Source organism: Corylus avellana, chromosome ca1 (genome assembly GCF_901000735.1).
Source record: "Corylus avellana chromosome ca1, CavTom2PMs-1.0".
In the NCBI taxonomy this organism is placed as follows: Eukaryota; Viridiplantae; Streptophyta; class Magnoliopsida; order Fagales; family Betulaceae; genus Corylus; species Corylus avellana.
Genome location: NC_081541.1, coordinates 8308978 through 8446899, shown reverse-complemented (window position 1 = coordinate 8446899; position 137922 = coordinate 8308978). Strand labels below are relative to the sequence as shown.

The window sequence follows — 137922 nt, the reverse complement described above, 5'->3', positions numbered from 1 at the left end:
GGATTTAATTCTCATGACTAGTGTGGACAATCAAACCCACCAATGTGGGGGTCTGACAACAACAACAACAGTAACAGCGATTGGTATTGGAAGTTGACAAATCCCTTGTGCTTACATTTTTTATTTACTGAAAATATGTGCATGGTTTGCCAGCTAACTTCTGAAATTTTATATAGGAATTGGACCAAACAAAAATGGGATGAGAAGTAGCTACCAATTTGGACAGCTTCTGTTCAATTATTCAAATCAATTTTTAGGAGTTACCCTATCAGGTCTATCACCTACCCAATAACTTGATCCCACGTAAATTATCTCACAAACCAGTCGTGGATTCAATTCCCAAAAAGCGCCCATAATTTTTTTTTTTTGTTTGGACGGATTGATAGGGAAAGATAATGGAAAGAGAGAGAGAGAGACAGAATACAGTAAAAGGCACCTGGATGGTTCTGCCAACATTGACAGGAGTGGCCTCAGCGAGCACAAGATCACCAAGGTCAGCGCGCTTCAGATGGTTGATGCTAAGATGAATTCCAGCCACTCTCTGGAAACCCGAAGCCATGTGGGCTCCCATGCTTGCCAGCGACTCTGCTATCAGAGCCGACACCCCTCCATGCAGCACCTTGAATGGCTGTTTTCAAATTCCCATATATGCAAAAGAAATCTTCAATTCTGTCTGCGTCTTCAAACAAAGAAACAAGCAAGGCAGGGGAAGAAGAGAAGAGTGAGTGACAGGGGACCTCACCTGACAGCAGTTATGGGTTACATGAAGCCGACCCGTAACTTTTTGTGGGGATATCTCCTCAATCTCGAATCCGATCGCCTGAAGCGGAGGATTAAGCTCCCCAGTCCTGGACGATGCTGCTGTTGCTGGCCCCCCCTTCTCCATAGCCTCTGCTCCTCCCTCGTCTTTCTTGTCTTTGTCTTTAGATAGATAATATGACGTTGAAAAATGGGAAAAAGGCTGCTTCTTGCTGAATGGAATCTTGGACAAATTTCTTTGTTCGATGATGATGGATCGTTGGATAGGGTGGGGGGTAGTAGGTGAGAGTGTGACTGATTGGTTGGGTGCATGGGTTCATTGGGTTGGTTAGCTGCTGGCCATACGTGGCAAAGGAGTATGGGCGAACCATTCCCCCACGCGGTTTTCGTTTTTTCTCCTCTCAATTTTCAGCTTCACACCTCGCCCGCTCCACACCCACACCCACCAAAGATTTGGCCCGTTTTACCATTTCTTTCTATGCCCGGCTCATACAACTCCATGGAAAAATGGAAAAATGGCTTCTTGCAAATTGGATATGGTGTCTTCTTCATCTTGGACCATTTCTTCAATTGGAGAGCGACTGGTTGGGTGATGGAGGATGAATCCAATGTTTAATTACCATTAGTTTTCATTACTTAGTAGGGTTATTTCAAGAAAATAGAAAAAAGGAACCAAGCTTAAAGAAATAGAAGATGAGAATAACTTTTATAAAGATCTTCTTATACATGCCTAACTCTTTGTGCCCTACAATGAGGGACACACTTCAGCCTGGAACAACAAAAGAGAATACTAAAACACCCGATTTTTCTTACAACTCAAATTAAAAAAAAAAAAAAAAAACACCAATTTTTCTTCAATTCTTTAAAATCCTTATTCCCCGAAGCCCCCGCTCTCTCCGAACGGCAACCCTTTGGTCCTATTTTCTTTTATTGTTCCATGTTAGTTGTCTATCTCTCATTAGACGGCACAAAAGATTGAATTTGTTCAACATTCTTATAAAAGTTAATTAATCTCTTGGGGAGAAAATATCTTACCATGGGCCTTACCTTATTTACAATATACCATTACCCACTCACTTTATAACACATGTTCATACCATTTTTTGCACCTGGAAATAAAAGGAGAAAGGGGCACCTTTTATGGGGGCTCTCTTCCTCCTCTCCTATGGATCCTTTTCTCTTGGACTCTAGAAAGTCTCTCTCTCACGTATCTCTGAGACTCTCTATCCCATGTCTCTCCCGCTCTCTCTTTCTCTCGAATCCTTCTCTCTCCCCGTAAATCTCACATACATCTCTCACTATTCACACACTTATTTATAGATGAATAAAGATAAATTTTCATTATATTTTCTATAAACAAATAAAGATGCTAACTTAAATATCAGAGAGTCTTCGACCCTAACTGAAGATCCTATGAGGCTCTGACCTTGTTTTGTTTTGCAGGAGCTTCATTGCTATACAAAAAGTTTGTCACAGTTTAGCCACAAAAAAAAAAAAAATCACTGAGTAACAAATTATTGGACCAGAAAACGCATCAACAATCTCATAATAGATAATTAATCACATGCAAGTTGGTCATGATTAGGTTGGTTAGGCATTCTACCACAGGAAAAAAAGCAAAGCCTATCTTATTAGCAGTTTTGCCGTCTTCAACAACAGTTAATTAACATTTGATGCTTACCAAAACTATATCTTAATCACAAATTTGACAAAATCACTCAACTAAGAATATCACAACACTAGACTTAATTTGGCCTGGTCCAAAATTGACAAATAAACTGCTAATTTTTATGTAAATCAATGTGAAAACAAAACCTCCCATCCCATGAGAATCGTTGGAGAAAGTGGTCTATTATTTGATCATCATCTGTAGATCATGGGTTCTAATGATCAGTTGACACGTCTTAGAGAATATTGGGTATAGTATTTTCCCAGATCATGTTGATTGAGAAAACAGTATCAGGCAATTGTTATATAAGATTGTTATTCCAATGAAGGGGAAAAAGAAAATAATATAATGGATCGATGTGATTACAACTAGAAAACATGGAATAGTGATTGGCAGGAGAAGCTAAAGGAGAAGATATATACTATATAGACAGATTTGGGGGCTTTGTAGTGCATGCCAAACCCTGGCTCCAGTTAGGGTTTTTTAGAAGCCTAAAAGCTAGACAGCTTGAAGCCACTGCTAGGGGCTTTCTTTGAAACCAGCCAATGCCTTTCACAAAAGGAAACCAACTGGGTTATACAAATATTATAAAAAAGAAAAGAGAAAGAAAGCAAAGCAGAGCACCCACAAAGCATGCTTTTGAATTTTCTTCTTAGCAACGGAGATGTCAGATATATACAAAGTACGCGGAGAAACTTTCTCTGGCTACCAAAAGATGTGTAATGATCACCACTAAGGTAATAGTTGAGTTGGTAAAGCAGTAGAGGATAAGGTTTAATTCTCCCCCTCCTTTCTTCCTAGTGGTCTCGGGTTCGAACCGCTTGTGGTAGTAATTCGCGAGCCAGATGCTACTAAGAAGGGGCTTTACCAACTTGCACTATGGTGGGACTGTGGTGACGGATTCGCCTTCCCAGACAGTAGCTATGGTTTAAACCGAACATTTCACAGCGGGTGAAAACCCTGATGGTCACACCCAAGGAGAAAAATTACACTGGTTGCCCCTTCCCGTCTTTTAAATTAGAAAAAAAAGAAGAGTGGAATGATCACAAGTTTTTCACCCTTTTTTTTTTTTTTTTTTTTTTTTTCTAATTATAAGATGGATTCAACTAGAACCATTTAAAAGTAACGATTTGAAAACGTGCATGCGATTAGTTAAATTGCAGTTTAAGCTTTAAAATTATGCATTCATTTGCCAGCAATTTGAAAATACAAAATTTTCTTCTGCTTTTTTAAACCCACAATTATTTTAATTAGCCCCATGATTCATTCCATGAACAATTAACAAAGAGCACCTACAAGTTGGTTGTATCGTTCTAGAGCTGAACAATTAACAAAGAGCACCTACAAGTAAGTTGTACGCAATTCTAAACATGCACTATATATACTTTTTTCATCCATTTAAATGGTGATTCAACATAGTATCAAAATATCATGAGTTTGAATTCTAATCGTAACTTTATCGTTTATTCTCTATGTCAGTTAAATGTTACGCAAAGAAAGAAACAAAGAAAGTAAAAATTCAAAGAGAGAAAGGGAATGGAGAGAATTGAAGAGGAGATTCAGCAAAGTAAGTAAATGGGAGTTCCATAGGCATTAAATTAATAGAGTTTAAAGGCATCTTTTGGGTAAAGCAAAAAAAGGTTGAAAGAAATGGAAAATGGTTGGTAATGTACCACCCAAATCAAACTGTTTGGTCAATTTCAAAACCAGAGGACCATAAAAATTATTCTTTCTCTCACATTTACTTTACACCCTTGATTTCCTCTCTCTCAACCTGTCTTTTCAAACCATCCATACCGTCCATTTAATCTTAAAACAACCACCAACCTGGCGGGAGTGTCTCCTCTACTTCTCTCCCTCCTCCTATAAATACACCCAGATATTTCTTGCTCCAGCAGCACTCACACAACAACTCCAGAAACAAAAAACAGAGGAGAAGAAGAAGAAGAAGATAATTTGGAGAGATGGGGAGGAAATCATCATCATCCTTTTCAATATGCGGCATATTCAAGGCATGTTTCTCAGGGGGGAGCAGCAGAGATGATTATTACTATGATGATGAAGGTGTTAGAAGAACATGTACAAGCGATGAAGACGGCGGACGTTGGATTGCAGAGCCTGGTATTGACGGCAAAGCCACCGCCTTCATTGACAGATTCCATGCATCTCGTGTCTCCGACTCTTACGCCGTCACTGCCCCTTGACAGATACAGCTCCATATATAGCAGCTTATGCTTCCCCCCATCCATGCCCTTTAATTTTTCCATTCTCTTCTTGTATGTAATTTATTCTAAAGTGTGCACCTAATCTCTGAGCAATAAATAATCATGATTACCACTTAATAATAATATCTTTATATTTTTTATTTATTATTATTACTTTTACTTAGATTTTCTCTCTTTTAATTTGGGTTCTTGTTTCTTCCAGCCCCTTGATCTTGATCATAACAAACAAAATTCCGCCATCAAAATATATTAATTAACTACAAACCAATGATGACAGACATCCTATGAATACAGTACTTCTGTAATTCCCACAATTGAAAAGAAAAGCAGCCGCTATCTATCGCACAACATATTTCAACTAATATATATGATATTAAAGATAAAACATGAGGAGACCAATCTGCTTTGGAGATGAGGGAGACCAATATATATGCATGAATCATGATCCCTTGATACCATAATATATACTCTGTATTATTGTGTATATATATATATATATATATATATATATATAGTTGTTCATCTTCTATGCAAAAACATAGACTGCCTATTTTCTGTGTAAATTAAGGTTCTAGCATGGTGAAAAAATAAATCAAATACGTAACAATTAAGTTATATATATATATATATATAGTTTTGCAACGAAACCAAAAGTAGATATTAGTTTTAGAGTATACTATTAGTGTTTTTTTCTTGGGGGGAAAATACATTTTATCCCATGAACTATTCCTCATTTGCATTTTGATCTCCAATGTTTAAAAAGTGACACTTGACTCCCCCCCAAACTTTCAAACTGTTGCAATTCGACTATTTTGGATTTTTTTTTTCCCAAAATGCCCCATCCCAAGTTTAAAAAAAATTAAAAAATTAAAAAAATTAAGGGGTGACCGGCCACCCCAGTTGGGCCCCCCAAACCGGACACCCCTTAATTTTTAATTTTAATTTTTTTTTTTTTTTTTAACTTGAGATGGGGGCATTTTGGGAGAAAAAGAGTCAAAATTGTCGAATTGCAACAATTTGGAAGTTTGAAGGGGTCAAATATCACTTTTTAAACATTGGAGATCAAAGTGCAAATAGATAAATAGTTTAAAAGGGTAATATGTATTTTTCATTTTTTTTTTCTTAAGCGATGATATATGATCACCTTTATGGGCGTGAAGTTCACGATATAGGGAAAGTGCATATTGACATTCTTAGCTACATAATGCGAATTTGGAGATGAATAAAGGACAATCCCTCTAGGACTCACTTTCTTTGAGATAAATATCATTACCTTCCCTCTATAATTTATTCTCTTTTAAGGGAATTCTCTCGATTTCACTTGAAACGGAGACGTTGCATTTCATAGTCCAAATTATAACTCATGGATTTGATAGAGTATGATCAGTACTAGTGTTATTTAGAGCGTGTTTGGTATTGTGATGTTTTAGACCAAAATGTGAGTTTAAACCAAATCGCATATTTTATAATATTGTTTGAGAGTTTGTTTTTAAGAAATTATGATTTTGACATATAGGAATGAGGGTGCGTTTTTAAAAATGCATTATTTTAAATGCTAAACTTCGATTTTAAAGACCAAACAACGATTTTACCAAGTACTTAACTGCGTTTTTAAATATCACGTTTTCAAATTGCACAATTTATGAAATCTCAAACTGAAAACGGACCATTTTGTATATAACTGCTACACAGCTTGATGATGTGACAATGAAAAAAATCAGCTCTTGCATTAGTGTTTAGTAGCGCTTCTCCTCCTTTAACGGTCTCCAGCTGATTGGCCGTTGTAGAAGAACTCAAGCAAGCCAGCTCCAAAACCCGCCTTGTACGTGTTACCCATTTCTTGACTTTTAGCCCAAATACAATGGACCGGGTCATTTTTTTGGCCCATTTTCTATTACTTAGTTGTACTTATTGCATGGCATGTGGTTCGGGCCACCCCCTCTTGATTTTCATTATGTTGTAACCCTTTTTTCCATATTAAATAAATAAAAATTAACCTTGAGCCCTGCCTTTTATATATGGTTGCGTTAACATTTTGTGAGGCATTAATGATCACCAACATTGAGAAGTAATTGCATGCGTATGGTATATAATAACCTATGACAACACAAAAAGAAAGAAAGAAAGAGAGAAAAAAGATTGTTTGAGAAGGTACAGGGAACCTAGTTGTATATGGTGTACAACTCATGGGGTAGCCTATGCAAAGCAAACACCATAAATAACAAGTTAATTATACAATTAAGAAAGTGTGCTTGAACTTTACATATTCTCTACAGATTTTGTTCCTCATACTCAGAATACCATGTAAGAATACTCAGATTTTGTACATATTTAGATCATTTTGTGAGGCATCAATGGACTTAAAGTTGACCATCATCTGTCTTAAATAAAGTAAAAAAGATTCAAGCTATTCTGAACACCAATTAATGAGAACCAAAAACGAAAAGAAATGGCCAGAGAAAATATCAAGGTTTGAAGAATGATATGTTAGGCTATGTGGAGCCTAGTTTTTTTTTTTTTTGGTATCTAACCCAGTTCGACATTAGGATTTCTACGGTTTACATGGAAGTTTTCCTAAGGCATAGACGTCTATGGAGTGGAGTCATACTTTTTTGGTCTGTTTTGGTGTTTTGACCCAGTTTGCGGTCATATTTATAGTCGTTTATGACTAGGGTTTTGTACAGATGTATTCTTGACGCTCTCTGTATAGTTTTCTCTAGAAAATAGTGAAATCTTGTTGAAACCTTGTGGACGTGTACACCACTTAAATCTCTATGTTTTGTGATTGCGTTCTTATTTTTTGCATCTCATCGGCTATAAGAAATATGATAGATTCTCTAACATGATATGATCTCGATACGGGGTCTTAATCTGAGGGATTAAAATGGTGCAGGAACCTAATGCATGTATATGGTATACAACTCATGGCCATATATATATATCCTAAAGAAAGCAAACACAAGAAAAAGTAACCCTAAACCTAAGAAGAAAAAAATGATTGTGGTGAAGGATATTGAATGTTTAATTAAGAAGGTAGACAGGGCCATATGCAAATTTTTATTGACTCATAATAAAGGATTCTAAGCTACATGATCTACATCTTGTTCCTGCTCCCTTAAGTGAAGGAATCAGGCTGATAAAAGCAAGTCTCAATTAAATGGTTCTGTGTTTCTTTTTGTGTAGTTGCTTGGAAGGAGGACCATCTAAACTTATTTGGAGCTTCTTCTTTTTCAAGATCCCTTTTTCAGTAACTTTTGTTTGTTGGTTCTTCCATGTGCAGCTTTAAACTATTGGTGCTCTTAAGCCCACCATTCCTCTCCACTGTGTTTGTGTTACAAGTTTCTTGGAATTTATTGATTTCCATAATTATTTCTTCATTTTATCAAAAATTATATCCTCTATTTTCGGGGGAAAAAAATGAAACCATTTTACGGCAAATTAAAGAGGCTTTTCTAGTTAAACCAAAAATGTTTTCCGTTTACTTATTACATACTTTCCATCACACAAAATACTAAAAAATACGAAAAATATTTTTTAAAAAAATCATTTTATGCTGAAATAATTAGAGCCTTCACTTCTTTCTCTTTGGCTTTTTAATTTTTAATTTTTTTGTTATAGATAAATCACAAAAATTAATTATTTAATTAAGAATAATATTATTCAGTAGACTACTATACAACTGAGATGATGTTGCAGTGAAAATCATTTATTTTTGTTTTACAACTGTTGATGCAAGGACCAATTTTCTTTGTTAGTCTGTTACACTTACATCATTAAGTTGTATAGAGCCGTATGTATGTATGACAATATCCGCTGATAGGCACAAGCAAAGCATACCAAATCACATAGATAAGCCCCTATTTGCCGACACGTGGATAGATAGGGCAGGCGAAGCTCGAAAGGGATGGATGTCTGAGCGGTTGAAAGAGTCGGCCTTGGCTAATAATCTGAAGTAAAAGTATTCGAACCTTTGCATGCCGGCACGTTGAGTTTACCTCATATTGCTAACCAAAGGATCATGGCATGCCAAGGAATATAGCCTTTCCATCTATACCAAACAAGGTGGTGCTATTGCTACTAAATAGCATTTATCTTTAATTAATATTCTAACATTCTCTTTAACCAAATAAGGCCTAATTAACAAGAAAAATATTCCACCACATATGATCCAAATGAGGTGCACAATTGATGTAGCTTGATATTTTTGTGAAAAAATTATAATAATCATTACTAGCTAATTAGTTAAGTTCAATTCCAGCCGGCAAAAGGAAAACAGTAAAAGCATTTAGTCGTTTATTTTTTAATTTTTTAATTCTAATGGGGGTGGTAAGTGGAAAGAAGAATCAGCGGTGTATATATAAGCTGCGGTTGAGATGAGATCGAGCGTGAATGGCACCATTGGTGCTCGATCTTCCACGGTTCCCATTTGCTTGTAACAGTGGAGCTAGAGAATCACATTGATCGCTTGGATGCATCCAAAAGAAACACACACAAAAAAAACAACAAAAAAACAAAAAAGAAAAAAGAAAAGTTGAATGCTTTGGAGTTTCATATATATCTTGAAGATTCTTTTGCATTTGAATTGAGCTTCCACCTTGAAAAGGTGCTTCAAAGTTCAAACTCATCTCATTCAACGAGAATCCAGTCAAGGGTATATTTATTTTTATGCCTTCCTATATATAAACACTCATCTATCTATATGTTTTTTTTATAGAAAGCCTTTGAGATTAATGAAGATTATATTATCCTAAATTTAAGGATTTGAAGATGATTTGATGAGATTGAATCACGGGATTTGATTATGATTATACTGAATTCAAACCATGTATTAACCCTATAAATAGAACCCTTGCATGTATTGTAAACTTAACATGAAAGATGTAGTCAAAAAAGCTTTATTTTGTGGACGTTGGTTATAGGCCGAACTGTCTTAATCTATGCGTCTTTCTTCTATAAATATTATAAGCTAATTACAATAATCTTGATATCTAAATAAGCAAATGTTACCACTAAGTTTTCTTCTTCTTCTAGAGGTAGAGATCATGGAGAGCAACACAAGCCTATATAATGTCAAAATCAAATCGAATAGGGAACTTTCCTATTTGCGCAGCTTGTTATGACGATGGACTCTCGATTCGGGCAAAGAGTCTCATTAAGCCTCCCTCACAACCCCTACTCGATTCGATTGATCTAGAGACACATAGAATTCTTAGAATTCCCAATTGTAGGAGATCTCTGTCCGTAAAAACCTACCCTCATCACATATATTTGAAAACATATATACTCACCTTATTGCATTGGGAAAAACTACAGCTAATAAAAAATTGAGATGTATCAGCCTGGTCGAAAAACTATTCTAGAGTCTTCATCGAGAAAACTCCTTAGTCCCTTAGCCTTCACATCCGAACTACTCGACAGTAATATGCCACCATCCTGCAAGATTTAGGTGAAAGCACTACAATTAGAGCGTATTAATGTGACATAAAGATAAAAACTATTTTATGATTCTTATGAATATTTTGTATTTGGGTAGTTTGTTAACGTTTTTGTTTTAAATTTAAACAAACATAACCATGATGATCTTTTCTTTTCATATCATATTAAATCATAGGTCGTCTCAAAACCTTAAATTAATTAAAAAAAATTCATGTACTTAATATTTCTAATGGAAGGTCTAGTCTTCCACCGTCAAATTAATTGGTACGGCAAGAAATGGTCAAAACTTTCACAATTGGCAATGCAGTAGTATAAGACTTTAACCTTTTTGCAGTGTAATGATTTGATTGGGGTTTGAAGGGAGAGGTGGAAATTTTGAATAAAAACAAAGAGAGAAATGGTCGGTCGAAATTGACTCAAGTTAAACGCGAAAAACAAATTAGAGAAATATTTGAAAGCCAAACAAATGAATTCAAAAAATTTTTCAAACTGACATAACAAGGGTTTTTAAATTAAAAAAATGCAATTCTCTCTCTTGTCTGTCACTCACGGTTTGTCACGTCATTTTGAAAAATTTTCTAAATTCATTTGTTTGGCTTCCTAACGCTTCTCAACAAAATAATAATAATAATAATAATAATATGGTTTATTTTATGTAGGGGCCAGTTTCTGTGCTTTAAGGGACAAGAAGCATATTGTGTGAGCATTCAAAAAGGGAAGCACAAATTACTTTAGGGTTTGGTGGGTGTGGGTGTTGTTTGCTTGGCCGTATTCCGTATTTTCCTTTTTGCACTTTCCAAATATCATCATCACCATCTCTTTTCTTCAAATAAGTTGGGCTTTCTGTGGTCCCTCTCCCTCATCTTCATTCTTCACCCACCGCCACAAAACCATCCCAATTTTTCTCTTAATCAATCACTTCCCTCCAATCATTCTTGAGATCTTTGGTAAAATAGACATGATTCTTTTTTAAAATGTGTTTCTTAGATTAGGGGTGTGGGTGAGATTGATTTTTCTCTTTGTCAATGAATAGATTGATTATAGATTTGTGATTGTTTTGTTAATATATCATGCAGAATATTAATTAAATAATTAAATATATATTTTTTTTATAAGTTTTTAAAATGATAAGTAATTTCACATGATATTAGAACATATGTTTTTATTTGAACCATAACTCTACAGTTTACAGCAATTTCAATTAAGAATTATACTTATCACTCTTTTACACGTTAGAGTATTGTTACTACTTTTTACACTCATTTATTATACACATGTTACATTGATTGATATGACTTGTTTTAAGTGACTTATACTTTTGTTTTTTTAAGTGGTTGGCATAAGAAATTACTAAAAATAGGTTAAATTAACCCACGTGACGAGTAACACTATACACCATCACATTATCCGTCATCCTCCTAGAGCTTATGTAGTATGGTCCCTCCAACAAAAAAAAAAAAAAAAAAAAAAGAAGTTAATTCCCATGCAACAAATGTTAAGAAAAATCACGCTACACAAGTTTTAAGAAGATTAATAGATAAGAGAGTGACATATAACATTACTTATTACTTCTTCTGTTATTCCCGTGTAAATTACTATATTTTATTCGCAACAAGAGATGCAATTTTTTTTTTAAAAAAAAAGAAAAACAAGAACGGGAACGGGAACCGACCATGTATTAAATGCCCAAACATGCAATGCAATCATGTCTACATGTGCAAACCAGTACATATCCCCAGCTCAGTGAGTGATGTTTCTTGGTTTGAAATGAAACATTCATTGTTTTTAAAACATTTGATGAATCAATAATAATAATAATAGTAATAATATAAGACTTCTGGGTCTGGGATTGGGTTGTGGGATGGAATAAAGAAATTACAAGTGAAAGGGAAGAACAAAAACAAAAGAACATTTTACATAAGCTTAAACAAAGGGGGGATGCACTGATTTAGTCTCACATTTCTCTAAGGAAAAAAAAAATACTGAAGTTAACGTCCCACGAGGTGCTCAGACCGACATTTACTATTACATTTATTTCTCTATAAACTATAAACTATGGTTTCCAATTGAGTCATCATTACATTTTCCATTAGCATTAGATAATGGTGTTTAGGACTCCAATGAAGCTAAACCTTCACTTCATAATTGATCATTATCCATTCGTGTTGTGTTAGCAACGTGGGCATGCATTTTTTCTTTTTCTTTTTTGTGAAGAGAAAGAGAAGATACCATTTTCGGCTACGTAATCTTTGACTCACTTATTCAAATAGGTTTTAGATAGTCTGGTCTCTTATTCAAGTGGATGAAATTGATAAACTCTTTACTCAAATTATTAGGTCGGGATTCAGATCTAATATGTCCATTTTGTTTGGGCAGAAGAGCCGCCTCTCACAGTTTTTCAATAATTTTCGGGTAAGGAATTTTAAGAGATGTTTATCCATACAAAAACAATATATAATATATGGTCCGACTCCATCGAAGTACGTGAATGTCATTTGTCAACTCATGATTATAATCAACGGAAACCTCCATAGTTTATATAATTGGGAGTGGGTTTAATGTGGGGAGATTAATAATATATATCGGGGATTGCATAATAATATAATATAATATAATACTTCAATTATTAGTCTCAAATAAATAAATAATATTGGAGTGAAATTGTGCAAAGTACATGGAGACCCCACACAGACATGAGACATGGATGTCTTGGTCAGTCTCCATGTTCCCACTACACCATGTGGCCATCACATGATGCCCTTCCTTTTTCTTTTTTCTTTTGTTTTTTTTAATTACAAAGGCCCAATTTTTGCGCTATTGGGTTATTCTGTACCAACGATGAGCCCAATGAAATAATTCAAGTCCATGGATTATGCAGTGAAACCTCACCATAAAATTAATTAAAATAAAGAAAACCTTCACTCAATAATGCATATAGCAAAGAGAAAAATGCCCTTTTATACTAAATTTGTAAATAAATAAATAAATAAAATTAATGTAAAAGGCCTTTGGAAAAATAAAAGGAAAAAAAAGAGTAAAATCAGTCTACGTAGTTTACTTGATTTACAATTAGCTCCTATATGGTATCAAAATAAACTTGGAGATCCCTAAGGTAATGCCAAAAAAATAATTTACTCCCTACCGTCAAATTTCGTCCACTCAATTAACAGATTTCGATAGAGTGACACGTTAAAACCAATAAAATTATCATATTTAAGTGAATGTCACGTTAACAAAATCTGTTAATTTAGTAGACGAAGTTTTGACTGTAGGAAGTTTATTGTTTTTTTGGAATGCCCCAGAGACCTACGAGTTTTTTTTGATACCACATGAGAGCTAATTATAAATCAGGTAAATTACATGGACTGATTTTGTATTTTTCCCAAAATAAAATGAGAGGAACCTTAGGGATTGAGCCATAAAAAAAATTAAAAAAAAAAAAAGGTTAAAAGAATATTATTGTCTATTGACAATACTTGTAGCAATTGCTTTTCCTCAAAGATTTTTCAAAACTAAAACTAGTATAGAATCTTATTTACAATCGATTATGTCACAAGAAATATCAAATGATTACTTATATTAATATGTATGGAGAATTATGTATTGAGAAAACTTGAATACAAATATTTGATTAATATTATTTTTTTTATGTTAAAAAAAAACCCCTAGAAAAAGGAATTTTAAATTGATTGTTAATATTTAATATTTGATATAAAATTAATAATATTACTAATTTTGAAATTAAAAAGCTCCTTCCTTTATGCCGTCCCTGGTTGGTTTGGTACAAATGAAAAGGCAAATTCTTAACTTATATGGCAAATTTTTTTTTTAAAAAAAAAAAAATGAGGGGGAGGGAGTTCACGTGCGCCATGTGCTTGTGTGCAGTCGGCAACCTTTTTTTGACGATGAGATAAGAAATTAGAAAGTAGTGATGTTCCTCTCTCTTCTCAAAAGCTCATCTCACGGATCTTGCCTCTCTCCCCCATATCTTCCTCTTTATATATATATATATATATATATATATAAAACACCCCTAGCATTTATACAAAGGCGTGGAGAATTCATTCGTTGAAACTTGCAAGAAAGATCTACACAAACTCCCTCTCCTTGGCAAAAAAGAAAAAAAACACAGCAAAATACATCATCTCAATGGCTTCATGGAAGAAGACAATCACAACCCCCTTCAGAAAAGCCTGCACTTTCTTCAACCAGCAACCGAGGGATCATCAGAAGAAGCCACAGCCAGGTAATTAATTATCCCATGTTGATGTTGTCGCCCTAGGTAGTAATGTAAGCAGCAGCAGCACTACTTATAATAATAATAATAATTTAGTTAATGTTTGGTGCATGATTTGCAGGGAATGATAATGAGAATCGTGGGATGGATTTGCATGGCGAAGTGATGGCCTGCGGGTATGAAGATGTTCAGGTGATGTGGTCCATTCTCGACAAGTCCAAGCCCACTGCCTGCAACATCACTTCTTGATATTCTATTCTACAGCCCAACCCCCAAGAAAAACAAAAAACAAAAAAAAAAGAAAAAGAAGAAGAAGAAGAATATTCATGTTTTCCATCATGCTAGATCTTAACCTTTCGGATCTGGTTCAGGGTTGGGCTGATGATCCTGTTCAAATGGTGGCAACATGAAGGAATTTCCCCGAAGAGGGACCCAAAAATGGAGGTTGGAGTGGGCAGATTAATATAAAATGCCCTTTTACATTTGGTGCTCTGTAGTTTAGCTTCTTTCTTTCTTTTTCTTTTGGTGAAAAAATGTTACTGTTTATAGGGAATCCCTGTGATTAATGAATATCATGGTGAGATTTTGAATTTTGATAGAAACCCAGATTTTTTTTCTCTTTCACTTTTGATTTTTGCTTCTGCATTTTGTGTTTCCGATCAATGATGGGTTGAATTTGGAAAGGCATTTGCATTTCACACCTTATCCCTTTAGGCAATAGTCACGGACTCACGGTCTTGCTATTGGAAGATTGGATTGCATGACATCACTTCTTTAAGAGTACAAATATCTGATTAAGCCACGTGGCAACATCTGATAGCTAGTTGATATTTTTTTCTTTTAGCTAAGGTTCATCCAATAGTTACTGGATGTTCCATGTCAGCTTCGTGTAGCCTTCCATTGGGATGAAAATATTTTCCTTTACATTGAAGCGGCTATAAAGAATGTGGTACCTAGCATTACTATAAAGAATGTTATTTGTTGATACGACTACTACAAAGATTACATTTTCTTTATAAACTGACAGTTTACAAACCGACACTTATCACATTAATCATTAAACAATTAAATTTATCTATTGAATTTTGTTAGTTTATTTTATTTTTTTGCTACGTGTCACTTACTACTTGAGCCACGTATTACAGTTAAAATTATAATACTTCCAATATTTTTACTTATTAAATTGATATGTCAAGAATTAATTGATTGGAGAATCTTTAAGATGGAGCCCTATGAGCCACTAATCCATTCATTTTCTCCGCTCCACCTTCCTTTGTACTGGTTGGAGAACTCCCAAAAGATGCTTGGAGTATTACTACTTTTATTACAATTTTCAAGTTCACGTGACACTGTAATGTCAGCCAAAATCAAATTTAATTACCTAATGACTGAAATGATAAGTGTCATGTGTGTCGGCGTGAGGTCCTTTTGATTTCAGGGTCGAGAAATAAGTGCTACCTATGCATTAATTTATGTCTGCCTAGCGCAGATCTGTTATTCCAACTGAAGATTAGTTATAGGTTAACGGATGTTTGGCGTCTTTGATGTGTAATATTTTAGTTACGACTTTGATCTTTTAGCTTCGGCTAAGATATTTCAGAACGTTATGTTCTGTGATTGTAAGAGTTTTAATGCTCTTGATTCTTCTATTAATGAGATAAAAATGATTTTCCTTCAAAAAAAAAAAAAAAAGAACTGTCACATCAACCACAATCAAATTTAATTGTCTGATGACTGATGTGATAAGTGCTACGTAAATTGCCTAATCAGTTTGTAAGAGATTTGTAATAAAAGTTGTAATACTTTAAAAGGTGATATTTAATTACGATTAATAAAGCCCATCAAACAGAAAGTATAAAAGAGCTGAAAGAAATCTGCAAATATACTGGAAACTAATCCCTAATTTAAAGTTTGAACCTATGAGTTCCACCGTGTTCACTTGTCAAATATTAGACACTTGTCAAATATTAGACATCATCTTTCTACAGAGAAATCGGGGAAAAACTAGACAACAAAAGATACCAAGTTCATTGTGCAGACCTAGAATTTAGGCTATTTTATGAGTACAGCAAAAGGCTTTTTATCATGGTGAAAACTCCAAATCAGCAGAGGTGCCTCAAAATCTACATGCACGCCTCTCAGAAGTGTTGATTCACCAAAAATTCCTCTCTTCTCTTGCTTCAAGGGCATCCACTTCCTCATTAGATAGAAGATCAACAATGGGTTCGTATACATCCCACTCCTTTCTTTTCCTGATGCATTTGGGAGCAACAGGTTACATAACTATTAAGCGTGCTAGAAGAAAAACGAACAACTGAATAAAATCATAAGAAAACACAATTTATCCAAATATATCTTGAGGATAGAGGACTGATTGAGAATTTCCTAATCAAACAACTGACACTATACAGCTTGGTAAACAGAAATGGAATTACACTTGCAAATCATTGAATGATAATTCAGGCATTTTCAACTTGGGAAGATGGTTTTTTGTGAAGACATGAAAGAATTGATGCAACATTTATTTCTATTAAAGGTGTGTTATACCTGGTGAATGGGAAAGACTGCCATTGTGAACAACTACAGTCTTTAAGCGACTTAGTTGCCCAACTTTAAAGTGGTTTTATGGTTAGAAAAAGATTAGAACAAGAGTATGTGATAGTATGTGGTTCATATGTAAATGATAACAGTATATTCAATATGCAGAAAGGAAAGCTATTTCTCTTTTAATAAGTTATCTTTTCTTCTTCTAAAGAGGCTGTGTGGGACATTGTACTTGAGAATATGGAGAGGCAGGTGGAAAAGAGTATATCTTTCTAATGTTAAGAAGACGACTCTAATTTCAAGTACCTTAGCATAGATGCCATCATTCTTTATATCACTCTTCAGATCCCGGTCTTAGTTTTATGAAAAAAAAAAAAAAATACTGGGCCCTGAATGCTGGGCCTTAAAGAAGGTATTAATGCATGTTTGAATGAGTTGAAAATGAATATACATACCGGACAACAGTAGATTTATGACCAAATAGCTTCATCAGGTCCAATACAGCACCACCTGCTTTACTGGAAGAGAAAAAAGAGTGTTAGTGACTCGTGTGTAAATTTATTTTCTTTCTTAGGAGGTGCACACAGTAGTCTTTCCATAATGTTACATTCTAAAATTCAAAAGAGCAATAACATTATATTATTTCAGAAGCAAATTCATAAGATCATACAATCATTATCCATCTTCTTATCCTAAATGGGATATGAGCAACATCCGAGAAACGAGTATACAAACCTGGCTGGAGCATGTTCAGCCCCGCGGCGACCCTTCTTGCTTATTCTGCTTTCTCTTGCAGAAGCTACACTTTGAATTGCAATCTACAACATGAAATATGATAAGAACATAGTGAATGAACCAGTATACCTAAGTCATGGCATGTCCACCAACCTTATAAGGTGCAAATGAAGACAAAAAGGAGGAGAGAGAGAGAGAGAGAGAGAGAGCTAGCAATAAAATCTAAACCTCAAAAAGTTGCTCTCTAATTGCGAAGGCAATTGCAGGCTGCAAAAACAAACCTTGGGTATTAGCATGTTTTCAAGAACTTGAAATTAATGTGTGTGAGCATGCGGGTGTGTAAGAGAGAGAGAATAATGCCTAAAAGTCTAAGACACATGAAAACAGTTCTGACTTTCTTCTATTTCTTCTTTAAGCAATACCCAAGAAGAAAAATCAAAATGTTGTCTCTAGCACCCAGAAAATACCATTCATTGGTCCATTCTACATGACAGTTAATGACACACAAACAAGAACAGATCTAAGCAAGCAACACTGCATCTCAATTTGGGTCTTTTTTCAGGGCATATACTGCCAGACCACGAAGGGTATGGAAACAACCTCTACTCACCCATACATGGAGGCAATAATTAATTTTTTTTATAAATGCTATAGTTATAAGTTGTTCTTACTCCAACTTCAGGGTCTTCAATGCCCTGATCTCTGCAGAAAGTTCTAGCAAACTCTTCAGGGTCACTCTCAAAATTGTTCAAGTCCTGAAATCCAAAATTTCACAAGCAATCAAGCCTAAAACGAATGCTTAAGCACGTCAAAATCTTAAAAGATAAAAGCATGGATATGCACTATCAGCTAAACATGAAGTTTAATGTTCGTGTCATATGATCCAGCACATATTCTTTAACCTTACCCACAAAAACTGGTCCTTTATAAGTGTATGATTTACTCGAAGATCAAGCTGGGAAGAAAGTACAATGGATGTTCTGTTAATAACTAAACCATCGAAAAGGAGTGAACAAAAAAATGTAGATGACAAAAGTTAGCTAAAATAAACCTTAATTGGAACAATCTTCTCCCCAGTGTACATATCCTGCCCTTCAAGTGATCGAAATTCTGCTAGCTGCGACTGGTAAGCAGAGACCAACAAATAATACATATGAATGAATGAAGCAATCTAAGTATCAATGTCCACCATAACAAGCAAAGGTGTAAGCAGGTAGGCAATTCCATTTACTTGAATGGATGAAGCAATCTGCGTTATGAATGCTGGAGGGAGCTTCAAATCTTTCACTGTCCTTTTCGCAAACACCGCCACCTCTGAATCGGGATCTACATACACCAATCAAAGTTCCCATATATGAGGGCAAACGAAAATCGGCGCCATGGGTATACCTAAAAGTGCTTACTTTTTGTGTTGGGATTGAGTCAGAGATGCAGAAGTAGAAGAAACATATGGGGGTAAAGGAAAGAAAGAATTACCAGAAGGGTTCCAAGTAAAAGCATCTTTGAACCTCTGGCCGTCGATTTCGATGTCCAGACGAATTGGCACCAAATTCTCTGCAGTCGGCCTGTGTCATATCATTGCCCACCACCATCATCATCATCATCCCCCGCCCAAAACGCCAAATACATCGAAAGAAAAATTTGAACTTTACTTACATCCTGAACCTGACGGGAGCCTTATAGGAAGTTGACGCCGGAGCTTTCATGGAGCTCCAATGTCGAATAAACACTACAAAATCCCCCAAAAGACCTCACGGCGTCCCACTGACTGTGCGCCACTCCTCCCTCGTCTCCGGCTGTCTTGCGTACTCTATGCCCTTCCGTTTTGCCACCGATCCTGACCGTCTTCTAGTTGACCCACCGGAACCTTTTAGTTAACGATTGCTCAAATTTAAGGGAAAATAAAATAAATAAATAAATAAACTGGTCTTTTAAGTTTTTGCCAATTTTAAAAATTAGTCCTCATATTCAATTAAAAAAATAAATAATAAATAATTGTATAATAACTCCATGAAAGGAGTTTCTAAAATTTAAAAATTTGAGAAAAGTATAATAAATCTCTCAGTCAGCTCTCTAAAATTTAAATCTCTTTAAGTTTTTTTTTTTTTCGAAAATTTAGTTTTTGAGTCAATTAAAATGATAATAAAATCTATGTTGTTAAAATTTTTTAACAGACGTTAAGGTAACTCAACACGCACCGTTTTACCTCATTAAAATATTATTTTTTTATTAATTTATTTTTAAAAAAAAGTTGAAGGTGCCACCCCTGGCCACCACCCAACCCTTATGGGGTGACTTGCCCTAGGGGGGTTTGAGGTGACCTGCGAAAAACTCCAACCCCCCCTGGGGTGGCTGACCCCAGGGGTGGCCGCAAGCCACCCCATGGGTTTTGGGGTGGCCTGCAAGCCACCGCCAAACCCCCCTAGGGGGTGGCCCGCTGTCATCTCTGGCCACCCTTAAATTTTTTATTTTATTTTTTAAAATTTTTATATTTTATTTTTTAAATTAAATTAATATTTTAATCGGGTAAAACGGTGCGTTTTGAGTTACCCTAACGTCTGTTAAAAAATTTTAACGGCAGGAATTTTATTGTCATTTCAATTGACCCAGGAACTAAATTTTTGAAAAAAAAAAAAAACTTAGGGAAATTTAAATTTTGGAGGGTTAACTCGGGAATTTATTATACATTTTCCAAAAAAAAAATTAATTTTTTTTTCAAAAATTTACTCCATGGGTCAATTGAAATGACAATAAAATCTTTATTGTCAAAATTTTTTAACAGCCGTTAGTATCAATCAATAAGCACCGCTTCATCTCATTAAAATATTAATTTTTTTTATTAATTTAATTTTAAAAATTTTAAAAAAAAAAATTGAAGAGGTGGATAGCCGTACTGTTCTTCGTCGTCGTCGTCTTGGTCTCCCTTCGCGCCGATGATCAGGTCGAAGCCGCCGACTCGGTGAGGAAAAGACGAGGTTCATCTCTCGCTTTCGCTTCTCTCGATTCGCTACTACGAGAAGATGAATTTCAATAACAGAGGCAGATGACTCTTAATTCTCCATAAATATTTTTAATTGCACCTTTTTATCTTCTTGGCTTCGCTAAATGTAGCATTGAGTTTCCTTTTCTCGTTTGGATTTGATTTGGGTATTGAGATCTAGATCTGTATGCTTACTATGCTTCACAGCTTCAGCGTTTCCCTGTTGACTTTTGCGATTGTTGTATAAATTGAAATGGAATTGTGAAATTTGTGTATAAATTCATAATAACGTAATGATTAGGCGTATCCTTTGATTTTCATTCCTTAGCTCAATTGGGTTTCCGTTAAATTCGTGTTTGGATGCGAGGAAAAATGGGGGATGAACCTGACCAAAACTACATAGATAGAGGTGGATAGGAGGGTTTGGAAGATGCATTTACCCAAATACACACAGAGAGACACAGCCAAATGATGTTGCAGTAAATGTCTGGAACTGGCGACATGCTTTCTGGATCTTCCTACAGCCTAGTTTGCTAGAGACACATAGATGAGTCCGTATGAGATTTGATCTGTAAAAAAAGCCAAAATCCTCGGGAGGACGAAGTTGTCTTATTGTTCGTCCCTATCCTTTGAGGAGCAGCCATGGCTTTACCCTTACCGACAGGACTTCTTGCCCCAACCCCGGCGAACACACCCCAGCTCTCGAAATTTCAAGAATTTGCAGACTCTATCGCTGGAAATTAATAGTTTTACCGGTGAGATTCCGGAAGAAATCTTTCATCTACACTTGCTCTCGAGGATCAACGTGAGCGCCAACAATCTCAGCGGAGAAATTCCGACTTCAATTTCGAGCTGTACCTCTTTAACCTCCGCCGATTTCAGTCGAAACAACCTGTTCGGTGATATTCCCAAAGGGATTTCCAAGCTAAAGGATCTCAACATTCTCAATTTCTCGAGAAACCAGCTCACAGGCGAAATCCCCAGCGAAATCAAATTCATGACGAGCCTCACAACGCTGGACCTCTCGGAAAACAATCTTCGAGGAACAACTCCCACCGTCGGGCAATTCTTGTTTTTTTTTTTTTAAAAAATTTTTTTTTTAATTTTAGATTTCAATTTTAAAATTAAATTAATAAAAAATATATATTTTAATGAAATAAAACGGTGTGTTTTGAGTGAAATTAACGGCTGTTAAAAAATTTTGACTGTAGAGATTTTATTTTCATTTTGATTGACCAATGAGTAAATTTTCGAAAAAAAAAAAAAAAAAAAAACCTTAAGCATTTTTAAATTTTAGGGTTGACTCAAGGACTTATTATACAATTACAAAAAATAAAAAATAAAAAAAAATCACTCCCTCTAATTTTATTACCTTAAAAAGATTTACTCCAACAATTTTTATTTTTATTTTTTTTTTAATTTCTCACAAAATTTATTGAATTTTAATTTCAATAATAATTTTCACTCTCATGTAAATGAGAGGGAGAGGGTAGCATTTTACTTCTCCAAATTAAACACATTGTACTAATTTTATTTTATTTTATTTTTGTAAAATTATGATTATATCTTAAAAATAATAAAATATATTAAAAAAAAAAACAAAAAACAAAAAACAAAACCCTCAAGTGGAGCCAATTTTTTAAGTTTAATTGCCCATGGAATTATTGGATATCAACAAGTTGTCAAGTCACCGGCAACTATGTGATAAATTAAGAGAAGAGTTAAAGGTACTAAATCTTTTACTAAAAAATAAATACTAAAATGATGTGAAGTGTCACTTCTTTTGGAATTCATCAAAAAAAAAAAAGTGAGTGGGATGACAAAATGGATAAAGGAGTAAATAAAAAATAAAAAATTAATTTTTTGCCATCTCACATCATTTTTTCGAATGAAATTTAGAAAATGAAAAAATACAAAATTAATTCATATGATTTACCTGATTTATAATTAGCTCTTTATGGTATCAAAATGAACTTAGAGGCCTATGTATTCCAAAAAAACAATTTAGTTCCTACAATCAAATTCCATCCACTAATTTAACATATTTTATTTATGTGATACTGACTTAAATATGACAAATGTCACAATTTTATTGACTATGATATTTCACGCTATCAGAATCTAATAAGTCAGTGAATAAAATTTGATTGTCGGGACTAAATTTTTTTTGGCATACATCAAGGACCTCTGAGTTCATTTTAATACCATATGTAAAGCTAATTACAAATTAGGTAAATTATAAGGACTGATTTTACATTTCTTTCTATTTTTTTTTTTTTTCATGCATTACTCGTGGTTAATAACCATATTTGGTGGCTTTGGGGCAGCACATACAGTCCCAAGGTTGCTTCACCTAATTACATCATTAATTCTTCTTAATGATATTGACTATTATTGATGCAACCTATTTGACCGCACCTATGCAGTAGTTTTCACTACCGCATAGAAGCCTGATCCTTTCCTTTTATCCAAATAACATTAAATTTTTGAAAATTTTATTTTGAACATATATAAATCTTTAAAGTTACAATCATTCTCTCTACTATCTCATGTGCTAAGTAGACAAGAATACTGAAAAATTGACACTTAAAAAGGTTGAGTAACATTTAAAAAAAAAAAAAATCATAAATCAATTGTTAAAAAATATATAACTTATTTATATTTGAATTAAAAAAAAAATCATCCAGTTTCGTCCTTGCTTAAGCAAATTACAAAAGGAAATAGCCTGGAAAAAAGAGAAAAATACTTTTTTTTTAAAAAAAAAAAAAATTATTTTAGGTATCAACTTTCTCAAAACACTTACATCCAATTCAGCATTTTAGTTATTCGCTTTCACTTTTTTCATTTAAAATATTCGTTATTTATCTACTTTTACTATTCCCAAAGGAGAAAGAGAACAAGATTTTTTTTTTTTTTTTAATTAATATAACTAAAAATTTGTTGAGCAGTCTAAGCACTCTAGCAACTCAGCAAATCTCTAGTTATTTTGTTGAGCCGAATGTAGAGTATTTTTTTGCTACAATGCTAGCCAATATAACTTTTTAGCTATTTTGTTGAGCTGATGTTTGTTGGACACGGTAGCAACTCAACAAATCTTTAATTATTTTGTTGAGTTAGATGTGGAGTTTTATTTGCTATTGGCTAAAATAGCTTTTTAGCTATTTTATTGAGGCCGATGTGAGGGAGGTTAATAGACACTTACGATAAGATAAGATAAATAATACCTAACTAGTGATAAACAATAAACCTAAAAAGAAATTAATTATAATCCTAATTGATAACCACTAATCCTTATCAAATAAAGTTCTACTTTAATACAAATTCTAATCAAACACCGTTTCTAACCCTAATCCAAACAAAGCCTAACATTATATCATCCACTATTGTCATGTTTGTGGCAAAGAAATGGAAGAAGTGGCAGCTTTGGCCTTTGCGACCTTCAGCCTTTTCACATTGCTTAAGAAAATCCTGCCAAAGCCAAAATTGTTAAAACCTTAGGAGGAAAATTATTGTAAAGCCATGAAAGAATATATATATATATATAGGAAGGTAAATTTGCTTTCTCCTTAAAAAAAGAAAAAAGAAAATCAAAGAAATAAGAGATAGACTTACTCCCATGGCACATCTCCAACCATCAACCAATCCCCTTCCATATCTTCATAAATCAACACATGATATTTTTCGGAATGAACCCGATTAGCACCCGAGTCTGTTGTATACACATGTGAGTGAAAATTAATTAAGTATCTAACATCCAACCACCTGTAATTCTGTCTCTTTTTTAATTCCGCTATTATTCTCGTATTATTGTAGCTTCATTATACTTCAACAATAAAATGTTAATAAAATTGAATGAATCTTATTCATATAAAATGTGGTAAATTATTTAAAAGTTCAAAAAAAAAAAAAAAAAAAAAGGAATTCTGTTTTGGTACTTACAGATATTGGTGGTGGGGAACATAAGATTAATGGTTCTGATGAGGCTATCATACTCATTTTGAGCAAATACATTAACCTTTCTACCGATCGGAATGCCGTCCATGAAAACCTTGATAAACAAGGAGGGACGATCCTGCAGATCGTTTAATGGCTGCTGCCTGAAATGTGAGAACATGGATGAGGAACCGGAACCCAAACAGGAAAATCTTAACGTTTTTGTCTTGAAATGTTTGTCAGATAAAAAGAAAGGCCAATCGCATACCTTGGGCTGGCAGGGACGCCATTGTCATCAAAGGATGAGGTGCTCAGACCAAGTTTCAGGTCAGTGGACACATCTTCTCTTTCATCCATGGCAGTGAAAGAAAACTTGTGTTGGTGAGAGAGCATAGAGTCGGATTGTGAAATTCAGAGGGGTGAGTTGGAGAATTCTTCTTGAAAAAAAAAACCCAATAAAGCAAACCAAGAAACAGAGTAAGAGGAGATCAAACAAGTTTTCCCAAGAAAGCAAACCAGAAAACAGAGTAATTAAGCGGAGATCAAAAAAGTTTTTTACAAGAAAACGAAGAAGAAAGCAAACCAAGAGAAACAGAGTAAGCGGAGAGAGTGAGAGTGAGAATTGTTGGTGGTTTGGGATACGTCTGATGGTATTTGTAGGCCTCGGAGGTGCGACTCCGAGCAGGCGAACATTTGCCGGGAAATTTCCCGACATGAAAGGTCGCTTTTTTTTTCGTGTGTCACTACTCTCATTCATGTACATCAAGGAAGGGTCTTTGTGATTTTGCATTGTTTTGTTTTTTGTTTTTGTTTTTTTCTTTATAAGGTACATAAAAAAAACAAGCACAAAAGCAAAACAAACAAACTAAAGCTTAACTAAGAAAAGTCGGGGAAGGGGAGTCTTTTCCACTAACAACAGGAAATGAGCGAGGGGGAGCTATATGAATGCGGTTAAAAAAAATCTGACTGGCCAAATATGCCACATTATGGGCACAGAAGTTTACCGTTCTACGAGATAATTATGAGATAAAAATATAATTTTTAGTTGAGAAACTGAATACAAGCGGCTAGCACAAAAATCTTAACCCAATTAACAAAGAAAACAAAAACCAAAAACAAAGAAATGCGCCACTTTGTTCCAGGAAGACAAATATCATAGGGAGAAGATGATGTCACAGATTACGTTGTGTCTATTAAAAGGATAAAGTGATCATGACTCATAAGAACATTTCCGGCACTAATAAGCAATTGATTATTATAAGTCATTTGCCTGTTCTGCTCGAGATGCTTTAAGAAAGAACTTAATTAAGATTCGTCCTTGTGCTCTACCCTCCTTAAATTGCAATTGCCACCAGTGAGGTTCTGTTCCCATAGAGCTTGACACAAGTCACAAAGGTAAGATAATTTTGGTCATAGAAATGTTTTGTTTTCATTTGTTGTCAATCTCTGTATAAGAGATGGGTAAATCTACCATTAAATATGTAAGACTAAATGTATGTCATATAAATTTAGTAGTGGATTTGACAAAATGATGAATAAGAGATGAATTCGTAACATTTCTCTTTTGGTCAATATCCAATTACAATCATGCCAATGCAAACGCATGCTGGAGATAAATGTCCAAGGAACATTAGCAAGGGACATAAATTAGCTACAAAATGATGTAAAACTTTGAAAATTATCTTTCCATTTGCTTGAAATAAGCCAACAGAACCAGCAAATCAGTGGTATAAATAGGTAGGGCACTAGGCACTAGTCCTTCAATAGGTCAAAAGAAGCACCTTATCTTTTCTTAAGAAGCAAAACTTAATTAGTGAATCTTCATGTAATTCTTCCCCAAAACAAGAAATAAATTGACTTCTTGGACTTTTTAAAAAAAGTTTCTCCACGCATGACTCTTTTAGGTGGAGTGTGGATGTATTATATATCAATGTATTATTAAGAACGCTAATATAATAATTAACATTTCTAGGATGGTTGCGATTAATCAAAAGGAAAATAACAAAGGAAACTTAATTTGTTGATTTTCTCAGCCAAAAACCCTTTCATTAATTTTCCTGTCTTCCTTAATCCCACTTAACTAAATGACCAATTGATTAAATAATATAACAACCAGGTAGGCAGAACTATACAAAAAAAAAAAAAAAATGCAGAGAAAAAAAAAAAGTTTTTAAGGGTATATTTAAAAAGAAAAAAAAAAAAACAAAAACAAAAACAAAAATCTTTGGGAGAGTTTTAAAATTTTGAACCCTCGTCACTCCCGATAACAACGGTGTATACAACAATATTAATTTGTACACAAGGTGAAGAGTTTTGTCTATGCATTATCCAACACATAAAATTTACTGAGCCGGACGCAAATGCTCTTCTAGTACGAACGATGATCATACATGAATGTAGCAATAAGTGAATGCTTTTGTAATCGAAATTGAAGTTATCAAAAGCATCATGGCGCAACTCATGCAAGTTAACGTGTTTGTGATTTTTGTATGTATTTTTAATCAGATTAATAGAGTATGTGATGTTCATATATATTTTAAAATTGAATGCGAAAATTGAATTAATATTCTAAAAGTATTTGTCAGTTTAATAAATTTAGTTAAAAATTAAGCGTAATACATTTTATGGATGAGCTAATTACGTTGATATATATAATGTTGGTGGAAGGAATTGAACAAATTCAATAATCTAGCATTTGTCGGCTCTCGTCACCTTCAGTCTTTTCACGTTGTTTAAGAACATCCTGCCAAAGCCAAATTTGATTAAATAAGATAGGAGGTGTAAAGCCATGAAAAAAAAAAAAAAAAAAAAAAGGAAAAACTTCAGTTTGGTCTCCTAAACTTCCAATCAATTTGATAAAGCCCCCTAAACTTTCAAATCTCTCACTTTTGACCCCTGAACTTTCAATTTTTATCATTGTAGACCCCTTTGTTAGTTTTCAACGTTAAACTCAAATTGTTTGACTTTTTATGCTCATTATATCCTTACGTTAAAACTACACCATTTTGGACCCCAAACTTCAGCACCCACCCAGCCAAAAACGACACTGTTTTGGGCATTAAATTATTATTTAAAAAAAAAAAAAACACAAATATTAAAAAAAAAAAAAAAGGTGGAACCACTCCCATGGTCAAGGAGGTGGTCCGGCCACCCCCAAAAGGCCAAAAAAAAAGGGGTAATGGCTTTGTGGCTTTTGGGGGTGGACGGACCAACCCCAAGGGCCTGGGGTGGTTTCGGGCATTTTCGAAATTTCAAGTGGACTGGATGGGAGTATAATGGGCATAAAAAGTCAAACCGTTTGAGTTTAACGTTGAAAACTAATAGAGAGGTCCAAAATAAGAGCAAATCAAAGTTCAGGAATCCAAAGTGAGAGATTTAAAGTTGAGAGAGACTTTGTCAAATTGGCTGAAAGTTCAGGAGGTCAAATTGAAATTTTTCCAAACATTTATCTTATTTAACTATCAATAAATTCGTAATGTCCCTTTTAATGTTTTAATTTTTGCAATGTCCCTCCAATTTACTATTGCATGGTCTCATATCGTTATTTTAAATGATAGAAATTAATAATAGTAATAATAATAATAAAATAGGAAAAAGCGATTTTTTTTTTCCTTTTCTTCTAAACTTTTAGTTAAGAGTAATTTTTGTTGTTTTAGGCGCGGAAGGGAATATTGCTACCTCAATGATAGATCGGAGGAGAATATTACAAAAATTGAAAGATTAAAAGAGACATTGAAAAAAAAAAAAAAAGTGAGAGAGAGATGTTAAGGTGTGCTTACTCCCATGGTACATCTCCAACCATCATCCAATCTCCTTCCTTATCTTCATAAGTCAGCACATGATATTTATCAGAATGAACTGGATCATCATCAACACTAGAGTCTGTTGTATATATATATATATATATATACACAAAGTGAGTGAAAATTAATTACATATCCCAAATGATATATCATATGAATAATAGTAATTAATATAACACAATTGAGCCCAAATTTATCAGCTTAATTAAACTTTTGAAAGCAATGAATTTGAGCAATTAAAGTAAGAAGTAATTATATATGTTTTGGGACTACTACTTACAGAGAAATGTGGTGGGGAACATATGGGCAATGGTTCTTATTAGACCCTCATAACCATCTTGTGCAAATAGATTCAACTTTCTGCCAATGGGAATTCCTTCCATGTAAATCTTTATAAATAAAGAGGGTCGTCGATTCTCCTGCAGATCATGATGTGATTTCCCTGCATCTTCGCTCCTCAGGATTGATCTGATGGGCGGCCTGAAATTAATGTCAGAAACATTATAAGCAACTCAAACGGGAAAATCTCACGAGTTTTGTCTTGAAAATGTTTGTCAGATATTAATCACATACATTTGGGTGGCAGAGAAGTCATTGTAATAAGAGGGTGAGATGCTCAGACCAAGTCTCAGGTCTGTCGTCAAATCCAATCTTCCTCCACCACCACCACCACCACCGCCGCCGCCGCCGCTTTTGCTATTAGTTTGGATTGGAAGCGAGAGAGAGGAAGAAGAGGAGGCAGCAGCTGAGTGGTTGCTGCTGTCTATGGAAGAGGATGATGAATGAGTTTCCCTTCCCATCTTCTGTCTTTCTCTCTCCCTCTGCATATATATATATATATATATATACACATGTCCACGACGAAGCTTTTGCTCTATTATGGGAACCCTTTTCTTCTTTTCCTCTTTTATTTTTTTGTTTTTGTTTTTTTTTGCATGACTGATGGCTACATTAATTGTTGCTTTAAACTCTAGAGAATCATTTTCAAAATATGTATACAGTTTTTCAACTTTCACTTATCATCGATCATTTGTGGGAGTAATTGATTCGTTGTTCTTCTTCTGAGAAATGATTTTGGTATGAAAAGAAAATAAAAAGAGGGAAGGATTCATCATTCAAACCAATAACTTTCACCTAATGAGACATCATTGTCGGTTCATTACGTTACTTCTTAGGACAATTGTTTTGAGATGTTCCTTCATATTTGCTTTTCTCTTTTTCCTTTTTCTAATGTATAAATTATAACCATTAATTAAAAGAAGAAAGACATATTGAAATTCGTTTCTCCACATCTAAAAACTTAGTTTCGCCCACGAAGATAGGTTAATTATATATAATTTTCAGAACAAAAAAGTATGTATATGCTCTTTAGCCTTACAAGGTATACAATGCCTGGTTAATTTGCAACCAATTAAGCTTATTAGGAGTCTAAAATCTTGAAAAATCTCTCCCCATTTGCTTGAAATAAGCCAACAAAACCCACTAGTACTACTTCTTCAATGAGTCAAAAGGAGCATGCACTACTTTATCTTTCGTCAATTTCCTCCGACAAAAACCCTTTCAATATTTACTTGTCTTCCTTAACTAAGCACTAACTGAGTGGTAAAATATATTCGTTTTTCCTTGTAGAAAAAAGGGTACAAAAGTTGGTGAAAGTTGATTCTAAGAAAATAGGTTGAAGAACACATGATGGAATTCAGAAAAAGCAGTGACCCGAGCGATTGGAGAAAAAGAAAGTAGGGTTGTTGGGTGGGGGGCAAAGGATGGACAACTGGTTTCAAACTTGCAAGTTAGAAAAAAAAAAGTGTAAAAGTCATAGGTGGTTGGGTTTGATGGAATGTTTCTAGATAGGACCTTTAATTTTATCCAAGAAGTCTCTCAAAAGAGACTACACTGAAAGAGGCAAAGTTGTATGGGGATACCATTAATGTCTCTAAGTGAGAGGAAGATCACAACAGGCATTTTCACTCATTCATAAATGAAATTCATATGCATGCCTATAATATGTAAGAAATTGTAGTCTTTCACACACAAATATATAGGTGAAAATCATCATTGGGTGAATTTTATATGTACTTTTATTTGTTATTTCATCTCTTTCACTACGATTACTTCAAAGAGTGAATATACACTTAATAGTATGTTAGCATTCCTGCCCGTATATAAAAGCGGCTTGTATCCCCTCATGAAATTAAATATTAATGTATAGCCTAATATGTGCATGCTAATTACATATTCATACAAGTAGGTGCTTGCTTTAAAAGAGAGGGGAACAAGAGAGCAAGCTTGCTCCTGAAGAAAGGTTATGTTATGTGGGTTGCAACAAAGGTAAAGGAGAAAATTGGTTTCCCCCATGTTGCTTCTGTCAGACATCTTTCTCTTTTCCCAATGCCTTTTTGTTTTTGTTTTTGCAAAGCACTTTGTGTACAGCTTAAGCATGTAAGTAAATTTCTCCCCTAGTCTCTTTCACTTTGTGTTCAAGGCTAATTTTATAAATTCATTCCTTAGTTTTTTTTTGTTTGTTTGTTTGTTCTTCTTTATTATAATCAGGAAGAGATGATAAAAAGGAAAATGTGAAGAAAAGGAAGTCGTGGAACCTGAGTTTGGGGAAGTTGCAGTCATATTCTTCTGATGCATCTCATAACAAATCTGTTGAAAAACAAATCCCTACTCCCTAGACCCTAGCCATGCCAATGGTTCTGGTCTCCATAGAGAGGTGCCATCCATCTGATGCATGACCCACAAGTAAGCAGAGTTGGAAGGGTGGGGCCGCATGATCCTATTTCCAGGCTTGCTTCGTCAATCATGGACCTTTCTTTCTTCCATCGCATGGAAGGATATCAAAGGGTGTGAACATACTTTACGCAATTTATGTCTTCACTCTGGAAGCCACGTTTCTTTTATTTTTTAAACTAGGCCAGGACCAGCTATTTATATCATATTCCTGCCACATTGCACACTTGTTAAGAAAGTAGATAAGGCTGAACCCCCACCCTCCACCCCCCCAAAAAAAAAAAAAAAATTCACACCAATTATTTGCTCAAATTACTAGGAAAGTGAATAAAAATTCATAACAAAAATTAATGCAAAGGATGCCCACAATTATTTAATAAATAAAAAAACAAATGTATAAGAATAGGACGGCCAAAGGGTGACCGAATAAGAAAGGCCGTTCAGTTTCGGTAAATGTCATATAGACAAGTATTTGGCCCTATCTCTATATTATCTATATATTTATTATATATATCCAATCTACATATTATTAACAAAGAAGCCCCAATCACAACCGGAACAGAATAGACCAAAAGAAGCAGAGAATCAGAGATCCGAAGGAGTGCGAGGGTATTTCCGAACCGAAACGGCGGAAACCCACATCGCTGTCGTACAAACGTAAAGTACCCAAAACAAGACAAACGTACGACCATTAGGTAAGACGAGCTTATGTACTGTAACCATAATAACCATCTTTCTTTACCCTGGCCTGCACTCAACCAACTTTTCGTCCTAAATTCATCTCCTCTCTGAAGAAGGGAAAAAAAAAAAAAAAAAAAAAAAAAAATTCCAAATCGGAGAAGATGATGCACATGACCTTCTACTGGGGGACGGACTTGACCCTCCTGTTCGATTCATGGAAGACCTCGTCGTGGGCCAGTTACTCCCTCACCCTGCTCGCCTGCCTCATCGTCTCCGCCTTCTACCAGTACCTCGAGGATCGGCGCGTGCGCCTCAAGATCGTCTCGTCCGGGAAGCCGCCGGCGCAGATCGAGGCGCCTCTTCTGCAGGGGAAGATCCTTGGAGGAGGGGGCAAGTGGTCGGCGGCCAGGATCGGCGGGGCTTTGCTCTTCGGGGTCAACTCCGCGATCGGGTACATGCTGATGCTGGCCGTCATGTCCTTCAACGGAGGGGTCTTCGTGGCTGTCGTGCTCGGCCTCGCCATCGGCTATTTGTTCTTCAGGAGTGGGGATGACGATGCTGCTACGCTTCTCGTTGATAATCCTTGTGCTTGTGCTTAGATTTCACCCCCCCAATAATCGGAAAAACATTCCAAATCATTTCCCTTTTTGGTTTCTTCTTTAATTTGGGGGTTCAACTGTTGGAAAGCTTTCAGTGATTTGTAAACTATTATAAGATGAATTATGTGAGAATGGAGTCTATGTGTCATCTGCCTCACAGTGTATATGTAATTCTGCTTATTATGAAACCCAATTGTTTGTGTGTTCAATTTTCTGTGTTATTTGCCTCATGAGTCTGCGGTTTTCTGCACTCAAAATCAATGTATTGGGAACCAAAAAAAAAACAAGTGAAAATCAAGTTAAGTTAATTAGCATGAAAACAGGGGTTGGATGAATAAGGAAAGAACATAAGCACCATCTAGAATTGGACATTTCTCCAAACTCCCAACCCCCAAAATTCTGCATTTGGGTTAATATGCAGGAATCATTGCCCTCTCTCCTTTATTGAGTAAGCTTTATTTATGAGTTTAAGTTAGAAGAATTAAGTGTGTTCAATGGATTCTTTCTTCTTTCTTTTTTTGGTTATTTGGGGCGAATGCCTTGTGGATATAAGTATACTGATGGACAATCGTATGTATATCAGAAAATTCAATCCAAGAAATGGCAATAGGCCTTTACTTCTTTAGGGGTTAGAGAGGAGTGGTTCCAAATGAAAACATCTAGCCATAAGACTATAAGAGGACCGATCGAGAAATCTGTCTTGAGATTAAACCAGGGCTAGAACTTCTTTTTGCCATGGAAGGTAGAGAGTTATTTTGGTTTGGAGTTTCTGCCATTAAAATGAAGGATGTAGATGCTGAAATCTGGAATTATGATGAAGATTTTACCAAGTTGATTAGGCAATCTGGTCACCTGGTTGCTAGTTCAAGCGTCCAACAGATGACATGGAGTGTCAGGACAGGCAAGGTACTAGAGCATGAAAATGAAGATGTGACTTCTGGTAAAAAACACCCTGGAGCTAACCGTGGAAATGGCGTATCATCCAAAGGAGGTAAAAGACCAAAGCTACAGCAGTCAGCGATTCAGAGTGCTCCACTGCAGTAGTCAAGGTGTTTGTTCTATTTGTGAGAGGATGACAATGAAGTGGAGGAGATGAAAATGAGGAAGAAGAGGAGAATGGAGATGATAATTACTCAGGAAATGAAGAGACCATGACTGTAGGAGGTAATCGGCCAAAAAATGAAGCTAAGATTATCCCCTTGGTTGAAGCTTCGGGAGCAGAAAGCTTGGGAGGGAAAAATCCCTCCAATTTCCTAAATTCAAAATCTACTGACACTAGGTAAGAACCTTCAGGAAAAGCTCTTGCCGGAAAGTTCCCTCCAATTTCCTAAGTCAGTGCTCCTGGGACATTGGAGGGACGGAACCGGCAATGTAACGAGAATGTTAAGAAACATTAACAGAAGCAGCAATGGAGGTTGAAAGATGAGAGGAAAGAACTGGCTGGTGAAAAACATATGAAGCATCTTCTTCATAATGCAAAAACCAGCAATGGGAACAAAGGAAACTGGGACGTCACCTGGTAAAGAGATGAGCAACACTGGGGAAGCAAAGGAGAACAAATTCGTAGGAAGTGGCCTCCCCTTGTAAAGAGGAAACAAAGCAAAAGTTGGACCTCAACACAGCGAACAAATTTGAAGCATTAAGGTTCTGCCAAGGAGAGAAAGAAGGAGATGATGATGATGCAAGTCCATCTACTAACCCCGTAGCAAGAGCATGTCATGTGGGGCAAAGGAGAATCAGAAGCTATTAAGATAACTATGGTCGGAGATGTCCCAGTTTGTTAAAAGAGAAAGAGACATATTTGGTTTCCCAAACTTGTTAAAAGAACATCCTCGTGTATCAGGCAAGAACATCAGCCACACAAGTAATTCTGTAGTGACATCAATTGAATTTTACAGAGTAATTCTCTGAAGCAATCCAAAACTATAATTTGGTCGGTTGTCCATTTCATTCATTGCCATTGATTCAGTGGAAACCAGTAAACTAAAATTCATTTTTAAGATTAAAGGAAAGCAGTAATAATATATCTTTGAACAAAAATGTTGCAACTAGCCTCAACAACTAATTAGAGTAACTTCTAAGCATGATCTTACCAAATCTATATGGTAGTAATTAAGTTTCAAATCCAACTTTATAATCATTAAACCTGCTCCCCAATGTCGACAACAAATCTTATTAATCCTAAATTCACCATGAAGGAAGAACACCAAAAATGGTGTGCCCTTGACAATCCTTCAATAAATCAAGCAGAAAGCGTGAACAGTTGGATCCAAATCCACTATATCCCAATTTCATTCAACGAATTTTCATGATCAAACACGTTCTCAGACCTCAGTGTTTCATCGCCAAACATAAATCACTAGTGAAGAGAAGAAGCAAAATAGCGGCGCGATTATAGTAAGAAGTAAACAGAAGAGGCAGCAGCACGATGTAAAGGGAACTAGGGAAGGATAGAGTTGATTTTAAAGGACATACGGGAGATGGCGAGGTAGACTACGAGCTTGAAGAAGAACTTGCGGAGCTCCTTCCCGCCGATTTCTCTTCTGTCACTGCAACTCTTCAGGTAAACCGGAAAACTGATTCCGATTGCTTGTAACTGTTCCTTTAAACCCTGCGGATACTCATCAATTTCATGTTCACTAATTAAAAATAATAATAATAATAATTCCAAACAGTGAAAGAATTACTAGGAAATAGGGCGTGTACCCCACAGCAATTTCCATGAAGCAGAAGAAAACAAAATAATTGAAGAGCAAACCAACAAAAACGTCGTGCAAATGCACCCCCAAAATCTTCAATTTTAAGAACTCTTTTTCATTTCCCCTCTGCAGTCTATACCCCGCCAATACCCAAACTGTGAAACGATCGGATACCGCCATGACGACGCCTCCCAAAGCCGACTACTACGCCCCTTTACCAATACACGTACCCCAAAGCTACGTCGTTTTAACCCCATACTACCCCTCCCCCAACCGTGGCCGCTGCCGTATGATCTGCACCTTTTCACTAGTCCTCCTGGCGGCCATGGTGTACCTCTTTTGGCCTTCCGAGCCGGACATGAAGATCGTACGGCTTCGGATGAAGCGCATTCACATCCACACCGTGCCGCGCGTGGCCGTGGACATTTCCATGTTCGTGACAGTGCGGGTCCGGAACACCGACGTGTACTCCATGGACTACAGGGCGCTTGAGGTGGCGGTTGGCTACAGGGGTAAGAAGCTGGGGCACGTGCGCTCGGAGCAGGGGCACGTGAGGGCCAGAGGGTCGTCCTACGTGGACGCCGAGCTGGACTTCGACGGGGTCGAGCTCCTGGCCGACCTGGTGCACCTTCTGGAGGACCTGGCCAAGGGTACGGTGCCGTTTGATACTGTTACGAAAATAGAAGCCCAGCTGGGCCTGCTCTTCTTTCAAGTCCCACTACTGGTAAAACTATCATTGTCATAAATTACTACTTTATTTATTTATTTCATTATTTCATAATTAATTAATTAATTAATCCGTTTATAATTCAGAATATAATTAATTAATCCGTTTATATTGTGATTACTGAATTTTTATTTGAACAGGCAAAAGTATCATGTGAAGTGGTGGTAAATACGATGAATCAGACCATTGCCCGTCAAAATTGCTATGCTGAGGTGGGTAGAAAAATTACAGTTTGATCTTTAAAATTACATTTTAACATTTAAAATTGTGCGTTTTCAAAAAAAAAAAAATCACTTCATTACTTACAATTTTTAAAAAATGTAATCCCAAGTGATTCACTTTCTGCAATTTGGTTTAAAATCGTACTTTTTATCTAGAAAACTGCAATCCTAATCGTAATCGCACCCTAATCATACTATTTAAAGGAAACACCCATGAAGTTGTTATACTCATGACTTGTGTTGATGTGATCAGTGATGATTAAGATGTAGAGGGCAAAAGCTGAAAGGAGTGTCCCGCGCGTGTCCAAGTTCCCTCGGTTTGAAGCATGGATAGTCCATGACAATATTCGGGTATATCACATACCGGATTCCTATATATTTTGTAATGATATGATAAATTAAATACTCTAATCTAGGGGGTGTAAAAATACATATATATATTTATTTATCATCCGGTAGCCTATTACCATGTGTGAAGTAAATATTATTCTTACTTTAATACAAGTTTAATTGTCTTTGTGAAAGTGCTTTTGGGATTAATCAATCCAAAAGTTATTTGTTTTGAGTTGATTGGAGGCTTAATTGAGATTGTTTCCCTTTCCATTACGTTTTCTAAATGACATTTGTGGGCAACATGTGCAATAATTTCTCATGTTTGGTGTTGATTAGTTATAGCTAGTGGATGGGTATTTTTGTTTTAGAAAAAATGTAAAATTCGTACTTGTGGTTTACCTGATTTACAATTAGCTCCATGTAATATCAAAATGAACTCAAAGGTCCTTGAGGTATGCTAAAAAAAACAATTTAGTCTATACAGTCAAATTCCGTCCACTAATTTAACATATTCCGTTATTGTGACACTGATTTAAATAGGACATGTATCACAATTTTATTGGTTTTGACGTTTCACGCTATTAGAACCTGTTAAGTCAATGAACAAAATTTGACTGTATGGACTAAATTATTTTTTTAGTATACTTCAGGGACCCGTGAGTTCATTTTAATACCACAAGGAGTTAATTGCAAATCAGGTAAACCACAGGGACTGATTTTGCAATTTTCCCTTTTGTTTTTTTCACTTTTTTGAGATAACAAAAATACTCATCTACTATAACTAACTGAATATTTTTCCGTTGAAATGAACTGGAGATGATCCAAATTCATCAACTAGAATCAGGCAAGTTCATCACGCATTAACAACAATTTCGTAACCAACCACCCATCTTTCCCAATCATTTTTAAGGTTGCTTTCTTTTCACTTTTTCTTTTTTCTTTTTTTCTTCTTCCCTTTTTTTTTAATGGTTTAAGCAATGGGTTAGAATACTTACATCTCACTCAAAAAATAAAAGAAAAAAATATTTAAATAAGGTAGTGAAAAAAATATGAGTGAAAAATAAAAAACGAATAGTTAAATAAAAAAAAAAATAGGGTTGAAATTGGGCTTGTAAGAATTGAATGCCCTTAAAGACTGTCCAATGCCGTAGTCAAAAGACTCAACACATAGAAAGACAGCATTGGGTTGGGCCAATCCATACACCCCACGTGTTTGTGTGCTTAATAGATTCATTACAGATGATATGCACTCTATACAAAGAAATTCCCACCGCTCCAGATTAATTTATTCAAAAGAAAGGTCCCTACAGGAGGTGGGTGAATGCTCTAGGTTCTCTGAAAATAGCAAATTTTGGAAGAATTTGTGGGGTTTCAACGTGCCTGGTGTGAAGTGTTTCTTGGAAGGCATGCAATAATATGCTTTCAATCAAAGAAAATTTATTCAAAAGGAAGGCGGTGCAAGATCCTTTTTGTTCGATGTGTAGGGTGAAGGTGGAAAATACAAATCATATCTTGTAGTGCTGTCCATCGTCTCATGCAATATGAGGAGAAAGTTCTTCGAAGATACAAAAATATGATGGCAATTAGGAAGATGTTTTCCAAGTGATAGGTGACCTCTGGAATAAGCTTGAAATGGAAGATATTCATGAAGTTGTAGCCACAGGCGCACAGTTGCTCGTAGGATATGGTTACGTAGAAATACAGTAGTGTTTGGGAGAGAGCTTTTACAACTCGCGCAGTGGCGGAGCCAGACAACTTATATTGGGGGTGCCGTTAAAAAAATTTTGAGGGTGCCGAACGATAACTTGCGTTAAGTAGGAGAGAATAATTTTTTTTTTCTTTTTTTTTTTGGAGTACCGTGTGGAACTTGGGAGAAAAATAGCAAAAAAAAAAAAAAAATTTTTAAGCTTTGGGGGTGCCGTGGCACCCCCAAAGCCTTTAGTGGCTCCGCCACTGAACTCGCGCAGCTTGTAAAACTTGTGAATGAGGTTGTTGAGGATTTTTATACGGCGGTACAAAAAGACAAGAATAAGGAGGTAAGAAGACAACCTACTGTTCTCCCATGGCGGAAAGCGCCTCCAAATGATGTATACAAAATCAATTGGGTGTGAGGGTTATTGTAATGGACAATATGGGTATGGTTTTGGCATCTATGTGTATGTCTATTTCGTATTATCATTGATCCAACAATGACAGAAGCTTATTCAACTTGGAAGACAGTATTTTTTGGAAGAGATTTGAGCTTACGAAATGTCAAATGTTATTATGAAATGTGATACTCTAAAAATAGTTCATGTTTTTCAAATAGAAGACCAACTATGGCAGAGATTGTTCTGCAAAGCTTCGGGTCTTGGCTTGTGATGTATACAAGAAATGAAGCAAATATGACGGCACACATGTTGGCGAATGGGGCACTCCATATATCAATTGAGAAAATTTGAACGGACGAATATTCTGATTTTATTCATAATGTTATATATGCCGAAAGTTATTCAATTAATTGTTTTCGTGGCAAGGTGTTCACATTAGCTTTCATACATGCACTGGGTTTATATGGATCAGCTTAATCACTTTGCATATATGCAAATACAACCTAGTCAATCGGCCGGTTAGTGAACCCTCCTACAAACGGCCATTGGAATGAACCGAAAACTAAACCAAAGGGGTTGGTGTGTTTAGCCCTACTGGCTCCAGAAAATGGATGAGTGATTCATTCATAATTAACCAAATGAATGTAAACATAGGTAGGTATGAGTCATATTCAAAAGGTGTACGTATCCATAAATGAAATATGAGGTAATGGGTAATGCATCTTGCAAGATGACAAAGACAAGTCATAAGCTAATTGTGCCCATATGCATTTTAGCTGTGGCCCAATTCCAGCCACAACCCTTATTCAACCACAACTAACTTTTCCCTCTAAGAGTTACAAACTACACCCACATTTTACTGGACTCATATGAGAGTTTCCATCCGCCTTTAGATCAACCCTTATTAAAAGAAAAAAAAAAAAAAAAATCAAAAGACTGATGCACACCTTCACATCATGCATGTCAAATATTTTTGCACCCCATAAGCTCTTGGATCAATTCTTGTAAAAGAAAAGAATAAAAAAACCTGATGCGTACTGCCAGATCAGGCTAATGAGATATGAGTATAATATATATAGATACTCAATAATTAAAGTTACGTGTCAAATATTTTTGCACATTGTCAGCTCTTGGATCAATCCTTATTAAAAAAATAATTCAATAGGCTGATGCGCACCGGCCGCACGGCCACATCATAGCACTAAGATAACAATGTTGTATTATATATACAATATACATTGCATCTTTAAGGAAAAAAAAAAAAACCGCAAATTACTGATTCTTCCCCCTTTGGTCGAGTGACAATAATTTGCACATGTTTGTGTATGATTCATGAATTTAGACAACGGCCAGAAGGGAAGCCTATGTTGAAGGACCCCAGACCCCAGGAGCCACACCAAACCAACGATGATAGATGATAGATTATAGATTATAGATGAAGGAACTGACGTGCACTACATATTCTCATTAATATTATTATAATAATAGATTATCATTTGTCTTTTGGTAAGAAGAAGATGATTTCATGGGTCGTTTTCATTCCAATTCCTCCAGAAGAAAATAGTCTGAGTAATCAGGGAGTCAAAATCGCAATATTTATTTCACTTTTGACTTTTCCAATAGGGCAGGCAGGGCAAAAGAAAAGTGGCGGCTTTCTCAACCTCAACGTGTTCGTTTATCAACCAAACTTTTTTTTTTTTTTTTTTTTTTTATACCTTCCAAACAACTCGAATATCTGAGTTTCTGCAATATTTTGTTGTTCATTCACAAGAGCTTGCTTCCTAGCTAGAGATATGTCTCTTCCCAGAGGCGCCGCAGATCATGGTGAGGCCACTAATTCCCTGCCGGAATCCGCCAACGAGCAGCAGGAGCAGCAACAAGCTCAGATGGCGGACGACGCCACCGCCGCCTCCTCTACTTGGAGGAGGCTCAGTAACAACAGCAGCAGCAGCAGCCCTTTCTCCCGGTCTTTCCTTCCCCACAAGAAGAGCAAAGTTGGTTGGTGCATTGCATAAAATTAAACGTTGATTAATTTCCACTTATTATCAATCATTATGATTGTTGTTGTTGTTGTTTTTTTTTTAATTTTCCGTAGAATCCAGCGATGAAGATTTGTTCACAGTTCCTGACGTGGAGGCTCCACCGCCAATGAATTCTTCTGGCATGACAAATCTTTTCGGCCACAATGAGCATGAGAAAAATGCAGAGATTCAGCGCCAGATTGGGTTATCCGGGAAGCGCCGCCGGGGACGAAACCCTGCTGACAAAGAGTATAGACGCCTCAAGAGGTATATATATATTAAATCTCAATATATGCAGAGATTCAGCGCCAGATTGAATGGACACTAGTTTTATTATTTTTTAATTAATTTAATATTAAATCTCAATATATTTCATATTCATGCTTCGACCCCTTTAATAACATAACATTTCTCCTCTTACTATAGGTTGCTTAGGAACAGAGTGTCTGCTCAGCAAGCCAGAGAAAGGAAGAAGGTATATGTGAATGAGCTGGAATCAAGAGCCAATGAATTGCAGGACAGAAACTCCAAGTTAGAAGAGAAGATCTCAACTTTAATCAATGAAAATACCATGCTTAGGAAGGTGAGATTTCCATCACTTCTCTCTCTCAGTGCTGCATTTACACAAACACATGGTATACATATATAATTTAAATTTATTCTCCAACAGGTTCTTATGAACACAAGGCCTAAGAATGATGAAAGTTTTGAGCCGAAGCAGGATCGGTTTAGCCAGAGCTGACAAGCATATATAAGGTCATTTTGTTTAGGATTCTCCGAGACCCTTTCAGATAAGAGTAACGCTAAAAACCACACTCCATTTTATTGAGTTGACGTGTAGTGCCATTCAACTTTTGGATTAACCACGTGAATACAGTAAAATATGCACTCCCACGTGAACAAGGTAAAATAGGAATGCAGCATTTAGCATTTCTCTTTAGACAAATGTGAATCACAGATTTCCCTGAGCTATATATGTATTACCAAATATCTTAAACCCTTGGTCTTAACAAACGTTATTTCTTACCAAAGACAGGGTTTGTTAAGACCAGTGGGTTTTAAGTTTTAACAACATGGTTACTTTCTTTATATATATATATTGCTTTATGGTAGAAATCAATACCATGGTTAAGAGTAGAGATTTTCGGCTGCTAAATTGAGTCAGCCAAGTGTCTATCATTTTTTTATTTTTTATTTATTTTTGTTAATTGAAGAGGAAAAAGGTTATAAGGGAGATTATGGATGACCGAATTTGAGGCATTAGCACCAAATTTAGGATGACCGAATCCTTTTAAGGTAATATCATCCCTAAATGGTTAACCTTCCACCCCTAGGTTTTAATTTTGAATTCAAAAAACGAGTTTTGAAGCATTAGAACCCAAATATTAGCTCATAAAAATTTATAGCAGTCGCATAGACGGACTCCATGGTTAATTTCATCTTCTTTATAGTACTTTTTTTTAGGGTAAAGTCCACTTAACTCCCTCAAACTATCACTCCAATAACAATCTACCCCTCAAACTATCAATTACGACAATTTAACTCTTAAACTACTAAAACAATGACAATGTACCCCCCAATGGTAGCAAAATAATGAAATTACCTCTATAGAATTTTTAATAAAACAAAAATACCCTTAAGAATTTGGAAAAAAAAAAAAAAAATTAGTATTTTTGTTTTTATTTTAATAAGGGTAATTTTGTCATTTTGTTAAAATTGAGGATACATTGTCATTGTTTTGGTAGTTTGGGAGATAAATTGTCGCAATTAATAGTTTATGGGGTAGATTGTCATTGGAGTAGTAGTTTAAAGGGGTTAAGTGGACTTTACCCTTTTTTTAATCAACACTAATTTGTAGGTGTCATTAAATTTTTGAAAAATTGTTTGGACAGTAATAAAAATCTTTGAAGTTGTAATAATCATCTTCTTAATTACCATTTCATATGCCCGGGGGAGAAAAGAAAATGAAGCAATATTATTAACAATAATAATCAACGTGAAAGGACAGGAATACATATGAATGAAGGAAGCGTCAGTTTCAACAATGACAGCAAGATTATAGAGAAAATATACCGACAACTCGACAAGACTCATGCTACCACTTAATTTGTCTGGCCAGAATTTTGGTTCCAACTTTGTTTTTATTATAGATTTTTTTAGATTGCGCTTGACCGACTCCACAATTTCTCATCCAACCACATACAAATTCAATCGTGGATTCATTAATTTACTACAATTTTATTATACGCTTAACGTTATTTATAAAAATGAAAAACTTTATTTACCACCCTTGGTTTTTTCATCACTTTTGCAAACATAGCCTTAAACTTAAACCAATTTAGGGTTACTATCTTTTCATAAATTTGCAATGTCAACCCTCCCTTCAAAATCTAGCGTTGATGAGTAAAATCCCCAAAATACCCTTAATATATTTATAAAATTACAAAAATACCTTGAATTTTGACTATGTATTTTAGGGATTTCACTTTCTCTATTAGGATTTAACACTGAATTTGAATAGAAGAGGTGACATTAATGCAAACTTTTAAAAGATGATAATCCTAAATTGACACTTTTTAAAGTTGAAGGCGATAATTGCAAAAACTATAAAAGATAAGGAATGATTATTGGATATTGTGGTATGGAATTGGGACCAGAAGATACACATGAACCTAATACATTGGATTCTAAAGGGAATGAGATTTTTACACTTTTTTTTCGAGTTAATTTATGCGCATACCAATTAGCATTATTGCAATCAACTTTATGAACGGATAAAATTAAGATCTCCAATACTTTGAAGTCAATCTCAAATGTCATTTGGACCCATCTCCAAGCTTGGAAATCATCTTCTTTTGGTCAACCTATTTGGTAACCTCCTCCCATCCCAAAGGTTATTTGAAGATTAACTTGATGTTGCTACTAAAATGCTTATTTTTCAACCACTGCTCCTGTCCTAAGCAACTCATTAGGTAAAATCATCTCAGCCAATGTGGGAGCCAGACAATTCATATTGAGGGTGCCGCTAAAATTTTTTTAGCGTCCTAAAATTTTCTCCACCCAAAAAATTTAGTAATTCACATAATATATGCATCACAAAAAAAATATCTATAAAAGTTCATAAATATGTGCTCAAATTGATATATTAAAAATGTAACATGTCGGCACCATATATATCAAAAAAAAAAAAAAGTGTCTAGAATTGCACTTTACAATCTTTTAGAAGAACAAAATCATCAAGTATCGAATCTAAATTGAAGCTTTCAGCAAGTTAAATCAATCAATTCATAAACTTAAAGTTTATTCATGAACCTAAAATTTTTAAGTTAAATCACGACCCTGTAAGAGACAATCAAAGTTTATAAACATTAAACAACAAAATAAACAATCATATGGATATTAAAGTTTATCATACATATGTATTAAATAAGGATTTTTTTTTGTTACCATACATATGTATTAAGTTTCGGCATTATTAAAATTTACCAGCATCCTTGGATTTTTTATTTTTTATTTTTGTTTAATTTTTGGGAAAAAAAAATTTAAAATCTTTTGGCACCCCCAAATTCCTATGTGGCTCCGCCACTGATCTCAGCATTTATCAAAAAACTTCATTCCACTGATTTGAACAAGTGAGAATCCATAGCTGCTCTTACAGGAAAGATCTTGCTATCTCTCAAGGTTGCAACAATTTGTTGATTGAGGGTGACTATTTTGTTTCAGTTGAAACTACAGTACTTTCAAACTTGGAATGCTACAAAAGTTTTTAGAAGTACAAACCATCTCGCCAAGTGGGCCGCTACCAATGATGTGTTTGGAAGTATTCCCATTCCAACTGATAAAATTCAAGAGTTGACGACTTTGAGAGATAAGGGGTTCCAAATGTCAATCTAGTGGACAGTCCTGACTGAGAAAGGCAAAATCAACATCTTGCAGGGTAGTCGCCCAAGGCGGCTCTTTCATGGATGCCAATAATCTTACACTCCAAGAAATGTTAAACGCCTCTCACTTCGATTAGCTTTGGAGATTTCTCTCCAAATAATTGAACTCTGGTTTTTCCTGTCACGTAATAGCGATATTTTGTCATCTACTCCCTCGTACTTCACATCACATGGTTGTGTGCTCATATCAGCGCCGTCTATTTGACAATGTTGGGATCTCTGGAATGCCGCTCGATTGGCTTATGCACTTTTAGTATCAGATGCCGTAGTGGCCTGTTTTTGCACGCTTCCAGGCATTGAAGAGGGCAACGTTGCATTTTATGCGATTGACATCATATTTCTTATTATATAAAGCATTTACAACCTTCCCCATTTACACAGCTGACATCCAACCTGCCTAGTCATGGTAATGGGATCATTTCTAGAGCTTTGGATGAGATTTTTCTAGTTTTTTTTTCTTCTTATGAATAAAGCTAATTATAGTACTTCTTGGTGTAATGAACAGAGGATTTATGCAGTCGCCAATTACTGTTCTTACGTGTGTCAGTTTCTCAAATCTGTACTGTTTATTCATACTTGTAGGGGTTGAACGATGAAGTTGGTGTCAAAGATTTTGAACACCAACCCATGAACATGAAGAATCCGAGACAAGGAGGGTTTAGAGCCACCTATTTCATCTTTGGTAAGTATTTCAAATGAATTTGGCTTTGATTTGTGTCGGGCGCATGCCAATTCGCATACGACACGCTCAACTTACGTTCTGTATGCACACGACACATAACACAAGCCATATAAGCATGTTGGTGTCGACATTAACATCACTAGTTTTATATATTGCAGTGATGATGGGGCTGGACAACATAGGATTTGTGGCTAATATGGCAAGCATGGTTTTATATTTCTTGTTCATCATGCACTTTGACCTCTCTGGCTCTGCAACCACGACCACCAACTTTTTGGGCACGGCATTCTTGCTGACAGTTGTCGGAGGGTTCATCTCTGATAGCTATATGACTCATCTCAACACTTGTATTCTCTTTGGATCGATTCAAATACTGGTAAACTTTAATTACTTCTCTAAGTAGAAACAAATGTCAGCAATGGGGTTCATCAATGATATATATGCTTTGGGGGTGTTCTACTTAATTTCAGGGATATGTGTTGCTTATAATTCAATCCCATTACCATAAACTGCAACCTGAGCCTTGTGGGGAGTCAACCTGCGTCCATGGAACAAAAGCTTTGCTGTTTTATGCTTCGATATGGTTGGTGGCACTTGGAGGAGGTGGAATCAGAGGCTCTGTTCCAACTTTAGGGGCTGATCAGTTTGACGACAAGGACCCCGAAGAACGCAGGCTTATAGCCACCTTCTTCAATTGGTTTCTGCTTTGCATTACCATTGGGGCTTCCATTGGTGTAACATTTGTGGTGTATGTCAGCTCACATGTTGGGTGGGACAAAGGTTTTAGCATCTCCATGTCGTGCGCATTTGTTGGCCTTGTCTGTCTTGCATTAGGAAAGTCATTTTATCGTGTTCGGGTGCCGGGAGAAAGTCCATTGTTGAGAGTCTTGCAGGTTTTGGTGGTGACAGTGAAGAACCGGAAGGTAGATGTTCCCAACTCGGATGAACTCTATGAGCTACGCCAGCGCAAGTCTCTTTCAAATGCAGAGCTCATCCCCCACACCAACCAGTTCAGGCACGATTTATTAGCTTTAATCCCATTAAAAAAAAAAAAAATTTAATCATTTAATCAATATTTTCAAACCAAATAATAAAACAGTGCAGGCTTGACCCAAAGCGAACAATATCATTTCATTTAGGACTGAGTGTTACATAACTGATTTGTTCAACTTATATGTTCGACTAGATTACTAGACAAGGCGGCAGTTCTGCCAAAAGGCATGGAGGCAAGAAAATGGAGTGTCTGCAGTGTAACGCAAGTGGAAGAAGTGAAGATTCTGACAAGGATGATGCCCATCCTCATAAGCACCATCTTCATGAACACATGTTTAGCTCAGTTGCAAACCTTTTCTGTCCAACAAGGGACAATCATGAACACACTCATTGGCAGATTGAATGTCCCACCAGCCTCAATTCCCGTGATTCCTTTAGTGTTCATGTCCCTTCTCATACCCGTCTACGAATTCGCCTTCGTGCCGATTTTGCGCAAAATCACCGGTCACCCCAACGGCATAACTCATTTGCAGAGAGTGGGGGTTGGACTTGTCCTCTCTGCAATCTCAATGGGAATAGCAGGCATCATAGAGGTGAAGAGGAAGCATGAATTCGTCCACCACAATTATCGCATCAGCCTCTTCTGGCTTGGTTTCCACTATGCCATCTTTGGAATTGCTGACATGTTTACATTCGTGGGGCTGCTGGAGTTTTTCTACAAGGAGGCTCCTCCCGGCATGAGATCCCTTTCCACCTCCTTCAGCTGGCTCTCTCTGTCCATTGGCTTCTTCTTGAGCACGGTGTTCGTTGAGCTCATCAACTTGGTCACCGGTAAGCTCAGTAAGAGCAAGACCGGGTGGCTTGCAGGGCGTGACATGGACAAGAATCACCTGGAGCGCTTCTACTGGTTCTTGGCAGTTCTCAGCATCCTTAATTTTGCAAATTATGTGTTTTGGGCAAAATGGTACAAGTATAAAACTGATGTTCCCATTGATGAAGAGATGCTACTCAGATCAAGCCAAGCAGGCAGCGTAGATCAGTCATTGTCTGCTAGTACTCTGAGCTTTATAACTAAAAACCAAGCCGCCCCCATGAACCAAGAACAAGAAGATCAGAAAAAGAATGTGGTTTAAGTAATCTTACATGCATGACAACTTAATATGTATGCTCTACTGATTAATAAATTAAGTACTTTCTCATGTATATTTGAAGTGTTCATGCATGAATGGTGGGCAAGATTCAGAACTAAATGTTTTCTTGGATTTAATATCTTTTATCAGTTGGGAGTCTGGCATATTGAGTATCTTTCTCTTGTACTAATCGACTAGCAGCAAAGAGCTATCCTGAGAACGGCCATTTTCTTTGTTGATTGTATTGAGGCATTAATACAGAAGACTTTGTGATAATAAATGGAATATTGTCTCTTTGGAAATGCCAAAGTAGAGCTAAATCTAAGGCTGGGCGCCAAAACCGATCAACTAGTCCGATGCTACCGACCTGAATGACTTCCCATATTGCCACTAAACTGACTTCGATAATCCATATGACTAAGGAATGACATGCAATCTTTAAAAAATTGGAAAAGGAAAGTATACGAGGGGTGGCCTAACCATCCCTCTATTTTACACTTTTAAGGAGTCACTATCATGGCAGGCCGACCACCCTCTCTCGGGGTGAGGAGGTGGATGGTCACCCCTATCAAACTCTAAGGGGGGTGGTTGCGCACCACCCCGAGCCATTGAGATGATCACTACCACCCTCATGAGCCAGATCTTGTGATTGCAACCATCCTGATCTGGCGCAGAACATACTGCATTAGATCTGGTCTGCACCATAATCGAGCAATCAGTTTGTTCTACACCGGATCTCGTGGTCACAACCACTCCCCTCCATTTAGTTGTCTATATTAAAAGAAAAATTGCTGAGAACTTTAATTTAGATTCACTTTTTACAGTTTGTTTTTTGTATTTTGTTTCTTTTTTACTAGCGCATATATTTTAACTTACTGATGTCTCAAATCGCAGCAACAAACAAAATGCAAGAAGGTAAATTATAGCCAAACATCATCAAGACTCCTCAAGGAGTATTCATTATTCGAGCACAAAAATACACACTATGATATCAACAAAGAAAATGGCTACCCTCAGGATAGCTTTTGCTGCTAGTCGATGAGTACAAGAGAAATATACTCGATGCTAAATCTTGCCCACCATTCATTAACACTTCAAATATACATATGAAAGTACTTTATTCAGCTATAGAGCATACATATTATCAAAAAAGCAAACTTTCCTCCCTTTTTTGTTGGATTGCAGAGGAGGAGGAAGGTTTGTATAAATATTATGTAATATATAATGAGGACACTACTTGCTCAACTTTCAGAATGGTGATCAAGGTAATTAAGTTGTCATGTAAGATTACTTAACCCCATTCTGCCTCTGATCTTCTTGTTCTTGGTTTTTGGATATAAAGCTCATAGTACTGGCAGACAATGATTGATCTACGCCGCCTGCTTGGCTTGATCTGAGTAGCATTTCTTCAGCAATCGGAACATCTGTTTTATACTTGTACCATTTAGCCCAAAACACATAATTGGCGAAGTTGAGAGCGCTGAGAATTGCCAAGAACCAGTAGAAGCGCTCCACATGGTTTGTATTCATGTCGCGCCCTTCCAGCCACCCCGTCTTGCTCTTACTGAGCTTACCAGTGACCAAGTTTATGAGCTCAACGAACACAGAACTCAAGTAGTAGCCGATAGACAAAGAGAGCCAGGAGAAGGAAGTGGAAAGGGATCTCATGCCGGCAGGAGCCTCCTTATAGAAAAACACCAGCAGCCCCACGAGTGTAAACATATCCGCAATTCCGAAGATGGCATAATGGAAAGCAAGCCAAAAGAGGCTGATGCGATAATTGTGGTGGATGAATTCGTGCTTCCTCTTCACCTCTATGATGCCTGCTATTCCCATTGAGAGTGCGGAGAGGACAAGTCCAACCCCAACTCTCTGCAAGTGGGTTATGCCGTTGGGGTGATCGGTGATTTTGTGCAAGATTGGCACAAAGGCGAATTCGTAGACCGGTATGAGAAGGGACATGAACACTAAAGGAATCACCGGAATTGAGGCTGGTGGGACGTTTAATTGGCCAATGCGTGTGTTCATGATGGTCCCTTGTTGGACAGAAAAGGTCTGCAGCTGGGCTAAACATGTGTTCATGAGGATGGTGCTTAGTAGGATGGGCATCATCCTTGCCAGAATCTTCACTTCTTCTACTTGTGTTACCCTGCACACCCTCCATTTTCTTGCCTCCATGCCTTTTGGCAGAAAAGCCACCTTGTCTAGTAATCTAGTCAAACATATAAGTCGGATCAGTTATACATAGGTTGTCTTCACAAAAATATTGATTAAATAATTAAATTTACTTTTTTTATATAGCTAAGAAATCCTCCTGAACTGGTTGCTGTGAGGGATGAGCTCTCCATTTGAAAGAGACTTGTGATCGCGTAGCTCATAGAGTTCATCCGAGTTGGGTACATCTACCTTCCAGTTCTTCACTGTCACCACCAAAACCTGTAAGACTCTCAACAATGGACTTTCTCCTGGCACCCGAACACGATAAAATGGCTTTCCTAATGCAACAAAGACAAGACCAACAAATGCGCACGACATGGAGATGATAAAACCTTTGTCCCACCCAACATGTGAGCTGACATACACCACAAATGTTACACCAATGGAAGCCCCAATGGTAATGCTAAGCAGAAACCAATTGAAGAAGGTGGCTATATGCTTGCGTTCTTCAGGATCCTTGTCGTCAAACTGATCAGCCCCTAAAGCTGGAACAGCGCCTCTGATTCCACCTCCTCCAAGTCCCAGCAAGCCTATCGAATCATAAAACAGAAAAGCTTTTGTACCATGAACGCAGGTAGACTTCCCACAAGGTTCAGGTTGCAGTTTATGATAATGGGATTGAATTTTGAGCAAAATATATCCCTGAAATTAAGTAGAGAACACCCCAAAGCATATATATCATTGATGTCTATAGCAAGGAGAGGATTATTGTTTCTACTTAGAGAAGTAAACTTTACCAGTAGTTGAATCACACCAAAGAGTAGACAAGTATTGAGACGAGTCATATAGCTATCAGAGATGAACCCTCCAACGATTGTCAGCAAGAATGCTGTACCCAAATAGTTTGTGGTTGTGTTTGCAGAACCAGAGAGGTCAAAGTGCAGGATGAACATGAAATATAAAACCAAGCTTGCCATGTTAGCCACAAAGCCTATGTTGTCCAGCCCCATCATCACTGCAATATATAAAACTAGTGACGTTAATGTCTCCAACATGCTTAGTATGGCTTGTGTTCTGTGTCCTGTGCATACAGAACGCAAGTTGAGCATGTTGGACACCCCAACTTGTGTCGTATGCAGATTGGCACGTGACACAAATCAAAGCCATTTTCATTTGACGAAAAATTTTCTTTGAAACAACTATGATCATGTGGTGCATTGATCACTTACCAAAGATGCAATAGGTGGCTTTAAATCCTCCTTGTCTCGGATTCCTCATCCTCATGGGTTGGTATCCAGAATCTTTGACACCAACTTCATCGTTCAACCCCTACAACAGAGAGACATGCAGGAACATCCATATTTATAAACCTCCACAAAGGAAGAGAAAATTAAAAACAAGGGTTAAAAAGTAGGGAAGGAGAAACATCAAATGGTATTTTAGCAGTAAGAACAGTAATTGGCGACTGCACAAATGATAAATCCTAGGAAATTTTTCTCTGTTTATTACATCAGAAGGAGTTACTAAAACAATGTAAGAAAGTAGAAAAATTTGATCCAGGGCTCTAGAAATTCATAACAGAAGTAAGGGTGACATTACCATGACTAGGCAGGTTGGTAGTGAATGTTGAAGGTCAGCTGGGTAAAGGGTGAAGGTTGTAATTGCTTATATAGCAAGAAATATGATGTCAATCTCTTAAAATGCAACGTCATGCCCTCCTCAATCCCTGGAAGCATACAAAAACAGAGCACACAGCTTCTGATACCAACACATGCATAAGCCAATTGACCGGCCTCCAGAGATCCCTTCCACACCCCCCTCCCCCTGAACACCAATCATTATCAAAGCTGACATCGGCATTCAACCATATGTGATGTGAAGTACGAGGAATTAGATGACAAAAGATCGCTATTAGAGTTCAATTATTAGGAGAGAAATCCCCCAAGGCTAATCAAAGTGAGATGCTTTTCTCATTTTTTTGGAGTGTGATTTGGCCTAGTGGTGCTCCTGTAGCCCTGCATAATTTAGAGAAAACAAGCAGCCTTGGGCTAGCCCTGCATAATATTATTACCAACGAGGGTGACTTGCAAGATGTTTTTGTCTTTTTCAATCAGGGATTTTCACTAGATTGACAATTGGAACTGTTTATGTCAATGATCTTCAACTACTAAATTTTATTCAATCTAATCCTTTCCCGAAGTTCATGGCGATGTTAATTGGCATGCGCACAATCTTGCTAGATATGCCGTCTCTACAATTAAAAATATATGCATTAAAATTTCATCCCTTTCCTTGGCCATTGTAGTTTCCTTTCTTCTCGTGTTTCTTGGTTTGCTTTGTTTTTAGTTGTATTTGCCAAAAAAAAAAACAAAAGGTACTGCCAACAAAATGTCAAAATATCATTATGCAACAATTTAATAAAAGCGCTGGCCGCCTTTTCAATGTGTGACTGGAGTGTTACAACATTCCCCTATAAATTCTCATTATCATCAATGCCATATCATGCAACGTTTCAGCACCATTTTTCTTTTTATGCAAGGGTGATATCACGGAAAAACCACTCGGTCAGTAGTTGATGGTAGAGGAAACCTCATCATCAATTACTCAGATTATGCAATCACAGCCCATTTTTTCCCCATCTTCATGAATGGATATCCCAAAGGAAAAAAGGGAAGATATGAAGAAGAGGGAAAACTTTTCTCCAGGGAAAGACAACACCCATAACCAAGTCCATAATATGAAGAAAACAGCGAATCTCAAGGAAAAAGAAAAGGCAAACAAATAGCAAATTACTTGGGAAAGATCAGAAATGGACATATATCTCCACAATATCAAACATCTAATAACATCAAGGAACATTCTTATGCAAGTGTAGTATAAATGCCTACTAGGATTCTTTCAGTCAACATTCAGAAAAAGATTGTACTTCTTAGTTAAACTTTTTAAATCTACCTAAGAGCACTTAGGCAGCTCTATTATTTGGTTAACAAATCTTTTCCAGATTTCATGTCAATTCTTTGCAAGTCTTAGCAATCTCTTTCTTCGGAAGGAGTGGGATATTCTGCCACCCCTAAGCACGTGCATAACCATTTTCATTCAGCAGACAAAGCCAAAAGAAAAAAACCCACTTCTCAAAACTCATTTGAAAAATGGATCCGGATCCCCTCCGATTGGGGAGAAATTAGAGATTCTCTAATTGTTAATCGTGACCCTTCATTTTAAATCTAATAGTATATAAAATCATTTAAACCTCTGTAAAACAAAAGCCAGTATTTAATGCCTCGTTTATACAAAAACAGCAGGCATTTTATAGACCATTAGATTTAAAATGAAAGACCACGATTAACAATTAGAGAATCTCCAATTTTTACTCAATTGGAGGGGATCTCAATTCTTGAAAAACTAACAGAAAAGCATCAACAACAAAAAACCAACAGAAGAGGCTCACATTCAGAAATACAAATTGAAATTAAATCATCCCATATCATGTAACGCCCAATACAACACCCCCCAGCTAAAAAAAATAATGAAAGAGTTGAACATTGAAGTCTCTCCAGTCACATGAAGGCAAACCCAATGAATGGCATAGATGACTCTTGGAGACTCCCCATTGAAGATTATACAGGGTTTTGCACAACAATCAACAAAACCACCATTAAGGCTTTGTTAACTTTAGTTGAGTTCGCCATCAAAGATTACATTACATTACCTTGAGCAAAATGAAGATTTCTCTTCCATGGATGCACATCCTATGATAGAGCCACGTGCTGACAGACACATGGGTCTAGTTTCCCTCCATCTTAATGGCCTGACTGAAGGGTCACAAACCCTTGCCAAACCCAACTTTACAATGTCAAACCTCCCAGGTCCTGGTGATTCCTCCCACTTGAGAGCCTTCCCTCCCAGAATATATAATTCACATCTTAATGTGGCAAACCCATAACCAAAGGCCTCCAATGGGCGGGAGTGGCCAGGAAGAACCACTGAAGGAACTGAACCTACATCGTGCCAGTCCCCTTTTTCCCCATCCCTTGTTTTAATTAAGCTCTCACCCCAATCTACAGCAGTATATACACGATCATCCCCTATCACCTGAACTGCAAACTGCATTGCCCTTGAGAAAGGCCAGACGTCTTCCACAGTGCACCATGTTCCATCCAATGGACTGAAAACCTCAGAGGTTGTTTGGTGTGGCAGGCCCACCTGGTCACTCAGCACATGAAATTTGCCTTTATATGATAAGCCTAAGCAGTCCATCAGTGGATTGGGCATTGGCGGCAGTTCCTCCCACCTGCAAATTGTGCTTGGTTATAACCAATATTGAACATTACCGAAGAAAAAAGCAGGGAGAAATTTAAATAAAGTTACCTTATTTGTTTTTGCTAATCAAATGAGGTGATTATGCACTACAGTAATTTTTAAAAAATAAAGAGCACTAAATTTCCAGCAAAAACAGTAACATCAAAATAATGAGTTGAGTCAAGTGAAATACAGTCCACGAAATACAATAATCTTCCCCTTGCTCGACTTGGCCTGGCAAAGTTCCTTGGCTTGGTCAGGTACAGGTCACATTCTTTTCCATTAAGCACAAACATTTCTTCTTTTTTTAAATTCTTTTTTTTTTTTTTTATACCCTTCCATCATTCCTCAAGTCCAATAGGTTTGATCCTGTAAAATCTGCCCATTTTCTCATTGAGCGAAAGGTACGAAATAAATTGAGTTGACTTTTCCTCTTTGAAAAAACTCCACTATGTCAAATCTTCAGCTTTTTCCTCTTTCTCTATCCCTATCCCGCAGGCACATCGTTTGAATCAATAGAGAACCTTTTCTTGTGTAACTATATGAATAGATATTATTACATTCCAATTCCTTCCCAATACCTCCCAAGGAAAATCCCAAATTGTCTACTTATGTTTTCGGCTATTAACGGATGCAGCAAGAAAACTGATGCAGCCATTTTCTTGTTGGGTTCCTCCTCAAGGTTCATCCACCTTGTTGGGCAGTAGCTGCAAAGCCCTCTTCTTTTAGTTGAGTACTACCAAAGCTTGCTAGCAGCTTTATCAGGGAATTTCCCATCTTAGTTAGAATTGACCAAATTGGGAATATAGAGACTTGGGGCCAGTGTTTGTATCAATAGTTCCTCTGCAAGGTTCATCCACCTTGTTGGGCAGCAGCTGCAAAGCCCTCTCCTTTCAGTCGAGTACTCCCAGAGCTTGCAAGCAGCTTTATCAGGGAATTTCCCATTTTAGTTGAGTTGTCAATTATATCCTTTATGGAAATAGAAAACTAATTCAGGGAATTTATGGAACAAGTATTCAGTTAGTTCGCATTGATCAATCAATGAGAGGGTTGGCTTCTAACCTTTTGATTCAAAGGCTCACCCATTATGGTCACACATGGGGAAAGCCAAGCACTTTCACTCCGACATAAGAAGACAGGGCTAAGGCCTGAGAGCCAACCACGGTCAAGCCTACTTTCCTTCTTTGTTCTGATCTCCTTCTTTAATTGCGGTAGCAGTACCAAAGACAACAACCCCTACATTCTCATTCTCAAGATTCAAGGCTATTCCTTAAAAAATCTCCCCATCTCATTCATGACCTTTCTACTCATTCCCCCTATTGCACCTCATATCTCTTTCTCCTATGCCTATCTTTGTGGCCTACAAGCCGGAAGGAAGCAAGCCTATGACAGAGCAGCGTACAAGCTGCAAGAAAACTACTGCTGCAATCAAACGGACGCAAAAAGAAAACGCCAGATCTGAATCAAAAAGAAAATTTTGGACTACCAAGGAATAGAGACTTTACAAATAAAGCCTGAGGATTGGCATTCCATTGCTGTCATTTTATATGCATATATGGTTACCAAAATATTCATAGTCTCGAAGACCCCCTCGCTCTTTACCTACCTAAAATATGGCAAAACTTTTACCAAGAATTGGTTCAACTATAGGAAACTCAATACATAAGAGATTTTCTGGACAAACTAGCAAGCAGTTGACTCCCACAAAGGGAACAAACAGCAACAGGTTCTAATGCATCTGAAAGCAGCACTCGTATTGGTACGATCCATCAAATTTATTCATGAGAGAGAGGTGGAATCTTTCCTTTAGCCTCTCCTGCCAATGTCATCACTGGCTCAGGTACTCTCACCATTGCTTAAGCCAACACCTAGCTATGCCAATGCTGAATGGCATGGTTCTCTGTGCAATCTGAACATAGCACTTCCCTCAGAATTAAGGACGATTTTGCTCCAAAGGTAGTCTTCGTATGACTCTCCATGTTTGAAGGTTTGATTCCAATTATTTTTATCCCATCGCTGAAAGAGACCTTGTTGGGTCAGGTTCCAATGCCGACTGAGAGACAGAAGAGTAAGTTCATGAACGTTTGCTAACGGAAACTAGATAGGGGCCTGTTTCAGGATTAGTGTTTGGAGGACAATCTCATATCCCATTAAGGAGAAGAAAAAAAGAAGTTATCGTAATGCGCTGCCGAACCAGATTTATCCCTTTGCAATGAAGGCCCAATTTCTCCATTATCATTGCCTTTTCTTTTCTTTTTTATTATAATTTTTCTTGGTATGAAAAATTTCACGCACAAGGACAGAATTTTCCTGGATGGTACGACTGGGAACAAGTATAATAAAAGTCAAAATAAAATTCATGCTAGACCGAAAGCCCCCTAAACAGTATCATGCATAAGAGAAAAATCTCGATCTGTACAAAAAAAGCATGTGCATCATTCAATAAAGTTTTGGGATAGTTTCTAGTTACAGTATGTCAGTATGCATCAAATTCCTACCAAATACTAAAAAGAAGACAAGAAGAAAATGACAATTATTAATCAGTTCCAGGACATGTTTGAAGACTTGAACATAGATAAAGATGTACATATGAACATACTTGTCTGTCAAGGGATCATAAACCTCAGCAAGAGCAAGCCCTCTGGTGCAAGATGAGTTGCGTCCTCCAGCTACATAAACCTTACCACCGATAACACTGCATGCGAAATGCGACCGAGGCGTTCGCATACTTGCTATGCTAGTCCACTGTTTTTTGTATGGATCGAACTGCATCACATCATTTGATATGAAAGGCCTTTGATTGGGAAATTCAGGCTCGAGCGGCTTATAAGACCCACCAATCACCAACAACCGACTGCAAACACATACACACGAAAACCCAAAGTGCTCACACTCAGGATGGGCGGTGGAAATCTTGGGCAGAGGATGCCATGTATCAGCTTGGGGATCATAGGCAACCCACTCAGTGCTAGAGCCATCAGTAAGAACAAATAGCCAATCTCCGCACCATCCTTCTCTCGCTTTAAAGGCGGCATAGTCAGAGCTGTGGATCAAATCTCTCCACCTTTTCGACACAGTTTCAAGCAGCCCATGGTACCCATGTGACATCTTCGCCAAACATCTCAAACCCAAGTCATCCGGCAAGCCGGGAATAATAGATCCAATCTCAGATTCCCTGAAGTGCAAAAAATCAACAAATTGAACCACATATTTTTAAGGAAGAAAATTAAAAAATGCAAGAGGATAATCAAAAAAATTCACAGATAAATAGTGAAAATCAGAAGCAATCAACAAATTAATCGAAAGCTCGCTAAGATATTGCGGGATCTCAGATATTTTACATGAACTTTGGATGGAGGAGAAACCCCTTTCAACTTTGAGAATTGAGTGGCTGCAACAACTCAAAAGAACGAAACCTACTTCACGGAAAAACGATGAAGTGCCAATCAATGCGAAACTCACTGAATGGCCATTACCTCGTATAATGACATTTCTATTTCCTAGTTATTACACGTTGCTTTTAACCGACAGTCTTCTATGATGTTTTTTTATGGAAATTTCTTGTAGTTTTTCTTTACCCCACTTAAGCGAAATCCATTTTTATTGGGTTAAACGCCTTTGATTAACAACTTTATTTTTGTCCCCTTGATTTCAATTTGTATTGTATACAGTACCTTACTTATAGCTAAAAAATGAAGATGTTCTCTCTGTTCATCTTAATAATAAAAAATATAAAATATTTAATGATTGTTTGAGACTGTCACGTCAACATTATGATAATAGTAGATAAAAATGTAGTCACATGTTATTTGATATAGTCGTGTAGATATATTATTATTCATGTAACATTAACTTTTGTTAATATATATATATATATATATATGAGAAATGTTTTTGGTATTAGAGCTTTTAATGCATCTCCTTACAAATTGACACAGGTCTTATAATTGATGAAATCATTAAGGGTGTATGATTGACAAGGTAGTCACTAACTAACTAAATTGATAAGTCAAATTTTTACTTAATCATTTTACTAATTATAAATTGTCGTGTGAATTTATTAAAAAATAAATAAATAATTGAGTAATATTATTTAATAGACTGTTATATAGATATAATATAACTTGAAATGTGTCAATAAAAATCAATTCTTGAATTAGAAATAAAAAAAATAAAAAAGAAAAAAGAAAAGGAGGCTAATTTTTATAAAAATTGCTAGCGCTAGATAATCATAAAATAGTCATAGTTTGTTACTTAACTCCCTTTATTTTTATAAAAACGAGCGTATAACCTGCACTATGTGCGGATTTTTTCTATTCTATACTAATATAGTAGCATATAACGTGTTATTATATCTTATATTAGATAACATTCACACAAAATATATATAGATATTCATTTACGAATTGGTTAAGAAAATGTCAATTCATTAAAAATGCTACATCCAATTTACATAGTTTATAAGCATCATCTTATTTAAGTTAAATCAAATATATTAGAAAAATATATTTGATGTCTAATTTAATATTCTCAGCTTGAACCGAGAAGTAGATAGTTAGAGCTAGCTTTGATTCACATTATAGATTATTGGTCATTTAAGATTAATTAATTATACTTAAAATAAAAATGAATTATATATATATATATATATATATATATATATATCAATTGCTCGTTGAAACAAACTTTTCTGGACTATCTTGAAATGGTTGGTGCAAGTAGGCATATTTGGTTGCAATTTGAAACAAACTTTTCTGGACTATCTTGAAATGGTTGCTCGTTGAAACAAACTTTTCTGGACTATCTTGAAATGGTTGGTGCAAGTAGGCGTATTTGGTTGCAATTGAAACAAACTTTTCTGGACTATCTTGAAATGGTTGGTGCAAGTAGGCATATTTGGTTAATAAATTAATAATAAAACTACAGAAAGAAGAAAAATTGGTTCACGTCTATTTCAGATTCTATGTTCTCAGGAAAAGAGATGTTAAGGTCACAACATAAATTCAACTTATACCTAACTTTTCTCTTACGTGTCATTTAAAAAATAAATAAATAATATGGAAGATTTTGGAATTCTAAAAATTTGAAAAAAGTACAATTTATTGGATCTAAAATTCAAATTTTTTTACATATAAAAAAGAAATTGACCATGAATTGAATTCGTGTTATTTCTGTATCAAACCTCGCATTATCAAAATATTCACAAAACTCACCAAAGCTGATTTCGGCGCCCACAATAAGAAGCTGCAGTTTAAATTTTGTTCTACTACCTTTAGAGTTATTTCCCACCATGTCCTAAGCTTTCATAAAAATTCCAGTTTCGTCCCAAAATTCAGCCTATAAGTAGGCCGGGCTGTACATATTTTCAATCACAAAACAAAAGCTCTCTCTCTCTCTCTCTCTGTGTGAGATTTCAAGTGAGAAATACTTATAATATTTATAAGCTTTAGAACTTAAAAGCTTTGGCTTAGTTATAATTCTTTTTTTCTTAGTTTATGTCTATTTTAGTTATTATAATTTAATTTATGTAGTTATAGTGTTTAAATTGCTCGAAAAAGTGTGATTGAATATCTCAGAAAGGATATTATATTCAATCATCATTTTAAATATTACAATTATGTCGTTGTGTTACCTAAATTTTATTAGGTATTTTATAATAGCGTTGTTGTGATGCCCAAATAATATTAGAAGTTTTAGATAAATATTACATTAATGCCGTAGTAATGCCCATATAAAAATATGTGGCAATGCTATATAGTTGTTATGGTGCCCGAGTGACATTATAATATTTTAGATATATATCATTATGTTGTCCAATTGTGGATAGAGCATAGAGATAATTTTAGCCTTTTAGCCTTTTAAATATAATTTTAAACTAATATATGGTCGCGCGCGGGCGTACCAAATGCAATGAATATTAGAATCAAGGGTTAGAGCGGGAATTCAGCTTAACGGTGAAATGTAAGTATAACTACTTACTGAGCATGATACTATTTTAGTAAGTATAACTACTTATTGAGATTGATACCATTTTATAAAGCTTTCGAAGTATGATTATTACATGAGCTTGAATATTTTATGAATAACATGATTATATGCTTTCAATTATTTTCACATGTATTGAAATAATTTGCGAAATGAAATGAGATGATTGTGAAAACAAAAGAATGATTTTAAGAGATATGTTATTGCATATTGTTGAACATCGAGAATAAGAGATGAATTAAATATGAAGCAATAAGGTTTTCCTGTTGACGGTGAGAGCCGAAGGAGCCTCTCAGGTTAAATAAGAAGCTTTTTGTCTTCCTAGAGTTGAATGTAAAACTATAGGTATTCTTATATTAATGATGGAAGCCGAAGGAGTCTTTTTGGTTAAAATAAGAAGCCAGGTACTAATCGAGGAGCCGAAGGTGTCTCCTGATAGCCGTAAACGAAAGGTTCAAGTCCTTTAGAAAGTCGGAAAGGCTAGACATTGCATTACATACATTGAATAATGTGATTTATAAGTTTTGTGATTTATTTGGTTAACCTCTTTATATTTATATGCATATTCATTTTATGAGATGCAAGTAAAATGCATATATGTATAAATATAAAGTCGTATGTTTAGAAAAGATAGATGGATTTTATTACAAAATAGCTCCACAGTGCTTATTTTATCAACTATCGATTATACAAAAATGAGCCTGTTTGGAAAACCTAACATAGCTGTTATTATAATCGACATGTTAGAGATATTTTCGAAAAAGATTGCTCATATTGAAAATGTCAGTAATTCTTATACTTATTGAGACCATGGACTCATTAATCCGCCTATGTAAATGTGGTAACATCACATTTACATAGATGTTGATGCAGATGTAGAAGATGGTGAAGATGATCCATATGTCTACCTAGGTTATTATGGATAAGGCTTTCTGGTGCCTTAGTTTGTTGTAGAATATCATGAAGATGTCTATCTTTTGAAATGTATTTATAGTTAGACATGTTCTAGGTGCTTTCGATGTACATTTACCCATGTGCCGTCTGTGGCACTTTTGACTAGTGTGTTTTCTTGTCTTGTAAAGTACAATGTATAAATTTGTTTAATATAGAAGTCTTGTTATTAGCTCTGATGTGTTTTGTAAGGGTTACATAAGAAAAAAAATAATTTTTTCCGCTGCGAGATTTATAATCTCTGATGATATTGAGGTAGAGATAGTAGTGTTTAGTGGCAATTGGAGATTTCCACATTCGCCTTTCATTAAGTAAAGTCGGGGCGCTACAGGAGATGACTAGGAGAAACTCCACTATCAAAAGATGGAGTACATAAATAGTAGAGAGAAAATCACTCAGATCCCAAAGCCCCAATATACCAAAATATCACTATCACACAAAAGAGATTATTCCCAAAATAGAATACAAAAGACAGATATATAAACTTTCTTTTGCTTGGAACAGATGGCGGGCTAATCTCTATTTTCTTCTCTCATTTTGCAGCACATTTTCTTCTAATCACTTGTTATTAGCTCTCTAAAAACACAAAAAGAAAACACCATGGCGGCCCTTGTACCCACTCTCTCATATTCTCTCTTTTTCTTCCACCCTCATTGTGCTCACAATTTAGTACTCACATTAACAATCAACTTTCACTATTTTATTTAAATATTATTTTTCAAAGATTTATTTATTCTTTCTCTAACTTCTATATTTTTGAATGTTTGTTAATGGACTATTTTAAGAATATTTGTCTTATTCTAAGGTAATATTTTTAAAAATTTGTAATATTTCATTCATTTTCTTAGTTTTAATTTCTATTGGAAGAATATAATGTTTTTCATGATTGATTTTGGATTGTTAATAACGTCGGCTTATTTTCACACGCATGTCAATTCTATAAAGTTTTTTTTTGAAAAAAGGGATTTTTCGTCTTTACTAGCACTCAGCAGTAATAATGTTTAATGCAATTATATGGCATAATATATACTTTGATTTCATTGAAGAAGGAGAGAGAAGAAAAGAGAAGGGAGAGAGGATAAAGAGAAAAGGGAAAGAGAAAGAAAAAAATGAGAGAGAAATGAAAAGCAAAAAGAAAGGGAGAGAAAATATATTTATTTAATGAATATGTGAGTGAATATTATATTTTAAGTTTTGTGAGGACTCTTCACCTTACTACTTTTTTTTGTTAAAGTGGTGAGGCTGAAAAGTGTACATTTAGGCCATTTTGATTAAATTGTCTCACCAAAAATTGAATTTGGTGAGACTGCAAGAAGTGCTCTATAATAAGACAGGCTCATCTCCATTTTCTAAAAATCATATTACTTTGAGAAAGTCATTAGAGGCAAGATTTCCCCCCCCAAAAAAAAAAAAAGAGTTCATTTGCTTCATATTAACTTTGAAAATAACTTCTATAAATTAAGGAGCCGGCTGGTATAAACTAGCTCCTTTGTGCCCACAAATAAGTAGCTGCCACGTAGGATTATTGCACAAACCTAAATAAGAACAAAAACACAAGATTATATAGCTCTTTTTTTTTTTTTTTTTTTTTTAAGAATATGGGAGAAGGGCTGAGGGTGGCTGCAACCCATCTGGGGTGGCCTGTGCGGCCACCTCCGCCCATGGGGTGGCTCACCGGCCACCCCATATGGGCTAAGGGTGGCCGGGTGGGGGATGGGCTAAGGGTTCACTCGCATTAACTTTATAACTGTAAAACTACTATAACCCATTAATTGTGGCGGTTGAGTGTTTTCTTGGTGAAGATGGGCCTTTCTGATCTTAGGATCTCGTGTGGCATACATATTGAGATTAAAAACACTTACAATTTTTTTTTTTTTTTTTAAATTTCTTTTTTATAGGTAACACAAACTAAATTACATGTTTGGATAACGTAGTATTGTCCTTTAAGGATCTCAGTAAATTACGTGCAGTATTAAAGATAAGCATAATATGTTTGAATTCTCAGCATAACTGAAAAGATTATCCCCATATTTTGAATTCAAACAAAAGATTACACATATTGATACACATCATTGAAAATCTGAAACGATGTTTTGTTGTTTTGAAATTGAAAGTTTGCATTTGATGAAATTGTGGAAACCGTTATGCACAGGATTTATTTTGTTAGATATATTTAGCGGGCTTTGTGGTGGGAATCGAGAAAGAGTGAGAAAAAGATGGACAGAGGAAGAGGGAGAATGCTGCCGCTGCTGGCGCTTCACGCGGCGAGCGAGTATTACAGGCTCCCGTGGAAGCCTCCTGTCACTGCCGGCCTTCTCGCCGCAAATACTCTCATTTATTTGAGGCCTGCCTTTCTCCGCAACATCATCCCTCCTATCGACGAGGTTTGGTTCAATGCCCATCTCATCCTTAAGGTATTCCGCCCTCTCTCTCTCTCTTTCTGTATTAAGTTTTTGTCTATCTCAGTAGATATTACCATAAACGGATAAATCAAGTTATGATTGTAGCTCCGTAGAATCATCACCATCTTTATAATCCACCTATTGAATGTGGCAATCCATCCAATGTGGGACTAACTTTCTAGGGTTTAATTCTAAATAGACGAAGTTATCACTGGACTATACAGTGCCAATAACAATGGATGCTTTACCCTCTGGTACATCCAAGAAAAAGAAGTTAACTTTGTGGTTTTTTTCCTTTGATTGCGGATACAAATCTCATTTTACCTGAAGACATCCTCTGTTTCTTGAAGAAAAGGAAACATTAACCACACCCTTTTGTCTGGAGTTTCTATATGAGAAGGAAGGATTTGGTGAGGGAAGATAAGAGTAATAATCCTTTTTATCGTTTTCAAGTTGTATTGGAAATGACTTCCCATCAGATTACTGGTGGGTTTATTGGAAAACTTCGTTTTGATCATTGAATGGCTATGTTTTTCTCATCTGTAAAATCAACTTTGGCTGTCACAGCACAGGGACCTGAAGCGTTTCTTCTTGTCGGCATTCTACCATGTGGGTGAACCTCACTTGGTCTGTAACATGATGTCACTCTTATGGAAGGGGATCCAGTTGGAAACTTCAATGGGGAGTGTAGAATTTGCCTCCATGGTTGCTGCTCTTCTTGGTATGTCCCAGGGAATCACACTAGTACTAGCAAAATCCCTTCTCTTGTTCTTCGACTATGAGAGACCTTACTACTCAGAGTATGCTGTTGGATTTTCCGGTGTCCTCTTTGCCATGAAAGTTGTTCTTAATTCTCAGTCAGAAAACTACACTGATTTCCTTGGAATACTAATTGTGCCAACACATTATGTTGCATGGGCGGAGTTGATTCTCATCCAACTCTTAGTTCCTGGTGTCTCCTTCCTCGGCCACCTGGGTGGAATACTCGCCGGGATTCTCTATCTGCGGCTGAATGGTACATATTCAGGTGCAGCCCCACTGAGTCTACTCTTCAGAGGTATTTCTACCGCATTGCGCTGGCCCATGAGGATTGGCCGGAACATGTTTCGGTCCCCGACAAGGCGGATTTTTGGCAGGTGGAGAAGCCAAGCATGTACGTATGACAATTCTGGTTTGTCAAGCATTTGTGAGATGTTAGGTTCGAATAGAAACGACAATGGATTTTCTCCCCGTCGGTTGCACCGTTCTCATGAGCTTCATTTGGATGAATTACGTAGTCGGAGAATCCATAGATTTGGGAGATGATGTGATGAGTCCATTGATTGTTTTAGCATATAATCAAGCCCCTCCTCCTGCTTATCAAACTCAGAAACTCCGAAGATTCAACTCAAGAAAGCTGATATCTTTGGGATTCTGATGATTTATATACGTAATTACATGAACTTAACAACCTTCGATCTTCATCCCCCATCATATTTCTTGATTTGTAGCAGCAGATTTTATTTATTTTTTTTTTTTTTGTTGTGAATAAGGCCAATTTATTTCTGCTGGTTTCTAGTAGTCGTGTTTGTTTGATACTAATCCATGATTAACTTGACCAGTGCAAGAGGCGCTGGAAATTGCTTTTGGTGTTTAGATTTTGGATCAAGATCTTCAAATCTCATCCAAATGGTGAAAATTCTGTTATTTCAGCATTTATTACTTATTATTAGTTATAGGTCTCTTTAATTTTTCATATGGAAAAGAGTAAAGGGAAAATGGTTGGCTGCCCGTTTTGATCATGAGGTTGGAGGTGGCCGAACCATCCCATGGCATTGGGGTTGGTTTTTTTTTTCTTCTTCATTTTTTTTTTTTGAATTTATAAGAGTAATTTTATCTTAATGAAAAAAATTAAGATTATTTATGTATTTTTGCTAAATTTGGGGAATATTGACAATTTTTTGTAGTTTAAGTAGAACATTATTCAAATTGGAAGTTTGGGAGAAACATTGTCAATTCGGTGGTAGTTGAAACTTAGGTAATATACCTACGGCTTTTTTACAACTTGTTAACATGTGTCAACATGTAATTAGAGTTATGTCAACCTCTAAAATAATATTAATTCCCTCTAACTAGGGTGCTCAAACGTAACCCTACAAAAAAACGTAACTAGGGTGCTAATCGCCTAGGGTGGTTGTAGTTAGCGGCTTTAGGGGTAAGGTAAGACGGTTAATAACCGTTAATCGCCTACCTTTATATATATATATAACACTACAAAAAAAAATAGAGGTTTAGTGATGGTTTTTTGGTGATGGTTTAGGGCTAAAAACCGTCAGTACAAAAGTAGTGACGGTTCCAAAGGGTAACTAAACAATGGTAGAAAAATAGGAAAAGGTGTCGGTTTAGGCAAAACCAACACTAATTAGTGATGGTTTGTCCAAGCCGACACCTTTTAATTAGTGATAGTTTTTAAAAAAACCATCACTAATTTATTAAATTCCTATATATATTATTTTTTCCACTTATTTATTGATTTCTTTTTTCATTTTTTACATTTCATTTTCATTTTCATTTTAATGTCGATCTGATCCAGATCTCCTTTTTCTTCTCCTCATTCTTCTTCTTCTTTCTTCTTCTTCTCCCTCTTTTTTCTCGACCTCTGTCTGTTGACACCAACATCAATCTCTTTGTACGTTGGGCTTCTTCTTCTTCTTTTCTCCCTCTTCTCACTCTCTTTTCTCGATCTCTCTCTCACGCGCAAAATCAATAATGGATTCCAAGGATGTAGCACAGAACTTCACTTCTATAATGGGCTTAGATTCACAAACTTCCAGTGTTCTCTTAATTAAAAAAGAAGGAAGAAACGTGAAATGGGATGATAGTGTGTTAAACTTTTAAACCCAAAAAAAGATTCAAATTAGAAAGAAGGGTTAAATCTATGTTCAAAATTTGAAATTTGAAATTGGTGTTGGTTGAATAGTCAACCAACACCAATTTTAGTGTCGGTTTTTGCTCAACCGACACTAAATTAAAAATGGTGTCGGTTGAACAGTAAACTGACATCTTTATTAGTATCGATTGAACAGTAAACCGACACTATTATTAGTGTCGATTACTATTCAACCGACACCATTTTTAATTTGATGTCACAGAAATTGACACATTACAGTGTCGGTTTCTTAAACCGACACAATACAAACCATCACTAAAACCGGTTTTTTTTTGTAGTGTAATGGATTTGGGCTATTTATAACTATGTATATGAAATATATAATGTAGTATGTGATGTTTTGGGCTAAACCTTATTCAAAAACATTGGCTGACCTTTTTTTCTATCTTTTTTGGAACATTTTGGCCTTAAACCCTTAAAATAAGCCATTCTCATAAAATAAACCCAAAAAATATGCAAATTAAAGGCCCAAATCACTTAAAAAGGCCATACAAAAAAAAGGCCGGTTATAAAATAACTGCTAACCGCCTACGGGGTTGCGGTTGCGGTTATTAAAAATCAATAACCACCCAAGGCGGTTGCGGTTATAGCCAATAACCATCGGTTATAACTGTTTGAGCACCCCTACCTCTAACTGTTGACACATATTCAATTATCATGATACTTTACACTCTTTAGATAATTTAAATAGAATTTTTAAAGTTTCAGACTTCAGTCTCATTACTTTTAAGGAAAATACATTTTGTCCTCTTAGTATAACTACTTTGACATTCTTATCTTCAAAGTTTTAAAAAAGTGAAAATTAAACCCTACAAATTATCAAGTTGCGACACTTTGCGTCATCTATTAAGTTTTTTCGTACTTTTAAACGTAAATTATGTCACATATGTTTTAGCCTAAAATCGTCCCAAAATGCTCAAGGGTAAGTGGGGTGCAACCTCTTGAATCTTTATAGGGACTTATCGTACCTGTAATGCTATAAATTACTTTTTTTTCCTCTAATTATTACGCAATGTTTTTAACCTACAATCTAAATAACCCATTTGATATATTTTTTTTTTTTGGTTTAGGGTTGATATTTTTTATATTTGATTTTGTTGATATAAACAAAAAAAATTACTATAAATCTTCTATGGGTATTTTAAAGGTTCAGATTTAATTTATTTTTTTCTTTAGAGAGAAAGAGAATGAAATTAAATCTAGACACTTGAAAAAACTACACGAAACTTCTTATAGTTTTCTTTACCGCACTTAAGCCAAATCCATTTTTATTGGGTTAAATGCCTTTGACCCTAATGTGACTTAACGACTTTATTTTTGTCGACCTCGATTTCAATTTGTATCGTATATAATACTTCGTTTATGGCTAAAAGTGAAGATGGTTCTTCTATTCAGAAGTCCACATGACAAAAATTAACAACGGCCACTTGGCCATATGCATTATTAAAAATAAAAATAAAAATAAATAAATAAAAAAGAGAGAGAGAGAGAGAAAAGATCTAATGGTTGTTTTAGACTGTCAGGTCAACACTATAATAATAGTTATAAAATAAAAATGTAGCCACGTGTTATTGATATACTCGTGTAGATATATTATTATTGATGTAACATTAACTTTTGTTAAAAAAAAAAAAAAACACAACAACAAAAAAAGAAATGGTTACAAAAAGAGAAATGGTTATGGTATTAGAGCTTCTTTTACTGTATCTCCTTTCAAATTGACACGGCGTTTTATCATTGATGAAATAATTCAAGAGTGTATGATTGACAAGGTAGTCACTATCTAACGGAATTGATAAGTCAAATGTTTACTTAATTATTTTACTAATTGTAAACTATCAAGTCAATTTATAAAAAAATTGAATAATATTATTTAATAGACAAATATGGATGCCATACCACTTGAAATATGTCAATAAAAATCAGTTCTTGAATTAGCAATTAAAAAAAAAAAAAAAAAAAAACCAAGAGCAAATTTTTATAAAAATTGGTAGTGCTGGATAATCATAAAGGAGTGGATAGTTTGTCAGTTAACTCCCTTTATTTTTATAAAAATATATGGAGGTCTCTGTATTTCCAAGAATTACTCAAACCTCCCGCACCTTTCACATATTTACATATATATGATCTAAAAGAAGCGTCTGGAAAATGGAAATCTGTGAGTGTGGAGTCTAGCATATGCTTTTCTTAGCGACCAAGGTTGTCACACATCGACTTTGGAGTCTTGGAGAGATCCAGAGAGAATATATTTAGAGGGCGTTGTGGTGGGTTGTGTTTGGGAATCGAGAAAGAGTGAGAAAAGATGGACAGAGGAAGAGGGAGAATGCTGCCGCTGCTGGCGCTTCACGCGGCGAGCGAGTATTACAGGCTCCCGTGGAAGCCTCCTGTCACCGCCGGCCTTCTCGCCGCCAATACTCTCATTTATTTGAGGCCTGCCTTTCTCCGCAACATCATCCCTCCTATCGACGAGGTTTGGTTCAATGCCCATCTCATCCTCAAGGTATTCCGCCCTCTCTCTCTTTCTGTATTAAGTTTTTGTCTATCTCAGTAGATATTACCATAAACGGATAAATCAAGTTATGATTGAAGCTCCGTAGAATCATCACCATCTTTATAATCCACCTATTGAATGTGGCAATCCATCCAATGTGGGACTAACTTTCTAGGGTTTAATTCTAAATAGACGAAGTTATCACTGGACTATACAGTGCCAATAACAATGGATGCTTTACCCTCTGGTACATCCAAGAAAAAGAAGTTAACTTTGTGGTTTTTTTCCTTTGATTGCGGATACAAATCTCATTTTACCTGAAGACATCCTCTGTTTCTTGAAGAAATGGAAACATTAACCACACCCTTTTGTCTGGAGTTTCTATATGAGCAGGAAGAATTTGGTTAGGGAAGATAGAGTAATAATCCTTTCTTATCTTTTTCAAGTTGTATTGGGAATGACTTCCCATCAGATTACTGGTGGTTTATTGGAAAACTTTAGTTTGATCATTGAATGACTATGTTTTTCTCATCTGTAAAATAAACTTGGCTGTCACAGCACAGGGACCTGAAGCGTTTCTTCTTGTCGGCATTCTACCATATGGGTGAATCTCACTTGGTCTATAACATGATGTCACTCTTATGGAAGGGGATCCAGTTGGAAACTTCAATGGGGAGTGCAGAATTTGCCTCTATGGTTGCTGCTCTTCTTGGTATGTCCCAGGGAATCACACTAGTATTAGCAAAATCCCTTCTCTTGTTCTTCGACTATGAGAGACCTTACTACTCAGAGTATGCTGTTGGATTTTCTGGTGTCCTCTTTGCCATGAAAGTTGTTCTTAATTCTCAGTCAGAAAACTACACTGATGTCCATGGAATACTAATTGTGCCAACACGTTATGCTGCATGGGCGGAGTTGATTCTCATCCAACTGTTTGTTCCTGGTGTCTCCTTCCTCGGCCACCTGGGTGGAATACTCGCCGGGATTCTCTATCTGCGGCTGAAAGGTACATATTCAGGTGTAGACCCACTGACTCTACTCTTCAGAGGTATTTCTAGCGCATTGCGCTGGCCCATGAGGATTGTCCGGAACCTGTTTCGGTCCCCTACAAGGCGGATTTCTGGCAGGGGAACGAGTCGCAGAGCAAGGTCTGTGTCTGATAGGTGGAGATGCCAAGCATGTACGTATGACAATTCTGGTTTGTCAAGCATTTGTGAGATGTGTGGTTCCAATCGAAATGACAATGGATTTTCTCCCCGTCAGTTGCACCGTTCTCATGACCTTCCTTTGGATGAATTACGTCGTCGGAGAATCGAAAGATTTGGGAGATGATATGATCAGTCCATTGATTGTTTTAGCATATAATCAAGCCCCTCCTGCTTATCAAACTCAGGAACTCAGAAGATTCAATTCAAGAAAGCTGATATCTTTGGGAATACATGATTTATATACGTAATTACATGAACTTAGCAACCTTCATCACCCCATCATATTTCTTGATTTGTAGCGGATTATATATATTTTGTTGTGAATAAGCCAATTTATTTCTGCTGGTTTCTAGTCGTGTTTGTTTGATACTAATCCATGATTAACTTGGCCAGTGCAAGAGGAGGTGGAAATTGCTTTTGGTGTTTAGATTTTGGATCAAGATCAGAATTGTACTGATCAGAATTGTTAATGTTGAGTAAATTTCTTCAAGTCTCATCCATTGTTTAATTAAATGGTGAAAATTTTGTTATTTCAGCATTTATTAGTATTTTTCATAAGGAAAAGAGTAAGGGAAAAATTATACTTATTCTTCTCAAAATGTCACTCAATTAACAATATCTCCCCATGGTTATGATAATGGTTTGGCTGCCTGTTTTGATCCGGAGGTTGGGGTGGCCAAACCATCTCATGGCCTTGGGGGTTGGTTTTTTTATTCTTATTTTTTTGAATTTTGAATTTTGAGTTTTTAGGGTTTTTTTTTTTTTCTTAATTTATAGGAATATTTTTATCTTATTGAAAAAAAAAAATAATAATAAATAAGATTATTTAAGTTTTTTTGCTAAACTTTGGGGAAATTGGCAATTTTTAGTAGTTTAGAAGGAATATTGTTTCAATTAAAAGTTTGAATGAGATATTGTCAATTTGATGGTAGTTAAAGAGAATATGCGAACTTAAGTGATATACGGTCTAGGGGTGTAAACGAGCCGAGCTTGAGCGAGCTTCCCTTGTTCAAGCTTGGCTCGTTTAAATTTTACTCGAGCTCGAGCTCGAGCTCAAGGGCGAGCCAAAAAAATCGAGCTCGAGCTAATAATAAGTCGAGCCGAACCAGCTCGCGAGCTGGCTCTTATATTTAATGTTTTTGTTTTAAATTTTTTTTTAACTTCAAGCACTCTTAAATGGCTTAAGAAGTTAGTTTGCATATGAGTATTTACTTAGCCTGGCTAGTCAAGTATGGAGCCTGAGTCAATACAGCAAGGCATTTGGTTTCAAAGAGAGGATATGCATCATTTTATAGATAAGTAAACTTGGAGATTGATGTTTTCTTAACAATGTGGGACAAGTTAACAGGTTGCATTCAGATTGCATTGGGACAACACCCCCTACAAAAAAAAATGTTTTTAACGTCTCTCTCTCAATCCCCCTCACCAGTCACAACGGATCTTCCACCTAAACTCTCATTTCCCACTCTCTCACTCTCACTCACCAGACATGTAGTGATAGTGTTTGGGTCTGTTTGATTCATCAATAGTTTATGCCTTTCGCAATCTCCTTCAATAGTTTCTGCTTGATTCTTCTTCCTTTCGTTTGGATCTGCTCTAATTGAATCGATGTTTTTTTAATGATTGCTCTCTCTCTTTCATCACGAATGGTCTAGAATTTTTCATTCTCTAACGCTTAAATATAAATGCAATTTTAAGGTTTTAATAATTATGAGATTTATAATTAATTATCTATTACTTAGTTTATATATATATATATATATACACACACTCGAGCTTATACGAGCTTAGCCGAGTCGAGCCGAGCTTGCTTCGTTTAATATTCGAGCCAAGATTTGTGTTCATGAAGTGCTTCATTTAATATTCGAGTCGAGCACGAGCCGAGCCCGAGCTTGCTCGCGAGATGCTTCGCTCACTTAACAGCCCTAGATATACCTACGGCTCTTTTACAACTTGTTAACATGTGTCAACATGTAATTATAGTTATTCCAACCACTAAAATAATATTAATACCCTCTAATTGTTGGCACATATTCAATCATCATGATACTCTACACTCTTTAGATAATTTAAGATTGAGTTTTTAAAGTTTTGGTCATTACTTTTAGGGAAAATACATTATATCCCCGAAGTATCACTATTTTGACATTTTTATCTCCAAAGTTTTAAAAAGTGAAAATTAAACCCCGCAAATTATCAAGCTGTGACACTTTGCGCCATCTGTTAAATTTTTCTGTCCGTTTAAACAAAAATTATGTCATATATGTTTTAGCCTCAAATTGTCCCAAAATACTCAAGGCTAAATGGGGTGCAACCTCTCGAGTCTCTACTCACACAAGGCACGCACCCCTCATCTACGAATCTGGATTTAATGAAATTCTTAAGAGAATTCTAGTTTATGAAATTTTAGATTTAGACCATTCATTTTTCATCCAAAAGTTATTGTTCTGCCACGTGTCTCATTACTAATAAAATAATAAAATAATAAATATTTATTATTTTATTAAGAGTGGGACACGTGGCAGAACAATAACTATTGGATAGAAAATGAACAGCCTGAATTTAAAATTTTATAAACTAAAATTCCCTAAAAATTTCAGTAAATCCGATCCCTCGTCTACCATCTCTGGCCGCTTTTCTCTCCATCGATGTTACCTTTTGCAACATTGTATATGTCGCACGTCATGGGTTGCACACCGCAAAGCCGATTTTAGCTCATTTCGATAGATATAATAGTTCTTTACCCATGCTCCTCTGGCTCCTAAAGAATTCTTGCTACCAAAAAAATTTCAAGTCTAGATCTAGACCTTGTACACTTGCCTTTCCCAATCCATGGTAGAGACTCATCATCTATCTTTTAGTTTTCACAATTTTTTATGTAGCTAGTCTCAAGCTAAGAATTTTTTGGCTGCCTTATGTAGTTATGTTCTCACAAAATTCATCATGCGCTACTAGTAGTTGCATCGCTAACAGCTTTTAGGTGATTTATGTACTCACAAATTTTCTCATGGGCCGCTACCACCAGCATCGCTGCCAACTTTTTCTCTTATTTCTTCCATCTTGAGGTTCCATCCAATAGATTTGTGCATTAATTTGTATTATTTTTGTTTCTCTTTGTTTTTATTATCTGTAATTTTACTTTAATTTGATGTTCTAATCTTATCCAAAAAAAAAAAAATAGGGACATGAAGAGCTATTTTTTAACCCAAAAAAAAAAAAGCAAAAAGAAAAGAGGCTGTTTATTAGTCTGTAAAGGAACGGATAAGGTGTAAAGGAGGCGGTGGGTAAGACTGAATACTGCGGAGAGAGAAAGAGAGAAAGGGAGGAAGGAGAGAATGTCTACTTCCACTTGGTTCCTTCAGAGTGCATTGGCCTCTTCCCAGCAGCTATGGATGGGGCCGAAGTTGGTGGCCGCTGCTGCAGCTCCAAGCCCACACCCATCTCCATCTCTATCTCTTGTTGTTGAAGCCAAATCCAGAACCAGAAGAGAAGACAGGACCGCGCGCCATACTCGCATTAGAAAGAAGGTGGTCTTATCTTATCCATCTCTCTATCTATCTATCTATCCTTCTGTTTCGTTGTCATAGTTGGCTGTTGACCGCTAACGCCAGAATTCTGGATTGGCACGCGTTCTGTTCCCAAAATTGCCTATGAAATGACTGAGTGAAACGATAAGCTCAGCTTGACCCTTGTTTAAAAGGGCGTAGATAAATTCTTCAACTGAGTTGATTGGCCGAGCAAGATATGTGTTTTTTGACAATACCAGCGATCATTGGTTGGTATAAACCTACAAAGGCTTGCATAATTGACAATGCTGTTATTTCAGCTTAGTGGGTGCTCTAACCTCTATGACATTTCATGCAATTTTTGCTCGTTAGCTACTGTTCTTGACATTGTCGAATCTGGGTCGGGTCCCTATAGATGAGTCTTTTCATTATCAAATTTCTAGATGTTGATGGACTTGATGTGTTGAAGTTGCTCAGCTTTGTAAACTTGCATTTGGCTGAATTGAACTCTTCGATTTTCCTCCCCCTTCTTCACGAGATAGGAACTGCTGATTCCTGTTCAACAAGATTTCAGGTTGTTCATCAATGTCACTGAATTTACTCGGCATGCGGTGCCTATATGAGGTGTACCTGTGACTGGAGTTGGTATCACGGTCCCAGAAGAGAGGAGAGCAAGATTCTGTATAAATGACAGCACATAATCTTTGGGTATCATGCCTCTTTGTACATGGGTGCTGGCAAAGATAATGGAGCATTTTATCTTTGTGACTCTGCTAGACATCTATTTCAAGAGGGAATGAGCTGGATATTTCTTTGATTTATATTATGAAAAATGGGAATGAGCAGACCATATGCATTCTTTCCAGTATTTAGGAACCAGAAACTAAGGATTATATGATTGTGCCTAACCGAAACAATGAAGCAGGTTGCCTGCCTACCACTTTGATAAACCGTTCGTTTAGAAAATGCATATTTGCGAGTGTTCTTTTGAAATGATAGAAACATTTTAGAATAGTAAAGAACTGGGTCAGTAATTAGACATTTATCTGTTATGGCATTTTTTTTTCCTACTTTATTTTATTTTTTCTTGGGAGGATGGGAGCATGAACTGTTTCTTCTCTGTTTCTGTACTTTGGTGAAATATTTTTCTACATTGATGGCAAAATTTGCTAATCTTGATCATTGCTGATGCCTTACCAATCTATTTTGCCATCAATGTTTTTGGTTTGTTAGGTTGAAGGGACCCCAGAAAGGCCAAGGTTGTGTGTCTTCCGCTCCAACAAGCATCTCTATGTCCAGGTAATTGATGACACCAAGATGCACACGCTTGCTTCGGCTTCAACCATGCAGAAACCCATCTCTGAGGAGTTCGACTATAGCTCTGGTCCCACTATTGTAAGTTCACACATATCTATTTGTCAATTATTTGAAACAATGTAGTTGGTACCCAACTGTGGATCATTGGTCTAAAGTGTTCATCTATCAAATCAAATATGCCTATGCACTGGGCGGGGGTTTGGCGCAAGAGTTTACGGGAACTAACAAAGTAAAATAGAACAGAATCTACTCTTTGAAAGACACCAGCTTAGTAATAACAATCTTCTGCTTCATTGTATGCATCATCATCTGAAGAATTTTGGGTACTCTTTAGGTGTAACGATTGTCATATATCCTAACATGATTGACTCCTCTATGGTTCAGAAAGTTTATTGGCTCTGCTACCAAATGGTAGGTAATTTTTCATTTTCTTTATGACCCTTTTAAATGATAGTCTGCATGCTTTTGAATTGTGTTATTGCTTTTACTAAACCAACACGTTTTTCATGAACTTTTAGTTGGAATTTGTAACAAAGCTCCTTTAATCACTTGTCTTTTGTTCTCATGTAGGTTAATTGTGTTTCTAGAATGCATATGATGAATGTTAATTATATTATAGTTTGCCAAAAGTAACTGTTTAGGAAGTGTCATCTCTCATGTCCAGCTAGATCTAAGTGCATTGGTCACTAATTTGGTTTCTTTATCCCCCATTTTAGTTAAAGATTTGGTTATTTTTCTCTCCCTTTAAAATAAACAACTTGTTTTTGAAGAGAAGGTCCTCATATTTGCAAATTTCTCCCATCAGGATGTGGCAAAGAAGGTGGGTGAAGTCATTGCAAGGTCCTGTTTGGAGAAAGGAATCACAAAAGTGGCCTTTGACAGAGGTGGATACCCATACCATGGACGCGTTGAAGCCCTTGCTAATGCAGCTCGGGAACATGGTCTTCAATTCTGAGATTTTGATAGTTAATTTTTTCTTTCGAACAAGTTTTCTGTCTAATTTAGAATCTTGTGATGGAAGACTGAGGCAACTTGTGAATGGGACTCTTTTCTCTTTGGAAATGCTTTTATTTATGTTCAAATATTAATTTAAATTGTCAAGTCCATCATTTTCTACCCGTTTAAAATTTTGAGATACGTGGTGATTTAATGGTTTAAGTATTTTTTCCTCTTTTTTTTTTAAATTTTTTTTTGAAAGAACTGGGAAACCCCAGCTTAGTGAAGCCATCTCCAAAATGGCAAGTTTCAAACGCTCGCATGCAAATTGTGAAGCCCAACTTGTATGGAAATCATTTTGTTTTGCAGCAATTTCAGGGAATAGAAGTCAACAGGACCATTGGAAACAGGGGATGATTGGCACCAAAGTCTCAACAGAAGTTCTTTAACTAACGACTATAAATAGGAGAGGAAGGGAACAACCAACGGTAAGAAACGGTAGCTAACTAGAGCCCCTATTATTAGTAGCAGTACTTTATCTCATTCTTTCCTTTCTTTTTTTTATCCCCAGAATTTGGATTCCTTTTGCTGTGATTTTCTCCTCTCTATCTCTCTTTGAAGGACAATTCTTTCTCCTCCTTCCAGTCTCCTTTATTTGGAATATTATGATGATGATGATGAGGATGCAACAAAAGGAAGAGGTATAGGAAGTTTCATGAGCCTCAAGACTTGAAAGTACCAATTGAGCTGGAGTGTGAGATTTTATTTACAACTTCCTGTGCCTTTAAGAGGGCACTCAAAACTTTTGCTGTGCATAATGGATTTTATTTCCTCTACAAACACTATGATAAGGGTTGAGTTTGTGCAATATGTGGGGAAAAACATTGCCCATGGAAGATTCATACTTCGGTAGATGCTAAAAGGGTGGGAATACAGATTGAAATATATTTTCCAAACCATGTGATAATCAATATGAGAACACTAGGACCAATGTGGAGTTTCTTACCCGCAAGTATAAAACATATGGTGAAGAGATATGTCACAACATAAAAGTTCCCCTTTCTCGTTGCTAAAGAGCTAAGAAAGAGGCAATAAATGCCATTTTGGGTATCCATGCTGAGCAGTATCGTCAAACAATGAGATATGCTGAGGTGTTAAGGAAGTACAATCTGAGTGGCAGTGCTCAGAGGGATGAAGCCTGCTTTCAACGAATGAATATTTGTCTTGATACTTGTAAGGAGTTTAAGGGCGGAGCTACCCCTTAGCCCCTTAAGCCATAAGGTGGTTCCAAAAATATAAATAAATTAATAAAATATATTTTTAAAACTTAACTTTTGTCTCCCCCAATTTTTTTTATTTTACATTTTTTTTGTTTTTTGTTTTGCTCCCTCCAAACTAAATGTTCTAGTTTTGTCCTTGAGTTTGAGTATGGTTGCAGGCCAATTATTAGTTGTGATGATTTCCATCTTAAGGGAAAATATGAAAGACAATTATTCTGTGCTATAGAAAAAGATGACAATGATAACATGTTTTTTATTGCATTTGCTGTGGCCAAGGCCGAGAGCAAGGCCTCATGGTAGTTTATTAGTATTTTGGTTGAATTTGTCAGTCACCCATTGCAGAATGTACAAAAAAAAAAAAAAAAAATGATAAGAAGTGACATGAATGATTGCTTTTGTATATCTTATTTATTTGAAAAAAAAAGATATAATATTAATATTTTCAAAATAATAAATATATTAATTAGGTAAGTAATGTTTATTACCATTCCTAAAGGCCAAAGCCGTCCATTTACTGGTAGAATGTTTTCCACTGCAGACAAAAAAAGGTAAGAAAGTTTTGGATATTTAAGAGAGGGGAAACAAAATGGTTATATGAAAATTTAATTAAGACAACGGAATCATCAAGTAAGATCCTAATCTATACTTGCTGAAGGAGGTTCTAGTGCGCTGCAAGTACAAATTGAGTTACCATTAAAGGTGGTGGTTCAATGATCCAATGAAATTTCCAAGTAGTGAGAGTATGTACTAGGGCGTAGGTTTAAATTTTCGCAATAAATAATCCCCACATATGCTTAATTAGTATTAGCTACCTTGAATTCTCATTGATGTCCTGGTGGAGTCGAGTCAGGCTATGACTCAATCGGACTTGAGGAAGCGCCTGTGGTTCCCATCGTCTAGGCCCTTCCTGTGCGGCTCCTAACGGGTAGGTGCTACTATGGTCACACCCAGGTAGGATAGCCACAATTGGTCTCCTCGGCCAACCCTTTTTGCTATATATATATATATATATATATATATATATATATATATATATATATATTGAGTTATGGAGCAAGCTTAATTAACTAGTGAACAGAAACATCAATAAAAATAAAAATAAAAATAAAACCCATGAACTTTAAAAAAGCCATGAATAATTTCTTAGAGATTATAAGCATATGATACTCGATTAAATTTTAAGAAGAAAGAGAACAAAAGAGAGAAAGGGAAGAGCATGAGGGATTGTATTAGTATGAATTTATATACTTATATGACATTATTTTTATGTGACTATAATTTATACTTGTGTTTAATGTGTAATTATATATTATATATATGGATTATGAATCATATTATATCATATGAATTATATGAATAGATTATCTATGATAAATATGAGCATTATGAATCATAATTATCCCAATTCCTAAGTGTCTAGTGGATAATACTTAGATCTATGATCATCCAATCTAAGTATTATCATATTCACATGATATAATAATTATATAATCATTTGGCACAATGTTATATTATTATATATTGACCATTGTTATTTGTTACTTAATTTATGCTTATATATGTAAGAATTTAATGTCCCACATGAAATGGCATATATGAGTATTTATTAGACTCCTAAAGTTATGAGATTATTTAATCATAATCCTTACTAAACTGTTGCTTAATTAATTAAGAGAAATGGTTTCCTATTGAATTAACTCTTACTTTGATGGTATAAAGGAAACCGATCATTTCTCTGCCTTATAAATGTACGCAATTTTTATCATCTTTGTGTACCTTAAGTGTGTCAAGCGAGGGAAACTGATTTCTGGTGTTTATGCTTTTAAAAGAAGAATTAAATAAGTAATGGATTTTAGTATGTTTCCTTTTATTAATTTATTATGAAATTCATGATAGTTAGGATCTTGTAAGTTATAGTATGTTATGTCAATTTTATGTTTTACAATATATACATGAGGCGAGCCCTAACAAGCGAGTCAATCCTAATACGAGCGGGCTCACGAACATTAACGGAGTTGAACTTGTATGGAAATGATGATTTAATTTGTTTTGAATTGTAATTTCAGATAACAGAAGTCACCAGGTCCAACGAAAACAGGAGATGATCGGCACCAACGTCTCAACAGATTGTTCTTTAACTAACAACAACTATAAATAGGAAAGGAAGGGAAGGAAACAACCAACGGCAAGAAACTGTCGCTAACTATTATTAGTAGCAATACGTTAGTTTTCTCTGGCTGTCATTCTTTCCTTTTTATCCCCTTGAATTTGGATTTCTTTTACTTGGGATTTTCTCCTCTCTATCTCTTTCTGGAGGAAGAGTCTCCCTCCTGCATGCTCTAGTGATCTCTCTTTGATTTCTCAAGATCAAGGATGGCGACGGCCAACGTATCTACAATGGTGTGCCCCGGACCCATGAAGGCTACGTCCAATGGATCGTTCCAAGGGGAAAACCCCCTGGATTTCGCGCTTCCATTGGCTATTCTCCAGATATGTTTGGTCGTCGTTCTTACCAGGTTGCTTGCATTACTTCTTAAACCTCTCAGACAACCTAGAGTCATTGCAGAGATCATTGTAAGTCGGTTTTTAATTATTTCTCCTAATAAATATATACTACATTATTCACGCTAGAGAAGTGCTACACATCTCAAAAGTTGTTTCTCAAATGATGTGTTACCATTTTCATGAGATTTATTATTTTGAAAAATGTGCCACCAACTCATGAGATGGTAACACATCATTTGGAAATCAATTATTAGAACAAAACTTTGGGATATTTAGCATTTCTCTTTAAGTTAATTTATTAATATAAATCATGCAAGCAGGGAGGAATATTGCTTGGACCCTCTGCGTTGGGGAGAAACAAGACATTTCTCAACACAGTTTTCCCGCCTAAGAGCATGACTGTCCTCGACACCCTTGCCAACATCGGCCTCCTCTTCTTCTTGTTTCTGGTGGGGCTTGAGCTCGACATCCGTGCAATCCGCCGCACCGGGAAAAAGTCCTTAGGAATAGCCGTCGCTGGAATCAGCCTCCCTTTCATCCTTGGAATCGGGACCTCCTACGTTCTTCGTTCCACCGTATCCAAAGGAGTCCCCCCCGGCCCCTTTCTCGTCTTCATGGGGGTTGCCTTGTCCATCACTGCATTTCCAGTCCTCGCCCGCATCCTAGCCGAGCTCAAACTCCTAACCACCGACATCGGTCGCATTGCCATGTCGGCCGCCGCCGTAAACGACGTTGCTGCTTGGATACTCCTCGCGCTTGCCATTGCGCTCTCAGGGACCAAGACATCTCCTCTCACCTCCGTGTGGGTTCTCCTCTGCGGCACCGCCTTCGTGACCTTCGCTATACTAGTCCTGAGACCGGCACTTGCGGTGATGGCTCGGCGCTCTCCCGAAGGTGAGCCGGTCAAGGAGCTTTACATATGCATCACGCTATCGCTGGTGTTGGCGGCGGGTTTTGTCACGGACACCATCGGAATACACGCACTTTTCGGGGCGTTTGTGGTGGGCATTGTGGTGCCGAAAGACGGCCCTTTTGCAGGGGTTCTGATAGAGAAGATTGAGGATGTGGTGTCGGGACTTCTCCTGCCACTCTACTTCGTGTCGAGCGGGCTCAAGACCAACGTCGCCACCATAAGCGGAGGGCTTTCATGGGGATTACTAGTGCTTGTTATATTCACCGCATGTTTTGGAAAGGTCCTTGGCACCTTCACCGTATCAATGTTGTTTAAGGTGCCTTTTAGGGAATCCTTGGCACTCGGATTTCTTATGAACACCAAGGGTTTGGTAGAGCTCATCGTCCTCAACATTGGCAAGGACCGAAAGGTACCTTAATTTCACTCTTCCTTTTTCTTCTCAAGATCATTTTAAATCCCTTCTAGTCAAACAATATTATGTGATTATAATTTTTGTTTTCCGTCTTTTGTTTTATATGCCAAAAACGTTAACAAATAACTAAAAATGCAAAAATATTTTTTAATTTTATGTCACATAAAGAAAAAACTCTCAAAACATGTAGAACATATCATAAACGACATACATGTACAAAGAATAATGTTATACTTCACACCCAATTCATGCCATTGATGTTTTATAAATTTAGTGGAGATAGAAAAATTTAGTATTTTTAGGGATAACTTCACTTAGAACCCTTGAACTACTATGCATTTTGAGAAGACTTCTACAAATTTCAAAAACTCTCATTTTCACCTCCTAAACTTTCAATTTGATGCAATTGACCCCTACGTTAATTTTTGCCGTTAAACCCTAATGGAAACCACTAAAAATACCAAATTATCCTTCTTCTTTTTTAATGTTCAATTTGAAATTAAGGATAAATTTGAAATTTTATAAAAGTTTTAGGGGTATAAAAGTCTTTTCATCACTTTTTAAGTCCAAAACTGACAGCATGGGTAGATTGCATCAAATTGAAAGTTCGTGAAGTGAAATTGAGAGGTTTTGACATTTGGAGAATCTTTTCAAATCACGTGGCAGCTCAAGGGGTCATTTGTAAAGTTTTCCCATATTTTTAAGTAGCCATTTAAACAGATGTCATTTCCATTGATATAAAATGAGTGCGATAAGATAAAATAAAATAGGTGAGAAACAATAAATTTAGTCATGAGCTAATTAAACATATACCATATATCTAAACTATCAATTGCAGGTGTTGAACGAGCAGACATTTGCTATAATGGTTGTGATGGCGTTGTTCACCACCTTCATCACCACCCCAATAGTGACGGCGGTGTATAAGCCTGCTCGAAAGGGAGCCCCCTACAAGCATCGTACCGTCCACCGGAAAGACCTCGACACCGAGCTCCGAATACTCGCCTGCTTCCACAGCACGCGTAACATCCCTGCTATAATCAATCTGGTCGAATCCTCTCGCGGGACCCGCAAGCGAGGACGACTATGTATATACGCCATGCACCTGATGGAGCTTTCGGAGCGATCTTCGGCAATCTCCATGGTACACAAAGCACGCAGCAACGGTCTCCCCTTCTGGAACAAAATACGCGACGACAAAGATCAAATGGTCATCGCCTTCGAGGCGTACGGCCAGCTCTGTAGCGTGAGCGTCCGCCCCATGACCGCCATCTCCTCTCTGGACAATATTCACGAGGATATTTGCACAAGCGCGCACCAAAAGCGCGTGGCAATGATTCTACTTCCGTTTCACAAGCACCAGCGATTGGACGGAGGTTTGGAGTCATTGGGGCACTCTTTCCACGCGGTGAATGACCGCGTCCTCCGCCACGCCCCGTGCTCCGTTGGAATCCTCGTCGATCGCGGTCTAGGAGGGACGACGCAAGTCTCGGCGAGTGAGGTTTCTTACCAGGTGGTGGTGCCCTTTTTTGGCGGACGAGACGACCGGGAAGCGCTTGCCTATGGGATGAGGATGGCTGAGCACCCCGGAATAATGCTCACCGTCGTGAAATTTGGAACCCCACCAGGAAAATCACTGCGATTTGGTACGTGTTAAACTAATGATTAAGTGATTAAATTTACATCTTCCTATAAGCTTAAGCTTTTGTGACAAATGATAATTTAACATGATATCAGAGCCAAAGGTTCACCCCTCATTTAAATTAAATATTCCACGTGTTTAGGCCTCACCTATTAAAAGATATTTGTTTGAGCCCACACGTGAGGATAAGTGTTAAACTAATGATTAAGTGATTAAGAGTCTATTTGGGATTACGTTTGGAAAATAGAACTTTTAAGTCAAAAAAAGTTTTTTGGCAAAAGCTTCATTTTTAAGCTTTTGCCAAAAGTATATTTTTGTCATTTTGGACCCTTAAAAGCTTTTAATTTTTTTACCAAACGAGTACTTTTTTCTTCAAACAGACTTTTTAAGTGTTAAAAGCACTTTTATACCCTTCAAACGTAATCTAAATTTATTTTTTTCTATTAACTTAAGTTTTTGGAATAACTGGTAATTTAACAGGTACCTCTTTGGTTGGCATAGCTCCTAACATGAAGGATAGGAAAATCACCGACGAAGCCGACAGTGCCAGTGAGGAGGACGCGCTCTTCGTTTCGGAGTTGATGAGCCATTGCAGTGGCAAGGAGAAGTCGGTAGTGTACGAGGAAAGGGTGGTTGAAAGTAAGGCGGAGGTGGTGGAAGCATTAAGAGCGTTGAACAAGTTAAATCTGTTTTTGGTGGGAAGAACGCCGGCAGTGGCTCACTTGGTAGACAGAAGCGATTGTCTGGAGTTGGGGCCGGTCGGAAGCTTCTTAGCATCATCGGACTTTTCCACAACCGCGTCGATTCTAGTGGTTCAACAATATAACCCCACCGCAAATCTCCACCCGCTCGTGGAGGAACAAGCTAATTATGGAGAAACCTACGACTTCCCCGACACGCCTCATGGGGGGGCAGTATGAGAGTGAAGTTCTCCAAGGAACTTGGATCGAGCACCCTTTGTCCAAAGCAATTACACTGAATGGATTGATCACATTCTGAAATTTTTTCTTGAGCACCTAAATATTTTTTGTGATTCAGGTGTAAAAGTAGTAATAATGAGACACATTATTACTTTTAGAAAAAAAAAAAAGAAAACAAAAAATCATACTTTGTTTTTGCTTAATTGTGATTATTTTAATTTCTGCAAATGATAATTACAATGACACTTTAGTTCAAATGCATTGTATATTAGCTAATAGGATTAATTATGGGATGTTTTTTTTAGGGTTTCTATCAAAATTTTAGATTGCAATCTATTTTACATAAGCCAATGCAAATGCTCATCCAAGTATATATATATGGGAAACTACATTTTGTCCCCATGAACTATAACGCCTTTGAACTTTTCCCCCAAGAACTGTCAACTGTACTACTTTGCCTCCATGAACTACTATTTTGTGCCTAAAACTCCATTCCGTCAATCAAAACCATTAACTCGGACGGTCAACCCGCCACTTTGCCCCCATGAATTATTACACATTGTCACTTTAACCGTCTAAATTAACGGCTTTGACTGACGAAATTTGGTTTTAAACACAAAATAATAATTCATGGGAGCAAAATAGTACAATTGATAGCTCATGGGGAAAAATGCCAAAAGAATCAACAAGTGAATATCAAAAATGTAAAATGTACGTGTGAAGGATCATTGTCTAATCAAATACAAAAACAAACTTTTCAAGAAGCATTACGTGTAAAACCATGTTAAATAAGAATTCAGAAGATTAGGGCATATCGACGGCATGCATGGACAACCTCAGAGAAAGAATAAAAAAAAGAAGCCTCTTGTTAGTGTAGCATCAAAATTTAAAACCCAAAGAGATAATTAATAAATACCACAACTATAGGGAAACTATCTTGATATTTTTCCAATTATATATGATGAAAACTTGGAGAAATGCTATTTCTTTCTCTTGTATATCTTCGTCCAGTATATTTTTTTTTCAAATCTATCATTGAATCTGTAGGATGTTAATTTTATAAATTCAACGATAAATTTAAAAATAGATCGATGAAAGATGAAATAATGAGTCTCGAAAACTTAAACCTTCTATTGGGAGGTTTGAGATTTCGTTACATGTTATAACATCAAATAAGAATTTATATTTTTTATAAAATAACCAAAAAGAATTCAAAACAGTACTTAATTGTGGGTCCTAAATAATACTTCTCCATCTCTCTCCATATTTTCTTCAAATTCACCATTCGATCTGCATCTGCATGTGGATCTTACAATCTAATGGTACATTTAAAAACTAGATAGATGAATGAGAGATGGCGGAATAGAAAGTCTCGGTTCAAAAACATGTATTTATTTTTTTTTTTTGACATGTCCACACAAGAAGGGGGAGGGAGATTCGAACTAGTGACATCCGCTTTATTAGGCGTAGTCCCAGCCGATTGAGTTACCTCTTGGAGACAAGAACATGTATTCCTGAGGCTTGGGCTTCCCACCTTGCCACCACTTGTACATTTTTTTTTTTTTTTTAATCTCAAAAAATCAGTTAATACTAATTGTTTAGCCCATATATTATATTTATTAATATCTCATTAGCTTTATTTCTTTTCTATGCATATCTCATTAACTAATGCAATTACTACTTTATGGATATCTCTTCATGATCTATAACTGTACTTGGCTCTTGCAAATGAATAAATTATCTCTTTAATCTTAAGGGGAAATGCAAAATCAATCTATATGATACACTGATTTGCAAAACCTCATTGAGTTTTAAAAATGTTACAAGAGTTTATGGTGGTACGTAGAAATAATAAATAGGTCAATGCACCCAACTTTTGTCTAATATCATATCAGTACCAATCGATTCATGCCAAGTGTCACCCATAATAAAAATATATATAAATATGTAAATTTTAAATTAATATATATATATATATATATATATATATAGGGGCTATTGAGCTACCAACCTACCTCCTTTGTCCAAATGGGGGTGGCTAAATGGCCCAAAAAAAAAAAAAAAAAAAAATTGAGGGGGTGGGGCTAGTTCAACCACCCCGGCCAAAGGGGGTGGCTCGACCACCACTTGTTTTTTTTAAAAAAAAATATATATGTTGTTTATATTCAAATATTTATATGTTTCTCATTATGGGTGATACATGTCATAATTTGATTAATATTGATGTGTCATTTGACGTTTTTGTAAAAAAATAGATAGAAGTTGGGTGTAGAAACCTGTTTATTATTTTAATTTGTGTACCACAATAAACTCTCAAAACACTCCTTTTGCATTTTTCTCGTATCTTATTAAGGTTGTATTAACTATATATAGTTGGTAGTTTAATAAATTACATAATAACTACGACTAAATACCTATTAAATTATGAAGGTTGCATTAATTAACTATATATAGTTGGTAGTTTAATAAAGTACATAATAACTACTAAGTAACTATTAATTAGCAAACTAACTATCAAGTGACTTAGTTATCTCTCTTTAAGATAGTTTAATTAAGTAAGTTCGTTATCATTTTCTTTCTACCACCACTTCAGATGTATTTCCCAACCTCCCGTCTAATTCTCTCACTCACTTCCCCCTAAAACATACCGTTCTCGAATTACTATCCAATTGACAATTTTCCTCAAAACTTTCAATTGTGATAATGTTCTTCCCAAACTACTAAAACATTGTTAACAAAACTACTCTTAGTAAAATAAAAACAAAAAATACTTAAACTTCTTGAAAAAACTTAAAACTAAAAATAAATAAATAAAATAAAATCTAACGGGTGGCCAAATTAATTTCCTTTTAATTGGAAAAAAATTTTTTTAAAAAAAATCGATTTATTTTATAAAAATTGAAAATTTTCCTTTTTTAAAAAAATAATTTTGTTTTGGTTAAAATAACAGAGAACCATATGAAACCTCCCCACCTTCCACGTGCAGAACATATCATCTTAGAATATTCTTAAGCATCATTGTACACAGTGGGCAGAAGTTACGTCCAGAGAAGAGGCACAGAGCAATTGTACTCCTCGCTCACTCCTCACTCGCCAACCACCGTCACATAGAAGGAATATGCGGGAGGAAATTGTCCATTTCTCCATATTTTCATCTTTGGATATATACTAATACTATCATACTTTTTATTTTATCAAGTATTTAAAACCCGTTTGAAATTGTGTTTAAAATTTTTTAAAAATACTTAAAAAAAAAAAAAACATACAAAACAAAAAGTTTGTCTGTTTTTGTAAAAATTACAAAAATATTTATTAGACTGTTTTACTATACTCTAAAAATTACCAAAACTTACAAAAGATTTTTTATTTTTTTATTTTTTATTTTTACTTTAAAATGTATATTTTTCAACGCAATATCAAACATACTAAGTACATGTCACCTTTTCATGATAAAGTAACCTATAACTATACCAACTATAAAGCTGCACTTAAGTTGATAGTTTCAAATTAAGTTGTTTGTATAATGTTAAGAAGCATTATAAACGTATGGGGATAATTACTCTCATAATGTATCACACGCTCATCTTTGCCATATGGTACAAGCCTAGTGTGAAGACAAACAATCTCCATATATGCTTGCTTAGTATTAGTCATTTTAGATTTACAGTGATATTCTGATGGGAATGAGTCAGATTATGACTCAGTCGGACTTGAGGAAGCGCCTACAATTTTTATCTTTCAGATCCCTCCTATGCGGCACCCAATAAATAAGTGTTACTTTGATCACACTCAAATAAAATAATGATAATTAAACACTCCAACTTACCTCTTTTTGCTTAGGATAAGATAAAAAAAAAAAAAATTTGATCACCGTTGGTAGGGTCGGCCTTGTCATTGGCGTCCTCCTCCACCTAACTGCTAATGTCCTTATCAGTTGAATTTTATCGAAGCCGCCCCCCCACCCCACATTCAAGAAAGAAAAGTGTTAAACGGGTCCAACTTTCGCGTCGTTGCGTGATTTCTATCGTGTTATTCAAGACAAGGATCACGACTAGTATGATTTTGTGCGGTCTTTGTCCCAATCAAATGCTTTGATTTAACATCCACGTGGAACAATTTGCCTGGTGATCAAAATGATGGGACACTTTGATAAAGACATCTTAATACCTTTTTTTTTTTAATCAAATAGGAAATTCATTGCATCATAATGTTTATGAAGCAATCATGTTTTGTTTTTTTTATAAGTTTTTCCTTTCTTTCAATCATGTCGAGTTCTGCTAACAAAATGAATTAAGACTAATTATAAGCCAAAGGACAGAACCACTCTTCCTTGTCGCCACAAGAAATAAAGAACATCGATGGTGGTGGTTAACCTGTCAAACTCGTGGCGCGTCAACATCACGTGCCACTTTCTACCGCTTTTACTGTGACAAACTCACCAGCAGCCACACGTTTCCTCCGTGCCCGGACAAAGAGAGACAGACTGTAAGGGTACTACACAGACACATGCAGTCCCCACGCAACCATCTTTACCAATATCCCAAACTTACCCCTCCCTAAAAGCCGCCCATAAAGCCACATGTGCGAGTACAAAATCTTTTCTTACGCGCGCGTGTGCTTCTCTCGTCCCCTTCCCCTTGACATTGATGTAGGGCCTATATCCGTATTGCCACGTTGTCCAATGTCCACACGTTACACACAGAAACAGAAGGGATAGAGTCACTTGCCTGTGACTTAAATTTCTTCCACAGAAAGCTGGAATAGTCACTGGTCCGTGAGTCACAGAGAGGTGAGGAACCGTAACAGCGTTACTTTCTGAGAAAATCGTGTCTCTTACTTTTTCTTTCTATAAATTTCCATTGCCAGCTCTCGCTTTCTCACCTAATCCTGCGCTTTTCTTCACGAGTCGCTGGGAAAGTGAAAAAAAAAGAAAAACGAATCACATTTCCCCGGAAAATCTTTTACCGGCGGAATTTGAAATCCCCGCCGGATTTCCGTTGAAAACAGTCTTAAAAACACTCGCTGTTATACTTTCCATCTATAGAGAGCAAAACTCAGCACTCGGTGTTTCCTAGCGTCCTTAATCCTCTGCTCTCTCGTTTTTGTTTTCGCTTCTCTCTTTTCCATCGATTTCTAGGGTTTTCAGGGTTAGCTCTCTGACATTTTAGGGTGTCCGTCCGTACAGTGTATGAGTTCTGGCCTAGAATCAGAGGCGATTTTTTTTGTTCTTCTTCTGATTCAATACTGTCAAAAAAATTGATTAATCTAATACCATCGTTCAAATTCTAGGCGTTCCGGCTAGGTTTTGTTAGCAGAATTTGTTGAATTTAAACAAAAATTGGTGCGAATTGCACCCGTTCGGTTCGGAATTCTGATAGATTTGTAAACTTTGGGACTCGAATTGATTGAGACTTCTGCGAAAATGAAGCTCGAGTCCTTGCCAGGAAGCTCAGGGTACTTGGACTTGTACCCGGAGAGAAAAATGTCGTATTTTAAGAACTCATATGTGCTGGGATTGACTGTGGTCGCTGGAATAGGTGGATTGCTCTTCGGCTACGACACAGGTAATTGAATTAATCTTTTTTTGTGCAAATATGTGTTTTTTTCTATATAAATCTGCCTTTTACCGTTTTACGTTTCTACGTCAATGTCTGTAAAGAAGGCCCGGAAAAAGAAAAAGGAACGTTTCTCGAGGAGGTTTTCGAAAGTCGAAATGTCTATCCTCTTCCACTATTTACGGGTTTTCTTTTTTGTTTTTTTTTTGGTCAGTAGTAATTAGTTTTGATATTAATATTTATTTTTTAAATTGTAAACTTAATAAGAATTTCTTTTGTTTTTGGTAAGTATAACCTTCGATCATTCTGTGCATTAGTGGTAGGTCCCATGTTAAAAGATGGTTTTTTTTTATAAATAATAATAATAATGAGCTGTTGTGATGTTCACAGTAACCTTGATATATCTGCATCATAGACATGATATTGTTAAGTATCTCATTTTTAATTAGAAAAAAAAAAGTATCTCATTTTTATTTATTTATTTATATTGATTCCACAAAGAGTAATAAACTACAGATAACCAAGAAACCAACAATAAATAAATAAATAAACAACCCAACCTAAGTAGACATTTAGCACCTCACTGCTCAATGGGAAACCTTTAAATGTCAGTAGCAAAGCTAATGGCGGTCCTGGACTGGAGGTGCTAACAAGAGAATCCAATAAAACTTAGCTCCTTTTACTAGATTTTGAGAAAACTGGAGAAGTTAAAGAGGTATATATTCAACAGTTGAAGGATCTTGTACTAGGACGGTGAGTCTGATGCTCATATGCGGATTTGAGAAATGGCTCTTTAAAAAGAGCAAGGAGACCTTGGATTTGTTAGGACAAATTCATGGTAGAGGTGGCGCGCTTAGCCCACGCGCCAAGGTGGTGCATGTGGTACATCTGCAGGAAATAGATTCATAGGGAGAAAGAGGGCAAATCGGTGAAGGTGGAGAGGAGGTACGTGGACGATCGAGGTGGAAGGATGGATAGATTTGACCTCCAAAACCCCAAGCGAGAAACAATAAAGGAAAAAACTGTAAAGGATAAACCAATCCAAGAAGACTGGTGGTGGAGACATCATGTTGGAGGGGAGGAGGAGCTCCGTAGAACGATAGAATGTCTGGGACGTTTTCTCTCTAAGCACCTTGAGCTCCACGAAAGAGAGTGTCTAACAAGTATCACACTTTTATGTACATAAATACCAGCATTCATGTGTGCAACGCATATGTGATCATATAAGTTTGTGTGTATATATGATATCTAGATAACCTTCAAATATTCTCACAAGGAAAAAAATATGAGATTGAGATCCCATCTAATTACTCAAAATTGGAGATTCTCATGTTACGAAATCGCGGCCCTTCATTTTAAATTCAATGGTCTATAAAATCATTTAAACCTGGATAAAACAAAAGCTAGCTTAAAATCAAAATTTAATGCATCGGTTATACAAAAGCAGTTGTCATTTTATAGACCATTGGATTAAAAATGAAGGGCTATGATTTCGTAACATGAGATTCTCCAATTTTGAGTAATTGGAGGGGATCTCAATCCAAAAATATGAAGGACATCGATAGATATCTTTCAAAGAGTAATATGCACCATTTGGTGAACTTGATAGTTGTTCTTCCCGTAAAACTTATTGTATCCTTGTTGGGCTCTAGCTCACCTTTAGCGTGTAGTGTGTTTGAACTTGCTAGGTGTAACGACTCAAGGAAAGCGCTAGCCACACTTGCGCTATCACTTTAGCGCCACATGATGTTTCTACGTTGCATTGATACCATTTGTAATAATCAAGGAAAAGCGGTAGCCAGATCTACGCTATTACTCTAAAAAGACTAGTCAAATTGTAATGCATTGATACCATTTGTAATAATCAAGGAAAAGCGGTAGCCAGATCTACGCTATTACTCTAAAAAGACTAGTCAAATTGTAATTAAAGTTTCCTAAAATCACTTATAAAGCTCAATCTCACATAATAAGGCACTAATGTGGGACTTAACACTCATAGCACCTTTATAATCAACCCACTCAATGTGAGCAATTCATTTTTTCAATGTGGGACCAACTTTTTGGATCGTTACAAATGGTATCAGAGCAACTTATTAATAGCGTGAGGTGTTGAGAGAGATTGTGAGACCCCAGAAAGTTAGTCTCACATTGGGAAGATAAATTGCTCAATTTGCTTATGTATTTCATGTCTATTTTTTCCTCCATGTTGGTTTTACCAATCGCGTAGAGAAGTTACTATGGGATTTCTTATGGGGTGGGTTCGGTGAAGAGTTTAAATTTCACTTGGTAAGTTGGTTCAAAGTTTATTCTCCGATCTTTAAGGGAGAGTTGGAGGTCTAAAACTTACTTTTGTTCAACGGTGCTCTTTTCTAAAAATTTTTCCCCTCTGAGCACTAATTCAGGTTAATAAAGCATTATCTAACTACTAATTATATATCTGAATAATTCCTTGTTTTCCCCTGGAGAAAAGGAAGACTTATAATTATATATGTGCATGCACCAAGCAAGTGACAGTCAGTTTAACTATTATTTATATTTTCATTCATCTTTTCCTTTATCTGCATAGTTGGAATTTGTATTACAAGTCTTTGTACCTTTTCCGGGTGCTCTAGCCTTAAAAATGTATTGAGTTGAATTCAGCGGTTTAGTTGGGCCATAATTAAATAACAAGATATAGGAGTTCACACTTTTCATATTTGACTTAATCCATGTCTTTCTCCCTACGTGACCAAACTTTGTCTATGGGTTTACATTCCCTTATATATAATTTCTTATCAGTTTTCAACTAAAGAATATGGGGAAATTAAGCAAAGAAACCAGGAAGAAAGAGAATCTCTTCTTTCATACTTCCTCTAGTCATTCTCAACATAAATCTTTTTAAAACAGTAGTGTTCATCTCTCTGGCAAAGATTCCTGGATATGCTTTTTTCCTCTCCCTCTCTCTCTCTCTCTCTCTCTCTCTCTCATTACATTCTCTTCTTCTTGCCTGTCATATCTGCAATATTAAGCTATTCTATCTTCATAGGTAACATGTTACTGTAGGGTTCTTTATTGTTTTCTAGTCTAGAACTGGAATTGGTATCATTAGGGGTTGTCACGCGTGTTTTTTGGTAGATTTTTTTTTTTTTTTTTTTTTTTCTGATGATTGGTTATTAAAAATAATATGAAATATATTTTGGTTATGGTAATTGCCTTTCAAGGTTACCATGTAGGAAATGACCCAACACTAATGGTGCCTGTTCATTGATCTTTGCTTGGCTGCCAAAAATTTGTACTCTACCATTCCTGTTCTCCTCCTTAAAACAGCACTAAAAGCTATTTTGACCAAACGAAGACAAGGAATGAAGGATTTAAATAGTGGTGTGGGTGGTGAAGCACTACATGGGCTGTGTGATTGCAAACTAATTTCTCAGGATTAAAGTTCTTATTCTTGGTTTTCGTCAAATAAAAGTATGGATTTCATATGAAAGTGGGTGTATAGTTTATTTGGATCTCTACAGTTATTCAGGTTTTGATTTTTTATTTTTGCCTTTAGCTGCTTTTTGATCTTTATTATATGTTACCTCATGTGAAATGTTGATTGCAGGTGTGATATCTGGGGCCCTTCTATATATTAAGGATGATTTTGAGGTGGTCAAACAGAGTAGTTTCCTGCAGGTACAAGCTTTGTAGTGCTGTGAAATTGTGCTTTGTTTTGGGGTGGCGAAATTAACACTTTTTTTAACATGAGTGAGGGAAAATATGGATACCTGGGGCCCTTATATATTAAGGATAATTTTGAGAAGGTGAAACAGAGTAGTTTCCTACAGGTACAAGGCTATAAGCTTTGTAGTGCCGTGAAATTGTGCTTTCTTTTGGGATGGAGAAGTTAAACACTGTTTTCTTTTGTTTTTTAACACGAGTGAGAAAATATGGATTTCTTGGCGTAGCATTTGGTGGGTGTGGAAAATAAGAAGGAAAACAAATGTGAGGATGTGGAGAATCTAAGGGGGGGAAGAGAGAGAGAGAGAGAGAGAGTTTGATCACCTGTTCATTGGAAATTAGAGAGCTGTAAGGCCAATATTTTAATTGGAACACAGGAGCTAGAAGATTGAGAATCCTCCTCCCCACTTATGACTTAATACTTGTTTTCTTTCCTCGTCACTTTTCTTAACTGTGAAGCAAGTGGTTATATTGCAAACCTTTCCTTTTCTTAGACATTCAGATTCTTAATGTCGCAGGAAACAATAGTCAGCATGGCCTTGGTTGGTGCAATCATTGGAGCAGCAGTAGGGGGTTGGATAAATGATGCTTATGGTCGTAAGAAGGCAACTCTTATTGCTGATGTAGTCTTTGCTGTTGGATCAATAGTCATGGCTGCCGCACCAGATCCATATGTTCTTATATTGGGACGACTTCTTGTTGGCCTGGGTGTTGGTGTAGCATCTGTCACTGCTCCTGTGTATATTGCAGAAGCATCACCATCGGAAATAAGGGGAGGACTAGTCAGCACAAATGTGCTTATGATAACTGGTGGACAGTTTCTTTCCTACCTTGTAAATCTTGCTTTTACGGAGGTTAGCTTTTTTTTCTTTTTTTCTCTTGCCTTTGGATTTGCTTTTACCATGTTCCTGTACTTAATTAGATGCATGTTTCTATATGGAAAATATAGCTACCAACCATCAAAAATGTTATTATGATGATAGTGATAGTGTTATTTAAGGAATTTTCTTGTAGGTTTATTGAGAGGTCACTTGCTTTCCTTAACGGTTTGATCTCTAACTTAACCTAAAGAGGCTCTAATACTGATAATGTATATAAGGAGATGCTTCCCCCTTGCTTTTCTTAGGTTTGTTTTGATGTAAAATATTTTCAATTGAAAATATTTTAGGGAAAACTACTGATTTTCTAGTGTTTGGTTGATACTTCGAAAATGATTCTGAAAACATTTTCTGTTGTTTAATTCGCACTGAAAATCATTAATGTCTTTATATGACCATATATAATTAACAATTTTATCAATAATAAAATATACTAAAAACTAAAATTACAATTTAATGACTTGATAATTGTTTTTAATGAAGAAAAAAAAATTGAAAAAAAAAATAATGTATAAATGCTTATGGACAAAAAAATTGGTGGTTTGCTAATTTACTTATATACACGTGTGTGTTTACATACATGTGTTTATCTACATACATATATATACACTTTTATGTGTATAAGCACTTAGCATTAACATGAGGGGTGTAAAATGACTTATACCTCTCAAGAGGTGTAAGTCATTTTACACTCTAAATGCCTCATTTTATGTTGACTTCGAAAATCAACTCTGTTGACTAATGTTTTTCATTCACACCAAAAAATAGAAAATATTAAAAACATTTTCGGGAAAAGCTTTTGCGTTAAAACTGTAACGACCTAGGGAAAACACTATTCTACATCCTTGCTATTACTCTAAAATGACCAGTTAAATTGCAATTGGACCTTTTTAAAATCACTTATAAAGCTTAGTCTCACATAGTGAAGAACTAATAGGAGACTTAGCATCCATGAGTGCCTTTATAATTCATCCACTCTTTGTGAAATATTCATCTTCTCAATATGGGATTAGGGTGTTATAATTTCCTCCCCTTAAATCTCTGGTGTCCTTGTTAGAATTACATCATGCAGTACTCCAGTACCACATGGCGTTACTAGGTTGCATTAATACCATTTGTAACGATTCAAGGAAAGTGCTAGCTATATTTGCGATGTTACTTTAAAAGAACTAATCAAGTTGCAATTGAAGCTCTTTTGAATTACTTATAAAATTCGGTGTCACATTGTAAGAAACCAATGTGAGACTTAGTACTTCTGAATGCCTTTATAATCCATCTACTCCATGTGGACTATTTATCTTCTGAATGTTATTTTGGGGTGTTACAAAAACGACAGCCTTAATGATAAAATTTCATGTCATAGGTTAGCCATAAATGATATTAGAGTTATCTATATTTGCTAGTTGACTCACCAACTTCTATGAGGGTATATAAACAGCTAAAAACATGTCACGTTATCTGCTTAAAGCAGATTTCAAATTTTACTCGAGTTTTATGAAATTTAGCCACAGATTCAAGAGATGGATTGATTCTCTTACTTTGTCTTTATTGATAGATGGATCTTACTTTTGAATGGAATGCTAGTTATCTAGAGAACATGTTTATATTTGCTTGAACTGGTATACGTATAAGTATATGTAGACTTTGGTTCTCAGCTGGTTGAATTTTCACCTTGTTTTGCATATAATCTAGAGTAGCGTATGAGGATTCTCATCATTAAATAATAGAATGACAGAACTACAAAATTGTACTTGATGAATTATGTATTATCAAAAACAGATGTTTAGTTTGTGAATTTCTGCTTTTCTTGTTTCTGTGTTTCTTTTTTGAACCCACCCATCAGTGAGAGGAATGTCTGTTATTTCAAGTAATTCTCAAATGGTTTTTTGAGTAATAAAATGCTGGGGTGATTGTACTTCTTTTTGATGCAAAAGTTACTGCAGGGATTTTTTGTTCTTGCTTATTACAGATACTTTGCTGGAAAGAAAAGTTCTGAATTTGCAGTTATGCAGGGGAGGCATCAAGATAGAATTTGGGGCTTGCTATTTTAAGATTCCACACTGAGTAACATCACTGAAGGAATCTCTTCTATTCTGTCCTGCTTAATTTAGATGATGCATGGTGTTGTGGTTAATAGCATGCTGCTGATTTTTATTTTTATTTTCGTTCTTTTTTAATTGAAGCAGCATGCAGTAATTGTTGATCGCTTTGTCTTCCTAGGTTCTTCCTATTCTTTATAAATAATTCCCAGCATCAGCTAGTAGCTTTTGTGAATGTTCTGAAGTTTGTATTTGGTTATGTTGTGTCCTGTTTATGGAAAAGAAAATGAAAATAACTCATGAATTCAAGATTGAAAGTATGTTTCCAGAGACTGATTTAGCTCATTAATGAAGAAAAAAAAAAAAAAGTCCTAGAGAAATTTGTTGTATTTTTGTTTACAAAAAGAAACAATTGAAATTTTCGTTCTTCAAAGAAAAAAAAAAGTTGATGTTACTATTTCTGAAATTTATAGAAGTTCAAAAATACTTTTTTAAGTTACTGTTTTACAAAGACAGTTATTTATGCACCCTGTTTGCCCGTGTCTATCTACGAGATACTCAAGTACAAATTAGAAGTGCCAGTTGAAACACTTCATCTTATTGCCCGTAACAGAGTTTTCTCTTTTTTGGGATGATGTTGCTAGAGTAATGTAAATAACAATGATTCTGAAATCTCTACATTTTATATATTTCGGGTAATAAAATGAGTTTATAGATTTCTTCTATGCTACTTAGCTATGAGCTCAGCCATTAAGGTTTTGATGTTCTAGGGGCTGGGGGAAGGGTCAGTTAACTGGTGGTCAGGGTGTGGTATGATTCTTAGTTTGTGAGCATTAGATTTTACGATTCTGTTTGTAAAGGTTTTCAATTACTTTTACATATGGCTTTCTAACATTTAATTATGCTTGGGCAGGTCCCTGGGACATGGCGATGGATGCTTGGAGTTTCATGCGTCCCAGCTATCATTCAGTTCTCGTTTATGCTCTTTCTGCCAGAGTCTCCCCGATGGCTTTTTAGGAAGGTACAAAGTACTCACATTTCTATCAAAGTCTTTTGCTGGCTCAGTTTCCTGTCATAGTAATATCTCGTATCTTAATGTGCAGAACGAGAGATCTAAAGCCATTGCTGTGCTTTCTAAAATTTATGACATTGCTCGCTTAGACGATGAAATTGATTACCTCACTGCTCAAGCAGAGGAAGAAGACCAGAAAAGGTCTGATGTCAGATGGATGGATGTTTTTAAATCGAAAGAAATCAGGTTTGCATTTCTGGCTGGCGCTGGACTACAGGTAAGAGTATAGGTTTAGCTGAAAACTCTCATGCTTCTTTACATGCTTTTGCTGTTGTGTTAGGATGACCACTCTCATGAACATCCAGTATGCTAATACCAGTGTTCAGTTTTTATCAACATTATGTCTGATGAAGATGCACGTTTGCATTTCTTCACCCTTTTGGGTAGAGGTCTGTTGCAATCATTGTAATACATCTTTAAATGGGAAAAAAATTTTGAGTTCCTAAAAGCTTTTAAGTTGGAGAGTGTAGATGCCTGAGAATTTCACAGCAGCATATATAGTGTTGAGAGCAAAATAAAATTGCCAGTTTCTGTCATTTATTCTTGATACAAATAGTGAATTTCATGGAAGAAAGATTCACCTGATAACCTTACATGATAGCAGCATGTACCTCATGGGAGTTTCTATTTGCATCATAGTCTTAAGCCTTTGAATTTTTGGTTAAACAACTGGATAAGGTTGCTACATTCATATAAACCGAGTCTTTTAGGATAAGGAAGTTGTGTTGATTCCGCTTCTACTTTAAGAAAAATGGCTGACTTTGAACTTTTCATATTATCATAGACTAGAAACGTGCAGTTTAGTTTGGTATCTTTACTTGCCAATGTCTTAAATTTCTGGTTCTACCATAATGCCCTCTGACCACCCATCAACTCGCAGAATATTAGTGATGGAACTGGTGAGAACTTTCAACTTCCATCTATGATTAGTGATTTCCCTTTGCTGATTATTCAATAGTATGTTGGTAAGCTTCATTTTTAGGCACATTATACTTCATCTTGAAAATGTGTTTGATCTAGTTATGTGTGCTTTTGTCCGTTGTCTCATAAATGTAGGAAGTATAGAACCTGCCTTTGCTATATTTGCTATGACCATATATGGTGACATAGAAAGTGATTGTGCAGGCATTTCAGCAGTTTACTGGTATCAACACAGTGATGTACTACAGTCCAACAATTGTCCAAATGGCCGGCTTCGAATCCAACCAGTTAGCTCTTCTCCTGTCCCTTATTGTCGCGGCTTTGAATGCCGCTGGGACAATTCTTGGGATTTACCTTATTGACCATTTTGGGAGAACAAAGTTGGCCCTCACAAGCTTATCTGGTGTATTTGTATCCCTTCTCATTCTTTCTGGAGCATTTTTCTTTGAATCATCCAGTTCTACTAGTGAAATCTATGGATGGATTGCAATTATAGGGTTAGCCCTGTATATTGGTTCCTTCTCACCTGGAATGGGGCCTGTGCCATGGACCGTCAACTCAGAGATATATCCTGAAGCATATCGAGGAACATGTGGAGGCATGTCGGCTACTGTGAATTGGATTGCCAATCTAATTGTTGCACAGAGTTTTCTTTCGCTTGTTGAAGCTGTAGGGACTGGCGCTACTTTCTTGATTCTTGCTGGTGTGACTGTAGCTGCATTTGTATTTGTGATTATTTTTGTGCCAGAAACACAGGGATTAACGTTTGAGGAAGTGGAGAAAATCTGGAAGGAGAGGGCTTGGGGCAGAGATCCAGCCGCAGAAAGCCTTCTTGAGCAGGGTAGTGAGTCCAAGTATACCGGTTTGATAGTGTAGTGATAATTCTCTAGATATTGTGAAAGACAGCTTTTATAGTTTACCTTTACGTCCACATATTTGGTTATGCATTGAGCTTATGGCTTTTTATCAGTTCGATGCAACCTCTTTTATATTCTAGCCTTCTAGGTCGCCTGTGGAATGGCAGGACTTGCATTTTGTGGGCACAATTTCAGGTCTAGCCAGAGTGAAACTACCCTGGGTTTTTCATGTGGGTTTCAGTCCAAGTTCTTTACATGTTTGTTCATTATGTAAACTTGTTATTATAATAATATTGGCTTAAGACTTGTATTTTCACCTTAGCTTATGCAAATTGGATAAAGTTTACTCGCTTCATTTACATACTATTGAAATTTATTATCAAATTGTGTTATGCCATTTATCCACTTTTTGTCAATGACTTCAGAATTATTCAAGCTTTATTCCAGAAAATGGCTCATCTTATTGGCACTATGGCATAATGGGGGATCTAAACAACTATGAGTAGGCTACTAAAAGTAGAATATGCAAATGCAGGGAGACTGATTTATCATATGGTTTACATTTGGAATTTTTTTGACTTACTACACATATAATTGTTTATTTCTCAATAAGAAATTTGATGACTTTGATTGCGGAAGCTAGCAGCCTAAAGGTGGTTTGGAGGATATTTCCTCTAAACCAGCTTGGAAGAAATATCTTTTAACTCATTTAAAATAGTGCAAAGTGTTTATAAATATTTAAAACACATATTAAATTCTTAAGGTTATTAATAGTACTTTACTATCTTAGACTAATGTTTTAAACGTTTATAGACACTTGGCATTATTTTAAATAAGTTGAAAGATATTTCTTCCAAACTGATTTGAAGGAAATTTTTGTCCTAAATTGAAAAAGACATAAAATCGTAAAAGTTGATATATTCATGATTCATCACCAATCATTAGTATTGACTTTTTAGTGGTAGTGTACCCTATTGATTATAGAAAAATATTTATGACAAATTATTTTGTACATTTATAAAAAATAAAAACCTTCATGTGTGTGTAGGGTTGGCTCTTTCGCAAAGTAATTTAGGCGGTTGCTCAAGTCTCACAATGAAATAATGATCTAAAATAGTAGTAGTATTAATAATAATAAAAATGCATGGTTAATCTAAAAATAATGACAAGTTTATTAAGAAAACGATTAAAACTTCTTCCATTAAAAAAACCGAGTGAGGCCCTAATTATGTTACCCGGCCATTCTGAAAAAAAAATATATTACACAAAAATAAAAAACAAGATGAATGATTTTTAAATAGAAGAAAATAGAAACTAAAATAAACACTATTTAATTAACATTTAAAAATAAGAAAAATACGACTTAAATTTGCCTCTTAGACTTTGAAATCTACCGAGCCGCTCCTGCGTATGTGTTTGCACGTGTCAGTGTGTGTCTATATTTTAAGATAAAATCTATATATATATATATTTTAATATTTGCAGTCTTTAAGCAAAATCTACGTGCAATTACTCTATGTTTTCATTGCTAATTTATTTGGTTTCCTTTCCTTTTCTCTCCCCTTCAAGAGAGAGAGAGAAAGCTGTTCTTTTCTTTTCTTTTCTTTTTTCTAATTAAATGCGGGAAAAGAGGAAGATATATCTTACACAGTTGGGAGGTATATTCAAGAAGATAACTTGAAAGTAACACAAACATTAATAACTGAAAAGATCGAGTGATGTGTGAGTTGTGTATGCTGTGGCTACAAATCTCCATAGCCAAATCCCTATCACATGTCAAATACCAAATTATCAACAAAATTAGATGTGATCATGTGAACACCACGACAGCTTTTGTACCCTATATGCACCAAACCCCCTTCTATTGGCACATAGCATATATATATATATAATAAGATGTGAATTGAATTAAAAACATCAAAGCATATTGATTAGGTCAAATGTGAAAAGGAAATGAGACACAAACAGCAGCAAAACTTGAAGAACAATATAAACCCTTGTAATTGTCAGAGAACAGGTCAACAAAACTAGATCATAGAGTTAATCATAGAAGATTGTCTTTTTTAATAGCCACCCACTAGCTAGCATCAAGATATGGCATCCAAAGATTCCCCAATCTTTAGGGTGTAAATAAAAAAGCACTTTTCACTTTTTTAAAGTGTCAAAAGTTGCTCATTAATCTTTGGACTAATCATTGCATGCACATAAAAAATAAAAAAACAAAAAATATAAAAGGGCATTATTCTTTTTTTTTTTTTTATACTTATACCTCTGATGGTAGAATATAGAAAAAGGTTGTTTGGTCCCATACATAAAACAAGAACTATATACTATTTAATGTAAAACCATTGCATAATTGGTTGGATTGGAGAGAGATTACAAAAGAACTCTCTATAAATATCTTATAAGGTTAATATTCTTCTACTACAAGGTACACACCTAGCATTGTGCAACAACATGATCATTTGATTTGATACACGCATCTTCGATTTTGTTTTATCGTATTTAATGGTGTATGTGATGCCCGCATTCTTTATAAGTTTTAAAATATATTGTAACATATTTACAATGCAACAACGTAAATACCGTTAGATCTATTAAATTTAACATAAAACATGAAATGAATTCCCTTTATTTCGCTGTTGAATTTCATAAAAATTCAAATGAAATGCAATCTCACCCAACAAAAACCTCCACCTATTTTCGGACTTAAATTCTTTTCATTTCAAATGAAATGGAGATGAACAAGTTAGTTGTTTTTAAGGAGGACAATTGTCATTTTATTTTTTATTTTGGATAAAAATACTCTTTTAAAACAACTAAATGAATATGCTTCTATTAAGCTACATCAGAATAACATGAAATCTTGATCATAAACGTTAGAGAAATGCTAGAATTTAATAAAACTTTCACATTTGTTCATCAAAATCATAGGTGGCAAAATGCATATGGCCCAAATTGATGGCAAATGACACTTTACCACCTAAAATTTTGAGGGGTCATGATTCACAGCACGTCAGACAATTTTTTTTAAAAAAATAAATGGCCGGCGTGCATGGCACGATGGCGTTGTGTTTAGCTTTACCGAAATTTTGATGGACAAAATATGAGACTTTTATTAGATTCTAGCGTAAGCCGAAATTTTTTGCATAGGTGGCAGAAAACAATTGGGCCAAAAAATGATGAGCATTATTTGAATGCTGTTGTGGCAATATCATAATGGAAGTGCTTGCGGGGTCCACTCTCACCTGTAATAATTAATTTTGGTCCTCAAAAATGCTGACTCGTGTTTCCCGCTGAATTATTGGCCGCCTAGCCTACAGGCCACGTGGGTTGTTGGCCTGTTGTTGTCGTATTGCAGTGCGGCCCACTGATGAGGCCCCACGTGGAAAAAATTGTGTATCACGTTATGCATGACCATGTCGTTCCACGTCATGAGTTTCACATGCACGCTGCCGTGTACGCATGCATGATGGTGCGCATACATACATGCACAATATGGATATACACAAGGAAGAGATAATTAATGGATAAAAGAGGTGGAAATTAAATTACAACCAATAAAAATAAATGGATAAAAGAGGAGCAAAATACCAAAAAAAAATTAATAATAAATGGACAAAAAGGGGGACCACCAAGCCAAGAGATGAATGGATAATAAGGTTTTTTTTTTTTTTTTTTTAAAGCAGCTGAGAAGTTTAGTTTGGTTGGCTTTAATCTAAAATCTTGCATAGGAGTAGCTTGTCACTATCTTGGTGTATTTTAAGTAGAAAAGACTCTTTGATCTGAAAATACAAGGTTAATTTGTGCATATATTGGGGGCTCCATGGTGTGGATATACTTTGGGGGCTTTTTGGGCTTCTTAGCAACTGAGCTTTGAAGTTGCGATCCTCTGGTAGTTCTCCAATTTTCTTGGATGGTTCCCGTCAACCGATCTATGAGAACTAGTTAATTAGTTGAATTGGGTATGGTGGTTGATGGACCACCAAGGTTGGGCCTTAGAGACTCATCGGCAGTACGGCCCACATTGCCGTACGTTATTATTGGAAATCATACTATATATATTCGATTTTTTATTTGAGTAATGTTAAAAATTACAATTTTATTTCAAAACTATTGATCCTACAATGTTAAGTGGCGGTTCCAACCAACTATTGATTTTTTTTTTTTTTTCAATAAGGATTATTGATCCAAGGCTTGGTTAAAATTGTCACATCGATCAACACTGTTGAATAAAAATTGAAGTTTCTAACATTTTTATTTTACTGTTAGCATTTTGAAAACTTTGATATTTGGGTTTGTCCTAATGATTATACACCTTGCAAGCTTGATAATGTGCAATTTGATCCAGGCCTTTGCTTCAAACCGTTGCTATTACAAAAATGTTGTATGATTAGGACCCTAAATATATTTATAAATGGAAAAAAATAATAATAATAAAAAATTAGAGTATTACAGTTTTTTGTTACAATCATGTATAAACTAACATGACGGTTCATGTGACAATGTCACAATCAAAATTAATTATTTAATTGCTGATATGGTAAGTATCACGTAGGCTTACAAACTGATATGACAATTGAAATGGCACTGTCACGCCAATTTATAAAAGACTTAGAGAATGTTTAGTATATGAAATAAATCCCTAGAATAGAATAATTGTTCATATATATAGATAATATAATAGTTATTCCATTGTTTGGTTGGTTGGTTTTTTATTAATGAGAATAATTATTTCATAGGAATGACTATTCCACAAAATAAGGAATTTCCTCTCATGTGGGAATAACACATCAATTATAAATTTACCTCCTTTATAAGTTGCTTTAATTTGCATAGAACAACTTCAATATTGGTGTATATATGGCCGATTGATCAATACTCTCAGAAATTCTTGAAGTGTTACCTCCTTTTAAAGTTGGTCAGCTTTCGAGATTCACAAAATTAATTTTCGTGCTTACAATTAGTCACGAAAAGTGTTACACGTCCATTTTTTGTTTATCTTTTTTTTTTTTTTTCTTATTTTACAAATTCATCATTAAATTCATAGAATTTATGTGGGGTCTCACAGATTCAACAGTAAGTTTTTTCATATCTTATAAAGAGGAAAACAAAAAATAGACAAAATGAAACCAAATATTTCTCATTTATCCAAATGGGTTGCTGTTATGATATCATTTTCTAATAGCTTTCTTAGTTGTATTTTTCTTTTACTGTATCTTTCTTTGGACAGTGGCAAAGATCCGCTATATATATATATATATATATATATATCGGATTGGAATTTGGAGGTGTGGGTTGGGGGACAAGTTAATTGCAGAAAAAAACAGGTTTGTTTAACTTTATGTTGTACAAACTATGAACCATTATCATCATGCATCACCTTCATGTTGGAAGAAAGTGCAATCCATTCAAATCACAACCAACAAAATTTATTTATCTTTTTTTTTTTCTGGCTCTTCTGTGTCTACAGATAAAGATGAACAACTCTATCCTTTTTATAGATGTTATGCCTGCCTGCCTGCCTGCCTGCCGGCATACACTATTCTGCTGCAATTAATAGTTTCCATGAATTTCACAATCATATACACCTAAGAATAATATGTTTTACTTAAAAAAAAATGAAGAAGATTAGCTGAATTGCTAGCCGAGACAAATTGATGGTGTCTTTGAACAATGAATATGGAAGGGTTAGAGGCATCATTGAGTAAGATACGGAATCAAATCTTTAAGGTAGAAGCATGCACATGACCGTTGAAATCAAGGTCTAGCTACCCATATCCATATTGTATTAATTAATTATATAAAATACATGGATATATTTATATGTATGACATGGTGACGCAGCCTAGCTATATAATTTACTTTTTTAATATATTATTACCCTTTTACACCTACGCTACAGTGATTTGGAATTGGACCCATTTGTCAATTCTCACTCAACTTCCCATCACTTTCCTTAATTATATAATAATATTAGTGCTATTATATATATATTTATATATATATATATATATATATATATATTGAAATATAACATCTCTTAAGTACACCATAAGACATGTAGTTTCGTACGTATTGGTGGTGTTAATCAACATTTTGGTGGCCATGCATATGCAGGAGATTGGTCATTCATGCGGGTGAAATAAAACTCAGCACGCCAGACAAATTTTTTTTTTTTAATATTTTAATAAAAAATAAAAAAATTTGTCTGGCGTGCTGAGTCAGTATCACGACCCCATTCATACAAGCTAGGAACCCGGCACACATTTTTTGAAATTTTTTTTAAAAAAATTTATATAAAAAAAAAAAATATGATAGTTGAATGAAAATAAGGCGGTGATGAAATTTTGAACAACGAGGAATGTGTGATACAATATTTTTTTTTGTTCATTGATCAGCTATAGACTACAAGATTATCGTGTGAAAAATCCTACTTTTTTGTTGTGTACTAATTGTTTCCTTGGTTTGAATGGTTTGAATTGCATGTTCATCTTAGAAGCAAACAAGTTGATTTGACTCAAATCAAATCATTTGAGTCATATTATAATGATTTTGAGTACCACTTTCTTTTTTTTATACGTACTTTTACTTTGGTGTGCTTACATTACTTAATTTATATATAGTTGATAATGATTTTGTTTTTCCTTTCACATAGGTTAATTTGGGTTTGCAATTTTCAAGACTTGCGGTTTAAAAGTAACGATTTTAAAACGTGTGATTTGAAAATGCGATTTTTAAAAACACATTTAAGCATTTGGTAAAATCACCGTTTAGTCTTTAAAATTATTATGATTTGAAAACGCAAATTTTCTTTGTTCTCAAATTGCAATGTTTAAAAAATACACTTTTAAACAATATATTTCTTTTTACAATTTAGTTTAAAATCATATTTTTAGGGTATGAAATCGCAGTGCTAAACATGTTCTAGAACTAATGAAATCGCTCAACATTATATTGAGTTGGGACACAATTCAAGTTGAGGCAACTCTATGAATAGGCTTGGTTTTCTTTTGTAAATTTTTGTTCTCCGGTCCGACTTGCAATGCCCTTAAGTCTACCATCCTTAATGATTTTTAGAGACTTAGAGTATGTTTAAGATTGCGTTTAAAAACTTAAAAAGTATATTTAGTGCCTAAAAAGATGTCCTAAACAAAAACCTGACTTGTTTTGTATAAAATTTCAAAGTACTTTGATTTTTTTACTCTAAAGGCTTGTTTGAGATTGTATTAGAAAAGGTAACAAGTATTTTTAATACATAGAAAGTTGTGCCAAACAGTTGGCATGTTTAGTAAAAAATTTCAAAAATATTTATTTGATTTGGTTTGGATAGGGGTTGAAGGGTCTTATGACAGTCATGCCCCTACTCATGCCTTATTTAACTACCTTTATTGGCGGTCAAAATTCTTGGTGTTCATGTCGAGAATCCATAGTACTACGTCAACCATTTAATGCATTCCCTATTTATTTATGTTTTCTTTGTTTATTTTTGGGCTTATTGTTGGGTTGCCAAGCCCTTTTTTGTTGTAGTCCTTAAAAAAAAAAAAAAAAAACTGCTATTTGTTATTTAAATCGATTATTGGATCTTTAATTCTTTAAAACCCACATCTTCACCCATGTGTGTTATACATATCTCATAGTTGATTTTTAAAAAGTTGGATGGGAAAATGACAAGAGAATAACGTTTAGACTTTCTCTAGATAAAACATTCAGCTGGAGTAGCTCATGCATAAGCAACAATGTATTGTAATGTAGCAGAAGAATCCGTTGTTTCAACTACTACAATCATGTATTTCATTGTCCTTTAAAATAAATAGTATTTTAAGTTATTTGTTAATATATTTATTTTAGTAACAAAAAAAAAAAAAACAAGAAATAAAACCACAAACAAACATGTCCGCTTCTGCAATAAGTAGTTCAATGCATGATTCCAACCACAATAGCCTAGCTAGGGTTGATTACCCATATTTGTTTTGATTTTGATTTTGGTTAAATCCTTACTGAGAAAACAAAAATACTGAAATACCTCCTTTATAAAATAAAAAATAAAAAAAGGGAAAAAATATATATATATACATGCGTGGCCATGGGTCGTTATTTTTCTAATTATTGTTTAAAAAATTTAAAAATTAATTTGTTTATTTTATTTTTATTTTTTAAAAAAACAAAGAGTATATCTGTACTTTTATAAATTTTATGGGAGTATAACGAACAATTACATGATAGTTTAGGAGATCAATTAAGTGAAGTTTCTTCAAAATTTATGAGTAAAGAATTAACAAAAAAATTCCAAACACAAAATACAAGTAGGTCAGAATTGTTCTAGTCGATCAGATTGTTGGGTCAATTTAGCTATAAAACACTAAAAAAACTCAATTCTTTCACCTTGAAAGCACACAATGTCCCAAGTCTTGTTTTTTCCTCTGTTTTTTAATAACCCAAAGGAGACCCACATGTATGCTTCACTGGATACCAGGACAAAAAGGTTTTACACATGATGTCCATTAACAATCACATTGCAAAAATAATCTCCACAAAAAAAAAAAAATAAAAAAATAAAAAAAAAAATTCTTTTTTTAAGTTCTATTGTTGAGTTAGATTTGGAGTACTTTCTTATCCTCTTGCAAGGCACAGGATCCCTATTTCCCCTGTGGTCCTCAAAAGGCATTCCCTTTTCATCAGAAAAGTACTTGGCTAAAGAAAAAAAGATTCCTTCCAACAAAAGCAAAGTGAAGATCATGAAAACACTTTGTGGTGTGTTATTTTGTATACATCTTTTTCTCTCACAATTGTTGTCTATGGACCACCTATTTCTTTACTAGGGTTTTTTTTTTTTTTCATATTGTTTAACTAGTTTCCAGTTTCAAGAGCAGCAATCATTTGGGCAGGGTTAGCTAGAGACCAAGGGCAATTATAGAAGAATTTTGTATACCATAAACTCATCTAATAATTTTCTAAAATTCATGGGTGTGTGACAGGTGTCATGTGATAATGCTTTAAAGAAAGCCACACATTTTTTTTTCGTGGTCTCTCATTTTTTTTTTTTTTTTTTTCCATTATGAAATGCTTAGTATTCTTTTTCTCAAACATATATTATTCTTAAACAATACCAATCTACAATAGAGTCAAGGTTCAAAGGACTTCAATCGATAAATCACTATTTATTACAAAAATTCATAGTTGATATATATAATAGTAAATTTAATTATTTAAAACATATGTTTTTCTTTGTTCTGTATGTAACAACAATAGTGATTTTTTTTAACGGAAATTTGAGGATTTCATTGATTAAAGATCATGAGCATAAAGCTCTTACAGTACAAAGCATAAAGTTCTGCAAAAATTATAATTACATACTATGAGGTTATAAAGTCATAGATATAAACAAAAATTCTTACAAATAAGTGTTATCTATAACTTCAATCTTCCGCTAACCCATTTACAAATACAGTTAAAGAGCAGATCTACTCCGAGCAAACTAAATCTAAGACATGAGTAGCCAAATTTTCTAACAAAAATTATTTAAACCAGCCGTGAGAGATAACCCCTCACATCTAATTATCCAGGCCATGAGAAATAACTCTTCACACCTAATTATTCCTCATCACTTATGACGACAGATCTAGAGAGAATGAACCTCTTATTTAAAATAAAAAACACAAACAAACAATCAGCAAGCAGCAGCAGCGGCCGGGAGGATATGAACGGCACAACACGGTGGAAGGTGGATGGACTCATAGCGGAAAGGCTGAAGTTGCTGATCTGGTCCGAAAACACTTACAAAAAAAGGGAGGGTAGGAGGTTAGGAGCGGGGAGAAGAAGGGGAAGGGCCCTCCTCTTCTCAAAACTGTTAAAAATTTTGCTTTTTTTTGTCTTTTGTTTTCTCTTCTCAAAACAAAAAACAAAAAAATTAATAAACAAAACAAACACAAAACACTCCTAAAAATGCATCACGTTACATTATAACACTTTTTCAAACGAAAAACGATAAACACTATTCAAAAACACATTAACAAATACAGCCAAAAGAAACACTTTAAAGAATTATAAATTAAAAATATAAAATAAAATAAAAAAAAGGTAAAAGTAAAAACACATCCATCAAAGAGTTGGATGTCATTTTTTACTGAGAAAGATTAAAATGATATTTGAAAATATAAGAATGTGGAATGAAATATCCTTTGAATGGCTATTTTTTCAGAATGGCTATTTGAAGTGTTAGATCCTTATCATATACTCTCTAATACCAAAGTTATTATATTCCACCTTATTTCATTCTTTATAAAAACTGTTCTTCTTTTTTTTTTTTTTTTTTAATGAAATAGTTATTGTGCATACTAAACAAAACCTTAGTCTTATTTTGTGGGTATTACTCTAGTAGCGTGCTTTACATCCGGGGATGAAAACGTTGGAGAATCAAGGGTCGAAGCATGTGGAACAACTTCACTCATATCCAATTTCGGAGCAAGAGAGGGACGGAGCAAGAGAGGGACCGGAATTTATCTTTATGCTGTTAATTTTTTCTAAATGTATGAAAATAACCATAAGGTTTATAATTATATATGAATTGGGAAATATTTGAAGATGAAATAGGGTTTGGTTTCTTGCTCAACCAGACTTCAAAAAGTTCATAGCAACAAGCCTTCCATTTGGCAAAGTTTTGATTTTAGATTGGGGACCAAGAGAAAGAAAGAGAAAATGATTTGGTATTAGATGGTTTTGGCCTTTCTTTAGCCCTTTGAGGGGGAAATACAACTAAATTATGTCCCTACTATATTAAATTTAACCAAATTCTGGTCAATGACAAATTAATTAGTAGAGGTTGTTTGGAAATATCAAGTATGGTTCAGTTGTGTATCACCATTTTCCAACTAGAAGGGGTTGGGAAATCATTAATTACTGTCCTCTCTTTCTTTTACCCAAAAAATAAAATAAAAAGGAAAGGTACCATATAACTTTTCATGACATAAATGTTGGTACTTGGTATGATATTTGACAATTTGTCAATTACATGTTGGTTGTTTGGGTGAATTTGGGTGATGGGTTTTTGGCAATTGTTTTACCAAACAAAAGGTAATATGTTACTTGGTCTGTTCACCAATGACCATTTGAATATATATATATTTTATTTGGTGCAATGCTTTGAAAATATATTTAAATCCAACATAAAATACAGAAATTAGAAAAACATAAATAGAAATGTAAAAGGGTATACCAAGAATTCGATTGAACGGACATATGTCATTAAAATATGTGATTTTTATATCCATTTTTATTAAGATTAATTTAGTCATTTTTAAAAAATTCATAAAAATTATGTGATTTAATAACAAATGTGAAGTTAATAAACTGAAGTGGAGTAATTTCCTTGGAGTTACATTTTCTCCTATTGACCACACTTTTTTATAACAACCATACCCATAAGGTTATCTAGCAGGCTTATTTAGCTCCTTCTCCTAAAATAAATAGGAGGAATATTACGATTTTTCCTAGTGTTCTCATAATCATACGTGGAAAATGTTATCTAAAAAAGCATAAAAAAACTTATTTTACTGGTCCGTTATGTTTTTTTTTAGAAAACAATATCTAATTAGGATCAAAAAATACCAAGAGAAACCATAACATTTCTCAATAAATAAATTTGGACCCCTAGTAGAACGACGCTTATTTTTCTGCTTACAATCTCATTCACTCCCCTACCCCTTCAATTCATCAAAAACTCAAAAATTGTTTATGTGAAAGGTCATTTGGAGATGTATTATTCATTGAACCTCTGCAAGCAATTTTACTAGCAACTTTTCATCTTATATGTTTTCGCTACTAATCTTCTATTACATAATGGCAAAGACCCTCATTGGTAGACGAGTGCATCTTCTGTGTGGACGTTGCACAAAAGTCACCTTTTGTGCAACCCACACAATGAATGACAACCCTGCATGTAGCAAATTATAAAATAGATATGCCTACATCTGATTATATTCTCATCAATTCATCGTAAATCAAAACCAACAAAGAACAATCCTTCACGCCCAACCCAATTCACCGGATGGAATTTTGGTCTGAAATTGTGCTGAAACCAGCCACCGGCACCACGCCCAATCTACCAGCGTTGAGTCCTGCTAGCGTAGGACATATATTAAAAAAAAAAAAAAAAAAAAAAAAATTTGTTTTTTGGTTAAATTTTTATAAGTTAATATTTAGTTTCTAATGCCTCAAAACTTATTTTTTTATTCAAAACTAAAATCTAAGGGTGGAAGGTGAACCCTTTAGAAATGGTATCACCCAAAAGAGATTCGATCATCCTAAATTTAGTGCTAATACCTCAAAAATTAATAAGCAACTAAATTTAGGCTGGATGCGGATTCTTGAAGTCGACTGTGCAGGGAAGAGCAGCGCAGATTGGGCAGCGTGGGCTGGGTAGGGAAGGCTTGTTGCAGCAGAAACCGTCGAGCTTAGTTTGGTTTTGTTTGTTTGGATTTATGAAGAGATTATAATCCAATGTACCAAAACTTATCTTTTAATTGGTAACATGCTGATTTGTCATTTATTGAGTGGGTTGCACAAAAGGTGACTTTTGTGCGACGACCACATTGAAGATATTCTCTTAGTAGACTGGTAGTTAATTTGTGGCCTATTTTGTTATACTAATGGGCTTACATTTCTCTTCTTGTAGTGCCATTTTTTTAAAAAATCTCTAGCCAATAGCACTGTATTTATTTCTTCTGTTTGGTAACTTTGGTGTATCTTCTTTTCAAAGGGATGGCTGTCTTGTTAATATCCGAGTTACGGGCAGAGTTCCCCTTGTGTCCAAACGCTTCGAAAAGGTCCCTTTGCTTATGTGGAATGTGAATTGTTTCCCAAATGAGTAATGATCTACACTACGCGGCGTACAAACAAAACCGATAGCAACATCAACATCAACAACGTGGTGGACCCCACCACCTTAATGGGCCCTACATTAGCTGTTGTCCTACTTCAAGTCTAATCCCAAACCACCACCACCACGTGTCCACTTGTTAGTTTTGTCAATCATCACCTCCACCTGTACAGCTGTCGCCGTTCACATTATCAATAGCAACCCACATCCACATGCAGTCATGCATGTCATATATATGGACACATATTCCATTCATCATCATCATCATCAAACCCATACATACATTCCTAAATGAAAAAAAATAATAATTTAGTGGAATAATGGAAATCATTTCAAATAAATTTATAATACCTCTCAAATTTTGTTTAAGTTAGGGGAGTGTCTTTTATCTATAACTTTTACTTTAATTTTTTTTTTTAAATTGACATGATAGTTTTAGTAAAATAATTAAGTAGAAAAGTATGAACTCCATTCATTAATTCTTTGTATTTTTGTCTTTTGTTTTATGTTCGGAAAATAAAAAGAGAAATTATTGGTATTAATAATTTGCTATATATATATATATATATATATATATATATATTTTATATTCTCTTAAAAATTTAATAAATCAACCAGTAAATTTGTGGGAATTCACATAAGTCCACAAATAATATAAGAGAAATATGACAAAATATGAAAATATTGACACCAATCATTTCTCAAATAAAAACATTAACAAATAATTCAAAACACAAAACACTCATCTAAAATACACAAACCATGTCCCCAAGGGGCTTAATCGGCAGTGAATCACGCCTCATGAAGCGGAAGTCATTAGTTTGAATTCTCCGTCCCCTTCCCCTGGTGTGGATATGTAAAAAAAAAAAAAAAAAAACACACAAACCATTCATCCAAACTCAAAAACAATTTTGATATTTATGTCACGAGTAATGATATAAGGAGCACTAGAGTCTTCATAGAGTCGTCCCAAATATGATATAACTTTTAAAATCATCAATAAATTGAAATTCAATAATTGACCATATCAAATTCAATAATGATTTTAAAAATCACATCACATTTAGAAAGACTATAATCTTTCTTATATCATTATTCTATAATCACATATAACACTTTTTTTTTTCAAACAAAAACAAAAACAAAAAAAATAATCAAAAACATGTTAAATGACAAAGTTTGTAGTCGGCTTGGTAATACCCAAATATTTCTATATGGCATTTAAGATTAAAAATCACATTCAATCTATTATTAGCTTTATTTTCTCTGTTATAGAAGATACTTAATATATATTTATGGTCTAAATGATTAAAATATACATACTTATGGAAGGTGCTTGATATATATATATATATATTTATTATCCACATCTAATTAAGTTCTATTTCGGTGGAGATAAGTCCGAAATGTTTGCTCAGAAAACAAGAGATAAGCACAAAATTTCGTAAAACATTTATTTTTCAAAAATAAATTAGAAAAAAGAAAAAAAAAGAAAAAAAGAAAAAGAAAAAGCTGTTAGCCTTCTGCTTTAAAAACAGCCTTCCCACCTCTCACAAACACCTTACAGAGAAAGCTGAGAGACAGAAAGAGAGAGATGGGAGGCTTTCCATGTGAATCTGAATCTTGGGTTACCTCCACAACCTCAGTCCACCAAAGCCCAGAAAATGAAGCCTTGGAAAACCACCACCAAAGCACTTCTACTGGGTTTCTCAACCAAGACGAAGAGTGGGCAAAACTGAATATTAATAACACGAAGAAGAAGAAAAACCAGGTGTTGCTTGAAGGCTACGTGGAGGCTGCCGATGAGGACGATCTGACAAGGACCAAAAGCTTGACGGGTGAGGATCTGGATGAGCTCAGAGGGTGCTTGGATCTTGGCTTTGGGTTCAGCTACGATGAAATTCCTGAGCTCTGTAACACCTTGCCTGCGCTTGAGCTCTGCTATTCCATGAGCCAGAAGTTCATGGATGAGCACCAGAAGTCTCCGGAGAGTGCTCAGTCGCCGGCCTCGGACTCGTGCTCGTCCGTGTCGAGCCCGATTGCCAACTGGAGGATCTCTAGTCCTGGTGAGTGATTTGGGTTCGTGGTCTTTTTTATTTTCTTTGGAAAATTTGAATTTTTCTTGTTAATGGGAGGTCTTGCTTTGGGTTGATGGTTGATCTGCTTGGGATGGCTTTTGATTAGAATCATGATCTGGGTTTTTTTGATATTTGAAGGGAAATTTTGGTTATCATGGTGGTTTGGTTTGCTTAGGGTGTTCTGTCAACGAAATGTTGACCTGGTTGCTTCGATTTTCGAAGTAATTTGGCTTTAGATTGTGAAAGTTGGTTTATTTGGTTGATCTTCCGTTGTGTTTTGTGATCTTCCAATGATAACTTACAGTGACCAGAGTTATGTGTTGAGTCGTGTACATTGTGTAGATCACTATATTTTAGATGCCTTTTTTATACAGATAAATGTTGGCTAGATTACAAATGAATTTAAGGGTTAATTACTTCAATGTTTGGCGCGGAAGAGAGACATTGCAACCCCTGTGGTTGTTTGGGGGCACAATTCAAATTGATTGGTAGTTAGATGGGTAAATGTAATTTTTCTTTGTTTATCATACATGTTCTTGATCATAGACCTTTTATTTTTCCTGAATTCATTTCCAGTTTACTTTGTGAGCGTCTTTGCGACTTTCAATTCATATAAGCATCAAACATCTGATTCAAACTTTCTGGTGCTTTTCCTTTCCAGGCGACCATCCAGAAGATGTCAAGGCAAGGCTCAAATTTTGGGCGCAGGCTGTGGCATGTACTGTTAGATTATGCAGCTAAAAGAACTAATGGATTCATCAGCAGAGGAAATCATACATTTTCTTTACAATTGGAAGCCGTTAGCCTGGAGCTTCGTGTGGAGCTTGCGCTTCACTTGTCCTCCGGGACTAACTTTTTTCAGGAATGAATGTTCCTGCTATTTTTTAGCTGGAAATGGACCTGCTAAAACCTGTTGATGATGATGGGTCGGCTTTAATGAAGAAGAAGAAGAAGAAGAGGAGGAAAAGTTTCAGGTTTGAATTTAACCAAAATCCAAAATGGGTCTGACTTAATTTTTCCCAAGCTAAGATTTATTATTTGATGATCGTTGTATCCAGCACTTGAAAATAAACAATGAAATGAATAAATTTATCCATCTTCAGCATGTTCAATTTACTTTTAGTCAGTCTTATAGGTGGCTGAGAATTCCAAACTTAGCTGTTGGCTCTATGCAGCAGCGAGAGCCTCCATTTTACAGCTTCACCAGCCCCTTGCAGACCTCTGCATTTGCTGAGGTAACTAACCATTAACAGTTTGTGATTCTTCCGGTGCTCGCTCTCCTGACCCCTATAATGAAAGTTATATGGCTTCTATGATACCAACAATGCTTAACTTGTGCTAACTTATGGTTATCCATCCTATGGATAGATGAATGCCCATGATTCAGCTGCTACTGCAGGAGCAAGGGGAAGAGGGAGAAAAAGGAGTGCTAACTTGTACATCTTCATTCATCACTTCATTTCCCCAACTTATCTCAATTCTTGTGTCACTTTTGTATCCAGAACATGTTTACTGACACTTAACCTTTTTGTTGTTGATAAGTTAAAGCTTGTTTCTGCCAAAGGTGTCAAACCCTGTAAGATAGCTAAGAAATCGAAAGAAACATGCCTGAATTTGGCATGTGATTTTGATAGATTATCTGCTTGTTTCTTTATTGTTAGTAGCAAATTGTACCGAAGCATCTAGAGGCAGCGGCTGCTGGCTGCTGGCTGCTGGCTGCTGCCATGCTTCAAGAGAATTACTAACAAATAATGTGGTATCAAATCAATTTTACCAAAGCATCTAAATTCTCTCATATGAGAATTGATGTGTAGTCTTTCCAAAGCTTCTATGGTTCATCAACCTTTTGAAAAATCTGCATCAGATGGGTCATCACTCATCAGACAGAGTCCACCCTGGATTCTGTAAATTATGGAATATTTGGCGTTCAAGTCTTTGGAATATTGTCATCAGTAATTTCGCACGTTCTTCCGCTTTCCTTTTCTTACGCGGTCAAATATAGTTCTTTGGACGCACGCAACCATAATTCAAACGTTGAATAACGGATATTCTCGGGAGGATACTTACATTACTTTTCACACTGGCGTTTCAAAAACATAATCATCATTGACATTTCCTTTCCTTTTTTAATTCAAAATTTTATTCGAGTGGTCGGTTCACGAGAGGGAACTTTATGACTTTCTGAATATTGAATGAAGCTTCCTATTTATAGAGAATTATAGGGGCATTAATTCTCTGTTTCAGTCATTAATTTAGAATGAACGGTTACGAATGAATCATGTAAACTAACATTGAAAAAAAAAAAAAAAAAGGCAGAACAAAAGAATGGGGGTGGTGATCAAATGTTTAGGGTCGTTGATTACCCAAAATAGCGTGAGGGTGTGTCAGGCTGTCGGCCATTCCCAAAGGGGTAGTTGGCCTCTCCTTCACCTGTAAGAGGGTGGTTGGCCTACCTCTTTAAGGGGAGGGATCCTCCTCTCAAAGTTTATTTAGGGCTGCCGGACCACTCTTTAGGAAAATGTTAGGTGTTCTAGTATTTTTTTTAGTATTCTCTCAATTGTGATGTGCTTTTTAAAATTACCAATAAATTAAAAGTCAATAATAATAATTTCAAATTCAGCGATAATTTTAAAAGTCACATCATAGTTTTTTTTTTTTTTTTTTTTTTTGACATGTCCATCTAAGGGGAGAGGAGTGATTCGAACTAGTGACTTTCACTTTATTAGGCGTGGTCCATAGTCAATTGAGTTACTCCTTGGAGACATAATTACATCACAGTTGAAATGACACAAAGAGAACACTAGAAGAACACCTACCTTCTTTTGGTTATTATGAGAGTGATCTACCTATCCTCAAGCCTCTTTTGAAGTAGTTGGCCACTTCTAAAATAGTTAATTGTGTGGCGCTAGTCACCCTAAATTCATCATCTTCTTTTGATTTGCTTGGCTCTTTCTCTTATGCTTGTTGGCGTGGCTCCTTTTTAGCACTTCATTGCAAAGGGAACAATTGGGATCAAGAGAATGCTTGTTGGCGTGGCTTCTTTTGATTTGCTTGGCTCTTTCTCATTTTACTTTACACAAATGTTTTTATTTTAATTCAGTATTGATCACAAAGTACATTAAATAGTACTCAGCTAATTGATATTGTTTGTTTCCACAGTAAAAAAAGAAAGAAAAAAAGAAGTTGTTGTTGAGGTGTTCGAGCCTCTTTGGGTATCTATTAATCCCATACATACCATAAGTTTGACGATATAATTCAAACTAGAGTTGTGCATAAATCTGGTTCGAGATTTTCTCTATTTTCAGCCAAATAGAGAAGAACTATTGTATGGTGCAAAAGTAAATTAGTGTATATGTTGTTACGTGGTGAATATTACGTTACGTTATTTAAAAATTTTAAATAATGTGAAATTATGTACAACATTAGATGCGACAAAATAAAAATTTAAAATGTAAAATAATTCATTTTCATCTGAAACGGTGAGAATCCTATGAGAGGATTTTAAATAACCCTTCTCTGGGCTTATTTAATGATTAAAACAAATTCACCTAGAATACATCAAAAGAAAAAATAAAAATAAATAAATAAATAATTGAACTATGGAATAATGAATAAGGAAGATTAAATTCCAAGGCCCATGCTTAGAAATTATATCACATTATTGGATATGGATCTTGTGTTAGGAGTTTTAGGCCCAAAATTGGTTTCTAGTGTTAGGAAAATAAATGAAGTTGAAGCTCTGGGCTTTCACCTCGTTACTTGTTCAAGCTTGATTTTAATAAATAAATCATAAGAAACTTAAAGAAATAGTTCCTTGGAGTCTCAGTATTGTTTTGGACGGCCCTCTCACACCCAAATTCGTCTAATGATCCTCAGAGCCAAACATGGAGCTCCCGCTCTTTCTTCAAACCTCTTCAAAATCATCCGATCCTCTCTCAATGCCTCTTCATTTTCTTTATATTCGAAGCCTTATCTCACCACCCCAAAACCCACTCCAAGAAGACCCACTTCACTTGCGGCACGAACACCCTCGCAAATTTCAGAGACTGTAAGTTCTTCTGATGTCAGCTTAATCTGTTCTTTACTTTCTACCCAAACCCATGAATCCGCAATAAATCTTGATAATTTGTTGGAGGGTTTCAAAGAAAAGTTGAACTCTAATCTTGTGCTTGAAATTCTGATGAACTATAAGCAGTTGGGTAGGATTAAGACCTTGGAATTCTTTTCTTGGGCTGGATTGCAAATGGGTTTTCAGTTTGATGACTGTGTGGTTGAGTACGTGGCTGATTTCTTGGGTAGGAGGAAGCTTTTTGATGATATGAAGTGTCTTTTGGCGACCGTTTTCTCGTATAAGGGGCGAGTTTCCTGCAGGGTATTTTCAATTTGTATAAGGTTCTTGGGTAGGCAAGGGAGGGTTAGAGATGCCCTTTGCTTGTTTGAGGAAATGGAATCAAAATTTAGGTGTAAACCTGATAATTTTGTTTACAATAACATGCTTTATGTGCTTTGCAAGAAGGAAAGGTCTGAGGAATTGATTGATTTTGCGCTTATGATTTTTAGGAAAATCAAAGCGCCTGATACATATTCCTATAGTAATATTCTTGTTGGTTTATGTAAATTTGGTAGGTTTGAGACTGCATTTGAAGTTTTTGGTGAAATGCATAGGGCTGGCCTGGTTCCTACTCGGTCTGCTGTGAACACTCTTGTTGGGCAGTTGTGTTTATTGAGTGCAAAAGAGGGAGCTGTCCAGAAAGTTAGAGTTAAAGATGCCTATAGACCCTTTACCATTTTAGTTCCAAATATGGGTGCTAACAGTGGTGCTATACAGCCTGCAGTTGGAGTGTTTTTGGCAGTTCATGAGATGGGTTTATTACCAAGTGCATTTGTTATAAACCAGCTTATTTCAGAACTTTGTCGATTGGGTAAAACGCAAGAAGCTGTTAATGTGTTGAAGGTTGTTGAGGATAGGAAGCTGAGTTGTGTGGAAGAGGGTTACTCTGCTGTCATACAGGCTTTATGTGAATACCGATTGGTAGAGGAAGCTAGTTATTTGTTTGGGAGAATGCTCTCCCGTGGCATGAAGCCAAAGTTGGTAATTTACAATTCTGTTATTTCAATGCTATGCAAATTAGGAAGTTTAGATGATGCTAAACGGGTTTTTGAGATTATGAACAAGAAGAGATGCCTTCCAGATAATTTGACCTATTCTGCATTGATTCATGCTTATGCTGACGCTATGAATTGGGAAACTGCTTATGGCTCGTTGATTGAAATGTTAGGATTGGGCTTGTCTCCACATTTTCACACATATAGTTTAGTGGAAAAACTTTTGAGGGAACATGGGCAGTTGGATTTGTGTTTCAAATTGGAGCAGAAGTTGGACTCTCAGATATTGCAGAAGCTCTGTAAAGCAGGTGAACTAGAGGCTGCATGTGAGAAGCTAAAATCAATGGTTGAAAAGGGTTTTTATCCATCAGGCTATGTAAGGGAGGCTTTTGAACATGCACTTCGAAAGTGCGGAAAATTGAATATAGCTCGTGAATTGCTAGAAAAGATAGATGGACGAATGGTCGACTGCAAACCTGATGAAATAAAAATAAGCTCTTAATAAGCCATCAACAAGAAGTCATTATCAGAAGAATAGTGAGTAGTAGAGTTCTATTCTCATTGTTAATAGTATTTCTATACACGCATGTGACAACTGAAATATTTGAGTATATGTGTACTTGAGCTATGCTAGATTGTTCCTTGCTAGGGGCGAGCAAGAAAATGGAAACCCGACCCTCTCAACAACACCTAACATAAACCAACTTTGTTGGTTTCTGACAATCTAGTGGTTTCTAATAATCAATACGGCCTTAAGTTTTGGGGTTTGGTGATCCGACACACTCGAGCTGCTCAGCCTCAAATCTGAAAATCCTATGTTTGGTAAGTGTTTTGAAAAGTTTTCTTTTGGAGTCGTGATTCAGAGCACACGCCATGCAGGAAATTTTTTTTTTAATATTTTAATGCAAAAAAAAAAAAAAAAAAAAAAATTTGCACTGGCATGCTTGGCACACCGCGTGCTCTTTTACTTCACCCTTTCTTGTGTGTGTTTTGATGTGACAGAAAGTTGAGGAATGTTTTATGTGGGATCCACGTTTGAAAGTGATGTTTGTGGGGTATGCTGAAGAAAATTGTTTGGTAAACTTTTTGAAAAATGTCTCTTGGCCGCAAGGCGTGGCCACACATTGCCACCCCATTTGTCCTATTGAGGGTGGCCGCGTAGTCACCCCCTCTTGGCTGTTGGCCTCTATTCTAATAGGGTGGCCGTGCGACCCTCTCTCTCTCTTTTCTTTTTTCTTTTTTTTTCTTTTTTTTTTCTTTATTTAGCAAAAAATAAGCATGTACTTTCTTAATATTTCGAAAAAAGTTTCCTAAAAATTGTTGTGTTTTGCAAAGTGGTTTGTATTTGATTGTTTGAGAAGTGTTTCGTTTAATAACTTGTTTTTTTAGAAGTGTTTCTTTGTAAAGGGGCTAACCAAACCCCTAAAAAACATCTCGATCTGGTTTTCTAAACCAAATGTATTTTGCATTTCATCTACATTTATCAACCTTTTTAAGCAAGTTAAGCGGCATATACTTTTTAATATGGTTATTTGATTTTTCTTTTAAGTCCTTATGTGACAACACTTGTTTTCTGTTTTGTTGCTTATGCATTGCATGACTCTCTAGAAGAAACACTTTTTTTTTTTTTCCTTTCTATTCTATCTAGAAGAAACACTTGCTTCAATCAAGTTTCGTCTTTTTTCTTAACCAGTTAATCAATACCAAATGCTAATAAGCACTACCCTTTTTCTTCAATTAAGTTCAGTCTTGCTTCACCCAGTGACACGGAAAAAAAAAGGATCAAAATGGAATCTCTGACGCCTTTAATCCTTGCAAGGAAGGTATGCATTTCTCTAATTCTTAAGAAATAGGCAGTCTTCAGAATCTTCTTCTTGTTGACATTTTTGGTTTGAAACTCAAAGTTGCAAGAATTGATGTTATCCCTGAAATTCATCCTCCTAGGATATAGAAACATCACAAATGAACTGATCAAGGCAAACACCTGTGGTCAGGTTGCACCCTGCGTGGTTCTGAGCTTTGGAATCAAATTAGATGGACATGTTTTTGAAATTGTTTGAAGGTATGATAAATTTGTCAGCCTGTTTTAGTAAGTCACTTTATGAACCTTTGCCTTTTACTAGTTAGAACTATATATCAATAGTGCATCTGTGTGGCATCCATTGTGTGCTGTGTGCATTTGAGTGACTTTCTTCTTTTAGTGATAAATTAAAAATGTTAAAAATATGCTTTTGGTCCCTCTAGTTTGTTAGGGGTTTCAATTTGGTCCTGTTACTGATTTTTTTTCAATCACATCTTTATTTATTTATTTATTTTTTAAGTCGTTTTAATGTAGCCCACTTCCTGATGAGAATGCAACCAATGCTATGGAATTTTCTTAGGGGGCATGTTTTTTTATGACATGGCACACTCAATGGTCAATGTGCATTAATGGGAGACCAACATAGCAATGCATCTGACATGTTTAGCCTCGATATCAATAGGCCCGTCTCACTCACTCTCAATTTCAATGGGCGGCATATTCCAATGAGAAATGTTGAGGGTACTAACTCTTTTACTAACAAATAGATATTAATATGATGTAGAGTTTATTCATTGGTATTCGTAGCATTTTTCTTTATTTATTGTTTTGATCATCTCCAATGAATAAGTTTCACATCATGTTAGTACCCATATATTAGTAAAATAGTTAGTACTCCTAGCATTTCTCTATTCTAATATAGTGTGTGAGGAAAGGCTTACTTATTAATGAAGTAGATTTTTGGACGACTGGACCGGCAATGAGGCTCTTACAAAACAGAGAAAATGGTTATCGAAAAACCGTTGGTTTCCAAGAGACTCGGGACGCTTCAATATTTAAATCAGTAAATTTGTTGAGAGAAAAAATTGAATAGAGATTTTTTTGGTGAGTGATGACAATCCCTCATTTTGGAGAGGGTGGCTCATTTTTACAGAGAGCCTTTTAAATATGATCCATAGATGCCTCCCTCGTGGCATGCTTAGAGTTGTCTAATTATTTCCATGTAGTGGGGTGCACGCAGTAAATTTATTGTACCGACACTTCTCATGTGGATTATCACATCAACCTCTTGTTAACATTAGGTCAAGTGGTGAGTGTATGAGAATAGTGCATTGCTAGAGCCCCATAAGGTCATTTATATAAATGATCTATCTTTTGCATAATTGACAAAGAACCTCTCTTACTGCTTCAAAAATCATCCTCCTTACCTATTTAGATTTGCAATAAGATCTTGAGCAAAGTTGTCTTTCTATAAGATGAATTTGCTTAACTCATCCCTATAAGAGCATTCACATTAGTTTATGCATATTTTTATGCAAAATGATTAATCAAAACACACTTTATCTAGATTAACTAATGAGTTTTAAAAGACATCATACATCCAATTATCTTTTCTTTTTTCTTTTTTTTTACATCATTTAAATATTATTTCATTATTATTATTATTATTTTATAAGGATTGTATTTTTTTTCTAAAGATCCTATTTTTTTCAACTTTTGGTAAAAGAGAGATGCGGAGAGAGAAATAGTATATTAATGAGATTGATGGGTGAACAGTGCTTGTTATATGTACCGGTACACTATTCATAAATGCAACAAGAATGTATTTTATATTTGAAATGTATAATTCGATGCATAGGGTTTTTTTATAGAAAAAAAATAATAAAAAATAGTTAAGCTAATGTGATTGCTCTAAAGAAAGCAAATCTCTATGGTCAAAATTAGAGATTTCTCTCTCTCTTCTTTTATCTTTTGCCATAGAACAATATATCATGAGTTAAAAAGTGCTATTTTTAGAGGGCCTTTATTTCCTAGGCAACCATATTAATGGTCTCTAAACCATCTAACTGGTCCTGAAAGATCAACAAGTGCATCAAAATCTAAACAAGAAAACTGAAAAGGAGCTATCAAAACAAAGATTACAAAAGTTCTAAAAGCAGAAGAGAGACTTTCTTTTCAAGATCTTAGATCAATTTCTTCCAAACCAAACGTTGATTTAATTTGTAAGCTTTGGTCCTTATTTTAGGATTCATTGCATCATTACCCAACATTATTCCTTATTTTGATATTGGGCACCAACCTTCCTCAAATTGAAAATTAGAGTGTATTTAAAACCAAGAAATAAGGTAGAACAGTTGAACTACTCTTTTTCTTCCAAAGTGGATTACTTAGTCAGAGTAATGGAGCATTACACATTTCTTACAGGATCGTTTTAACCAATTCTTTTTTTCTTTTTTTTTTTTTTAAAAAAAAAGACTATTTAAAGTCGGTTAGAAATGCCACATGTTATAGGATAGTTGTGAGGAAAAAAAAAAAGGCGGAAAATACATTTTACCTCCTCTGAACTATTCATACATTTGCACTTTTAACTCCAATGTTTAAAAAGTGACACTTTACCTCCCCCCCCCCTCTCCCAAATAGAACTTCCAAATTGTTGCAATTTGACTATTCTAATTTTTTTTTTTCCCAAAATGACCCCATCCAAGGTTAAAAAAAATTAAAAAATTAAAAATTACGAAAAAAAGCCCAGACCGGCCACCCCTTAATTTTTTATTTATTTATTATTATTTTTTTAAACTTGGGATGGGGGCATTTTGAGAAAAAAAAAATTAGAATGATCGAATTGCAACAATTTGGAAGTTTGAGGGGTAAAGTGTCACTTTTTAAACATTTGAGTTAAAAATGCAAATTAGTAGATAGTTCAGGGGGTAAAGTGTATTTTTCCAAAAAAAAAAAAAAAAGTATATATAATCTATTATAAGACTAATATCATATACCATATGTTTATTTCATAATGTTCATATGATAGTCCTGGCCAACAAAATCAATCCAAGAATTAATTAGAATTGTCACATTTACATTGCTCTCACAAATGTAATTTTTAACAATAATCTGATTTTAAAATACGCTATTTTTACCTGCATTTAAAAAAAAAAGGTTAAATACTAAATACCCCCTGGGGTTTCGTTGCTTTATTTTTTTTTCTCCTAAGATTTGATTTTTGTCACAGGAGATCCTTGTGGTTTTGATAATAAACCAAATTAGTCATTTTGTTAATTGACTTAACGGAAATCCACGTAGACCAATCAAATGTTGACACGTAGCACTTACTTAATTTTTTAAAATTTTTTAAATTAAAAAAATGTATTTTTTTTAAATAAAAAAAATTGGTTGGCCCACCCCCTTGGCCATTTGGGGGTGGCTTTGGCCATTGGCCACCCCCATCTGGCCGGATGGGGGTGGCTCGGCCACCACCAATGGTGGTTGGGGGTGGTTTCGGTCACCCCCATGGCCAAAGAGGGTAGCCAAGCCACCCCCAAATGCCAATTTTTTTTTTCTTTTTTTTTTTTTTTAAAAAAAATCACATGAAAACATTTGATTGGTCCATGTGAATTTTCGTTAAGTTAACTAATGGTCAACTGACAAATAATTAATTTGGTCTATTATTAAAATCATAGGGATCTCCTGTGATAAAAATCAAATCCTAAGAAAAAAAGCTAAAGCAACAAAACCTTATGAAATATTTAGTATTTAACCCTAAAAATAATTGCATAACGTGTTAATTGAGTCTATTTAAAACGTTTGTCAAAATCACAAACAGATGACGACATGCGCCGAACAATCTGGGCCATCTAGCTGCTCATCGGCCACGTAAAATTAAGGGGAAATTTCAGAAAGCTCCCCTGAACTTCCAGCCAATTTGAAAAAACCCCCCTGAATTTCCAAAACTCTCATTTAGGCCCCTGAACTTTTGTTTTTTCTCACTTTAGACCCTTTTAACATTAAACTACGTCGTTTTGTATCCTAAAATTAAACACCTACCCAGCTCAAAAACGACGTAGTTTAATGTTAAAAGGGTCCAAAGTGAGAGAAAATCAAAGTTCAGGGGGCCTAAATGAGAGTTTTGGAAATTCAGGGAGATTTTTCAAATTGGCTGGAAGTTCAGAGGGGGCTTTCTGAAGTTTCCCCTAAAATTAACTCACCAACCAACTTTCACCTGCCAACGCAACCCCTTTAAATATTCATTAAAATCCTAACAGCAAGAATAAAATTGTCAACTTTGCATTAACAAACCTTTTGATTTCAATTGATGCGTATGGGTTGTCTGGATTGTTGACTAGCATGCGTTTGTTGGGATTAACCAACTGGGTCGCTCTTATCTTTCTTGGTATTGCTTTCTTGTACTTCTACGGAAACCCATCTTCTCATCCTTCTTCGAGTATGGCTGAAGATTCATCCAAATCCATATACGATTTTACGGTCAAGGTAATGAAATGGGTTGTGTTTTTGTTTCGTTTCTTTCATCTGTGTTAAGCTCATTTTGGTAGCTGTGAAAACTGGAGAAAAGAGAGAAAGAGAAGTTAATTGATGCTTTTTGATGTTTTGGGTACCCAAAAATGATAATGTGTTAGGCTCTTGGCTGGTAAAGTCTATTTGGTTTGAGAAATTGAGGATTTGTGGAAAAGAAATCAGAACTTGATTTGGTCAACTTAACTGATGTGTGAGGCCATTTGTGGAGCTTTTTTTTTTTTTTTTTTTTTATGGTCTCTTTGTTTAATGTTTTGTGAGATATATGCATATATTTATGTTTTTCATCCTATTTCGTAAATTCAGACGGAAGAATATCGAGTGAAGGCTGTTTTGGTGTTTTCAATCAAGATTTCTTTTTTTCATTTGGGCTTTTATTGTTTACAGTTCTTTATTTGCTATATGAATTTAATGGCAGGATATCCGTGGAAATGATGTTAGTCTGAGTGAATACAGTGGGAAGGTTCTCCTGGTTGTCAACGTTGCTTCAAAATGGTATTCTAATCAAATCTGTTTTTCCTTGTGAATTTCTTGATACGATCCGTTCCTGGTTCACCTTATGTTTGTGTCTCTGTCTGTATGTGTATGTTAAATGATTCATTTTTACTGGTCTCTCTCTTTGCCCGACGTTTGAATTGATTGCCAAGAAAGTGGTGCAATTTGAAGTTTTACATTTGTGAGATATCATATATGTTCTTTTTTTCAACTCCACCGTAAATTGTTCTTCTTGTCCGTGGATCTTGTAAATGTTCAATCGCCTCCTTTTGGAGGTAAACTACGAAGCATTCATCATTGCTTTCTAGAATCTGGGGTTCTTATATCTACATTAGCTGGTAGTATTTATGATGGTCTGTAGTGAATCCTTTCTGTGCGATTTGTTTATTCCTCTAATTTGATTGAGGCACACATGACACAGTTACCATCGTCCATGGGATAGGTAAGCATCTAAACAAGACCTGCTTAAGTTTTGGCTATCATACTGATTGAGATGCAATGTTTCAAATTCGGATAGTTTGTAAGATCTGACTAGAGTTGGATTGAGATTGCACTTGGTAAGGTTGATCTAATAAAGATCAAAATCCAATTTAAAACTTTGGACAAAGATAACTTTCTCATCTCTGCGTGTGGAGTTTTTTATGCATATCATTTACCTTTGGATGCTTGAAATTTTCAAGGTAATATAGAATTTTCAAGATTGTCATAGGCCAGGTGATGTTCTCTTTAGGGTTTTGCTAACGGGTGACACAATGCTTTTTTAAAAACCTTTTTTTGGAAGAAAAACACAACCCCAAATTTGTGCTGTGCAATAGCCCCACCAACAAATGTAATTTTTCATTTTAAAAATCCTGCATTGCAATTATTAATGGAGTAATTAAATAGTCCTTAACATGTGCCTTTATGGCATCTGTTAATAGGACTGTTCTCTTTCAACTAGATTTTCTGCACTTAAGCATTTATGCTATTTCCACAAAGAAATGGCTGTTCTGATCAACCTGTTTCCCACGGTAGGACTAACAGTTGAATCCACCAGGTAAAAGAGGGGGATATGGAAAAAAGAAGTTATTTTTGCTGTGAAAGCAGTAATTCTCTTGTCTTAAAAGTCTATGGTGCCTGGAAAAGATATAGATAGAAAGGATAAAAGATGTCCAAGAAAATTGGTTCTCCTATCATCCTCCATCTGTAACAGGAGGCCAATAGTGTCAATATATGTTATATATCAAAATATATACATATAGTTGGATTTGTAGTTGGATCATATCAAATCCTTATATAATCCAATCGATTGACCACTGTATATGAAGAGTCTGAGGAGTCGATTGGCCCAAAAAGGTTCCACAATACAAAACCCTCTTGAGGTCACATGTGATACTTGATTGCATATATCACTTCAAATGTTGCTTTGGGTTCAGACCACATACTTATAGGAATTGATGACTTCTCGTTATTGTCAATTTCAAATTTAACGTCTTCTTCAAAGAGATGGAAACCTTTTTTCTCTCTTCTTCTCTTAATTAAACATCTTCACTAATTAGTTGATATCAGGCTGGACTCTTTTCTCATCCTCCATCCTAATATTAACTTAAAAAAAATGAGTAATAAATAAGACATTTAGCTAGTCAAAAAAGAAAAGAAAAGAAAACTGTGTTGGTTAGGGGATTTTGTACGAGTGGAACCTTTGTGAGGCAACTCTAGTATCTCTTTTACTTGAACCCACTTAGATCAAATGGTTGCTCCTTGGGGCTAATGAGAAAAAGTTCACTAATTTTGATTTGGATCTTCAATATATGCTGATATCTATCATCTTTGTTATTCATAAAATATATATATCAACTTTGTGTTGTATATTTTGCTTTCGCCATTAATGGTCATCATGGTTATTGTTGCAGTGGTTTAACACAAGCAAACTACAAGGAATTGAATGTTTTGTATGAAAAGTACAAAAGCCAAGGTGTGTCTTTCATTCATTCAAAGTAATGTAATATATTTATTAATGTGCTTCATTTTTATCTCTGAGAAATTGATCATTTTTGTAAATTTCTTTTTTGGCAGGGTTTGAGATCTTGGCATTTCCTTGCAACCAGTTTGCAGGACAAGAACCAGGAAACAATGAAGAGATTCAGGAAGTTGTGTGCACAATGTTTAAAGCTGAATTTCCAATTTTCGATAAGGTAATTCCTCTTCAGTGAAAGAGTAAAAAATTGACCATGTTTTCTTCAGTAGTCCATATATGAAGTGTCAGTCTGCAAATTGATTATTACTTGTGTGGCAAACACTGAAATTGTGACATTTCTATGCATTAATATGTAATAACATGAAAAGCTGATCTTTCTGCATAGGTTATACATCTGGTAAACATTATTTTCTTGGGATAGGTTCAAACTTTGACATCTCCTTAGCCAAAAAGCAATTGAATTGATATTGATAACAATTCTGTTATTCGTCTCTTTGTGGCAAGTATTTTGCCTCAAGGAAATTTTTATTTATTTTTTAATTAAGAAATGCATGCTAATTTTGTATCATCTATGTATTATAGATTGAGGTGAATGGGAAGAATGCAGCACCCATTTACAAGTTCCTCAAATCACAGAAAGGGGGAATATTTGGAGATGGCATAAAATGGAACTTCACAAAGTTTCTAGTCAACAAAGAAGGAAAGGTTGTAGAGAGATATGCACCAACCACATCACCTCTTAAAATTGAGGTTAGAACAACATCTTCCCTTCTTTCTTTTTTTTTTCTTTTTTTTTTTCATGTTTGATTCTGCCCACAACTGTAGAGTGCAGCTGACTGTTATTTCATTCCCTCTTGCAGAAAGACATCCAGAATCTATTGGAATCATCTTAAGTACCAAGGTTTGATGCCTTAATTTATGTTTTGCATTGGTGTTAAAAAAAAATGTTTTCTGTAAGACTCTATTGGTTACCTGGTAAGTTTATATATGGATTAGATGTTGTTGCAGAGTAGTTTTGCTGTGATGTTATAGGGTTTTGGCATTCAAACCATAGTGGCTTATTCTTTATCTTCGTTGTACATGTCAGAATCTCTCTCTCTCTCTCTCTCTCTCTCTCACAGACACATACGTACCAACTCATCTGGCTCTTTTCTGGAGAGTTTTAATCCTCCTCCCCCAAAACATACCTCCTATACCAAGAAAAAGAAGCCGCCATTAATGGAGTTTCACTTTCTAAATATGAATGAGAGCATATTTTAATTTAATCAATATGTCTTCCCATTCAACCCGAATTCAATTATGATCAGCATCCAAAATGCATATCAGTGCTTTCAATATTGGTAGCTAGTGAATTGTTTTTGTCAGAGCAGCCTAGAAAGTTGTGGTAGCCACTCATTGAACTACACTTATTTCCACTAGTGAGAAAATTATAACAAAATTTCATCACTTGATTGTACCTATTTTGTTTTTCTTCTGCAGGACATGGATATATCGACTCTGGGAATTCCTTGGAGTACTTGCGTAGAAGACTGCAATATACTTGTGATTTGTGAAGTTAAATAATGTGATTATAGAATATGCACTTGATTAATCAACTGAAAGTCTTTCTTAACTTAATCTTCATGGTGATATTTGTATTTTTTTTATTTTCTGCTTGTGGTTTAATAGTGCTTAGAATAATAAACATACAAATAATAATTTGCCATTGTGCATTTGGGGGTGTGCTACCAGAAAAAAAAGGTTCATATAGGGGTTGGGGGAGTGGGGGTGGATCTTGCATAAATATTAGAGAATTTGACCTCAATGCTAATGTGCTTTCTGGAATTTGGTGAATTGAATAGATAATTTCCTTTGTTCAGAACTTCAGAATGGAAAAGACCTTCATATTCTTGTAAACAATCTCCAAACTTAAATCTAGGAAGATTTTCTTTTTCCATAATGTGAAATAATTCATGCTTACTGGTTTCTCCCAGATTTTTTAGAAAATATATTTTATTTATTTTTGAATCAATTGTTCCATTAGAGGATTATACCTAAACATGGATATGTTTCCCTAAATAGGTCACTGACTATTAGATGAATCTCTCCCTTGATATTATGGATGTGCTTTGTCTCGACGTTGGACTAGGATGAGATCCTTGTTTTCCATGGAATAGGATCCTCTTCATTTTACATAAAATGGAAATAAATTATTTTATGGTCAGTAGTTTATTTTAATATACTTGCTTAAGTGTTTTTTTTTTTCTTCTATTTATTCCCCTTATAGTACAATAAAATTTAAATTTTGATTGGAATACAAATGTGGCCTTGCATTGACACCTTTGACTCGGATTTTGATTATGTTAAAAATTGATAAAAATATGTGACAAAAATGCCTTATTAAAAAGGGAAAATTATATTTTACTCCTCCAAAGTTTGGAGCGATTTACAATTTTACCTCCTAAATTTCAATTTTGGCAATCCATCACTCCAAAGTTCTAATTTTTTGCAATTTGAAAAATTGTATCCAAAACTTTTCATATTGCCCATAATTTTTAATTTTTAATTTTTTTTTATAAAAAATTAAAAAAAATAATAATAATAATAATTCGGCCACCCGGCCCACCCCTTTGGCCATCTAGCCATTTTTGCACCATCAATTTTTTTAATTTTTTTTTTTTATAAAAAAATAAATAAAAAAAATAAAAATTATGGGCAATATGGAAATTTTGGGATAATATTGGTTAAATTGCAAAAGTTTGGAACTTTGGGGTGGTGGATTGTTAAAATTGAAATTTTGGAGGTCGAATTGCAAATCGCTCCAAACTTTCGAGGGTTAAAGTGTAATTTTCCTTACGGAAATTCAATACTATTGTTAAAAATAATAATAATTAATTCAATTAATTCAAGGAAACCAAGGGGGAAGGGGCCTTTTTTGAAAATGGTCAAAAATTCAGGGTGGTGACCTGTGTTTAATGATAGTATAATAAAGAATGTGATTTTCGATTAAGTGAGTAATAGTTTTTAAAACGGTTCAGGTTTAATTTTAATTTTCTTTTTTTAAGAGAGAGAGAGAGCGTGAAGTTAAATTTAGACTATTGAAAGAAATTTTTTTTTTTTTTGGAAGGAACACTATTGAAAGAATACATCATATACTTTTATCAGTTTATGTAACATATATGGCATACATTTTATTTTCAGATTTAGTATGTCAACAATTGTTTCTTAGTATCACCAAATTTAATATTGTAATGTCACAGCTAAACATGACCTTAATAGTTCAATGACTTTTGAAATTCCATGGCGACCCGCCCCCACTCTTGTAGAGGTGATACACAAAAGACCCTTCACCTTCTAAAGTAGGGTTGTACACCGTTCTAGATGATTGGTTTCTGTCTCCTAACTGCCTATGTCAATATCCTAGATGGTGGATAGTTGTGAGGTACTGCTCGACGCTCGTCTTTGCCTACAAGCGGACATTTATTTTTTCTCTAATTGTTTGCCTATTAAGTCCATCATTTTTTATACTAGGACCAAGGCCTACAATGGAATGACAAACCAAAACCAAACATGGGTTTGAACTTCAGAACTTCCCCTTCCGATTCATTTATCCAATTGAATTACAAGCATTCAAATAAGTGAAATGAAAGTTGGAATGATGATTGCTCAAAATCAAAACCGAAAAGGCCTAGAAAAACAATTTCACATTGATACCATGAAGAAGTGCTGAGTATGGGTGATACAATTCCTCTTTAACTGTTAATTCAGAGCCGAGCTAAGCTACAACAACATGAAGCTTATATTAAAATCGACATCATTTTGATATGTGATTTTATTTATTTTAGGGTGATAAATATAGAAAATAATAAATACTTAATAGTCGTATGTAAATTTTATTTAATTTTAAAATAATAAACTAAGAATAATAATTCAGATTGGAATTTTTTTATAAAAAAAAAAAAAAAAGACCACCATCGCTCCGTCTCATAGACCCGACCCGTCTCTTTCCCATCTTCACATATTCTGATATTACACAAAAGTTACAAAACCACGTCCGCAGTCGATTGCGTTGAACTTCCAAAACCCTGATTCTCTCTGACTCTCTGTCTCTCTCCACTTCCGCCATGGATGAAGTGTGCGAAGGGAAGGACTTCTCCTTCCCCAAATACGAGGAGAAGATCCTCGAGCTGTGGACGGAGATAAAGGCCTTCGAGACCCAGCTGGAGCGCACCAAGGACCAGCCCGAGTACATTTTCTATGACGGGCCTCCTTTCGCCACGGGGCTCCCGCACTACGGCCACATCCTCGCCGGCACCATAAAGGACATTGTCACCCGATACCAGTCAATGAACGGCTATCACGTCACTCGCCGCTTCGGCTGGGACTGCCACGGCCTGCCCGTCGAGAACGAGATCGACCGCCGCCTCAACATCAAGAAGCGCGAGGACGTCTTGAACTTGGGGATCGATAAGTACAACGAGGAGTGCAGGAGCATTGTCACGAGGTGAGGAAGGTTTTTGATTTTCGTTTCTTAGTTTTTGGATTCAGGAATTTGAATTGGTATCGCTCATTTCGTTATTCATTATTGCTTCTTGTTTGATAGGTATGTGGAGGAGTGGGAGACGATTGTGTGGCGGACGGGGCGATGGATTGATTTCAAGAATGATTACAAGACGATGGACTTGAAATTCATGGAGAGTGTGTGGTGGGTATTTGCGCAGCTCTACAACAAGGGTCTTGTGTATAAGGGTTTCAAGGTCAGTTTGGAGTATCTTGTGCTGTATTCATTTTTGGGAATTGGTTATGAAGTGTCTATCTGTTTGTTGAGTATTTACTTCTAATGAAGGAGTATGGTTAATAGATTGGGTAGTGATTCTAGTGAAGGTGATAATGTATATACTTCTTTATGTTCTAGTGGTTGCCGAGAAGAAGTCGAAGTTTTTTCTTTCATTCTTTGCCGTTTTGCTTTGAGTCAGCTATGTATTTAACTCAAATGCATCTAAATAAGAGATCATTATGTTTCTCATGTATTCTTACATTTTCTGAGGCTTTAAGAGATCTTTTTTAGTAGAACTTTTTTTTTTTTTTTTTTTTTTCTCTGGTGTTTGGCCACAAGTTGGTTATGATTTTCTGGATGGGTTTTAAAATTTGAAAGTGGGTTAAATTTATGCCTTTATATTTTTGTTATTTTTTGGCAGGTCATGCCATACAGCACTGGTTGCAAGACACCTCTATCTAATTTTGAAGCTGGTCAGGAATATCGGGTTTGTGATCTGAAACCTCTGTTTACCATTCATATTTGGATGTGGGTTGTTAAACAGTTATTATGTACATTTCGTCTATATATTTTGTTCCGTGATTGATGGCCATGGCCAACCAGTCAATTTGGTGAAATGTGGGATCTGACGACGGTTGCAGTTGAACTACAATTTGGGTTTTAAAGTCTGATTGTTATGGCCATTTTTTCTGTTATTCGTACAATCTCGATTTCTGAGAATTGCAGCTATATCTAACTTTCCTTGAGTGACACAGGATGTGCCTGACCCTGAAATTATGCTGGCTTTTCCAATAATTGGCGATCCACATAAGGCATCCTTTGTGGCTTGGACAACGACTCCATGGACCCTTCCTAGTAATCTTGCCCTTTGTGTCAATGCAAATTTTGTCTATGTGAAGGTCAGTTTAGTATGTTTTGTCAACCTGTATGTTGGATTCTGCGATAAACTGTTCACACAACTAGATTGAGCATTATAATATAATTTTTGCTAAATACAACCTTAAGAATGAAGTCATTATACTGGTTGTTATTGTTTCGGTTTAAAAAAAAAAACTTGTAATAGTTGAATGACACTCAGTTTTTCACTGCATTTCTTGTTGGTTTGGTCTGGGATTGAAAGATAGCTGTTTGAAGCTTTTCCGAATGAATTCGGATTGTTGGAGGCCCATGGCTTAAGGCCTCAGGCTTATTTATCTGTTTTTTTTTTTTTTAATCTTAGAAATATGGTGTTTATCAAGTTAATGGATGGTTTCAATATCATTTAAACTATAATGAACAAATCTTAGAGTAGTATGTTTATTGATTATATTTAATGCATTTAAAGATTTCAATAACCCTTTTTTAGGCACAGTTTTGCATGTCTTCTTTTTGGTTGTAATTAAGATTGTTGGTGTGTAATGGTTGCCATGTTTTCTCTGTTTCATGTCATTAATTTTTTATTTAGCTTATATTCATTGGGAGATTGGTTTTGTTATATATTAATATGGTATCTAATTTGAGGTGAGAAAGAATACCAGGTTCGCAACAAGTACTCTGGAAAAGTGTATGTGGTTACCGAATCTCGTTTGTCAGCTCTTCCTAGTGAGAAACCGAAACCAAATGTGGCAAATGGATCTGTTAATGACTCAAAACAATCAAATCCAAAGACCAAGGGATCCTCAAGTGGTAAAACCGGAGATGTGGTGGATTCTTATGAACTGTTGGAGAAAATCTCAGGGGCTTCTCTGGTGGGAATGAAGTGAGCACTACTGTTACTTTTTATTCACAATTACTATCAGTTTCCAGATGATTACTGCTGTTTTTGGGAATTATTTTTTAGTAAAATATGATTTCATTGAGGGCTTTTGAAGGGTTACTGAATCTCTAAGAATGTGTACTGCAGATATGAACCATTGTTTGATTATTTTGTGGAGTTCTCTGACTCTGCATTTAGAGTTGTTGCCGACAACTATGTTACCGATGACAGTGGTACTGGAATAGTGCATTGTGCGCCCGCATTTGGTGAAGATGATTATCGTGTTTGCAGTGAAAATCAAGTGATAAGCAAGGTTTTTCTTTTTGATGCAGCAAACTGTGTTTTTTATCTTGTGATTTAGTACAGTCGGATGAGCTTGTTTCTGTTCCATGTAGTTCTGACTTTGACATGGTACAAAATAAGGCCTTGAAGCTTGGTTTTATCACATTTCTGGTTCAATCTCTATGTTGAAAATATATTATTCTTTTACTGTAGTTCCTGTCCTTTTTGTGGGTTTGATTGTGTATCTCTAATTTCTGCTTGCATACTATTTTGTTAACCATTTTCCTTTTGCATTCTATTAATCTATATTTCCTATTCATCCACTTGTTGTCTAGATGTGTCCTTAAAACATATTGGCTCTGTTTGTTAATGTGTTTTAGAAGACAGTTTTTGTTTTTAGTTTGAAAAAATGTTATGATGTGATATAAAGGTGAAAACTATTTTTGTGTTTTTAGGAGTGTTTTGAATTCTCCAATTAATGTTTTTGCTTTTAGGACATAAGACACGTTTTAACAAATTGATGCATTGGATTTGTTCCCTATCCTCTACCTTCCTGCCTCCTCCACTTCAGATTTGGTTAGCTATGGGTAGACTTAAATAGATCGTGGTTGTGTTTTTTTATCCTTTTTTTTTTTTTTTGGCTTAAATCTATCACATTGAAGAAACAATATAGTATGAGGGGAAGAAATGGTAGTTGGAGAGATCTCTACTGTGTGGGTGTGTATTGTGCAAGAGAGAGAGTGTGTGTGTTGAGAGTGAGAGAGAGTTTAACCTTGACCTTTTATAGATATAGCCTTTTAAAAATTCTATGATTGTGATTTATAACAATACTCAACAGTGAGAGGGGATTTGCACTAACCTTGGTGTTTTTATAATCAAAGCGTTTTTAAAAAATCAACTTGGAAACTATGATGATGATATTAAACAATACTCAATTACTACTTAATCAGTTTTCTGGCCATCTTTTTTTGTTTGTTCTTCTCTGTGCTGGCCACTTTTTTGGCTGATTTCTTTTTATATAGGTCTTTAACTAGAATGGATTGCAAACCCCAAAGGGTTGACTCAAGTGGTAAGAGTCTTGGTTTTTGTGGTAGTCCATGAGGTCCAAGGTTCGAATCCCCTTGGGTGCAAACAATTCCTTGGGGCCTGCTCGCCGGCGAAGCCGGAGTATTACTCGATTCGTGTGGAGGGAGTGCTTTACATTGGTCCAAGGTTTACCAACAGGGGTGGGTGCAAGAAGTGGCCCTGCCTTGGAGGGGTTCCTTGTTATATTAAAAAAAAAAACTAGAATGGATTTCAAGTCGAGAGGTTTATGTTACATGTTCTCTTGTCCAGATAGTTTCCATCTGTGGTGTTTGCATCAGCATAGATTTGCTGCTAATCCTAAGCTTTAATGATGGAGTCTTCAGTTGACTAGGCACTTATGTTGATTTATGTTCAGTTTTTGAAAAGTTGCCACTTCCCCCAATGTGTTACAACTGAGATTCTGGTGCTCTATGATTTGCACTGTTTCATACAATTGTTTTTGGAAGGTTTTATTGACGTTTATGTCCGTGGAGAATTTGGCACACATGTACATGTATATATTGTCCTACCTTGCCTCCAGTTACTTCATGTTTTCCTTTGTTTGTTGTCTTGTAGGGAGAAAACTTGATTGTAGCAGTTGATGATGATGGCTGCTTTACTGCAAAAATTACCGACTTCAGTGGGCAGTATGTCAAGGATGCAGATAAGAACATTATTGAAGCAATTAAGGTATGATTTATATGAACTTCATTATGGGAGTGCTTATGCACTGACAATGATCATATTGGTGAGGGTAGTTAATCTGAAACTATAGTTAGTGGTTGTTTCGTTATAATATTTAATAAATGTCTTGCAGCTGTACAGATTGGTTTATTTCTATCATATCCTAAAACCTATATTTGACATCAAAGAACAAAGTTTCATCATTCTATTCCGGTATCATTGTTAACTAATGTTAAAAGAAAAGTTTGAAATCAAAAGTTATATCCTGGGTGGGATGTAAAATTTTATGCCCACTGTTTCATTTTTACATGCTTTCTCTGTTGTGATTCCTTTTGTTTGCTCAGGCAAAAGGCCGCCTTGTTAAGTCTGGGACCTTTACGCATTCTTATCCCTTTTGCCCGAGATCCAAAACTCCTCTTATTTATCGAGCTGTTCCAAGCTGGTAAGTGCATATTTACCAATCTTTTCTTTTACCTTATCTGCAGTTATATTGAAGCTGTGACCCAATTTTCATTGAACTGAAATGTTTGATTCATCAAAATTGTTATGTTTTAGTCTTATATGCAACATACTGTGCTGAATTTTCATTTTATATCTTGTTCCCATTTGTAGTGGGATCAGGGTACTCAATCTCAAAACAACTTTGGATGTTAGGATGTTATTTACCTGTACTCATTGGCCACTATAGACTGCAGTATAGGTTTTTGGATGCTTCGGCTATAAATTCAGTCTTTCTTCTACATCCCGTAGACCTGCAACATTCTTTCTTACCTTCATGCAGGTAATCATTTGCACACCTGCATGCTGGTGCTCCATTCCTTCTATGTGTGTCCGCTGACACCACCAACCTATGCCTGCTTTGTTGACCAAGTGAAAACCATACAACAAAATGTATAAAACAAAGAAATGTTGGATGGGACATTTATATGCATTTTCTTAGAAGTGTTCAAACTGATTTTAAACCAAGCATACTTCAAGTCAATAAAAACAAAATGTTAGACTAAATAAATAAACAAGTCACTATATTCTCTAATTTATCTTAAGCTTTTACTTGTAATTGGTTATTAAACTTGGTTTCACGGTAGGCGGTGTTTAATCCTCCCAGCAGCTAAGCCTTAAAGTAAGAAGCTTCATTCATGAGGGATGTTAATACTTACACTTTAAAAATCATGAAAGCATTTAGAAAGGAGATAACCTATTGTGACTAAAACAATCATAAATAATAAATTTGGGGTGGATGTTTGCTACATGTTCACTAAAGTTATATGGACAATTATGTGTTGTGAATGGAAGACAAAAAAGCCGATGAGGGATTAGCATATTCTGGGCAGGGATGTGCAACTCAATTTTGCTTTGTAATTCAATGTATATATGGGGAGTGTGGGGCTGCTGTTGATGTTGCTATTTACCATCTTCTTGGGATGCATTGTGATGCTATTTCTCCTGTTTCCCTTCTACTAAGGGGGAGCAGTGTTTTCAAGATAATCTTAGGGAGTGGTTGGAAATTGTACAGGCTCACTACCTGTTACTTTTAAGTTAGTAATACCTAATATGATGTCTCTAATTTTCCATTTATTATTTATTATTTTTTATGTTGTGTGTGTTTTAAATGGTTGCGTTCTTCCTAATTGAGCTATACCATGTTTGTCCAGGTTCGTTAAAGTAGAAGAGTTGAAAGAGCAATTGTTAGAAAACAACAGGCAGACTTACTGGGTTCCTGATTTTGTGAAGGTAATAAAGATATCTCCTTGCTGACAACGCTGGTGACTTCATATTAGGGTAAAGCTATATGTGAGGGTAGATTTCTTCTATGTTTGTGATAAAGTTTTCCTAGGAGGTACTTATCAAAAAAAAAAAAGTTTTCCTAGGAGGTAGAGCATCACTGTATGCCTTCTCCACTATTTACACGAAAAGTTTCATGCAATATGGAATTGATATTTGGACAGAATAAGGATATTATCGGTTGTATATCCCAAAAATTCTGAAGGTTCATCTTTGATATCTATTTAGCAGATCTCACTTTTATGCCTAGTCAAGTGGTATACCTTTTCACTGGCTGGAAATGGCATTCTGGTAGGCTTTGGAATGCTGTCATGTGGAAGATGGTTCCGTCTTGCCTTAATGTAGTATATTTGGGGGGATAGAAATGATTGAAGTTTTGAAGATGGTGGTGGAATTAAATGATTTTTTTTCAAGACTCTTTACCACTAGAGAGCTGCGTTTGACTTAAATATTTCTAACTTTCACGTTTTTCTTGATCATTTTCTTCTTTTAACTAGGTGTTTCTCTTGTATATTTGGGTTGCGCCTCTTGTGCCTTTTAATAAATTGCGTTTAGTTATAAAAAAAATTATTACCCCCCCTCCAAAAAAAGAAAAAGAAGAAGCTGATCTACTTGCTTCGCCTTGAAAAGTCATGAATCATGGAGCGATTCGTAATATTACATATTGGTTATTCCATGATATGTGTCTATTACTTAAATGCATCCAATCCCTTCCCAATACTCTTGGGC

At 35.4% G+C, this 137922-nt stretch overlaps 20 protein-coding genes across 29 annotated transcripts in view; 14 read left to right on the top strand and 6 right to left on the bottom strand.

Annotated features, from left to right (window-relative positions):
- Positions 1-1007, bottom strand: part of LOC132179064 (1,4-dihydroxy-2-naphthoyl-CoA thioesterase 1) — a 1761-nt gene extending 754 nt beyond the window's left edge. Inside the window, exons 1-2 of the mRNA XM_059591694.1 lie at positions 743-1007; positions 437-628 (exon numbers count right to left, since the gene is read on the bottom strand). Coding sequence (XP_059447677.1) covers positions 437-628; positions 743-886 — 336 coding nt within the window. The 5' untranslated portion in view covers positions 887-1007. The remainder of the gene's footprint in view (positions 1-436; positions 629-742) is intronic.
- A 13023-nt stretch (positions 1008-14030) lies between these two features.
- Positions 14031-15024, top strand: LOC132167337 (uncharacterized). The gene is made up of 2 exons (XM_059578283.1): positions 14031-14335; positions 14448-15024. The coding sequence occupies exons 1-2, from the start codon at positions 14239-14241 to the stop codon at positions 14573-14575; spliced, it is 225 nt and encodes a 74-aa protein (XP_059434266.1). The 5' UTR covers positions 14031-14238; the 3' UTR covers positions 14576-15024.
- A 1102-nt stretch (positions 15025-16126) lies between these two features.
- Positions 16127-19508, bottom strand: LOC132185988 (chromatin structure-remodeling complex protein BSH). 2 transcript variants are annotated; one of them, XM_059599798.1, is made up of 10 exons: positions 19262-19508; positions 19082-19170; positions 18837-18931; positions 18657-18728; positions 18513-18560; positions 18277-18360; positions 17834-17872; positions 17606-17688; positions 17326-17388; positions 16127-16578 (listed from the first exon to the last, which is right to left on the bottom strand). In XM_059599798.1, exons 1-10 carry the CDS (start codon positions 19309-19311, stop codon positions 16479-16481), a joined length of 723 nt encoding a protein of 240 aa, XP_059455781.1. In that variant the 5' UTR covers positions 19312-19508; the 3' UTR covers positions 16127-16478. The 2 variants fall into 2 exon arrangements, with proteins under 2 accessions (XP_059455781.1, XP_059455782.1); XM_059599799.1 differs by lacking the exon at positions 18513-18560.
- Positions 19509-23829: 4321 nt separating this feature from the next.
- On the bottom strand, positions 23830-25324 carry LOC132168098 (auxin-responsive protein IAA20-like). 3 transcript variants are annotated; one of them, XM_059579177.1, is made up of 5 exons: positions 25102-25324; positions 24787-24955; positions 24525-24682; positions 24198-24294; positions 23830-24053 (listed from the first exon to the last, which is right to left on the bottom strand). In XM_059579177.1, exons 2-5 carry the CDS (start codon positions 24909-24911, stop codon positions 23972-23974), a joined length of 462 nt encoding a protein of 153 aa, XP_059435160.1. In that variant the 5' UTR covers positions 24912-24955; positions 25102-25324; the 3' UTR covers positions 23830-23971. The 3 variants fall into 3 exon arrangements, with proteins under 3 accessions (XP_059435160.1, XP_059435161.1, XP_059435158.1); XM_059579178.1 differs by having other exon boundaries at positions 24787-24952; XM_059579175.1 differs by having other exon boundaries at positions 24787-25324.
- Positions 25325-27073: 1749 nt separating this feature from the next.
- On the bottom strand, positions 27074-35130 carry LOC132167736 (auxin-responsive protein IAA31-like). 2 transcript variants are annotated; one of them, XR_009438711.1, is made up of 6 exons: positions 35041-35130; positions 34810-34945; positions 30919-31265; positions 28602-28801; positions 28298-28400; positions 27074-27261 (listed from the first exon to the last, which is right to left on the bottom strand). XR_009438711.1 is itself a non-coding variant. In XM_059578761.1 (4 exons), the coding sequence occupies exons 1-4, from the start codon at positions 29146-29148 to the stop codon at positions 27207-27209; spliced, it is 612 nt and encodes a 203-aa protein (XP_059434744.1). In that variant the 5' UTR covers positions 29149-30908; the 3' UTR covers positions 27074-27206. The 2 variants fall into 2 exon arrangements, 1 of the variants encoding a protein (XP_059434744.1); XM_059578761.1 differs by lacking the exons at positions 30919-31265; positions 34810-34945; positions 35041-35130 and adding an exon at positions 28895-30908.
- Positions 31600-32543, top strand: LOC132162596 (copper transporter 5-like). Its single transcript, XM_059572866.1, has one exon. It carries the CDS (start codon positions 31897-31899, stop codon positions 32332-32334), a length of 438 nt encoding a protein of 145 aa, XP_059428849.1. The 5' UTR covers positions 31600-31896; the 3' UTR covers positions 32335-32543.
- LOC132167735 (uncharacterized) lies at positions 35052-36498 on the top strand. The gene is made up of 3 exons (XM_059578760.1): positions 35052-35757; positions 35901-35972; positions 36235-36498. The coding sequence occupies exons 1-3, from the start codon at positions 35212-35214 to the stop codon at positions 36235-36237; spliced, it is 621 nt and encodes a 206-aa protein (XP_059434743.1). The 5' UTR covers positions 35052-35211; the 3' UTR covers positions 36238-36498.
- A 3618-nt stretch (positions 36499-40116) lies between these two features.
- Positions 40117-41612, top strand: LOC132165499 (transcription factor HY5-like). The gene is made up of 4 exons (XM_059576098.1): positions 40117-40402; positions 40500-40692; positions 40852-41008; positions 41096-41612. Exons 1-4 carry the CDS (start codon positions 40198-40200, stop codon positions 41165-41167), a joined length of 627 nt encoding a protein of 208 aa, XP_059432081.1. The 5' UTR covers positions 40117-40197; the 3' UTR covers positions 41168-41612.
- A 2831-nt stretch (positions 41613-44443) lies between these two features.
- LOC132166896 (protein NRT1/ PTR FAMILY 4.6-like) lies at positions 44444-47405 on the top strand. The gene is made up of 5 exons (XM_059577753.1): positions 44444-44772; positions 44949-45048; positions 45207-45424; positions 45519-46063; positions 46235-47405. The coding sequence occupies exons 1-5, from the start codon at positions 44770-44772 to the stop codon at positions 47172-47174; spliced, it is 1806 nt and encodes a 601-aa protein (XP_059433736.1). The 5' UTR covers positions 44444-44769; the 3' UTR covers positions 47175-47405.
- Positions 47406-48258: 853 nt separating this feature from the next.
- On the bottom strand, positions 48259-51182 carry LOC132175514 (protein NRT1/ PTR FAMILY 4.6-like). The gene is made up of 6 exons (XM_059587518.1): positions 51098-51182; positions 50928-50992; positions 50558-50657; positions 50126-50343; positions 49492-50030; positions 48259-49383 (listed from the first exon to the last, which is right to left on the bottom strand). The coding sequence occupies exons 1-6, from the start codon at positions 51180-51182 to the stop codon at positions 48459-48461; spliced, it is 1932 nt and encodes a 643-aa protein (XP_059443501.1). The 3' UTR covers positions 48259-48458.
- Positions 51183-52746: 1564 nt separating this feature from the next.
- On the bottom strand, positions 52747-57097 carry LOC132167964 (F-box/kelch-repeat protein At1g16250). The gene is made up of 3 exons (XM_059579018.1): positions 56969-57097; positions 56227-56802; positions 52747-53619 (listed from the first exon to the last, which is right to left on the bottom strand). Coding segments are annotated over exons 1-3 (1164 nt in total). The 5' UTR covers positions 56971-57097; the 3' UTR covers positions 52747-53033.
- Positions 57098-62779: 5682 nt separating this feature from the next.
- LOC132167671 (rhomboid-like protein 14, mitochondrial) lies at positions 62780-64452 on the top strand. Its single transcript, XM_059578683.1, has 2 exons — positions 62780-62977; positions 63533-64452. The coding sequence occupies exons 1-2, from the start codon at positions 62780-62782 to the stop codon at positions 64268-64270; spliced, it is 936 nt and encodes a 311-aa protein (XP_059434666.1). The 3' UTR covers positions 64271-64452.
- A 3587-nt stretch (positions 64453-68039) lies between these two features.
- LOC132188248 (rhomboid-like protein 14, mitochondrial) lies at positions 68040-70064 on the top strand. Of its 2 annotated transcripts, none has more exons than XM_059602668.1 (2): positions 68040-68394; positions 68944-70064. In XM_059602668.1, exons 1-2 carry the CDS (start codon positions 68197-68199, stop codon positions 69715-69717), a joined length of 972 nt encoding a protein of 323 aa, XP_059458651.1. In that variant the 5' UTR covers positions 68040-68196; the 3' UTR covers positions 69718-70064. The 2 variants fall into 2 exon arrangements, with proteins under 2 accessions (XP_059458651.1, XP_059458659.1); XM_059602676.1 differs by having other exon boundaries at positions 68283-68394; positions 68949-70064.
- Positions 70065-72856: 2792 nt separating this feature from the next.
- On the top strand, positions 72857-75534 carry LOC132173038 (large ribosomal subunit protein uL18c-like). Its single transcript, XM_059584879.1, has 3 exons — positions 72857-73120; positions 74333-74494; positions 75222-75534. Exons 1-3 carry the CDS (start codon positions 72929-72931, stop codon positions 75369-75371), a joined length of 504 nt encoding a protein of 167 aa, XP_059440862.1. The 5' UTR covers positions 72857-72928; the 3' UTR covers positions 75372-75534.
- Positions 75535-78963: 3429 nt separating this feature from the next.
- LOC132165913 (cation/H(+) antiporter 19) lies at positions 78964-83136 on the top strand. The gene is made up of 4 exons (XM_059576624.1): positions 78964-79206; positions 79458-80459; positions 81301-82108; positions 82585-83136. Exons 1-4 carry the CDS (start codon positions 79006-79008, stop codon positions 83022-83024), a joined length of 2451 nt encoding a protein of 816 aa, XP_059432607.1. The 5' UTR covers positions 78964-79005; the 3' UTR covers positions 83025-83136.
- Positions 83137-87917: 4781 nt separating this feature from the next.
- LOC132176648 (inositol transporter 1) lies at positions 87918-98364 on the top strand. Its single transcript, XM_059588915.1, has 6 exons — positions 87918-88588; positions 92166-92236; positions 92800-93135; positions 96112-96219; positions 96302-96487; positions 97396-98364. Exons 1-6 carry the CDS (start codon positions 88447-88449, stop codon positions 98065-98067), a joined length of 1515 nt encoding a protein of 504 aa, XP_059444898.1. The 5' UTR covers positions 87918-88446; the 3' UTR covers positions 98068-98364.
- A 14110-nt stretch (positions 98365-112474) lies between these two features.
- Positions 112475-114636, top strand: LOC132167271 (uncharacterized). Of its 2 annotated transcripts, XR_009438669.1 has the most exons (4): positions 112475-112991; positions 113665-113977; positions 114139-114238; positions 114372-114636. XR_009438669.1 is itself a non-coding variant. In XM_059578184.1 (2 exons), the coding sequence occupies exons 1-2, from the start codon at positions 112520-112522 to the stop codon at positions 113742-113744; spliced, it is 552 nt and encodes a 183-aa protein (XP_059434167.1). In that variant the 5' UTR covers positions 112475-112519; the 3' UTR covers positions 113745-114099. The 2 variants fall into 2 exon arrangements, 1 of the variants encoding a protein (XP_059434167.1); XM_059578184.1 differs by lacking the exons at positions 114139-114238; positions 114372-114636 and having other exon boundaries at positions 113665-114099.
- Positions 114637-116690: 2054 nt separating this feature from the next.
- On the top strand, positions 116691-119907 carry LOC132186738 (pentatricopeptide repeat-containing protein At3g06920-like). 4 transcript variants are annotated; one of them, XM_059600793.1, is made up of 3 exons: positions 116691-118646; positions 118744-118931; positions 119857-119907. In XM_059600793.1, exon 1 carries the CDS (start codon positions 116869-116871, stop codon positions 118609-118611), a length of 1743 nt encoding a protein of 580 aa, XP_059456776.1. In that variant the 5' UTR covers positions 116691-116868; the 3' UTR covers positions 118612-118646; positions 118744-118931; positions 119857-119907. The 4 variants fall into 4 exon arrangements, with proteins under 4 accessions (XP_059456776.1, XP_059456768.1, XP_059456760.1 ...); XM_059600785.1 differs by having other exon boundaries at positions 116692-118646; positions 118759-118931; XM_059600777.1 differs by having other exon boundaries at positions 116692-118931; positions 119872-119907.
- A 4266-nt stretch (positions 119908-124173) lies between these two features.
- Positions 124174-128535, top strand: LOC132186729 (probable glutathione peroxidase 2). The gene is made up of 7 exons (XM_059600756.1): positions 124174-124395; positions 124856-124932; positions 126825-126886; positions 126988-127106; positions 127472-127639; positions 127750-127790; positions 128369-128535. The coding sequence occupies exons 1-6, from the start codon at positions 124252-124254 to the stop codon at positions 127780-127782; spliced, it is 603 nt and encodes a 200-aa protein (XP_059456739.1). The 5' UTR covers positions 124174-124251; the 3' UTR covers positions 127783-127790; positions 128369-128535.
- A 2377-nt stretch (positions 128536-130912) lies between these two features.
- The window catches only part of LOC132161695 (isoleucine--tRNA ligase, cytoplasmic), a 22166-nt gene continuing 15156 nt past the window's right edge, over positions 130913-137922 (top strand). The window contains exons 1-9 of the mRNA XM_059571875.1: positions 130913-131372; positions 131472-131625; positions 132067-132132; positions 132401-132544; positions 133163-133383; positions 133528-133693; positions 135304-135417; positions 135756-135853; positions 137064-137142. Of these exons, the coding sequence (XP_059427858.1) occupies positions 130993-131372; positions 131472-131625; positions 132067-132132; positions 132401-132544; positions 133163-133383; positions 133528-133693; positions 135304-135417; positions 135756-135853; positions 137064-137142 (1422 nt within the window). The 5' untranslated portion in view covers positions 130913-130992. The remainder of the gene's footprint in view (positions 131373-131471; positions 131626-132066; positions 132133-132400; positions 132545-133162; positions 133384-133527; positions 133694-135303; positions 135418-135755; positions 135854-137063; positions 137143-137922) is intronic.

Bases quoted from the DNA above. Each gene is read 5' to 3' on its own strand.
- LOC132167271 (XM_059578184.1), top strand. From the start codon at position 112,520: ATGGGAGGCTTTCCATGTGAATCTGAATCTTGGGTTACCTCCACAACC. The intron at 112,992-113,664 runs GTGAGTGATTTG...TTTCCTTTCCAG, and splicing joins CTGGAGGATCTCTAGTCCTG to GCGACCATCCAGAAGATGTC.
- LOC132166896 (XM_059577753.1), top strand. The intron at 45,049-45,206 runs GTAAGTATTTCA...TATATATTGCAG, and splicing joins AGCCACCTATTTCATCTTTG to TGATGATGGGGCTGGACAAC. The intron at 45,425-45,518 runs GTAAACTTTAAT...ACTTAATTTCAG, and splicing joins TTGGATCGATTCAAATACTG to GGATATGTGTTGCTTATAAT.
- LOC132186738 (XM_059600793.1), top strand. From the start codon at position 116,869: ATGATCCTCAGAGCCAAACATGGAGCTCCCGCTCTTTCTTCAAACCTC.
- LOC132186729 (XM_059600756.1), top strand. From the start codon at position 124,252: ATGCGTTTGTTGGGATTAACCAACTGGGTCGCTCTTATCTTTCTTGGT. The intron at 124,396-124,855 runs GTAATGAAATGG...ATTTAATGGCAG, and splicing joins TATACGATTTTACGGTCAAG to GATATCCGTGGAAATGATGT. The intron at 127,640-127,749 runs GTTAGAACAACA...TCCCTCTTGCAG, and splicing joins CATCACCTCTTAAAATTGAG to AAAGACATCCAGAATCTATT.
- LOC132167337 (XM_059578283.1), top strand. From the start codon at position 14,239: ATGGCTTCATGGAAGAAGACAATCACAACCCCCTTCAGAAAAGCCTGC. The intron at 14,336-14,447 runs GTAATTAATTAT...CATGATTTGCAG, and splicing joins TCAGAAGAAGCCACAGCCAG to GGAATGATAATGAGAATCGT.
- LOC132185988 (XM_059599798.1), bottom strand. From the start codon at position 19,311: ATGAAAGCTCCGGCGTCAACTTCCTATAAGGCTCCCGTCAGGTTCAGG. The intron at 17,689-17,833 runs GTTTAGATTTTA...TTCATGTTGTAG, and splicing joins TTAGAGAGCAACTTTTTGAG to ATTGCAATTCAAAGTGTAGC. The intron at 17,389-17,605 runs GTTTGTATACTC...TTTCTCTTCCAG, and splicing joins GCTGAACATGCTCCAGCCAG to TAAAGCAGGTGGTGCTGTAT.
- LOC132167964 (XM_059579018.1), bottom strand. The intron at 53,620-56,226 runs GTATGTTCATAT...CACAATTTGCAG, and splicing joins TATGATCCCTTGACAGACAA to GTGGGAGGAACTGCCGCCAA.
- LOC132168098 (XM_059579175.1), bottom strand. From the start codon at position 24,911: ATGCTCTCTCACCAACACAAGTTTTCTTTCACTGCCATGGATGAAAGA. The intron at 24,295-24,524 runs GTAAGTACCAAA...TGTATACAACAG, and splicing joins GTTCCCCACCACCAATATCT to ACTCGGGTGCTAATCGGGTT. The intron at 24,054-24,197 runs GTAAGTCTATCT...TGGCTTTGGCAG, and splicing joins GTTGGAGATGTGCCATGGGA to GATTTTCTTAAGCAATGTGA.
- LOC132167735 (XM_059578760.1), top strand. From the start codon at position 35,212: ATGACGACGCCTCCCAAAGCCGACTACTACGCCCCTTTACCAATACAC. The intron at 35,758-35,900 runs GTAAAACTATCA...TTATTTGAACAG, and splicing joins TCTTTCAAGTCCCACTACTG to GCAAAAGTATCATGTGAAGT.
- LOC132173038 (XM_059584879.1), top strand. From the start codon at position 72,929: ATGTCTACTTCCACTTGGTTCCTTCAGAGTGCATTGGCCTCTTCCCAG. The intron at 73,121-74,332 runs GTGGTCTTATCT...TTGGTTTGTTAG, and splicing joins ATACTCGCATTAGAAAGAAG to GTTGAAGGGACCCCAGAAAG. The intron at 74,495-75,221 runs GTAAGTTCACAC...TTCTCCCATCAG, and splicing joins ATAGCTCTGGTCCCACTATT to GATGTGGCAAAGAAGGTGGG.
- LOC132188248 (XM_059602668.1), top strand. From the start codon at position 68,197: ATGGACAGAGGAAGAGGGAGAATGCTGCCGCTGCTGGCGCTTCACGCG. The intron at 68,395-68,943 runs GTATTCCGCCCT...TGGCTGTCACAG, and splicing joins ATGCCCATCTCATCCTCAAG to CACAGGGACCTGAAGCGTTT.
- LOC132165499 (XM_059576098.1), top strand. From the start codon at position 40,198: ATGTCTCTTCCCAGAGGCGCCGCAGATCATGGTGAGGCCACTAATTCC. The intron at 40,693-40,851 runs GTATATATATAT...CTCTTACTATAG, and splicing joins GAGTATAGACGCCTCAAGAG to GTTGCTTAGGAACAGAGTGT. The intron at 41,009-41,095 runs GTGAGATTTCCA...ATTCTCCAACAG, and splicing joins AAAATACCATGCTTAGGAAG to GTTCTTATGAACACAAGGCC.
- LOC132162596 (XM_059572866.1), top strand. From the start codon at position 31,897: ATGATGCACATGACCTTCTACTGGGGGACGGACTTGACCCTCCTGTTC.
- LOC132167736 (XM_059578761.1), bottom strand. From the start codon at position 29,148: ATGCAGAGGGAGAGAGAAAGACAGAAGATGGGAAGGGAAACTCATTCA. The intron at 28,401-28,601 runs GTAAGTAGTAGT...TATATACAACAG, and splicing joins GTTCCCCACCACATTTCTCT to ACTCTAGTGTTGATGATGAT. The intron at 27,262-28,297 runs GTAAGCACACCT...TGGCTTTGGCAG, and splicing joins GTTGGAGATGTACCATGGGA to GATGTTCTTAAACAACGTGA.
- LOC132175514 (XM_059587518.1), bottom strand. From the start codon at position 51,182: ATGTCAGCTTTGATAATGATTGGTGTTCAGGGGGAGGGGGGTGTGGAA. The intron at 50,031-50,125 runs GTAAAGTTTACT...ACTTAATTTCAG, and splicing joins TTGGTGTGATTCAACTACTG to GGATATATTTTGCTCAAAAT. The intron at 49,384-49,491 runs GTTCAGGAGGAT...ATGTTTGACTAG, and splicing joins CTCATCCCTCACAGCAACCA to ATTACTAGACAAGGTGGCTT.
- LOC132165913 (XM_059576624.1), top strand. From the start codon at position 79,006: ATGGCGACGGCCAACGTATCTACAATGGTGTGCCCCGGACCCATGAAG. The intron at 79,207-79,457 runs GTAAGTCGGTTT...TCATGCAAGCAG, and splicing joins GAGTCATTGCAGAGATCATT to GGAGGAATATTGCTTGGACC. The intron at 80,460-81,300 runs GTACCTTAATTT...TATCAATTGCAG, and splicing joins ACATTGGCAAGGACCGAAAG to GTGTTGAACGAGCAGACATT.
- LOC132167671 (XM_059578683.1), top strand. From the start codon at position 62,780: ATGGACAGAGGAAGAGGGAGAATGCTGCCGCTGCTGGCGCTTCACGCG. The intron at 62,978-63,532 runs GTATTCCGCCCT...TGGCTGTCACAG, and splicing joins ATGCCCATCTCATCCTTAAG to CACAGGGACCTGAAGCGTTT.
- LOC132176648 (XM_059588915.1), top strand. From the start codon at position 88,447: ATGAAGCTCGAGTCCTTGCCAGGAAGCTCAGGGTACTTGGACTTGTAC. The intron at 96,220-96,301 runs GTACAAAGTACT...CTTAATGTGCAG, and splicing joins CCCGATGGCTTTTTAGGAAG to AACGAGAGATCTAAAGCCAT. The intron at 96,488-97,395 runs GTAAGAGTATAG...GTGATTGTGCAG, and splicing joins TGGCTGGCGCTGGACTACAG to GCATTTCAGCAGTTTACTGG.